Consider the following 142,328-nt stretch of genomic DNA (forward strand, 5'->3'; position numbering starts at 1 on the left):
TATACCGTTAAAATTCGGACTTGCAAACGGTTTTCGCCTATGCGTTCGTAGTTTCGAGATCTACTCGAAAACGCTACTTGTGACCTCAAAAGGTCAACGAGTAAATAATAATTTTCCAAACTTCACTCTTCGTAACTAGTTTAATTGAAATATAAATTCAAATAAATTAATATAAATTCTCGAAAAATAATACAAAATCTCAATAATACAAATACGTAGATTATAACAGTGAAATCCAGGAACGAGATTTTACAAACATAAACACTTATACATACATACATATAACCAATCAAGTATTATACGACAAATTAACACTTTTACAATTCTTAGTAATGTTTAATAGCTTTTCACAAGGAGATTCTGATAAACAAAAACGCGCGCACGCGCGCGCGCGTATAGATATATACATATATTAACGTCATTCATATAAAATAAGAATATGTAAACATATGGATGTTATTTTAAACCAAACACACAATGAAAATGAATCAACGTAAAACACAACCTGTCCGACCTTTCTTGGCCACTTCTTACCTTTTAAAAGATCAAAGGAGCCTTCCTATTGGTAAACAAACAAATTTGAATGATTACTAAGCCGTCCTCAGTTACCACCAATGGTCAATTAATCCATCTTATTTGCTGTCGGCTAAAGCTTCTTATTTAACTAGATGAACCTATCAAATATCAATTGTTTGATTACTACGCCATCAACTACAACTGGAACAGATTTTTTATTTTAGTAATGTTAGGTAAATGTGACGCAAACTATATCGAAGCAAGCAGAACAGTTCAATTTAGTTTGGGATTCTTAGCATTCAACGTGGGGATTGATCATCATGCATTATGAGAAGAGTCCTAGCACGTGGTGGCATCAGTTGGTAACCAAGATGGAGTCCAACTTGAAAGATTAATTACGTGAAGTAAGCCATTGTGAAGCATGCATGGGATAATTATTAGCAAACTCAAGGCTGCCAAATGAAGTGAATATTATGTGGATAAAGCTTGATATGCCAGGGCGGAATTGGCATGCCATGACATGATTTGTTACGTGGTTTTGGCTGAAATGCGTGGTTAGCACCAAAGACGTTGACTCTCATTGGATAATCATCATCTTTGCGTAATTATTATTTGTGGTGATTGATGGTGACGGAAGGATTTTGGGCTAAGTTAGTTCTATAAATACAGAGGCAGTGGCAACGGAATAGCCCCCTCTAATTCAACACAACTGCCATGTGCAAACTCTCGTTCTACGCGAAACCTCTCAAACATCTCGAGATTTTTATTTTCTTTTTCCGCCAACACATCTTCAGTTTGGATAAACAGTACTATGAAGGCAACCAGCGACATCTACAGTTTGGATAAACAGCACTGGAGCCGTCGAATCAGCCGATCGATGAGCACCTTTAGTTTGGATAAACAATATTGTTTCGAGACAGACAGGTTATTTATCCAAGTCTCATTCGACATCGATTTTCGAGTCCTTGTTGGTAGAGGTCATCTCATCAGCCTTCTAGGCAAAGTGAGGTGTTATAGGTTACTACATTTGGCACATTGAAAGCCGAATTTGATATTGAACTTCGCAAAACTAGCAGCCTTGTCTTCAGGCTTTAGAACTCGAAGGCCAAGACGTGTTCCTTTCTAAGCCGCAGTCGCAAGATCAAGAAGTCAACAGCGTGCCCAATGCGGCATCAGCACATTCCACTCGTCGGCCGAGCTCGGCCGACGAGTTAGCACGTCCCACACACAACTGAATGACATAGCTAGCTTATTAATTACTCGGTCTGCGCGCCACGTAGGCTTAGTAGTTTTTAGGGTCAAGTTTATAAAATTTAATTAAAATTTTTGATATCAACCAACCCCTTAAGATTTTTACGTGCAAGAGTTCACCATCACTTGCCTCATAAAAAGTAGAAGTTTTTAAAGGAGTGACTTTGATAGCCACATCTCATACAATGTTGCCATTCTAGTTGTTTAAATAAAATTAGCATCAATCCAAAAATTCGTTTAAGCAAATGATTCACCTCCATGTGCTTCAGAAAAATTAGCAATTAACTTGATAGTGTAACAGACCGATAAATCACTAAAATTTGAAGAGTTCTGTTCACACGTACATTTTGGCCGTAGCTTTGCCCTTCTAATTTTTAACGGAAGACATCGGTCCACCATGCACAACCAGCACAAGTGGCAGCAGCCCACCATCATTGCCATGCTAAATGTCATGTAACTCGTGGCCACATGCTGAATGTCCTTCAACTTTTTCTGGGTCATATGTCTTTGTCTGGGTTGGTGATTTGGCAAATCTGTACTGAAAAATGTTTAATACTACTCCGAAAGTTTAAACTATTGCCACGTTCTCCTCATTTCTATTTTCTAATCATTTGCAAAAACACGCCTTATTATATGCGGGCAAAACACAATAATTATGTAACAGGCTTTGATGGCATTATATTGACTGTTTTAGTTGAATTTAATAATTTGTTACCTGATAGCACTAATTGAATTAGTTGGAGTTTTAAGCAATATCAGGCTGAAAATCAATTATTTAATACAATATTTTATACTGTACCGGATAAGAAATTTTTATATTGCTATCCCTTTTCGTTCATTGCTCGGACAAAATTAAAAAAAAAAATTAAAGGAAGAAAAAAAGAAAACCCAGGTCGTGGTCTTCCTTTCTACATCATCTTTCCCACCAGTAAACCCCATTGATGAACTTTCCAATCTAGTAAACCCCACCTCTTACTGAAGAACACTACAATCCAAGCTCCAAATCCGAAACCTTTTTAATTTCCAGGAAACATGGATCCCGATTGAGTGAAATCCACTCTTCAAAATGTAGCATTCGGATGCACATGAAAAAAAAACATAAAATTTGCATGGAGATTGGTGTCTGCATTAAAAATATCCACATTCTTGGTCATGGATAAAACCCAGAAATTCCAAACGGCAGAAAAATTAAAAATTAAGCCACGAAGAAAGACGAATAAAAACTTCGGTTGGAGAAGAAGAAGATTGAACATAGCAGAAGCAGATTTGCCAGAGCAAGTCCATCGGTGTCAACTCAGATTCGCCAAACGATTGAACATAAGAGCAGTTTCACCCCTAAAGGGCCTCTAGACGATAGGCAATTCAATCCCCTCAAGTGAATACTATCCTTCATATATTAAAATTTTAAAATAATAAAAATAATTTATTTTTAATTTTGAATAAGATTTTTAACCAATCTCATCACACCATGTATTATTAAAACACAATTTTGTAGATAGATTTTTAAGTTTATTTGCAAGCATAAGTATGTGAAAACTTTGAGAGAAAGATTAGTTGAAAGCATTTGAAAAGAGTAATGCTAGGGAGACCAAATTTTTTAAACCAAATAGCAAACTAAATAATGTGTCACTAATAAGAAATAAGCACGTTAATCGACGCTTAATTAATAATCCAATCATCTACAACCACATCATTTAATTTACAAATTTGGTTTAAAAAATTTGGTCTCCCTAGCATTACTCATTTGAAAATATTCCAATGCAGTGTAAGGTTGACGATAATGGTTAGGTATTTATATATTTTTTTAATTTTTTAATAATTTTTATTAACTTAATTACTCTGGACCATTGGACTACAAAAAATTTGAAATCCAACAACTCAGATTTTGACACGTGGCCAATGGAAACATTTTTTCATTTTTTTTAATCCGAAAAACTTGGACCATTGATTAGAAATCAAACAGTACCCAGACTGTGCCGCGTCATCTAGCCATTGGGGCTAGATTTCAAATTTTTTTACCGTTGGAAATTCAACAGCCCAAAAAAATAGCCGTTGGATCCAACTGCCTAGAATGATCCACGTTGCCCCCTATCCAGAATCCATTAGTGCCCCTGCTGAGTGCACCCTTGTCAGAAATGCAAGCCCCCACACATGCGTGTTTTCCACGCGCCTGGCACAAAAAAAAATAAAAAATAAATAAATAAATAAATAAACCCTTCACATGGCTGACGTCAACCTTGCATCACATGGTCAACCAATTATCCACTCCAGACTATAGTACTAAATGGACTTGGATCCTCTCCTAAGCTAATGGAGAGGATTCTCCTCATCAATCATCCTTGGCCGTTGGATTTTTATCCAACGGCTACAAACAGGGGGGTCCCTTTAAAGTTATAATGATTGTAGCCGTTGGATAAAAATCCAATGGCCAAGAATGATTGATGAGGAGGATCCTTTCCATTAGCTTAGGAGAGGATCCAAATCCGTACTAAATGACTATGTTCAACTAATTAAGTAATATTTTTTATTTTTTATTTTTTTAAAAAGAGTGACAACTGGTGTCAAGTTAATACGATTTAGTTTATAAGCCTTCTTATCATTTGGGGTCACACCTATGACATATCCCTATATAAACTGGTTGTTTAATCCGAGCTCTCTCACATTCCAACCTTTTTATTTCTTGAGTAAATTAAACTAGTTGCCATATTACCATCACCATGGTCACTGAAAATAGAAGGCTAGTCGAGGAGGTGTCTGGCTGGCTAAGAGTCTTTGACGATGGTTCAGTCGACCGTAGGTGGACTGGACCTCCTGAGGTCCAGTTCATGGTGGAGCCTGTGGCGCCCCATGATGAATTTGTCGACGGAGTTTCCACAAAAGATGTTGTGGCCGATAAATCATCTGGACTTCGCGTCCGACTATATTTACCGAAGAGAAAGCCGGAGGATGACGACACCAAGCTACCAATACTCCTCCATTTCCACGGTGGTGGCTTTTGCATGAGTCAAGCTGATTGGTGCATGTACTATCACATATACACTAAACTATCTCGCTCCACGAATGCCATTGTAGCGTCTGTCTATCAGAGGCTCTCACCGGAGCACCGTCTCCCGGCTGCCATTGATGATGGCTATTCCGCTCTCCTTTGGCTCCGGTCATTGGCTCGAGGCGAGCAAAAGGAGCCACTCCTCAGCCATGCAGACTTTAACCGTGTGTTCCTTATTGGGGATAGCACCGGAGGGAACATAGTCCACCACTTGGCGGCTCAAGCGGGCACTGCGGATCTGAGTCCCTTAAGAATTGCCGGCGGGATTTTAATCCACCCCGGTTTCGTACGAGTGGAGCGGAGCAAGTCGGAGTTGGAGCAACCTCAGTCACCTTTCCTTACCCTAGATATGGTGGACAAGTTCTTAGGGTTGGCCCTTCCAGTGGGGTCCACCAAGAACCATCCCATAACTTGTCCGATGGGTCCCGAGGCCGCACTGTTGGATATTCTGAAGCTACCGCCGTTCCTTCTCTGCGTTGCTTCCAAGGACTTGATGGTAGACACGGAAATGGAGTACTTTGAGGCCATGAAGAAGGCCGACAAGGATGTGGAGCTTCTAATCAACGAGGGGGTGAGTCATAGCTTTTATCTGAACAAGATTGCCGTCGACACGGACCCGGACACAGCCGCAGAAACTGAGCGTCTGATTGCAGGGATCAAACAGTTTATCAAGAACCACTACGATTGAAGGACTTTGACCCTTTTGATTGTTTCAGACTGCGAATATCTTTAGTAAAATTAGCCATATATATGTTCATGATTCTCACTTTTGTGTTTGAATGGACTTTTACCTATATTTATCAAATGATGTTTTCATAAAGCATTTTATGTTGTAAAATATTATTTTATCTCCGGGTTAGTATACGTAATATGTTACTAGTTAAGACTTTTTCTATGTAAATTCTAAGAATACTCTATTGAGATGAAAAATGATGCGCTAATTTCTCCTCTCATTATCTTTCTCATCTCTCTCTATTCTATCTTTCTCCATATTTTATTTTCAACACATTATTAGATGCCCCTATACAATTTTAGATTTTCTTTTGTGCCAAGTTTCATTATCTATTATATTTTCCGAGGCCCCCCACAATATTCACGCGACCGTGATCGGAGGGTTTGACATTGGGTTTGGTAGGTAATCGGGTGTTGTCCGGTTATGGGTCGGATTCGATGAAACCGTGCCACTCTTCGGCGAGTACGAAGGTGATGAGGAGTTGAGGGTTTTCTGAAGATAGTAGCTTGATGATGTTAGTTGCAGGTTAAGTCGACCAGGAAAGAAGAACTGAGGGTAAAAAGGGCTAGTGTGAACCCAGATGTCAAAAAGGATAAATGGTCAGTGGCATAAATGTAATAACGCAAATTTAGAGGGCAAAATCGAAATACACTCACTGTAATTATAAACAATATATGTGAACAATATTTTAAATGGGTCTTAGTATAAAATTAAATTTTAAATTTATACCAATTTTCATATCTATATCTACGGATCGCTATCACAGCTATCATATGCTTAAAATTATTTCATGGCTTTGACTTGCTGCGACAAACGTGGGGTTATTGTAAGTCCCCACTCCCCCAAACAACTCCCGAAGATACACAAATGTATGGTTGTTGTAAGTCCCTCCCTCCCCCAAACAGACTACTATTTGTGCTTAATTAATATTCCAACCCAATTAGCTTACGGAGACTAATATGTATGCAGGGATCACAAAGTTATTTAACCCTTTTATTTACCTGAATGAATCTATATCGTTTTATAACTGTGTGTGTATCTATCATTTAACAGTGCCAAGGCGAGTCAGTTGGAAGCCAAAACATGGACAATGTCTTTGTCTCGTCAAAGAGCTGCCCAGTTTGATGCGGTGTAGAATTTGTAATACTGCTGACCACGAGACTCAGGACTGCCAGATAATAATGGCATGTTTTTGTTTTCTTCCCCTCGGATCATCCTTTTATTCACCTTGTGTTATCCAGTCATTGATGTGTTCATCCTTGTGTTAAAAGGGGTTGGGTTTCGTGTGCCCCCGTTATATTTTTGTTTTGTGTTTTTCAGGTATTAGTAAAATACTGAAATTAATGGAGGGGAAAGGCGGGCATTGAACTCACTGTGACATTTTCGTGTCATTTATAGGAAACTTGGGGAAAGGTTATATTAATATTTATGCAATAGAAATGTTGCTCTTTCGTGACCAATAGGTCGCCGGTTAAAGTCTGGAAACAACATTTTTGCAAAGCAAGAGTAAGACTGTGTACAATAAACGTTCCTACTTTGACTCTCGCAAAGCGGAGAACCTTATTAACTTAAGGCCTTTTGTTTAGTAAAATACCCAAATTATTGGAGGGGAAGGGTGGATGTTCAACTCATAATTGGTCCCAATTGCAGAGCTAGAAATCCTTCTCAGGATGGGCCTTTAAGACATATAAAAGAAATTAGACCAAATATAACAAATAATTAATTGGATAAAGTTTTAAGCTTTTTGTTTTTATTGGCATGGAAAACTTATGAAACAAGAGTGATGGAGCTTCAAAACTTTTATGAAAAGTACTGATCATTATATCATAAAACAGAACTTTCTTACGAGCTTTAATAAATAAATTAAAAAAAAAAAAAAAAAAGCAAGATTCGAACAAAAAGTAAGGTCATAACTTTAAACTATTACCATGAGATATTAATTTCAACATAATTAATTGAATTTTACTTTAACTTGTATAGAACTTGTCTTATACGGACCTGATCTATATATGGTGAAACAAAAAGCTAATTATAAGGTTTTGTTTAAAAAGCAAAACAAAAGTTGTTGACAACAACTTTCAAATCCATGGGATGGTGGAACTGTCAAAATGAATTGACCAATGTAATACAAGCTCTATATTGCCAAACTTAGCAGACAATAAATATATATTAGTAAAATTTCAGGATAGACTTAGGCCTCACCTGGCCTCCATGTGGCTCCCCCCATGCTTGGTCCACTAATGTTTTCGCGTCATTCATAGGAGACAAGGGGTTGAAGTAGGAGATTGACTTTGTGTGTTGAAGTACAATCCCCCATCAATTTGGTACTTCATGTGATAGTTACTTAAAACATGTTGACTTTTATTACTTGCTTGACATTAACGCGCGAGTTTGTGCAGGCTTTCATGATCCTGCCCTTGTGTACATGATATGTGGTATTTGTTCAAGACAGGTTAGTGGGGCTGCCCGTACAGGCACTATGTCCCAAGGAACGCAGTAGTTGGCCCTGGTGGTAGACTAGTTTGTAGGTGTTGTGAGAAAGAGGGTGGCCACTCGGACCCTGATGACGACGAATGGATCGGAGTTGCTCTTGTGAAAGATTGTGGGACTTGTGGTGCTGTTGGCAAGCACAGGACTGAAAACTGCCCCAAAAAAGAGGGAACAGGGAGAATCCACCGGAAGACTGCCCCAAGAAAGAAGAAACAAACTTCAGTCCCAAGAAAGAAGACTGCCCCAGGAAGCATGGAACAGAGATGGTTGGAACTGCCCACGCAGGAGGTTTATATACATGGATTTATCCCAACTTTTTTTTTTTTTTTTGTCAAATAATAGATTTTGTTATATTAGAATCATTAGATTTTAGATTAGTTGACGGGGTTTAAACTTACACCATCATGCATGGACTCAATTTCTTTCCACTACTATGATAAATGACCACTTTCAAATTTAATTCCTAACTTCCCAATGTACACGCCTTTTTGCTTCGTATGCGCATAACTTCGAGAGTCCTTCCTGGTCCCTATTATCACAAACTTCCAGTCCTGGAACATAAACAATCACACAATCGAATTGTGAAGACCTTACATAATTTTTTTTTTTTTTTTTTTTGAGTATGTTTACACTAAGGTGAGGGGAAAACTCAGCTAAGCCATACAATGAACAACCTAATTTGATATCGAATTCACCTACATAAAATACTCGACAAAAAAGAATAATAGAAAAGTGAAAATAAAAAAGGATGAATTGCTCATTTAATCTCTGAATTATCACCTGAGTGAAAATTAGGTTCCTAAACTATTTTTTTAGAAAAATTAATTGAATTATAAAAATCTGCTAATTACATCCCTAATATTATATTTGAAGCTACTATATTCAATTCTCCGTCAGTTTAAGTCACATTACTTGCATGTGACATCCATTGGAGGGTAGATTGGTAATTTGACATATATAAATAGTGCATGAAGTTAACTCTGGAGGGTAAATTAGACATTAGATTTGCAACCTATATGAAATGTTAAGGGCTTATAAGTGAGAAAAAAAATGGTATTGCATTCTAAAGTGTGTCAAGCGACTTAAGTTACAAAATATTAGATAAAATAACTTTGAATATAATAGTATGGATGAAATTAGCAATTTTTAATTAATTTAGGAATTTATTTTACCGAAAAAATAATTCAGAAATCTAATTTTTACTGAAATAATAATTCAAAAACTAAATTGACAAAAATTAATTGTATAATATACGATAAAAGACACGATTCACGTAACCTATCCATCCAAAAAGATCCGGAGAGCATCCCGTTGGCTATTTCCAGACTTCCAGACTCTTACGTAATGGCCAAACCCTATCCCTCAACCTCTCCCTTACCATCGCAATCTCCTTCTCTCTCCCTCTAAGCTCCAGCTATGGGCGAACCATCCGTCGCATACCCACCACCATGTAACGTAATCCAGATTCAGAATCCAGAATTCAGCCAGAGCGAGGATCAGGAGCAGATCCCGCCTCCATCGAATTAAGACGAGCTGACGATTCAGGGCAGACTCCATTGGCACTGGTTCGACGAAGAAGAAGAGACGCTAATGGATGGCGAAGATCTGCCCTGGGTGTATTACGTCCTCGAGGATAGCTATGAAGCCCAAATGGCTGGTATGGTATTTAAGATGCCTTCCATTTTTTATTTACAATTTGCGATGGGTTTTGTGATAGACTTTGTGGGCTAAATTTTGTATGTATGTTTGTTCGTTTAACAGCTAGAGAGAAGACGAGTAAGATAATGGCGCAAAGACTGGCACGAAGATCTCCTGAAGATAAAGAAAACTGGGATTATTGTAAGCGCCCCCTCCCCAAACAGACTACCACTTGTACTGATTTATTATGCTTCCTTTCTTGCTTTTCGATTCGATTTTAGAGGATTTTAGAGGCTGGATTTTGATGGAATGGGAGTGAATTTTAAAATCCTCGCAAATCAATATCTTTCTGGACACACCTAACATTGCACCCAAATTTGTGTGGTTTAAATTTCTGATTGAACACCAAACTCTTTCAAATTCCTTTATTATCCCAATCCATTTGGCATACGGAAACGAATAAAAAGCTATTTAACCCTTTAATTTACCTGGGTGAATCTATATCATTTTATCTCTCTCTCAACTGTATGTGTATCTATCTATTTAACAGTGGTACGTAAAGTCAGTTGGAAGCCAAAACATGGACAATGGCTTTATCTCGTCAAAGAGCTGCCCAATTGTTTGTATTGTAGAATTTGTCGTACTGTTGGCCACAAGACTCAGGACTGCCCAGATAATGATGGTATGTTTTTGTTTTCTCCTCCTCGGATACTTTATTTTTTATTCATTTTGCGTTTTCTAGTCATTTGTGTTTTTTTAAGGGGTTTGGTTTCATGTGCACCCGTTGATTTTTTGTTTGTGTTTATCATATTAGTAAAATACCCAAATTAATGGAGGGGAAGGGCGGGGATGCAAACTCATAATTGGTCCTCTATGACGTTTTCGTGTCATTTATAGGGGACTACGGGTTGAAGTAGCAGATTGACTTGGTGTGTTGAAGTACTCGGACAATCCTTTATTAATTTGGTTTGTCATGTGATAGTTACTTAAAAATGTTGACTGTGTTGAAGTCAGATTACATGCTTGACACTAATCCTAAAGTTTGTGCAGGCTCTCATGATCCTGCCCTTGTTTACATGATATGTGGTATTTGTTCAAGACGGGGTCACTGGGGTAACACCTGCCCATACCAGTACTTTGTCCCAAGGAACGCAGTAGTTGGCCCTGGCGGTAGAATAGTCTGTAGGTATTGTGAGAAAGAGGGTGGACACTCGGACCCTGATGACGACGAATGGATCGGAATTGTTCTTGTGAATGATTGTGGGACTTGTCGTGCTGTTGGCAAGCACCAGACTGAAGACTGCCCCAAGAAAGAAGAAGCAAACTTCAGTCCCAAGAAAGAAGAAACTTGGATAATTGAAGAAGGCTGCCCCAGGAAGCAAAAAGAACAGAGATGGTTGGTACTGGCCAAGCGGTCTACCATTTATATTAGTTAGACACAACTTTATGTATATTTCTCACTGTTTCTTATACATTATTATTCTGGTTTTAATCTAAACTTATCAACTTACAGTCTCTTGAATCCTATACATTTTGATAAATATTTCAGAAAATATGAAAATGTTCTCACCGCCCACTGTTTGAGGTGTGGTAATAAGCTAAGAGATGTTTCGAACACCACGTCTGTCGCGTTTCTTTTGTTGGAAGAGGGCTCATCATATGAGAAGGCAAAAAGGCAATGGAACCATGACAAGACAGAAACTGAGTTTGAGTTTGAGTTTGACGATCGGCCAATAGTGTACATGAAATGTCCTAATAAAGCAAAACCTGTAATCATATGCAAGAAAACAATGCATATTTTTTTTACCTTCATGAATCATGATCCGGCAATGTGGTGCCTAGGGATGGCAACGGATTGGTTTGGAAACGAAAATGTTATATCCATCCCCATAATCACAAAAATTAACCATATTCATAACCGTATATTAACCATCGGGTATTATCTATAATCATACTCACCGGATAACGGATTTCCTATCGGTTAACGGTTATATCTATTTTCGTTAATACAAAAAATATATTCGCCCAATTGACGTATGATAATTTAGTAAATATTAATTTCGTCATTAAATATTTGAAGTATAAAATGATTTAATTAATGGATCTTGTAGAACATAAAAATTAAATCTAAACATTGATAATATTGGTTGAACTTAGATATCTCGCATAAATACTATTAAATACTCATAGGTTTTTATTCATATCAAAACTTTTGAACTTTGCCACAAAATGCAACTCACACAATGCAATTTTTGTATTCTCAAGATAATGGATTCAGTGATTAATGAATAGACATATATATGCATATAATTATATTATATATTATTCGGTTTGGATTCGGGTATGGATATGGATTGGGGACCCCTATAACCATATCCAAAACCATAACCGAATAATATTCACGATTTTTCCCCATACCCAAAATAAACCCGAATTTTCATACCAAATCCAATCTATTCGGGCGGTTATCCACGGTTATCCAGTTTAACAGTTAGAATTGTCATCCCTAGTGGTGCCTCAAGAGTTCAATGAAGTAGATGAAATTGTTTGACGTCAAACTTCGATTAGAGAACACAAAGATTTATGTTTTTGTTGAATAATTTAGTATATTTCTTTCCAAGTTCACTAAATCTTGATGAACAAGACCAAGCGTCTGCCTTAAATATTTCCAAATTATGCATTTTACATGATTAGGAAGAAGTTGTAATGTAGTACATAATCATTCTACACATATAGTTAATTTGGAATAGCTTCAACCAAAACCATTATGACTTCTTTCTAATCATTCTAAAATTCATACTTTTGAGATTTTTAACTCAGATCTTGGTCTTCGTAATCAAGATTTAAAAAATGTTCAATGAACGTCCAAAAAAATATACTAAATTAATCAATAAAAACATAAAATTTTGTGTTCTCTAGTCGAAACTGAGGTTAAGTATCTTAATCCACCACGTTAAACTTTTTAGCACCCCACATCGTCGCATCATGATTCATGAAGATTCCCAAATTATGCCTTGTTTCTTTGCATATAATCATAGGTTTTTATTCATTGGGATATTGCATGCACATATTGGCTAATCATCAAACTCAAATTCATACACGTTTTCATCTTGTCATGCTTCCGATGATTGCATTCTCTTACAACAAAAGAAACACAATATATGTGGTATTCGAAACCATTTCTTACCATGTTACTATATCCACAGTGGGTGATGATAACATTTCCATATTTTCTGAAACATATATCAAAATTAACACATATATATATGTCCATATTATATTTATAGGATACAAATTAAAATTTAATCAGTTTAGACAAAAATCATGATAATGTATTAAAAAACAATGAGTAATACAAAGATGTGTCTAAAGAATACAAAATGTAGAAATGCTAACTAAAATGTTTTTGCTAAAACAATGTTATAATATAAGAAGAGAAATGAGTTGTACTTTTGTATTATGAGCATATAAGAGTAGATTATTGTTGTACTTTAGGTTTTATGAGTTTTTACAGAAGTGCCTCAAAATGTTTATTTATTTATTTTTATTTTACAAAATTACCCCCAAAATATTTTCCATTTCCAACACTGCCTCGAAAATGTTTTTTAAATTTACAAAAAAAGCCTATGATGTGCCTTGAGTCTTGACCATGTCGAAACCGTTGACAGTATCCAAACTATGTTCAAGGCGTGTTCGAGGCATGTCAGTGTATCTGAGACTTCGACACCTTGGAGTTTCAAAGTGTCAGTGCAAGTATATTGGCGGTGATAATGATGGTAATGAACAGATAAATAGCAAAACAGTTGTCCCATTGCAACCTGTGTGTAACAAACATAGCGGCGCGGAACCTCTGTTCTATTATGTCTCATCCCGTCCCATCTACGTACCAAGCGCTCCCTATTGTATGGTATTATTAACTAGCTCGATACAATTCAAGTTCGACTTCTTTCAGCTTGGTTGGGAAAACAAATTGAGTTGAACTCATACAAAATATTTGGCTCGTTAAATTCAAATCGTATCACAAATAGTTGTGCCCCTTCTCTCACTGTAGTGTGATATCCCACATCGTCCAGGGGAGTGATCTTTATATGTATATTCTCATCCCTACCTAGCACGAGGCCTTTTAGGAGCTCACTGGCTTCGGGTTCCATAGGAACCCTGAAGTTAAGCGAGTAGCACACGAAAGCATTCCCAGGATGGGTGACCCATCAGGAAGTTCTCGTGTGAGTTCCCAGAAACAAAACCGTGAGGTTGTGCTGGGGGCCCAAATCGGACAATATCGTGCTATGGTGGAGTTGGGCCCGGGAAGTGGTCCCGCCCGGGCCGAGATGTGATAATTTGGTATCAGAGCCTAACCCTGACCGTGGTGTGCCAATGAGGACGTCAGGCCCCTAAGAGGAGTGGATTGTGATATCCCACATCGTCCAAGGGAGTGATCCTTATATGTATATTCTCATCCCTACCTAGCACGAGGCCTTTTGGGAGCTCACTGGCTTCGGGTTCCATAGGAACTCCGAAGTTAAACGAGTAGCGCGCGAGAGCATTCCCAGGATGAGTGACCCATCGGGAAGTTCTCGTGTGAGTTCCCAGAAACAAAACTGTGAGGGTGTGTTGGGGGCCCAAAACGGACAATATCGTGCTATGGTGGAGTTGGGCCCGGGAAGTGGTCCCGCCCGGATTGGGATGTGACAGTAGCCTGCCCTCTCTCTCACTCTCAAAACAACATTTCATAATTTTTTTATGTTACTGTATTTTTTTTTTGTCAGATCATGTAACTATATTGAACAGTAAATAGTACAAAACTTTGGCACGGAAAATTTCTTGTGATCTCTATGATCGCTGTGACGTTTGTACATTTTTAGAAACCCAATTGCACAGTACAAGCTTCACCCACTTTAACACCACCAGCGCACAACCACCCCACCAACCCCATTGCGTCCGCCATAAATAATACCAAAAAACATGGGGCTTTGAATCCACCTACATCAAAGGAATTTAGGCCATCTCCAACCGAAGGCTGGTCAGAGGGCTAAAATGCCAACCTCACTGCGTCCGCCATAAATAATACCAAAAAACAAGGGGCTTTGAATCCACCTACATCAAAGGAATATAGGCCATCTCCAATCGAAGGCTGGCCAGAGGGCTCGTTTTAGCCATTTGGCCCTCCAAGAAATTAATATTTTAAAAAACAATGCAGGATCATATTTCTTACCATCTCCAACCGAGGGCAAAGGGCCATATGGCTCATTTTAACCAAGTCACAAAAAATCATCTCTAATCGATGGCCAAAGAGCCAAAGGGCCAAACATATTATTTAAATTTAAAAACTATAAGAACTTAAATTAAATGCACATTTACCATGTATAAATGCACATTTACCATCTCTAATAGGAAGTTTATATTTGGGGCACCCATTATATTTGTCCCACATTGGGAGAGAATTGAGCAAGTAAAAGCTTGCATGTGTGGCACCTATTATATTTGTCCCACATCAGTTATGGAAGAGGTTTGAGCAATAAGCATGCTTATAAAAGCAACATCCCCACATAGAACCAATCACCTTTTTGGACCTTAATTAAATATTCTTTTTAAAATTTTGGCCCAAAAATAAAAAACTGTAAAAAATAAAAAAAGGTCGACTGGCTGGCTCATTTGGGTCGCCCAGTTGGCCATTTGGCCCTTTTTGTCAAGTGAGGCCCATGAGCCCTTTGGCCTGACCCTCAGTTGGAGACGATTTTAGGGCTATTTTTGGCCCTCTAGCCCTCTGAACTCTTCGGTTGGAGATAGCTTATAGCCCTCAACTTCTCCCTCCTCTCTTTCTCTCCTTCTAAAGCTCAAGCCATGGTGAACCATGCATCGCATACCCACCACTGGATGGCGACGATTTGCCCAGGGTGTCTTATGTTCGCGAGGATATCTTTAAAGCTCAAATGGCTGTGAGGACTTTAGAGGACCACCCGACGGTCTGAGATGTAGTGGAGAAAAGGTATCAGCCACGGCTGCAAGCTGTGTAAATTGCAGGTGAATAATGAAGAAAAAGAAAAAGAAGAAGGAGGTTGTTTTCTTTTTGAGTAAACTGGCCCAGACGACTCGTTTTGAGCCGATACAAATAAAAAGAACACATGACCCTCTTAGAAAAGGCATGTGAATCTCTCTTTTAAATATAATCCCAATTCCATTTTTCCTCCTATTCCCTTTTACCTTCCATCCCCGGCCGACCAATCCTCCACCACCATCACCTGCTCACCTTTGTCCACCACGAGAAATTTTTCATTATGACCGGGACATGGGAGGTACATCACGTGTTTCTATAAAAATTGTGAGAAATTTTATTTTTTTAAGTTATTAACATTTTAATACACATATCCCACTATTTATATAGTGACACGTGGTGTACCACACAGTGTACCGGTCACACTGAAAAATTTCTCCCCCCCCCACCACCTATTTTCTTAATTTCTATTTTTTATTTTTAGTAGTGTCCTAATTTCTAAATTTAAATAAATTTTATAATCCTAGCCCAAATTAATAAAATAGGATGCAATTAAAATTATGGGTATTAGATGAAAATTTTAAATTCCTGATAGATTATAGTTATTGCTCTGATTATTAGATTCTAGTTTTATGATTTTTTTTTTTTACATTGATTTAATCGTGTTGGTTAGTTTATTAAATATATACTAGTATATGCACCATACTTTTGTGAGTGAAAATAATTTTTATTTTAAAATGGGAAGGAGAAAGGGAAAAAAAAAAAAACAAACAAAAAAGAAGAAAAGAATGTGGATTAGAGAGAGAAGTTTTTTTTTTTTTATATGTTTTATTTTTCAAAATTAAAGGATGTTAGAAGCACCTTTGAGTGAAGCTTTAAAAGAAACGATAAAATTTAGTTTGCGTGAATTTACTTTACTGACCATGTTTTTGTTTTGTGATATAGACAAAATTATCTTTTTACTCTCTTTTGGTTGACAAAGATAATTTTATTAATGCAGTTTATATATATGTTTTAGCTTCGTTAATTGATAGGATTTTCTGTTTTAATGATTAATATATGTAGAAATTAGATGTATGAAACAATGTAACGAAAATCATTATAGATTAGTTTAGACAATCTCATCCCGAATAGTTCAACTCCAATATTGAAACCACTTCATATTAAAACTCTGAATCCACCATTGATTATACTTTCCATTTTTTATTTCTAATTTGCAATGGGTTTTGTGATTGATTTTGTGGCTTAAGTTTCACAAGGAGAAGACGTGTAAGATAATGGCACAAAGATTGCCACGAACTCTCATGAAGATAAACAAAAGTGGGATTACTGTAAGTGCACCCGCATCCCCCAAACAGACTACTTGTGCCAATTATTGTGCTTCCTTGCTTGATTTTCGATTCGATTTAGAGGATTTTAGAGGCTGGCTTTTGGGATTTTGAGAGATTCTTAGGGAATTAATCATTTTAGGGGGCTACTTAGTACTATGGTTCAATGGTATTTCTCTTCACTTGTAAGTAAGAGGTCTTATATTTGATTCTCGCCGAAGACGAATTTGAACCACATTATTACTAGTCTATTATAAGACTTAATTCACTCCCCCACCTCTTAATGTAAAGGGTTCTTTAGATATAGACCCATACAACTTGTAATTTTTAGATTAAAACCCATATATCTTTAAACATCCAATATAAACCCAAAATTCAAATATGTTGCCACATTAGAAATTAAATGGCCTATTACTTAAGATAATTTACAACATATGCCACAACCCTTCTAACGTTTTCTCACACACAACCCTCCAATTTTGGCTTCAATCATGCCCACATAATATGTGCATTAAATTCTAATTAATCCTCTCGACGTTTTTTTAGCCACTTATAATCATATGTATTTGAAATAAAATAATATTTTTATATTTTGTAGGTAAACCATTTCATATATATATTCGTCGCATTATTATTATGGTGTGTAACATAATTTACCTATATTTATATGTAATGTATAGGTAAATTAATGTTGTAGGTAAATTAATTTACATGTATTAGTACATATGTTAGGCTTGGATAAATAAAAAAAAGTACATATGTTAGGCACGTTTTATTGTTACCATATGTATGTCTATGTAAAGTAATTTACCTATATCTATATGTAAAATATAGTTAATTAACTTTGAATAAAATAACATGTCTATATGTTACAGATAAATTATTTTACATGTATTAATATATATAAGGCACATTTTATTATTATTATATATGCGCGTGTAAAATAATTTGCCTATATTTATATGTAAAATATTATTATATATATGTGTGTAAAATAATTTACCTATATTTATATGTAAAATAACTTTGAGGCAAATAACATTTCTTTATGTTGTACGTAAATTATTCTCCATATATTAGCACAACTATTAGGCACATTTCTTGATTCCCCAAATATTTGTTAAATTACATCATATATATTGTGATCGAATCACAATATGAATATTAATGCTTATTTCTCTTTTCAAGAATCATTAATCCACCTTTTAATCCGTATACAATTAATTGTATAGGTAAAAAATGTAATTAAAGGTATATTAGGCATTCAAAAAATGTAAAATGGTGAAGTCAAACATAGTTAATGAATTTGCTTGTGTGGAGTCTAGTCAATGGGTTTTAATCAAGTAAAAAAATTATGTCGGGTTTTATGTAACGAAAATTAAATTTCAAGGGCTAAAGTCATATTTTTAGTAATGTAAATAATATTTTTGCCTAAAAAAATAAAAAATAATTCAGGGGTATTCAATTGTTGTTGATGAATCAAACTTAATAAAACAAATGTGTCTTTTTTTTTTTCTTTCTTTCTAATTTCAATCAGTTGTTGGATAGATTCCATGGTCGAGCTTGATAGAATTTGTAAGTTTGTTGTTCAAATTGTTTTCTCTATGATCCAAACGCCCCTTTAATAACAATTCAGTTTTCAATTTTTAGTATTATTTCATTGTTTTTAAGAATCATTAAAGTAGCTTTCTTTTTTTTTTTTCTTTTTTATAAATTGAAAATTTTAAATAGTTGGATATTAGTGAAAATTGAAAAATCAAAACAGTTAATGTCATAGAATAACATGAGAGGTAAAAAGATAGATAAATGTCTTTTTAATGTTTTAACATCAATTCTTAATACCATATCTAAGGGTGAGTTGGTAGTAAGTGACTATAAGAACATTTTTGGTTCACTTAGTGAATAGGGTCCCGGACAATTTTGACTTATTAGTTTAACTTAGCAGCCTCAACAATACTCCCTATTTTAAGCAATTACAAATATTATATATACACAAATATAGCTTACAAATAATTATCATATAACTTTAACCAAGTGACCATAGAAATTTTTTGGTTCACTTAGCTAGTGAAATAGTGTCCGATAAATATTTTGCTAAGTAATTCAACTTAGCATCCAATGATACTCTCTATTTTAATCAACTATAAATATAAACATAAAACAACTTACAAATAATGACCACATACAACTTTAACCAATTTAGAGATTCATATATCATAGCCAGATACAAGTAAGCTCTAATGTGCAAAGTAGCACTAAAATGATTCAAAATACAAATTTTAAACTCTATTTAGCTTACACCGGACACACGTAAATAAAATTATAGTCATTTATTCTTGACCCCATCTTTTATGCCTATTCCTTTGATAATAAAAGCAACCCTCCCAACCCCTTCAACCTCAAGGTTCTCAACAATCAATTGGCAACAAGAGGGTTTTTCATTCACAAATTTACGCCAAAAGTAGGATTATTAGTGTATCAATGATTGTGTATTCCGCTGGTATCGTCTTTGGGTGAATGGTCCCGACTGACTTTGTCAAGCAGAATGCTTTCTTCTAAAATTCCTTCTCCTTTTTTGGCCTTCTGTTGTCTCTCAGACTTGGGTGTGGCTTGTTAGGTGTCTCATCTCTATCTGCTTTTGGAGTTGGTTGGTCGTTTAGATTTTGGTCTCTTTGTTATTGTAATTGGTTTTATCTACTTTTGGAGCCAGTTGTTTGTTTAAGTTTTGGTCTCTTCGTGTTGTAATTGGTGGTATCTTTGTTATGGTTGATATCTGTTAGCTGCCTTTTGGCCTTTCATCAAAATTTCCTTTGATTAGAAAAAACAAAATTTGTCTATGATGTGTTTGAGGAAAAGCCTTAATGAAAGCTACTCTAACTTAGCAACATTATATGTTTATTAGGTGTTTAAGGAAGCATTGAAGAAAAGTTTGTAGTTTATTTACTCTAACTTACCAATATGATATGTTTATCTAGTGTTTAAGGAAGCCTTGTAGAAAAATTCTTAATCTATTTACTCTAACTTAGCATCAGGATGTTAAGGACAATAAACATTGGATTTTATGTTGATGGATGAGTCATTCTTGGACTGGATTCCAAGTGTCTTACTATTGCTAGACTAGAATCTCCTATAAAATATGAATCATCACTTTCCAACAATAGGTTTTCGCCAAGTATTAGACTTCTGCCCAGCAAGCTTTTGTTTTACCCTTCTTAAAAGTTTATTACCATTCATTGGGTCCTTTTGGAAAACAATATTATGGATACTCAAATATTTTCTAATGGTAGTTTTATGTTGAATATGAAGAATATTTACAATTTCATTCCGAAGCCCTGAGAGAAACAGAGAAAAGATTTATGAAAATTAATTTGCTGCCCACAAACTTTCCCAAACTTATCTAAAATACCCAGAATATTTCTTGCCCCTTTGGTAGAAGTTTTAGCAAACAACAAACAATCGTCAGCAAAAGCTAGATTAGAAATTTTAAACCCAAACGGGGGAGTTAGAAGAGGATGCTAGAGAGATCATTTAAGTGGCGAATTAAGGGTTGCATGCTGAGAATAAAAATATATTGATTGTGAAATAATATAATTTAGTTAAATTATATTATTAATTGCCTGTCAGGATATTGTAAAGAAAATGCCGTACAGAACCCTCTGTAACGCCAAGTCAACAAATAGAGACTGCCTACATACTTTGTATTGCGAATGGCTATAACTCGAACTAATAGGTATTAAGGTGCAATAATGAAAATAACACGCCAGAACATTTTTCAACTAGCTAGAACACCGATCAAGCTTACGTCTAGTACAGAAGGGCTTCAAGCCTCATTCCAAAGGGTACTCATTGAGCGGCTGGATTAATTTGAAGTCAATAGACATGAGTATTAACCTGATACTTTGACATCAATTAATTTCCAATATTCTCTTCTAACAATTCCTCTCATTTTAATTGGAGGTTGGGGTTTGACATTTAGTATTACGGTCTGGTTGTAATTCTCTTCACTTGTAAGTGGAGGTCTTAGGTTCAATTTTTGTCAAAGGCGAATTTGAACCACATTATTGCTAAAACGGGGAACCAACAGCTGGGAATGCCTGTGAAAATGTTTAGGAGACGTTTGATTCTGAAAAGCAAAACATCACCTTAATTGTGCTGTTAATGACTAGTTATAGCAACTAAAAAATCAAGTCCCCGACCTTGTTTACCAATGAACATACTGCTGCTATCGAAATAATTTTTATTCACAAATTTCTGTTCAAAAATAAGATTTATTAGTGTCTATCAATGAACAATCGTCTTTGGGTGAATCGTCCCCACTAGGCCTTATGAAACACGATGCAATCTTCTGATCGAATTTCTTTCTCCATAAGTCCTTATCTTAGCTTTATGTAGTCTCTTCGTCTTGGGTGTGGCTTGTTAGCTGCCTAATCTGTATCCAATTTTGGAGCCGCTTGTTTGTTTAGTTTTTGGTCTCCTTTGTTGTATCTTTGCTCTGGTTGGGTCCTGTTGCTGACTTTTGGCTTGTAATGTAAGTTTACTTTGACTAAAAAAACAAAAAAGTGTACCAAGTGTTTGAGGAAAAGTCTTAAAGAAATTTTTTTAATATGTTTACTCTAACTTGGCAACAGGATATGTCTATCAAGTGTTTGTGGAAAAGTTTTAAAGAAACCGTGTCAACTAACAAAGAAGTGTATGACTTTTTGCTCGACTTCTTAACTTAATGTGGATGAATGCAACACGATCTCGTATATCCCATATTTTGCATTTTGGTTTTCCTTATGTGGTCATTAGCCCTTGCAGCTACCATATGCGAGGATGTGTTGGCATTCATCTATCAGATCAAGAAGTCGAAACAAATGAGGAAATGAGTATAGATAAATGATAAATGCGTGATCATCGAAACAAGAACAAACATATATATGAGGTGTATGTTGTAGAAATATCAGAGAAACATATATATGAGGTGTATGTTGTAGAAATAACATATATATGAGGTGTATGTTGTAGAAATATCAGAGAGACAGACCATATGACTCACTTCCAACAACACCGATATTGTCCCCAACTTGGTAATTACCACCTGCACAATCCGTCAGGTGTGGGGTTTTATCATAAAAGGTCTCGGTGTTAGTTAGAGTGGGGTTAGGATATTTAAACTAGTACTTTTCTTTTTGTATGACCGATGTGGGATTCAACATGCCCCCTCACGTGGGACCCAATTAGTGGGTCACATGTGTGAGATCCACACATCGGCAACCACGTGGAGCCAAGGGGACTCACCCTACACGCAGGGCCAAGGGACCCACCATTGGTCAAGGGGACCCACCCATCACGTGGCAGTACAGTACGGGCCCGTTCCCTGGCTTTGATATCATGTAGAAATATCAGAGAGACAGGTCATACGGCCCACTTCCAACAACACCGATGTTGCCCCCAACTTGGTAATTACCACCTGCACAATCCGTCAGGTGTGGGGTTTTATCACAAAAGACCTCAGTGTTAGTTAGAATAGGGTTAAGATATTTAAACTATTACTTTTCTTTTTGTATGACCAACGTGAGATTCAACATATGTTACCTTATCATCCAAATATCATACACTTCTTTATTATTTGGCACGGTTTCGGTCAGTGTATCAAAAATCCTATTGTACTTGAGAAACCTATGAAGCTTGTCATATTTTACACGAGATTCTAGTCCATTAGCTGTAAGACACTTGGAATCTAGTCAAAAAATAACCCCTCAATCCACATAAAATCCAATATTTATTATCTTTTATATATTGTTGTCAAGTTAGAGTAAATAGTAAAGAATTTTTCTTTGAGGGTTTCTTTAAACACTTGCTAAATATATCATGTTGGCAGGTTAGAGTAAACCTTTTTTTTTTTTTTAGGCTTTTCCTAGAGTACACTTTTTTGTCGAAACAAATTTTCATTAAAAACCAAAAGCAACAACAAAAATCAACCGGAACCAAGATACAACCAACTACAACACGAAAAGCTAAATAAACAACTGACTCCAAAAGTAGATGGGCATAGGGCAGATAACAAGCCACAGCAAGCCGAATAAACTACATAGAGCTAAGAAAAGGAGAAAGTAATTTAAAAGAAAGCATCGTGCTTCCATACCATTCAACCAAATAAAATATCAGCGAAACACAGTTATTAATAGACATTAGCATCTTAATTTTGAACAGAAATTTGTGGGTGAAAAATTACCTTGATACCAATTGATCATTAAGGTTGAAGGAGTTGAGAGGATTGCTTCTAACAGAAAAGTCGTCTAAGCGCTTCAATAAAAATGAAAATTTGATTCAGCAGTGCAGAACATCATGTAAAGATAAATTATCGATGAAATAACATCGCAAAATTTAAGGTCATTATTCTGGAGATCAGATTATGTTTGATATATGAAGCAGTCTTCTTCTGGGGTGGGACTTCGCTTTTCTTACAGCTCATCCAGAAATCAGAATGGGGGCTGGGAAGGCAGGGTGGGGTTTAGGGATGGGCAAAATAACTATGGGTTTGGGTAACCGCGGTTATCCGTCCATTTAAAGTTCACAGTTACAGTTATGGGTAATCGTTTAGACGAACAAACGGTTATGAGGATAACATTAAATTTTCAATCTCTCTACCAGAGTCTGAAATGCCTTGTCCCCGCTCATCTATCCTTCCTCGCTGCCTTCTCTCTCATCTCCGCCGCCCTTTCTCTCATATACGCTACTCATCTCTCTCTCTCTCTCTCTCTCAAGATTCTTACCTTGAAAAGTGTCTCCGTACGTTCCCTTCCTCTTTCTCTCGGTTTCTTTTTGGTTTCAGTTTCCATATTTTCTAGCATTTTCTCAGAAACCAAACAGGGCATCAAATTTAATTTTTCTTTTTAACTCTTATTCGGTGCTGGGTTTTAATTGCTCATTATTTCAAGTTTCATGAATTGGGTTTCTCCAAGAATTGTGATATTTTTATGAATTTTTGTGCTTTAGCCATTGATGAAGCTTGAATTTCTATATAATTGATTACGAGTTAAAGAATAATCATACTCTTTTTTTTTTTTTTGGTCAATGGAGAAAAAAGGGTCTTGATCCGATTTTTAGATGTTCAATTTATGCTGGGCAGCCTTCTAACTTTGTATTTTATAGGATTAAGTATTATGTTTTCTATGGTTGATGAGCTAAATTGTTGAAAAACTGGGTCTTCATTAATGTTGTATATGCTGTGAAACAAAATGCAGTGTGTGACTGTGATGTTTAGTCGTTTATCGAGCTTTCGAAATTCCTGAATTTTATAATTTTCAAGTTGTTAAAAAAAAAAAAAAAAAAAAAAAACAGGTAGACGGGTGAAAAAATGAGTAAATGAGTAAAAAAAAAAAAGAAAAGAAAAGGGTAAATGGTTATGATTAAATGGGTACACGGTTATGAGTATGGTTAACCATTTATAAATGGTTATGGGTATGGGTATAACCGTTTATGCAATTACCCAACGGGTAAATGGTTATGCAGGTATGAATATAAATGGTTATGAGTAAATAACAGCGGTTACCCGCCTGCCATAACCATTGCCCATCCTAATGGGGTTTCCGGGGAGAGAGGTTGCTAGTTTTGACCACACGGATCACTAAAGAAGAAGAAGAAAAGAAAAAAAAAAAAAGGTGGTAGTTGAATACATTGGATAGAGGGAAGCCTTTTAACGAAGGGGAAAATGGTAATTAATTGAGGGGTTCACATCATATAAAATTTAACGATTCGAACCATTTATTTTTCAAGTTGTACCTCATATATCATCTTTGCAAAATATTAGCCAAATCGGAAATATTTAAGACATCTAATTAGGTTCAAAGAAATGAATGAATACTTTGTTAAATAATAAACAATGAAATATGATCTTAATAATTAAATAGGCAAATCATTTTGGTATTGAATAGAATTTTTGCAAGGATAATCTATGAATCGAGACTAATAAAATACACGATTCAGATCGTTGAAATTCGATGTGAAGTAAGCCTTATAACTAATTCTCTTTTTTTTCTTTTTTCTTTTTCCAAAAAATAGGAATCCCTTTACATAAAGGGTAAGTGAGCTACATGTTGTGAAGGGCAGAGATCTAGTCCCATCAGAGTCCAAAGATCAAGTGATCTGGATCCTTGAAATTTGATCCAACAACTACAAACAAAGAACTCCTCTAAACATTATAATAATTGTAATCGTTTGATCAAATTTTAAGAATCCGGATCATTTGATCCTTGAACTTGATGGGAGAGATCCGGATCTCCCTGTTATGAAGTATAGACCCATGTACTTAAACGTCTCTTCACTTCTTCTAAAAAAGAATCTCAATTATTGCACTTCCAAAAAGAATCTCAATTATCGATTTATTCCGTTCTTTAGGAAATCAGGATTGGGGGTCAGTATTGGATGCCATCTCCATGTCGGTCGTGGAGGATACGAATGAGGCTTTGAGATCTCTAGTTTCGGTGGAGGAGATAGAAGTTGCAGCTTTACAAATGGGAGGTCTCAAGGCTCCGAGGCCGGATGGGTTCCAAGGTATATTTTACCAGCTTTTATGGGAGAAAAATATTATGGATGTTAATGAATTGGTTTTGCATTGGTGGATGGTAATATTATTCCTAGCAGACTTAATTCAATGCATATTGTGTTGATACCAAAAGTTCGAAACCTGGAGTCTGTCTCACAATTCCGGCCAATAAGTCTCTGCAACTACTCCTACAAAATCCTATCCAAGGTGCTTGCAAACAGTTTGCCGGCACTCACTCCTATGCAAAATCCTATTGTGGCGGGTAGACAAATACAAGACAATATCAGCATTGCCCATGAATTATTCCACTTCCTCAAGTTAAGGAAAACGAAATCTAAGTTCAAACTTGTAATTAAGCTTGATATGCATAAAGCTTATGACTGGGTGGAATGGGACTTTTGGAGGCAGTTATGGAAAGAATGGGTTTTAACTTTAGATGGAGACGGCGCGTCTTGGGCTACGTTAGCTCAGTAAATTTTGCAGTCATCATTAACAGTCAGCCAGGGAGAGCAAGTTTGCTCCAGCAAGGGGTTTACGGCAAGGTGATCCATTATCCCCTTACTTATTCTTTTTTATCAGTGATGTACTATCCCGGATGATTCATTCGACTGTGGGTTTGGGGAGATTGGATGGGGTGCGGATGAATCCGAGTGGACCGACGGTCTCATACATTTTCTTTGCCGATGACACCTTGATTTTCTTAAAGGCAGATAAGAAAAACTGTCAAAACCTGGTAGGCTTACTGAGGGCCTATTGCTTGGCCTTTAGGCGGGAAGTAAATCTACACAAGTCTAGTGTATATTTTGGAGGTAATGTCCCTGAGGTAGTCGCTGAAGAACTTGGGGAGATTCTTGGAGTGACTGTGGTGGATGATTCGAGAACCTATTTGGGAGTCCCTCCCATTTAGGGCCGATCGAAGATGAGGGCACTATGTGAAGGGCAGAATTCAGGGAAAGATTCAAGGGTGGAAGCAAAGCACATTGTCCCAAGCTGGAAAAGAGGTTATGAGTAAAGCACATTGTCCCAAGCTGGGAAGGATCCAAGGGTGGAAGCAAACCTACATGAGAACTGCTCTAACACGATATCAAATAAAAATAGCACGTCATCACCAACTCGATTAAAATAAAAGTTGACTTGATTGATACTGATTAAATAAAAGAATCCGAATTTTAGCCGAATCCATTTTGTCAGGTTCTGAAGATCAGTAAATCATATATATTTATCATGCATCGTGCGATTAGAAATCATTTTAAATATTTTTATTTAAAATTAATTAAAAATAGTACCTGATAAAAATTGATCGCATAATATACGATAAACGGACACAATTTACAAATTCTCATGCTCCACATCAAAAAGATCCCAGAGAGGATCTTGTTAGTAAATAAAAGCGTGTTCCTGGAATATTACATGTACCAATGGGCTGCATTCGCGTTGCTTATGCGTGTGGCACCATTAACTTGTGTACGCTATGTTTACTATTCTATATTTGTAGTTTTGTATTATATTTGAGGGTATACATATATTAAATTAAAGGAAAACTAACGGAAAGTTAAAAAAAAACTATAGTTTTAATGAAAATGACTAATAGAGGTGTAGTGAATAGTACTAAGGAAAGCTAAAAATGTGATTTTTCGTTAAAAATGAACAGTAACGGAAATATTTGGTTAAAACTTCTTTTATATATATATATATATATATATATATATATATATATTCTCTAGGTTAATACAGTAATTACCAATTACGTAAACGTAGGGTTAGGGTTAGTAGTTGTGATGTGATGTGATGTCTTTTGGATTATATATAGGAAAGTTTGACTGAGGTTTCGTAGTGTGATCCTCATGTTATATATAAATTATGTACAGCCATAATTGGGGTTGTTATTAAGCTTAGTTAGTAGAATAAATTAGGATTTAGGCTTTAATAAACCCTAGATAAAAGTTAATTGTTAGGCCTGATCACTGGAGAAAACTTGTTGCATGGATTAAGGGTTTAGGGTTAAGTGTCCTTATATTTGTACTGTGTGTGCCCAAACCGATGTTATTCTGTGCTTTGAATTAATAAGAGTAGCTAGTGAGCTTTTGTCATCACTCCAAAAAGTACTCTAAATATGTAAAATTCTAATAAAGAAAATACACGTGAATGCCGAATGATATTTTAATATCCTATTGCTCTCAGCACATCTTTTCTTTTCTTTTCTTCTCTTTTATTTTTTATTTACTTCCTTGGAGTTTCTGATTTGTAGGAGAAAAGGTAGACTCAAAGTTCACACAAGCATGTATAGGTAAAACTTGTGAGTTTTTACTTGGCCCTCCTCACACGCCCGTGCATGCAAAGAAGTCCTTCAATTGAAAGACTCGACTTTTTTACTAACATGTTTCGGGTAAGTTATGAATCCAGAAGGAAAAGAAGGAAACACATTAGATGATAAGAATCAAAACAATTCAAATACTCATGTTTTAGTAAACATAGGGAAGCCAAAGATTATTCCATATAAGTAAACATCCTAGCATTTTTCAATAGTTTGAACGAGTTCAAAACAATGGCAGAGCTACACCCACGACTAAGGTGGGCGGTAGCCAAGGGAGCTTTAGTTTGAACTCTAGCTAATAGTCTATGTATTAACCTACTTTAACCTATTATACTTATATATAGCCCACCCAATTCTAAGAAAAACTATAACTTAATATGTAATTAATGCAAGACTTTTTAAGAAAAAAAAAATTGTATTACTTGTTATGTTAGTTCGGATTATTATTTCAGATTTTAGAGTTTTATATTCATGTATTATTATATAATTTTATGTAGGTACGAAAAATATTATGTTACTTTATGTTAATTATTTTAGTCAACCCACCACAAAAAAAAATATCTTGGCTCCACCCTTGGTTCAAAATTTTCAATAATTTCTCTCCCACCCTTTGCCTCTCCCTGGCCATCCCTCCCAAAACAGAACCGTAGATTTTTTTCAATCTAAATCACCGACCCCTTGCTCTGACTTGGGATCGACGGAGCCACTCCCTACCTTTCTCCTAGCCTTTCTCTCCCTTCTTAACCCTCTGCCAACCCCTACACCTCTAGTATTCCCTCCACTCCCTTCCCATTCACCCTGTTGCCTCCCTACCCCGAGTCTTCCCTACCCTTTCTTAACTTATGTAGCTCATTGTCTCCGCTCCCTAGCTCTTCCCCACCATTTTGTGAGTAGCTCTTTCATGGCTTTGAGCGTCTACTCATATTTGGGCCATGCTCGTTTCAAGTTCTCTTTCTTTATTTGGGTGAGATTCGGGGTTAGGGTAGGTTTTGTGGTTGCTAGTGGGTTGGTTCCACTTCCATCAGCTTGTTTCCATAGCGGTGACATTCTCCTCGACCGATTTGGTGGTTGCAGCCTTGCACCCATAAATCCAGCTTACCTGTTGCCTTGGGCATTCAAATCTGATGGAGCTATTGCCTTGTGCAACCACATCAGATGACTTCGCCTTTGTGTAACCTGATTTACTTATGGATGTAGTGGAGCTCATTAGTGCGGTGAAGGTGTTGTCTTGGTTAGTGTCCTAGTCCCTGAGATGAGCTGACTGATGGCCACTTGCTCAGAGTAGTGTGTAGTTGGTTTTGTAGCCTCGCCCTGCGAGTGTTGTGTTTACGATGACTGGATGTTGACTTTGCGTTATGTGGTCTCGCTTGAGATGATTTTATGTGGCCTTGCACTTCTACAATGACCTATGTGGTTGTCGGTATAGGTTTGTTGTGTCTACCATGTTATTGTGACAAATTTGTACTGATGATATTTTGTAGGGTAGGGTTGTGCCTATGGTCGGATAGGGGTTTATTGTAATTTGCTTGATTACACAACAGTCCAGATCAATTTTTTGGTCAGTGAAGTTATGTACCAAATTGAAAACCTTTGTAATCTTTGTGAAGTTCAATGAAATACCACTCTCCATTGCTTCTAGTAAAAACAAAGTAAATATGCCAGCATGGCATTTTGAACCTCTATATTTACGTTTCTCTGCCTTTCTCTGATTATTTAATAGCGTTTTGGGACGCATTTGTGCATACGATTTTTCTCGTTAATTAACCTTTGAATTTTCGCAGGCCTTTTTAATGTTTCTGCCAGTTGAAAAGCATGCACTAATTTTTTTTTTTTTTTTTTTTTAGGACTGACCAGTTTCTTTACACTGCATATGCATGTCTACTAATCCTAAGATCATGCTAGGAAGTTAATTACTCCCTGGATGCTCTCAGTGTTTGAATCTATGTATTATTTCTTCTTTGGTTATCCAACTTATATTATCGTCATTTGCTTTGGTCTTCACCTTAATTTTCTTGTATTAAGTTTAACAGTACCGATGGTTTGTCTCAAAAACATTATGGTCAAGCTACTTGTGAGGGAGTTTTTCAAAATTGGCATGTATACAAAGTCAAAAGTGTATGTATATGAGTGTTTTTTATATAACGACATATCTACACCAAAAATACGAGATAAATTGGTTTCAAACTCGTCATTCTCGAGAATTGAACCTAATATCACTCACTTACAAGTAAAGAAAAATATCATTAAGCCGTAACAGTAAGTAACAATACATATATGGGCATTAAATTGTTTGGTTGTTAAATATAGCTTCATGAATTATAGAAACAAAAAGAAAACTGAAGCTTAAACAACATTGAGTACTGATTAAATAAATAAAAATAAATTAATTAATTAATTAATTAAATTAAATAAAACCTGCATTGACTAAAAAATTCCGAAGATCTTTCCATTTGACTATAAAACCCATCGAGCCTACTTGTAACTTCACATTTTTGTGGAGACCCAAATTTTCTGAATCCAGCCAAGGCAGCCACATTCCAAGTTTCCAATATTTTAATTGCTAGGAAGCTCATCAGAATTTGAGGAGAAGTTGAGAAGTTGAGAAGATGACTAACATATCTATGTGTCTTAATCAACTCTCAAAACCATATCTTTTCTGGAGTATATAATTGAATATATATATATATAGTGACGGTAGACCACGAGAAAGAACCCACCAAAATGGGGGCATGTTGCAAATGCTGACAAAATATAAGAGTAAGGTTAGGAATATCAAATTTTTTAAATCAAATTGCAAACCAAATGAGATGTCATCAATAAGAAATAAGCACGTTAATCTACACTTAACTAATTATCTAATTATCTACAATCACATGATTTAATTTTAAAAAAAATTGATCTACCTAGCATTGCTCAAAAATATATATAAGAAAATGAAATCATTGCAAATATGGTTGTTTGGTGCCTTGCCTCCAAATATGGTTGTTGTGTTGGCTTACTTTATATCTTACCTCACTTACTTTATTTTCAAGTTATACTAGAGACTATTCGGCTGAAATTTATTTTGTAAATCACATGATGTGATTGTTGATAGTTAAGTTTTATTTTTAAATCATTAAATAAAAAATTCAGCTATCAACTGTCACATCATGTGGTCTACAAACGTAGTCTAAAGACATGACCTCCCTAACATTTTCCCCTTTTTTTTTTCATTTCTCGTCGAATCAATAATTAACAAACTTAAAATCTTAGTGGTCATCCGTAAACCATTTCATTTTCACTTTTCACGTTTTTTCGTTTGATAACTATTTTCAATTTTCAACTAAAATACAAAAACAACTTTATTGAAATTTCTGTTAATAATCAAACAAGTTTTCAATTAAAAATAATAATAAGAAAAAATCAAAAATTTGAAAATAAAATGGTTTGTCATAACCTGTTAAAATAGAGTATGAAAATGTTTTATGACGAAAAGGGTTTGTGATACACCCTAATAAAAAATTGGAGCGTGCTGGCAGTAGGGGTGGGTTCAAAAAACCGAAAACCGAAAAAAACCGAAAACCAAACCGAACCGAGGCCGAAAAAAACCGAACCGAAAAAAAAACCGAACCGAAACTACAAAACCGAACCGAACCGAATTTGGTTGGTTCGGTTTCGGTTTTTGAGGCTCGGAAACCGAACCGAACCGAACCGAACCGAACCGATATATATATATAGTTTTTTTGAATATTTATAAATTGTTTAGTCATACAATCATAACAAAACAGAACCTATTGCCAAGTTGGTTTCAATGAAACTTTACAAGCTGAAGGCATGGGTTCGAACCCTCATGCCTCCAGGATTTGTGAGGTTATTTTTAATTTTTTAATGTTTTTAACAAAACCCTTAAGCCTTAACAAATAACAAAACCCTGCCCTGACTCCTTGTAACTAAAGCCGCTGTTGTAACCCTAACCCTTAAGCCTCTTCTCTCTCGTTCCCAACTTCCCTTCCGGCCTTCCCTGCCTTCAGTTCTTCTTCTTCAGTCTCGCGCAGCCTGAGGCCCTGAGCCACTAGCCAGTGAGCCTCATCTCTCTCTCGCTCTGTCTCTCTCAATCTCTCACACGGTCACACGACTCACACCTTGCCCTCGCCGCCAGCGCCAGTCTTTGATCTCGCCGTCAGCTTGTTCTTGCCGTGGATTTTCTTGATCTTTCTTCGGATCTCACCCCTTTTTTGCATCTGGTTTTTGGATTTGAGAATTTTGATTTTTGTTTCGATTTGTTTATTTGGATTGCTGATTCGATCCCTGCTTATCTGTTTAGATCTGATGGATTTCGTTATTAGGTTATTCATCTTTCCATTTTTATATTAGTTTTTACAGTTTGGTACCCAGAGTTTCAGTTGTTGTGGTTTTATGCCAATGGAATTGAGCGGTTCAAGTAGTTTTAGGTCCAAATGTTGATCAATTTTTCTTGTTTGTTCTTGAGTTTTTTATTTTGGTTAGAAATGATTTAATTGCTTTGTGAATTATGCGAGTAATTCATAAATCAATGACGAAAAAGGTTATTTTTCTCTTTGATCTGTGATTGTTATTTCATAATCTGAAGGAAAATTATGTTTGTTTGTTATGAGTTTTCGTGCTTTGTGATTGTTAATATATAAAACGTTTTGATGCTTCTCGACATTACTAGGAAATTGTATATGTTGCTTTAGGTTGACGACACGAGCTTTGTTTATTATGTTTTCGACGAGTTTTGATGCTTCTTAGCATCCTTATGGGATGTGCATCATGGTAACGGTACTCAAAAGATGTTCTGGAAGGATCCTCGTGTTTTATTCTTCTCGGTTCATAGCTATGCCAGAATTTTGAATTGATACTTGTTCTTTTCCTTGATCTTTTAAGCCTATGTTTAACATAACAAAGTTGAAGTTAGATTCCATCATGTAGTGTTTTGTTAAGATGTGCTGCTTGGGATTCCTTTGTTCTTTTCTTGAATTTAAGTTTCCTACAAGGTTTTTATTTACACTTTTCAAGGATTCTGTAATTTTCAATTTTCTAACTTCTATCATTGTATCAAAAGTTATCACATTGGAGCTTGTAGTATGTAACTTGTTTGGTTGACTTGTCTTGCATAAGATCAAAGTTCCTAATTCTGATGACAGTATGGTGTTGTGCTTTTTTCAGGCATGAGTTTGGAAGTTTTTATCCAGCTAATGGTGACGGCTTCTATACTATGATTGGAGAAGGACCAGGAGCAGGATACAACATTAATGTCCCCTGGGAAAATGGCCAGTGTGGGGACGCAGACTATTTTGCAGTTTGGGACCATGTTTTGGTTCCTGTTGCCAAGGTGTTTAATCCAGACTTAATTATGGTCTCTGCAGGATTTGATGCAGGTTGGTGGGCTAACTTTCTCTGTTTAATGCAGGTTGCAGAATGAGTTTTCATTTTATTGTGTGGATAGTTTAGCTTGCAGTAGTACTTATCTTTGATTTCTATTTAAGTATCATAATTGTTAATTTTCAAATTTGTTGAAACAGCTGCTGGTGATCCTGTAGGGGGTTGTCGTGTCACACCATATGGATACGCAGTTATGTTGAAAAAGGTCATTTTACAGTGTCTCTTTTCTCATTAATGTGGCCTTGATTATTGTATGTTTGACATATTTTTATTGTCTCTCAGTTGATGAGTTTTGCCAACGGAAAAATCGTGTTGGCTTTAGAAGGAGGATACAATCTCGAATCTATTGCAAGTTCAACTCTTTCTTGTGTTGAAGTTCTGCTGGACGACAATCCTATTCATGGGTCTTCAGAGGCATACCCATTTGAGTCTACATGGCGTGTGATACAAGCGGTATATTAATGTTGAAATAGGACTTATTACAAAATGGATGCAAGTTGTTTTCATATACATTGTGAACTTTCATATTTCCTTTTTTTTTTTTTTAATAATTTTGGAGGGAGAAAAAAAAAAAAAAAAAAAAACCGAAACCGAACCGAGAAAAACCGAACCGAAAAAAAACCGAACCGAAAAAAACCGAAAAAAAATTGAACCGAACCGAACCGAACCGAAATTTCGGTTCGGTTTCGGTTTTGGGAAAAAACCGAACCGATTAGAACCGAACCCAGCCCTAGCTGGCAGTCACGTGAGGGTGACATAGCCAAGTGCACAATACGGAAGCAAAAGAGTGAAAATATGAGAAAAATAAAGTCAACAAAATAATTTACAGTAAAAAGATCAGTGAGTGACAAACATAGAAGGAAAATGCAAAGTAGAAGTTCGAGTATCCTAGGTGCAGTCCAGAATAAACAAACACTACACAAGTGGTAACTAGAAAGTCCTACATGGAGGGTGCTCTGTCAGAAATGCCATGCATCACCAAACTGCAAAATAGAGGATCTCAGCATATCCTCCAGTGTCTGAATGGTCCTCTCAGATTGCCCATCGGTTTGAAGATGATATGCCGTACGTGTGCCTCATACAAAATATCCCTCTTTAACTCTGCGTTGTTCAGTACAAAGACCCGGGCCGCCACCATAACCCAAACCGAGATGTGACATTTTGTTATTTGTTATAGACAAAAGGATAATGCTCCAAGTTAATATAGTCGTGATATTATCTTAATACTATTGAAAAGAAAATTGCGAGTTTGAGCACTAATATTTGCAAATTTCCATGCATCTGTTATGTAGCTTCCTGCCTCCATACAAAGAAAAAACGCACGCTTTTATACATGTGAGGTAAAGGTGGGCCTTAAATTATGGGTGATGAGATATGCGGTCAATTTTGTGCCTGGGTCCGCACAAATACGTAATCCAAATACCCAATTTCATAATTATTTCAATAAAAGAACCTCTCCAGCTAATAAGAGATTGCCAACTCCAGAAGTGATCCAAGAAAACAAAGAAAGACAACAATCACATGAGTTTCACATCGATTAGGGACAACAATGGGGGGACTCCCCTGTAGAAAAGGACTCTCCAATTTTTCACACTCAAGAGATCCTTGTGTCAACATTTTAGGGTCGTGTTGATATTGTCTCGATTTAACCATCTATATTGTCTAATAAGTGTTAAATTTTATCTCAAAAAATCTCAGTATAATTAGGAGTGCAATCCCTAATGTGAGATCGCATTCTTCAACATCTTGATCTCTTAATCCCTATTTAAATCCACTAGTAGCAATTATACTTAAACCAACATTGTATTTTGTAAATACATTATCTAAACCTAAATGAGAACTGCTCTAACACGATATCTAGCATTAACAGCCTCAGAGCTGTTATTTCCAGGCTAGTCAGTGCTTTGTCAAATGTTCGTTGGGTTAGCTAGTGCCTTCTTACTCAAGCTTTTGTTGCGCCTTTTGCTGAATTTGTCTGTATGTATACTTGGACTGGTCTTTTCTAGAGCCTTTTATAGCTTCTTTATTTGTTTGTAGTAAATTTTCCAAAGAAAAGGAAAGACGACGATGAAAAAAAGGCAAACATGAAAAAGTGAAGTTTCTAAAAAGAATTCGTTTACTACAAACAAAAAATCCTTATCTAATATTTCTTTCTTTGTGCGTTCACTCCATTGGCCAAAACAAAGTGAAAGACGTATTCTTGTCAGCAAATTCAAAATTATACTCTTATTCATATTTATCGAGAAGTGAATATGGTGGCTGACAAGGACAAATCAACATAAGGACCAAAATGGTCCTGGGATCATCCAAAGGCTGGAAAACATGCCTGTGAAGGTCTAGGGACTCTTCTAATCAACAACACATGACAGAGTTTGGCAGCAATCAGCAGCTTGCATCAACAATACTCGATAGAGTTCGACTCTCATATGCTCTCGATAACACTAAGCAAATTGCTTCGGCATATGGTCGATATATGTTGACATGTAAGCAACATGACTCGGCTGACAACAAGTCCACTAAGTAGTCAACGACTTCCCCCAGTTAACGAACTGAAATTTTTTTGCACACTTTGTGCGCTGTTTTTGTGTAAAACATTTGGACTTCTAACACTGTGACCCCCAAGGTTTGAATCTAAGATCAACCTTTGGCGGCAGATAATTTGCTTCTTTAGTTCATAATCATGATCATACATCTTGTTTACTAATTTTGCAATCTTGCCTAGGTTAAAGTTTGATTTGTATGATTTAGAACCCGTCGAAGACATTCTTTGTGATGTTATTTCAGTTTTCTAAACAATCCAAAACAATACAATGTGAAAAACTGTTGTGCTCAAATGTTCAATGGAATTGGACCCATTATGGACTTTAGTATCTGGAGCCCAGAGACCCATAAATTTGGTACACACAAATTGATCTAATAGTTTTCATTAACTCATTCCACTAGCTCACCTCACACAAACCAATGACTCATATTTCTTTTTCACACAATAAATGGATCCCATCTTTCCCTATGGGTCATCCATTCCGCTAGCCCACCTCACATAAACCAATGACTCGTATTTCTTTTTCACACAATTGTGCGGTTCAAATTTTTTTGCACACTTTGTGCGCTGTTTTTGTGTAAAAAAATTGAACTTCTAACACTGTGACCCCCAAGGTTTGAATCCAAGATCAACCTTTGGCGGCAGATGATTTGCTTCTTTAGTTCATAATCACAATCACACATCTTGTTTACTAATATTTCAATCTTGTCTAGGTTAAAGTTTGATTTGTATGATTTAGAATCCATCGAATACATTCTTTGTGATGTTATTTCAATTTTCTAAATAATCCAAAACAATACAATGTGAAAAACTGTTGTACTCAAATGTTCAATGGAATTGGACCCATTATGGAATTTAGTATCCGGAGCCCAAAGATCCATTAATTTGGTACACACAAATTGATCTAATTGTTTTCATTAACTCATTCCACCAGCCCACCTCACACAAACCAATGACTCATATTTCTTTTTCACACAATAAATGGATCCCATCTTTCCCTATGGGTCATCCAACACCAACTGGTGAAGTGGCAGTTTCCAGAAATATACGGGTGGGTTCTTTAATCTGTCATGAATTAGGAACATGGGACATCGACTTCATTAGAGGCTTCTTGGTGGAGGAAGAACAATATGTCATCACTGAGACTCATATTGGGGATGTTTTTAAGGGGGATCGACTTGTGTGAGCATTCGATAAGCGTGGAAGGTACACGGTGAAATCCAGATATCATCGGGCTCATTCACGGATGCTTAATCTGGACGGCCAACGCACGTTCTCCGCATGTCCTAAAGCAGGTTTGGAAATATATTTGGAAGTTACATAGCCCTCCAAAAATCTGAAATTTTATGCGGAAGACATTACACCGGGCCCTCCCAACCATGGTGGATCTTTTCAAACTGCGATCTGCCCACTCCCTGATCTGCCCTATTTGTCAGTATGGTGAGGAATCTGTGGAACATATGTTTCTTCTGGCAGACCACGATTGATATATATAGCTAGTCTAGATTACGTGATAATTCGTAGTAGCACTACAGGTAGTGTCAGAGTATGTGGATATGAGACCTTGACACGACCCTTTATATAGGAGTTGGAAGTGTGTGGGAACTGAGAAGGTTGTAGGAAACTGGAAAGAAGATTCAACGCGGTTCAGTTTTTCAAGAACGGTAAACCATGCAAATAAAAATAGTACGTCATCACCAACTCGATTAAAATAAAAGTTGACTTGATTGACGCTGATTAAATAATAGAATCCGAATTTTCGTCGGATTCATTTTGTCAGGGTTCGGAAGATTCGTAAATCATATATATTTGTCGTACATTGTGCGATTAGAAATCATTTTAAATATTTTTATTTAAAATTTATTAAAAATAGTACCTGATAAAAATTGATCGCTCAATATACGATAAACGGACACAATTTACGAATTCTCATGATCCACATCAAAAAGATCCCGGAGAGGATCTTGTTAGTAAATAAAAGCGTGTTCCTGGAACATTACATGTACCAATGGGCTGCATTCGCGCTGCTTATGCATGTGGCACCATTAACTTGTGTACGCTACATTTACTATTCTGTATTTGTAGTTTTGTATTATATTTGAGGGTATACATGTATTAAATTAAAGGAAAACTAATGGAAAGTTAAAAAAAAAAAAAAAAAAAAAAACTATAGTTTTAATGAAAATGACTAATAGTGATGTAGTGAATAGTACTAAAAAATATAAAAATTTAATTTTTCGTTAAAAATGAAGAGTGCCAAAAATATTTGATTAAAACTTCTTTTATATATATATTCTCTAGGTTGATACAGTAATTACCAATTACGTAAACGTAGGGTTAGGGTTAGTAGTTGTGATGTGATATGATGTGATGTCAATTGGATTATGTATAGGAAAGTTTGACTGAGGTTTCGTAGTGTGATCCTCATGTTATATATAATTATGTACAGCCATAATTGGGGTTGTTATTAAGTTTAGTTAGTAGAAGAAATTAGGATTTAGGCTTTAATAAACCCTAGATAAAAGTTAATTGTTAGGCCTGATCACTGGAGAAAACTTGTTGCATGGATTAAGGGTTAAGGGTTAAGTGTCCTCATATTTGTACTGTGTGTGCCCAAAACGATGTTATTCTGTGCTTTGAATTAATAAAAGTAGCTAGTGAGCTTTTGTCATCATTCTAAAAAGTACTCTAAATATGTAAAATTCTAATAAAGAAAATACACGTGAATGCCTAATGATATTTTAATATACTATTGCTCTCCGCACATCTTTTCTTTTCTTTTCTTCTCTTTTATTTTTTATTTACTTCCTTGGAATTTCTGATTTGTAGGAGAAAAGGTAAACTCAAATTTCACACAAGCATGTATGGGTAAAACTTGTGTGTTTTTACTTGGCCCTCCTCACACGCCCGTGCATGCAAAGAAGTCCTTCATTTGAAAGACTCGACTTTTTTACTAACATGTTTCGGGTAAGTTATGAATCCACATTGAGTACTGATTAAAAAAAAAAAAAAAAAAAACCTGCATTGACTAAAAAATCAGAAGATCTTTCCATTTGACTACAGGACCTATTGAGCGTACTTGTAACTTCACATTTTTGTGGAGACCCAAATTTTCTGAATCCAGCCAAGGCAGCCACATTCCAACTTTCCAATATTTTGACTGCTAGGAAGGTTATCGGAATTTGAGGAGAAGTTGAGAAGATGACTAACATATCTATGTGTCTTAATTAACTCTCAAAACCATAGCTTTTCTGGGCTATATAATTGAATATATATATATATATATAGTGACGATAGACCACGAGAAAGAACACACCAAAACGAAGGCATCTTGCAAATGCTGACAAAATATAAAAGTAAGGTTAGGAAGATCGAATTTTTTAAATCAAATTGCAAACCAAGTGAGATGTCATCAATAAGAAATAAGCACGTTAATCGACACTTAACTAATAATCTAATTATCTACAATCACATCATTTAATTTTAAAAATTTGATCTACCTAGCATTGCTCAAAAAATATATAAGAAAATGAAATCATTGCAAATATGGTTGTTTGTTGTAGGTATAATGCTACAACAATAAGCACACACCACATTTCAACCTATGAGACCAAGGTAAGAGAGAAAGGTCAAAGGCCACCAACTGAAGATCCCCATTCAAAATACCAAGTTAGATATATACATGATGAATATGAACCACCATATGGATATGAATCATCATTTCAAGATTTTAATCTAAATTTGCATAAATTCATCGTGTTAAATAAGGGCTTGTAACAAGGAAAACAAAAAAAGAAGCAACACGTTTTAGCAAAAAAAAAATAAAAAGAAGAAGCAAAACATAAGAAAATTGCAATTTTTATTTTCATTACGAAAGTTTATATTTATTATACATTGGGCATGAAACAAACGACCTATATGTGGCCAAATATATATAGTAACGTTATTACCAATTACATGGTCGATTTTATTAATGGTTGTTGATGAAATTTTTTATCCCTGAAATTAGAGCCTCGGTTTGTTCAGCCGTTTGAGGATCCATATCCACCGCAATCTTGTTAAGATAAAAGCTATGACTCATTCCTGGACTAATCAGAAGCTCCACGTCCTTCTTAGCCCTCATCATGGAGTCATAATATTCCATCTCTGTGTCTATTATCATGTCCATCTCAGCAATGCATAGAAGAAACGGCGGCAGCTTCAGAGTATCTAAAGACGGTGCTCCGGAGCCCATCGGACAAGTTATCGGATGGTCCTTAGTCGACCCCAATGGCAGAGCCAAGCTCAGAAACTTGTCCACCATGTCTAGGGTTAGCATAGGTGACTCTGGCTGCTCCAACTCCGACCTACTCCTCACTGATCGAACGAACCCCGGGTGGATGGGGATCCCACCTGCTAGCTTCAACGGACTCAAATCCACCTTCCCTGCTCGAGCGGCAACTTCATGCACGAGATTTCCACCCGAGCTGTCCCCTATGAGAAAGACACGGTTGAAGTCTGCGTGACTGACTAGCCACTGCTCGTATGAATCGCCTTGTGCAACGGAGCGAAGCCAGAGCAGCGCAGAGAAGCCGTCGATGATTGGAGCGGGGAGACGGTGCTCGGGTGCGAGCCTTAAGTAGACAGAGATACAAATGGCTTGGGCTGAGCGTGCGAGCGTGGTGTACATTTGATAGTACATGTACCAATCAGCCTGGCTTATACAAAAGCCACCTCCATGGAGATGAAGGATTACAGGGAGCTTCAAAGAATCCTCGGGGTTTGTCTCTGGTAGATAAATTCGTAGCCGTAGATTTTCGTTGGCGCAAACATCTCGGGTGGCAACTCCATCGATGAATTCATCGTGTGGTGCGACTGGCTCAGTCATGAACTGGACTTGAGGCGGTCCAGTCCATGTCCGGTCAACTGAGCCATCGGCGAACACTCTCAGCCAACCAGACACCTCATCGACGAGAACCTTCTGGCAGACCATGGTTGATATATATAGCTAGTCTAGATTACGTGATAATTCGTAGTAGCACTACAGGTAGTGTCAGAGTATATGGATATGAGACCTTGACACGACCCTTTATATAGGAGTTGGAAGTGTGTGGGAACTGAGAACGTAAAGAAGATTCAACGCGGTTCAGTTTTTCAAGAACGGTAAACCATGCAAATAAAAATAGTACGTCATCACCAACTCGATTAAAATAAAAGTTGACTTGATTGACGCTGATTAAATAAAAGAATCCGGATTTTCGTCGGATCCATTTTGTCAGGGTTCAAAAGATTCGTAAATCATATATGTTTATCGTGCATCGTGCGATGAGAAATCATTTTAAATATTTTTATTTAAAATTAATTAAAAATAGTACCTGATAAAAATTGATCGCACAATATACGATAAATGGACACAATTTACGAATTCTCATGATCTACATCAAAAAGATCCCAGAGAGGATCTTGTTAGTAAATAAAAGCGTGTTCCTGGAATATTACATGTACCAATGGGCTGCATTCGCGTTGCTTATGCGTGTGGCACCATTAACTTGTGTACGCTACGTTTACCATTTTGTATTTGTAGTTTTGTATTATATTTGAGGGTATACATATATTAAATTAAGGGAAAACTAACGGAAAGTTAAAAAAAAAACTATAGTTTTAACGAAAATGATTAATAGAGGTGTAGTGAATAGTACTAGGAAAAGGTAAAAATGTGATTTTTCTTTAAAAATGAATAATACCGGAAATACTTCGTTAAAACTTCTTTTATATATATATATATATTATGTGGGTTGATACAGTAATTACCAATTACGTAAACGTAGGGTTAGGGTTAGTAGTTATGATGTGATGTGATGTCTTGGATTATATATAGGAAAGTTTGACTGAGGTTTCGTAGTGTGATCCTCATGTTATATATAATTTATGTACAGCCATAATTGGGGTTGTTATTAAGCTTAGTTAGTAGAATAAATTAGGATTTAGGCTTTAATAAACCCTAGATAAAAGTTAATTGTTAGGCCTGATCACTGGAGAAAACTTGTTGCATGGATTAAGGGTTAAGGGTTAAGTGTCCTTATATTTGTACTATGTGGCCCAAAACGATGTTATTCTGTGCTTTGAATTAATAAGAGTAGCTTGTGAGCTTTTGTCATCACTCCAAAAAGTACTCTAAATATGTAAAATTCTAATAAAGAAAATACACATGAATGCCTAATGATATTTTAATATACTATTGCTCTCCGCACATCTTTTCTTTTCTTTTCTTCTCTTTTATTTTTTATTTACTTCCTTGGAATTTCTGATTTGTAGGAGAAAAGGTAGACTCAAAGTTCACACAAGCATGTATAGGTAAAACTTGTGAGTTTTTACTTGGCCCTCCTCACACGCCCGTGCATGCAAAGAAGTCCTTCATTTGAAAGACTCGACTTTTTTACTAACATGTTTCGGGTAAGTTATGAATCCAGAAGGAAAAGAAGGAAACACATTAGATGATAAGAATCAAAACAATTCAAATACTCATGTTTTAGCAAACATAGGGAAGCCAAAGATTATTCCATATAAGTAAACATCTTAGCATTTTTCAATAGTTTGAACGAGTTCAAAACAATGGCAGAGCTACACCCACGACTAAGGTGTGCGGTAGCCTAGGGAACTTTAGTTTGAACTCTTGCTAATAGTCTATGTATTAACCTACTTTAACATATTATACTTATATATAGCCCACCCAATCCAAAGAAAAACTATAACTTAATATGTAATTAATGCAAGACTTTTTAAGAAAAAAATGAAATTGTATTACTTGTTATGTTAGTTTGGATTATTATTTCAGATTTTAGAGTTTTATATTCATGCATTATTATATAATTTTATGTAGGTACGAAAAATTTTATGTTACTTTATGTTAATTATTTTAGTCAACCCACCGCAAAAAAAAAAAAATATCTTGGCTCCACCCTTGGTTCAAAATTTTCAATAATTTCTCCCCAACCCTTTGTCTCTCCCTGATCGTCCCTCCCAAAACAAAACCGTAGATTTTTTGCAATCTAAATCACCGACCCCTTGCTCTGACTTGGGATCGACGGAGCCACTCTCTACCCTTCTCCTAGCCTTTCTCTCCCTTCTTCACCCTCTGCCAACCCCTCCACCTCTAGTATTCCCTCCACTCCCTTCCCATTCACCCTGTTGCCTCCCTACCCCAGGTCTCCCCTACCATTTCTTAACTTATGTAGCTCATTCTCTTTGCTCCCTAGCTCTTCCCCACCATTTTGTGAGTAGCTCTTTCATGGCTTTGAGCCTCTACTCATATTTGGGCCATGCTCGTTTCAAGTTCTCTTTCTTTATTTGGGTGAGATTCGGGGTTAGGGTAGGTTTTGTGGTTGCTAGTGGGTTGGTTCCACTTCCATCAACTTGTTTCCATAGCGGTGACATTCTCCTCGACCGATTTGGTGGTTGCAGCCTTGCACCCGCAGATCTAGCTTACCTGTTGCCTTGGGCATTCAAATCTGATGGAGCTACTGCCTTGTGCAACCACATCAGATAACTTCGCCTTTGTGTAACCTGATTTACTCATGGATGTAGTGGAGCTCATTAGTGCGGTGAAGGTGTTGTCTTGGTTAGTGTCCTAGTCGCTGAGATAAGCTGATTGATGGCCACTTGCTCAGAGTAATGTGTGGTTGGTTTTGTAGCCTCGCCCTGCAAGTGTTGTGTTCACGATGACTAGAAGTTGACTTTGCTTTAAGTGATGAGTTTGTGGTCTAGCTAGTATTTCAACAATGACTTTATGTGGTCTCGCTTGAGATGATTTTATGTGGCCTCGCACTTCTACAATGACCTATGTGGTTGTCAGTATAGGTTTGTTGTGTCTATTATGTTATTGTGACAAATTTGTACTAGTGATATTTTGTAGGGTTGGGTTGTGCATGTGGTCGGATAGGTGTTTATTGTAATTTGCTTGATTGCACAACATTCCAGATCAATTTTTTGGTCAATGAAGTTATGTACCAAATTCGAAACCTTTGTAATCTTTGTGAAGTTCAATGAAATACCACTCTCCATTGCTTCTAGTAAAAACAAAGTAAATATGCCAGCGTGGCATTTTGAACCTCTACATTTACGTTTCTCTGCCTTTCTTTGATTATTTAACATCGTTTTGGGACACATTTGTGCTTACGATTTTTCTCGTCAATTAACCTTTCAATTTTCGCGAGCCTTTTTAATGTTTCTGCCAATTGAAAAGCATGCACTAAATTTATTTTTTTTAGGACCGACCAGTTTCTTTACATTGCATATGCATGTCTACTAATCCTAAGATCATGCTAGGAAGTTAATTACTCCTTGGATGCTCTCAATGTCTGAATCCTTGTATTATTTCTTCTTTGGTTATCCAACTTATATTATCGTCATTTGCTTTGGTCTTCACCTTAATTTTCTTGTATTAAGTTTAACAGTACTGATGGTTTGTCTCAAAAAAATTATGGTCAAGCTACTTGTGAGGGAGTTTTTCAAAATTGGCATGTATACAAAGTCAAACGTGTACGTATATGAGTGTTTTTTATATAACGACATATCTACACTAAAACTACGAGATAAATTGGTTTCGAACTCGTCATTCTCGAGAATTGAACCTAATATCACTCACTTACAAGTAAAGAAGAATATTATTAAGCCGTAACAGTAAGTAACAGTACATATATGGGTGTTAAATTATTTGGTTGTTAAATATAGCTTCATGAATTAGAGAAACAAAAAGAAAATTGAAGCTTAAACAACATTGAGTACTGATTAAAAAAAAAAAAAAAAAAACCTGCATTGACTAAAAAATCCATTTGACTACAGGACCTATCGAGCCTACTTGTAACTTCACATTTTTGTGGAGACCCAAATTTTCTGAATCCAGCCAAGGCAGCCACATTCCAACTTTCCAATATTTTGACTGCTAGGAAGGTTATCGGAATTTGAGGAGAAGTTGAGAAGATGACTAACATATCTATGTGTCTTAATCAATTCTCAAAACCATAGCTTTTTTGGGGTATATAATTGAATATATATAATTATATATATATATATAGTGACGGTAGACCACGAGAAAGAACACACCAAAACGAAGGCATCTTGCAAATGCTGACAAAATATAAGAGTAAGGTTAGGAAGATCGAATTTTTTAAATCAAATTGCAAACCAAATGAGATGTCATCAATAAGAAATAAGCACGTTAATCGACACTTTACTAATAATCTAATTATTTACAATCACATCATTTAATTTTAAAATTTTGATCTACCTAGCATTGCTCAAAAAATATATAAGAAAATGAAATCATTGCAAATATGGTTGTTTGGTGCCTTGCCTCCAAATATGGTTGTTGTGTTGGCTTACTTTATATCTTACCTCACTTATTTTATTTTCAAGTGATACTAGAGACTATTCGGCTGAAATTTATTTTGTAAACCAGTTAAGGTTTATTTTTAAATCATTAAATAAAAAATTCAGCTATCAACCGTCACATTATGTGGTCTACAAACATGGTCCAAAGACATGACCTCCCTGACATTTTCCCTTTTTTTTTTTTTTCATTTCTCTTAGAATCAATAATTAACAAACTTAAAATCTTAGTGGTCATCTGAAAACTATTTCGTTTTCACTTTTGACGTTCTTTCATTTGATAACTATTTTCAATTTTCAACTAAAATACAAAAAAAACTTTATTGAAATTTCAGTTAATAATCAAACAAGTTTTCAATTAAAAATAATAATAAGAAAAAATCAAAAATTTGAAAATAAAATGGTTTCTCATAACCTGTTAAAATAGAGTATGAAAATGTTTTATGACGAAAAGGGTTTGTTATATACAAAAGGATAGTGCTCCAAGTTAATATAGTCATGATATTATTTTAATACTATTGAAAAGAAAATTGCGAGTTTGAGCACTAATCATTGCAAATTTCCATGCATCTGTTATGTAGCTTCCTGCCTCCATTCAAAGAAAAAACGCACGCTTTTATACATGTGAGGTAGTGGTGGGCCTTAAATTAGGGGTGATGGGATTATGCGGTCATTTTTGTGTCTGGGTCCGCACAGAGACGTAATCCGAATGCCCAATTTCATAATTATTCAATAAGAGAACCTCTCCAGCTAATAAGAGATTACCAACTCCAGAAGAGATCCAAGCAAACAAAGAACAACAACAATGACATGAGTTTCACATCAATTGTGGACAATAATGGGGGGACTCCCCTATACAAAAGGACGCTTCAATTTTTCATACTCAAGAGATCCTTGTGTCAACATTTTAGAGTCGTGTTGATATTGTCTCGGCTTAACCATCTGTATTGTCTAATAAGTGTTAAATTTTATCTCAAAAAATCTCAGTATAATTAGGAGTGCAATCCCTAATGTGAGATCGCATTCTTCAACATCTTGATCTCTTAATCCCTATTTAAATCCACTAGTAGCAATTATACTTAAACCAACATTGTATTTTGTAAATACATTATCTAAACCTAAATGAGAACTGCTCTAACACGATATCTAGCATTAACAATCTCAGAGCTGTTATTTCCAGGCTAGTCAGTGCTTTGTCAAATGTTCGTTGGGCTAGCTAGTGCCTTCTTACTCAAGCTTTTGTTGCGCCTTTTGCTGAATTTGTCTGTATGTATACTTGGACTGGTCTTTTCTAGAGCCTTTTATAGCTTCTTTATTTGTTTGTAGTAAATTTTCCAAAGAAAAGGAAAGACGAAAAAAAGGCAAACATGAAAAAGTGAAGTTTCTAAAAAGAATTCGTTTACTACAAACAAAAATTCCTTCTCTAATATTTCTTTCTTTGTGTGTTCACTCCATTGCCCAAAACAAAGTGAAAGATGTATTCTTGTTAGCAAATTCAAAATTATACTCTTATTCATATTTATCGAGAAGTGAATATGGTGGCTGACAAGGACAGATCAACATAAGGACCAAAATGGTCCTGGGATCATCTGAAGGCAGGAAAACATGCCTGTGAAGGTCCAGGGACTCTTCTAATCAAAACACATGACAGAGTTCGGTAGAAATCAACAGCTTGCATCAACAATACTCGATAGAGTTCGACTCTTATATGTTCTCGATAACACTAAGCAAATTGCTTCGGCATATGGTCGATATATGTTGACATGAACGCAACATGACTCGGCTGACAACAAGTCCACCAAGTAGTCAACGAATTGCCCCAGTTAACGAACTGATTTTTTTTTTTCCACACTTTATGCGCTGCTTTTGTGTAAAAAATTGGACTTCTAACGTTGTGACCCCCAAGGTTTGAATCCAAGATCAACCTTTGGCGGCAGATGATTTGCTTCTTTAGTTCATAATCACGATCATACATCTTATTTACTAATTTTTCAATCTTGCCTAGGTTAAAGTTTGATTTGTATGATTTAGAATCCGTCGAAGACATTCTTTGTGATTTTATTTCTGTTTTCTAAATAATCCAAAACAATACAATGTGAAAAACTGTTGTGCTCAAATGTTCAATGGAATTGGACCCATTATGGACTTTAGTATCCGGAGCCCAGAGATCCATAAATTTGGAACACACAAATTGAATCTGACAGTTTTCATTAACTCATTCCGCTAGCCCACCTCACACAAGCCAATGACTCATATTTCTTTTTCACACAATTGTGCGGTTCAAATTTTTTTTGCACACTTTGTGCGTTGTTTTCGTGTAAAAAATTTGGACTTCTAACACTGTGACCCCCAAGGTTTGAATCCAAGATCAACCTTTCGTGGCAGATGATTTGCTTCTTTAGTTCATAATCACGATCATACATCTTGTTTATTAATTTTTCAATCTTCCGTAGGTTAAAGTTTGATTTGTATGATTTAGAATCCGTCGAAGACATTCTTTGTGATGCTATTTCAATTTTCTAAATAACCCAAAGCAATACAATGTGAAAAACTGTTGTGCTTAAATGTTCAATGGAATTGGACCCATTATGGACTTTAGTATCCGGAGCCCAAAGATCCATTAATTTGGAACACACAAATTGAATCTAATAGTTTTCATTAACTCGTTCCGCTAGCCCACCTCACACAAACCAACGACTCATATTTCTTTTTCACACAATAAATGGATCACATCTCTCCCTTTGGGTCATCCAACACCAACTAGTGAAGTCGCGGTTTTCAGAAATATACGGGTGGATTCTTTAATCTGTCATGATTTAGGAACATGGGACATGGACTTCCTTAGAGGCTTCTTGGTGGAGGAAGAACAACATGCCATCACTGAGACTTATATTGGGGATGTTTTTAAGGGGGATCGACTTGTGTGGGCATTCAATAAGCATGGAAGGTACACGATGAAATCCGGATATCACCGGGCTCACTCACAGATGCTTAATCTGGACGGCCAGCGCACGTTCTCCGCATGTCCTAAAGCAGGTTTGGAAATATATTTGGAAGTTACATACCTCTCCAAAAATCTGAAATTTTATGTGGAAGACATTACACCGAGCCCTCCCAACAATGGTGGATCTTTTCAAACTGTGATCTGCCCCCTCCCTAATCTGCCCTATTTGTCAGTATGGTGAGGAATCTGTGGAACATATGTTTCTTTTGTGTTCGTGGGTGGAACTAATCTGGTTTGGAGGAATGTTAAGTTATCGAATTGATAAGGATGTGATTTCGACTTGGGAGCAGTGGCTTAACTCCATCATTGTGTCTAATATTCGGTCTCATCAGGAAAATGAGCGGTTGCTCTCTTTCATTGCCTTCACATGCTGGCACATATGGAAAGCTAGGTGTAATTTCATTTTTAATCAAAAGGAAGTCAACCCATCCCGAGTATTGTTTGTAATTTCCCATTCGGCTGATAATTTCTCTGAGGTGACTCGTACTTTCGGGAATCATCAACCACCTGCTTCAATGGGTGATGCACTGGTTGCTTGTTAGACTTCCCCAACTTCTTCATTCATCAAATTAAATGTCGATGCAAGCTGGAAAGCTTTGGGTGGTTTAGGCTACGCGGGGACGGTGGTGAGGGATGCTGCAGGAAATTTTCTTGCTGCTGCTCTCGTCAGAATCTTGGCTTCTAATGTTGGTCAAGCAAAAGCTTTGGCACTTTTTCATGGGTGTCAACTGGGTTTATCACTGGGATTCATATTTTTCATTATGGAATCGGATTCTCTTAAGTCGATCTCCAGCTCGACATACTCGTTGGAAAATGGCAACTGGGAGGCATATCCTACTCTGGCGAAGGTCAGGCGATTAGGGGGTTCCTTTAAAGACTGTCGCTGGTCTTGGGTTCCAAAATTAGCCAATATAGCGGTGGATTGGATGGTGTCAGAAAGGTTTCCGAAGATGAGCGATGCTTCATGGGTCGATAGACCTCCATCTTCGTTGGTCAATGTTTTGAACAAATATGGGTTACCTTATCCACCTTGATTTTGTTTAAGCAATGTAGGGGGCGACGCCTTAGCATTTGTTGCAGAGTCTTTCTACCTTGTACCCCTTATATTGCTCGATTTTTTGCAGTTCTTGTTGCTTGCCTCAATGTAGGCTTCTTGTGTTCTTTAGGCATCTTTGCCCTGGAATGATATTGCCCAGTTTACCGAAAAAAAAAAAACAAAACCAGGTACAAACAAACATAAAGGCAACGCAAATGGTCCCCTTCCCCCTTGTAAAAATTGATTGAAATTTACTAATTGAAAAACCTGGACCCTTAGAAAAAGTAGTTGTTGAACCGAGGGATTATGTGAGTAAAAAAAATATATTGTTGTTGAAGAGAGATTGTGTATCAGATGTGACAGTGATATGAACTAATTGAGACCGATAACTTAAATTGAACGATTTGAATTATTCAACTTGTGAGCTTCGAAGTGTGCAATCAGGAAAAAAAAAATTCTCAATCTCCAAATGTAGATGGTCCCCCGTCATGTATTCGTCCCTTTGTTACTCTACTTTCAAAATTCTCCAAACTTATGTTTTTATTTTCTTTCTAATTTACTGCGAGACCATTATTAACAAAAGAGATGATAAAATTTGAGAAAATGACCAATTTAGGAAATTTAAAGAATTATGTTAGTTTGTCCCCATGGTTACGGCTTTCCTATTCAAATCTATTGTTTTTTTATGTTCAAATCTTGTCCTCTTTTTAATGCGGAAGTTAGTGTAGAATATCGTTTAGGCTAGATTTAGGTGAAGAAAAATGCCCATATCTACTAGCGCTATGGGGATTTTCGAACCTCTGGGTTGGTTCAAAAAGAATAGTAGGTATAATGCTACAACAATAAGCACACACCACATTTCAACCTGTGAGACCAAGGTAAGAGAGAAAGGTCAAAGGCCACCAACTGAACATCCCCATTCAAAATACCAAGTTAGATATATACATGATGAATATGAACCACCATATGGATATGAATCATCATTTTAAGATTTTAATCTAAATTTGCATAAATTCATCGTGTTAAATAAGGGCTTGTAACAGGGAAAACAAAAAAAGAAGCAAAACGTTTTAGCAAAAAAAAAAAGAAGAAGCAAAACATAAGAAAATTGCAATTTTTATTTTCATTACGAAAGTTTATATATATTATACATTGGGCATGAAACAAACGACCTATATGTGGCCAAATATATATAGTAACGTTATTACCAATTACATGGTCGATTTTATTAATGGTTGTTGATGAAATTTTTTATCCCTGAAATTAGAGCCTCGGTTTGTTCAGCCGTTTGAGGATCCATATCCACCGCAATCTTGTTAAGATAAAAGCTATGACTCATTCCTGGACTAATCAGAAGCTCCACGTCCTTCTTAGCCCTCTTCATGGAGTCATAATATTCCATCTCTGTGTCTACTATCATGTCCATCTCAGCAATGCATAGAAGAAACGGCGGCAGCTTCAGAGTATCTAAAGACGGTGCTCCGGAGCCCATCGGACAAGTTATCCGATGGTCCTTAGTCGAACCCAATGGCAGAGCCAAGCTCAGAAACTTGTCCACCATGTCTAGGGTTAGCATAGGTGACTCTGGCTGCTCCAACTCCGACCTACTCCTCACTGATCGAACGAATCCCGGGTGGATAGGGATCCCACCTGCTAGCCTCAACGGACTCAAATCCACCTTCCCTGCTCGAGCGGCAACTTCATGCACGAGATTTCCACCCGAGCTGTCCCCTATGAGAAAGACACGGTTGAAGTCTGCGTGGCTGACTAGCCACTGCTCGTATGATTCGCCTTGTGCAACGGAGCGAAGCCAGAGCAGCGCAGAGAAGCCGTCGATGATTGGAGCGGGGAGACGGTGCTCGGGTGCGAGCCTTAAGTAGACAGAGATACAAATGGCTTTGACTGAGCGTGCGAGCTTGGTGTACATTTGGTAGTACATGTACCAATCAGCCTGGCTTATACAAAAGCCACCTCCATGGAGATGAAGGATTACAGGGAGCTTCAAAGAATCCTCGGGGTTTGTCTCTGGTAGATAAATTCGTAGCCGTAGGTTTTCGTTGACGCAAACATCTCGGGTGGCAACTCCATCGATGAATTCATCATGTGGTGCGACTGGCTCAGTCATGAACTGGACTTGAGGCGGTCCAGTCCATGTCCGGTCAACTGAGCCATCGGCGAACACTCTCAGCCAACCAGACACCTCATCGACAAGAACCTTCTGGCAGACCATGGTTGATATATATAGCTAGTCTAGATTACGTGATAATTCTTAGTAGTACTACAGGTAATGTCAGAGTATGTGGATATGAGACCCTGACACGACCCTTTATATAGGAGTTGGAAGCGTGTGGGAACTGAGAAGGTTGTTGGAAACTGCAAAGAAGGTTGTCGGAAACTGCAAAGAAGATTCAACGCGGTTCAGTTTTTCAAGAATGGTAATAAACTATGCAAATAAAAATAGTACGTCATCACCAACTCGATTAAAATAAAAGTTGACTTGATTGACGCTGATTAAATAAAAGAATCCGGATTTTGGCGGGATCCATTTTGTGGGGATTTTAAAGATCCGTTAATTATATTTGTTCGTCGTACATAATGGTATCGTTTGGTATGCAGACGGGACGGGACGGAACGGAATGGGACGGGACAGGACGGAACGGAACGGAGCGGGAGCAAAGATGCCCTCGGATGGAAACAAGGAGGAAGAAGGAGACGGAGAGGTTATAATTTTGTGTTCCACGGATGTGGAACGAGTCGTTCCAGGGGGTGAGGTGGAACGAAAATTCACCCAAAACTCGTCCCATGGAACAGCTCGTTCCACCCGTTTTAGGCGCACCAAACGTGGGACGGAACGCCTTGTCCCACTCTGTTCCGTCCCGTCCCACGTACCAAACGGTACCAATACGATCAGAAATTATTTTAAATATTTTTATTTAAAATTAATTACAAACAGTACCTGATAAAAATTAAACGCATAATGTATGATAAACGGACACAATTTACGAATTCTCATAATCCTCATCAAAAAGATCCCAGAGAGGATCTTGTTAGTAAATAAAAGTGTGTTCTTGGAATATTACATGTACCAATGGGCTGCATTCGCACTGCTTATGTGAGTGACACCATTAACTTGTGTACGCTAGGTTTATTATTCTGTATTTGTAGTTTTGTATTATATTTGAGGGTATACATACATTAAATTAGAGGAAAACTAATGAAAAGTTAAAAAAAATTATAGTTTTAATGAAAATGACAAATAGAGATATAGTGAGTAGTACCAGAAAAAAATGTAATTTTTCGTTAAAAGTAAACAGTAACGAAAATGTTTTGTTAAAACTTTATATATATATTCTCTAGGTTGATACTGTAATTACCAATTACGTAAACATAGGGTTAGGGTTAGGGTTAGGGTTAGTGGTTGTGATGTGATGTCTTTTGGATTGTATGTATAGGAAACTTTGACTGAGGTTTCGTAGTGTGATCGTCATGTTATATATAATTATGTATAGCCATAATTAGGGTTGTTAGTAAGCTTAGTTAGTAGAATAAATTAGGATTTAGGCTTTAATAAACCCTAGATAAAAGTTAATTGTTAGGCCTCATCACTGGAGAAAACTTGTTGCATGGATTAAGGGTTAAGGGTTAAGTGTACTTGTATTGTGCCTAAAACGATGTTATTTTGTGCTTTGAATTAATAGGAGTAGCTAAGTGAGCTTTTGTCATTACTCCAAAAAATCGTTATGTACTTTAAATATGTAAAATTCTAATAAAGAAAATATACGTGAATGCCTAATGATATTTTAATGAGTAATGATATTCTTATCATAATTTTATGTCACATTTCTTTACCATCTTAGGTAGCAGATGAGTTGAATGAGCTACATTATTTAATTTCGATCTTTTTATTAATTAAAATACTTAAATAATCCTAAGTGGAAGAATGAGACTCCTCGTATACCACAATCATCATTTAATTAACGAGAAATTTTTAGTTGTGACGGGAATACAGATGGTACACCACGTATTTTTATACAAGTGGTAGAAAATTTTAATTTTTAAGTTATTAATCTTTTAACACACATAACCCACCATTTCTATAGGGATACGTGGTGTACCACTTCGTGTGACGGTCACACTGACAAATCTCTCTTAACTAACAATCTTTTTATTAATTATTGATTAACATTTTGATTAAATGCTAATTAATTTAAATGATTTGATTGTCCAACTCATTTAACACCTAAAATGTGACATCCCGTCCCAGAAATATCGAAACGCACGTGTGAAATTACAATTTTACCCCTAGTTCGTTTCTTTGACATTATTGGTTGTTTGGTGTGGTGTGGCATGTGCTGGGCCACACACACACACACTCACACACTGTCTCTTTCTCTGTCTCTCTATCCCTTGCTCCTGTCTCTGTCCCGTGTCTCTTTCTCCCTTCCTGTTCACCTTAAAACGTACGGACAAACACACACTCACTCGAACGTTCACGGATCGAGGAAACCAAGGACACAGTTGAGCTCGTGAGGTTGAGGGGAACACAGCCATATCATTTTCAGGTGAGAACTCCGACGTTTTCACGTCGATTTCACAAACTCCGATTTGTGTACTGTTCATGCAAACATTAATCTAGCTTGTTTTTGGGATTTTGAAGCTCGTAGGTGTCTTAGTGAGGTCCTAAGGAGCATCGGAGTAGCTCGTTGGACGAAATTGGACGTCGGAATCGTGGGTTTCGAAGTTGGCCGGTTTTTGAGTTTTGAGACAGGTATGATCTCGTGAATTTTAGGCTTTAAAAGTAGTCTATCGTGATTCTACAAGTCCTAAGCTTCATTTTGGTTCAAGAATCATGAAAAATGGTTGAGAAACGAGTGAGAAAACACGATTTGAAATTTTTCCAGTTTTCCAGCACCGGAGTCTCGCGCGAAGAAGGTGACGGAATATTCCTGACGCCGTTGACGGAATCCGTTAGAAATAACGGAATATTCCTCACGACGTCAGTTGACGCCGTCCGTGTGCGCCGCACGTGCCTGCGCGTGGCCAGCGCGTGTGGCCGTGCCTTGGCCGGCGAGTGGGGGCGCGTGCGGCGGAGGAAAATTTTTCTAAAAATATGGTTGTGATCCTGAGGTTGTGTAGAGCACGTTGGTATATTCATTTGTCCAATTTGAGTAATGTATGAGAAGTTATTACGAAAGTTAGGTTATGTGCTTTAAAGTTAACGTTTTTATAGTTATTTCGCATATAGGTGATACCTATCCCGAGGACGAGCGTGGTCACTCGAGGCAGGGGGGCTACGACCCTTCCACATACCAGTGAGTGGGCTTTTGTTTTCCGTATATACCTATATACATTTATATTCCCAGAAATTGATTAAAAAGGGTTAATTACGTTATGCCATGCACCATATTATTATTGTTTATGCATCATCACATGCATTAGTAGTGGCATACATTTATATATGCGTATTGGGTGCCGTGGACGCACAGGTAAGTGCCAGGTAAGTGGTATGCATGTTTATATTCAGTAGTAGTTTGAGATGCTTAGAGAGCTCATAACCTGCACCCCCGGTGTTAGTGCTCCCGCCCAGAGTAAGGCACAGTCCTTCACGTGATGTTCACCTCCCGCACCACACGCTCAGCTTGGATCCAAGTTAGGTGCACAGTCCTGTCGTACAGACCACTTTAGGTGGTTCCGACTCGTAGGTGACCCGCGATTATTCGCACAATCTTCACGTAATCGTAGCACTAGAGCGTATATATATATTACACCCAGGCCTGTCGTACAGACCACTTTAGGTGGTTCCGACTCGTGGGCAGGTTCAGTTATTGAGTTTGAGATTTGAGCTCTATATGCAGCCGTACATGTCACGTTAGGTGACTCCGGCTGCCAGATGTTATGCTATTGATGTGATTTATACCTGAGCACTTGCATATCATTATGAGGCTTTGACATGGCACATTGTTGAGCATGATTGGCATACCCTTGAGCATGTTGGGCATATCTATACATACGTATATATGTTATTTTCTGGGAAGTATACAGGTTTTTACGGCGAGGGGTTAGAATGTATTTTTGCTAAATGGTTTTCAAAGAGCTTTGTTTTTGCCCACTCACGCTTTTGTTTTGCGCCCCTCCAGGTTCTAGTTGTTTAGCAGTTTCGGTGGTCTCCCAGAGGGTTCTTCCGGCTTTTCTGACAGATACTCACCAGCGTAGGGTCACCCTCGGGTGTACTTATGTCGCAACGTTTCTTTTGGACTGCTATAGACCTGCTCTGAATTGTGTCTCACTTATACTAGCACTTGTTTTAGTACCTTGTATGCTAGTTTCTAAATTATTCGTACTTTTATTACTACTTTATTAGCTTCCGCACGTGCACATGGCTACGTCACCTTCGTGTGACGGCCAGCACGCTCCGATCTCGGTCGGGGTGTGTCATAAAATGATAAAGAAATGTGGTATAAAATTATAGTAAGAATAGCATTATGGTATTTTAATATACTATTGCTCTCCGCACATCTTTTCTTTTCTTCTCTTTTATTTTTTATTTGCTTCCTTGGAATTTCTGATTTGTAGGAGAAAAGGTAAGACTCAAATTTCACACAAGCATTTATAGGTAAAACTTGTGAGTTTTTACTTGGCCCTCCTCACGCCCGTGAATGAAAAGAAGTCCTCCATTTGAAAGACTCAATTTTTTTAGTCAGCCCACCCAAAAAAAATTTCTTGACTCCGTCCTTGGTTCAAAATTTTCAATAATTTCTCTCCCACCCTTTGTCTCTCCCCGACTGTCCCTCCCAAAACAAAATCGTAGATTTTCTGCAATCTAAATCACCAACCCCTTGCTCTAAGTTGGGGTCGACGAAGCCACTCCCCACCCTTTTCCTAGCCTCTCTCTCCCTTCTTAACCCTCTGCCAACCCCTCCACCTCTAGTATTCCTTCCACTCCCTTCCCATTCACCCCGCTGCCTCGTGTCTCCCCTACCCTTTCTTAACTTCTGCAGCTCATTCTCTCCACTCCCTAACTCTTCCCCACCATTTTGTGAGTAGCTCTTTCATGGCTTGGAGCCTCTACTCATATTTGGGCCATGCTCGTTTCAAGTTCTCTTTCTTTATTTAGGCGAGATTCGTGGTTAGGGTAGGTTTTGTGGTTGCTGGTGGGTTGGTTCCACTTCCATCAGCTTGTTTCCATAGCGGTGACACCACTACAAGAAAACATGGATTAGGTGACGGAATTTTTTGTGGTGGGTGCAAATTCATCACATTTGGGTAAAATTGTTGACGCTTTTTTGAAAATCGTCACATTAAGATTTATGAAGGACACCAAAATATTTTGCATCACTTATACTTTTAGATTCGTCACAAATAAGTGAGCGAGAAAGTTTGCCACCCAATGAAATGTTAATATGTGACAAAATTTAACATTCATCACATAGCAAAAGAAAAGACCACCTGACCATTCCTCACATATAACCTTAAATTAAAAGAATTAAAAAATATTGAAAGTAATTATCAAAACCCCCAAATTGTAAAATCTATTTCATTTTGTTCTCACCCATCCCATCTTTAGCACACCTTCGTTCTACTCCTTCGCTTTCACTCCAACAACCAGCCACTTGGTGGTTACCAGTGATGGCAGCCACAACTTCTCCTTCATCTCCCTCCCTCAGCCACTCGCCCATCTGTTTTTCGTCACCGTCGAAGTGCTCGGGCATTCAAGCTCTGAAATCCCCAATACAGGGGGCTTTTCTGCATTTGTTCTCCAAAACTTTGGGTATGTTCTCAATTTCTAGATCCTATCTTTTTCCCTTTAACTTTTTGTTTAGTCTCAAATTTATGGTGTTTTTCTTAGATTTGTTTTCAATCACTGTAATTTTAAGTTATTTTAGGTAATGAGTTTGGTTGAGAATCTTGGTTAGGTTTGTAATTTTTTTTCTTGGTTGCCTGGGTTTGAGGATGATTAATCCACTTTCTGAATTTTAATTACTTTGAACTTTGATTTTTGGGAAACTGCAATTTCAAAAATCCAGACATGATTATATCTCCATAATTTCTATGATAGAATGTTCGCAAAAAGATTCACATGTACTGCCTGATTAGATTATTTGTCCTGAATCCTGAGGTAAATCTATAAATGTGGACATTTTGCTTAGACGGAATAGCTTCCACCTCAATGCTTCAATCATGTTTTGTGTCCTTAAATCCAAGAAAATTGACTAAACTAAAATAAACTCTCCCAGTCATTTAGCATAGGTGGTGAGATGAGGACCAGAGGAATTTTGGTCAGTTTCTGGTCCACCAATTTTAAAACAGCCACATAGCCCCAAGAAAATAGACAACAAGTGGTTTCCAGCAAGCTGCCATTTTCACATCCAAACTTGTTTTCCCACCTTACAAATATTCATTCGAACTTTAATTTGATGTACTGAACCCCTCACGCATTTTGTTCGACAAGCCTAAGACTTAAGTCATAAGTTGCTAAATCTCATAAACATACAGCATCTTTAGCAGCTTTAGCTTTACCGCATCAGCACAGATCCTAAAGTCTAAAAATGAAACAAACTAGTATTAGAATGTGCCTCTCATCATTTCTAGCCCATCATCATCACAAACGTTTAAACTGACTAGAATAGGGGAAAAGGAAAAAAGAAACACTTAAAAAGATCTCTACTATTGACAAAGGATATGAATATAGCCAAGGTCTTGGGAGAATATTCTTCTGGATATAAAAGAATAAAGTAACTATGAACGGTCAAGCCTTCTATCTTAAAATTCTACGGGCTGACTACTAAGTGTGTCATATCCTGGCCCGGGGCGGATCACTTCCCGGGCCCGTTCCACCATCGTAGCACGATATTGTCCACTTTGGGCTTATCATTCCCTCACGGTTTTGTTTTTGGGAACTCACGAGCAACTTCCCAGTGGGTCACTCATCATGGGATTGCTCTAGCCCCCTTCTCGCTTAACTTTGGAGTTCCTACGGAACCCGAAGCCAATGAGCTCCCAAAAGGGCTCGTGCTAGGTAGAGATGGAAATATACATTTAAGGATCACTCTCTTGGGCGATGTGGGATGTCACAATAGCGGGCCTGGGAAGTGATCCACCCCAAGCCGGGATGTGACAAAGTGTGTACATACTATCCAGCACAATAATACACGTCAAAAACTCTAATGGAAACTGAGCACGTAGAGATCTGTCTTATGTTCTTAACATTCAATTGCAACATAGTGAACTGAGATAACCCCTCTTTTTATAGGACCACATACAGAGAATAACGGGTAGAAAGTAACCCCTCTTTTTATGGGACCAAATACAGAGAATAACGGGTAGAAAGTAACATTAAGGGAGAGGAGGAAAAACAAATGGTAAGCACTACTAGTCAAAATTTAGTTGGCACAACTGACTTACTTGTTTACATCTGGGTGAAAAATTCTTGCAAGCTTCCGATAAGCTGAAAAGTGAGAAGTATACAGTAGAAAAATTAGAAGATGATAATCCAGAAGAAGAAAAAACAATACCCAAGAAAAACCAAAAAAGCACAAACCATGATTTATTCAACGCTTCAAGCCACTCATTATAAGTTGTTCGATCTTTCAAGCACACAAACATCACACTAGATGCTTTATGTATCCAAGGAGTGATAAAAGCTTAATTTTATTTGCTGACTTGTATAAATACCAAAGCATTTCACATGTTGCACCACATCAAGCAATACCCTTGTGTAATTGATTGTGAGTCTTTTCATTTTTTGTCCATTATTATTCTATTTCTATATAATCTTTTTAATTTCAAGCTTGATAACACAAGTCACTTCAAGTAACTTATAACTTTCAAGTGCTTGGTGATGGTGAATTTTTATTTTAAAGTATGTCATATATTATCCCTCTAGTTTGTGTTCGTGTTCTTGTCTATGCTAAATGTAATATAAGCTTTTTAAATAATTGAGTTTGCATATTTGGTATTTTTAATTTTGAGTTGGCTTCAGTGGAGGCCATTTGGACTAAGTTGGGAATGCTCATTTTTTGTTTTCTGAATTCCTGAACGAGATCATCAATTTAAGCAGTTTTCCTTTTCTACTACACTGTGATGGCATGCGTATTCACACGAGAACAAGGTAAACTTGTAATCAACTATTGAAAGTTCCTTCATCATTAACTGGTTAGATTCTAATCCCAGCCTCTGTAGAAATGTTTAGCAATGGCACACATTCAATTTGGTGATTTGGATACATTTTTCACTAGCGTGTTTAGAGGGCCTTTATTTATCTTTTACAAAAGAGTACTTGTATAGAAAGAGCTTGAGAGGCAAACGCGGCCTACCCTATGAGAAGAAGCGCAAGATCAAAGAAGCTCTCGAAAGTTTCCTATCTCTAGATACATGTGTGTGTACTTTGTTTCTTATTTGAAATTTGGTTTTGGAGTCATTCGATTCGTAACAATTTTGGGACATCTTTTTCTTTGCAGAGGGGAAACCAATACCCACCGAGCTTCGGAATGAGGAGGCTGCTCTTTGTTAAGAGCTCGATTTAGAGGACCAAAATACTACCGGTACGGGGGTTTATAGTGTTTAGCCTTCATTAGTAGTGATATCAATTTGATCTTTATAAAAGTTGAATGCTTTAAAATGACAGTGAATAAGTAGTTAATGGTATGAAACTAGATATATTTTTCTTGTTAATTAATGGAATTTTAATCTAGGATGTTTTCAAGCAAAATTCATATATTCGTAAGAAAAAAATTAAAGTATTACCACAAGGGGGCAAAACCATTTCATCCAACTTGCAAGGAAGGCTCACAAGGTAATGAAATTAAAGCACATATAAAACTCATTATGTAATTTAGATAGGCTCGTTTGTTATGTTTCGTTCTTCTTACTGTAACTATTTCTTCAATTCTTATTTTCTTCTCTTTTGTTAATGTTATTCAAATTCTCAATGCACTTGCTATTGTCTAGACAAACATACACCAATGTTTCCTTCTCTTTTATTATGTAAGGATAAGATGAAGAAAAAAAGGATGGAATTAAAGGAGAAAATATTCAAGATGCACCTGAGGTAGTGATGGTGATCTTTCAAATGACAATAATACTTGTGCTAAACTGAAGACCATGATATGGTTGATGACTTATGTATTTTGTTGTTGGTTTCAAACATGCACATGGTATACCTGTTTTACTACCAACTCAGGGGCTTAGAATCTTGTTAGCATCTCAATATGTCTAGAGGTGTTAGGATGCTTATGTTAGCTTTTGGGATATACATTTGGTGTATGTATTGGATGTTACCTAACTTATTGATCAATGAAATGTGATTAACCAAAGTATTACCTCATATTTATTATGAATGCTAATTCTGGATGACGAAGCAGGGTACAAATTGTTCCTAATAGGTATATGAATTTGACATATGTGACACAAATTGCGTCACATGCTAAAGGAATATGTGACGCTTTCAATCTCACTTATCCTCAGCCTTATCATTCTACGATTAGATTGCATGATGATAAATTCCTCACTTATACATTTGTTATGTGACAAACTTATAGGTCACTAACTTTTATGTTTTGTGATGCTTATTTCGTCACACGTAAAGTTATTAAGTGACGAATGCGGAATCACTAATACTAAAAATATTTGGCGAATTAAAAAATTCATCACTAAACTATAGGTGATGCTATATGGGTGACGTGCATAGTGATGTTGGATTTTCTCACATATAATCAAATGTGACGAATTTTCATGTTTATATGACAAATGTCTGTCGCCACCTAAGCCATGTTTTCTTATAGTGCATTCTCCTCGATCGATTTGGTGGTTGCAGCCTTGCACCCGCATATCCAGCTTACCCATTGCCTTGGGCATTCAAATCTAATGGCACTACTACCTTGTGCAACCACATCAAATGACTTCGCCCTTGTGTAACCTGATTTACTCATGGATGTAGTGGAGCTCACTCGTGTGGTGAAGGTGTTGTCTTGGTTAGTGTCCTAGTCGCTGAGATAAGCTGACTGATGGCCACTTGCTCAGAGTAATGTGTAGTTCGTTTGTAGCCTCGCCCTACGAGTGCTGTGTTTACAATGACTGGATGTTGACTTTTCTTTAAGTGATGAGTTTGTGGTCTAGTCTTTCAACAATGACTTTATGTGGTCTAGCTTGAGATGATTTTATGTGGCCTCGTACTTCTACAATGACCAATGTGATCGTTGATATAGATTTGTTGTGTCTATCATGTTATTGTGACAAATTTGTACTGGTGATGTTTTGTAGGGTAGGGTTGTGCTTTTGGTCGGATAGGGATTTATTGTAATTTGCTTGATTGCACAACACTCTAGATCAATTTTTTGGTCACTAAAGTTATGTGCCAAATTGAAAACCTTTGTAATCTTTGTGAAGTTCAATGAAATACCACTCTCCATTGCTTCTTGTAAAAACAAAGTAAATATGCCAGCATGGTATTTTGAACCTTTACATTTACGTTTTTATGCCTTTCTCTGATTATTTAACAGCGTTTTGGGACGCATTTGTGCGTACAATTTTTCTCGTCAATTAACCTTTGAATTTTTGCGGTCCTTTTTAATGTTTCTGCCAATTGAAAAGCATGCACCAAGTTTATTTTTTTAGGACTGACCGGTTTCTTTACATTGCATATGCATGTCTACTAATCCTAAGATCATGCTAGGAAGTTAATTACTCCCTGGATAGTACTCTCAAGTTTTGAATCTATGTATTATTTCTTCTTTGGTTATCCAACGTATATTATCGTCATTTGCTTTGGTCTTCGCCTTAATTTTTCTTGTATTAAGTTTAATAGTACTGATGGTTTGTCTCAAAAAAATTATGGTCAAGCCACTTGTGAGGAAGTTTTTCAAAATTGGCATGTACAAAGTCAAACGTGTATGTATATAACGACACATTTACACAAAAAGATACGAGATAAATTGGTTTCGAACTCGTCATTCTCAAGAATTGAATCTAAGTTCACTCACTTACAAGTAAATAAGAATATATTAAGCCATAACAGTAAGTGACAATACATATATGGGTATTAAATTGTTTGATTGTTAAATTTAGCTTCATGAATTATAGAAACAAAAAGAAAATTGAAGCTTAAACAGCATTGAGTACTGATTTAAAAACAAACAAAAAAAAAAAAAAAAAAAAAACTGCATTGACTGAAAATCATGTCTCCAATTCATGAAATGTCTATTTAACACAATGGATATTTATTCCTACAATTATTATAAAAGAATACCTAGGATATCAGAAGATATTTCCATTTGACTACAGAACCCATCGAGCCTACTTGTAACGTCACTTTTTGTGGAAACCCAAATTTTCTGAATCCAGCCAAGGCAGCCACCATCCAACTTTTCCAATGTTTTAACTGCTAGGAAGGTCATCGGAATTTGAGAAGAAGTTGAGAAGATGACTAATATTTCTATGTATCGACTCTGAAAACCATAGATTTTCTGGAATATATATTGAATATATATATATATTAGTGACGGTAGACCACGAGAAAGAGCCCACCAAAACCGAGGCATGTTGCAAATGCTGACAAAATATGAGTACGGTTGCAGATCAAATTAGATGTCATCAATAAGAAATAAGCACGTTAATCGATACTTAATTAATAATTTAATTATCTACAACCACATCATTTCGTTTGCAATTTTGATTTAAAAGATTTGGTCTACCTAGCATTACTCAAAAAATATATAAGAAAATGAAATCATTGCAAATATGGTTGTTTGGTGCCTTGCCTCCAAATATGGTTGTTGTGTTCGCTTACTTTATATCTTACCTCACTTACTTTATTTTCAAGTGATATTAGAGACTATGCGACTGAAGTTTATTTTGTAAACCACATGATGTGATTGTTGATAATTAAGTTTTATTTTTAAATCATTAAATAAAAAATTCAGATATCAACTGTCACATCATGTGGTCTACAAACATAGTCTAAAGACATGACCTCCCTAACATTTTCCTTTTTTTTTTTTTCATTTATCTTAGAATCAATAATTAACAAACTTAAAATCTTAGCGGTCATCCGAAAACCATTTCGTTTTCACTTTTTACATTCTTTCATTTGATAACTATTTTCATTTTTCAACTAAAATACAGAAACAACTTTATTGAAATTTCAGTTAATAATCAAACAAGTTTTCAATTAAAAATAATAATAAGTAAAAATAAAAAAATTGAAAATAAAATGGTTTCTCATAACCTGTTAAAATAGAGTATGAAAATGTTTTATGACGAAAAGGGTTTGTTATTTGTTATAGACAAAAGGATAGTGCTCCAAGTTAATATAGTCGTGATATTATCTTAATCTAAAACTATTGAAAACAAAATTGTGAGTTTGAGCACTAATCATTGCAAATTTCCATGCATTTGTTATGTAGCTTCCTACCTCCATACGAAGAAAAAACGCACATTTTTATAGATGTAAGGTAGTGGTGGGCTTTAAATTAAGGGTGATGGGATATGCGGTCATTTTTGTGTCTGGATCCGCACAAATACGTAACCGAATACCCAATTTCATAATTATTTCAATAAGAGAACCTCTCCAGCTAATAAGAGATTGCCAACTCCAGAAGAGATCCAAGCAAACAAAGAACGGGAACAATGACACTCACGTTGATTGGGGACAACAACGGGGGACTCCCTTGTAGAAAAGGACGCTCCAATTTTTCACACTCAAGAGATCCTTGTGTCAACATTTCAGAGTCATGTTGATATTGTCTTGGCTTAACCACATGTATTGTCTAATAAGTGTTAGATTTTATCTCAAAGGATCTCAGTGTAATTAGGAATGCAACCCCTAATGTGAGATCGCATTCTTCAACATCTTGATCTCTTAATCCCTATTTAAATCCACTAGTAGCGATTATATTTAAACCAGCATTGTATTATGTAAATACATTATCTAAACCTAAATGAGAATTGCTCTAACACGATATCTAGCCTTAACAGTCTCAGAGCTGTTATTTCCAGGCTAGTCAGTGCTTTGTCAAATGTTCGTTGGGCTAGTTAGTGCCTTCTTACTCAAGCTTTTGTTGCGCCTTTTGCTGAATTTGTCTGTATGCATACTTGGACAAGTCTTTTCTAGAGCCTTTTATAGCTTCTTTATTTGTTTGTAGTAAATTTTCCAAAGAAAAGGACAGACAACGATGAAAAAAAAGGCAAACATGAAAAAGTGAAGTTTCCAAAAAGAATTCATTTACTACAAACAAAAAATCCTTATCTAATATTTCTTTCTTTGTGCGTTCACTCCATTGGCCAAAACAAAGTGAAAGATGTATTCCTGTTAGCAAATTCAAAATTATACTCTTAATCATATTTATCGAGAAGTGAATATGGTGGCTGTCAAGGACATATCAACATAAGGACCAAAATGGTCCTGGGATCATCCGAAGGCTGGAAAACATGCATGTGAAGGTCCAGGGAATCTTCAAATCAACAACACTTGATAGAGTTTGGCAGGAATTGGCAGCTTGCATCAACAACACTTGATAGAGTTCGACTTTCATATGCTCTCGATAACACTAAGCAAATTGCTTCGGCATATGGTCGATATATGTTGACATGTACGCAACATAACTCAACTGACAACAAGTCCACTAATTAGTCAACGAATTGCCCCAGTTAAGGACCTGAAATTTTTTTGCACACTTTGTGCGCTGTTTTTGTGTAAAAAATTTGGACTTCTAACACTGTGACCCCCAAGGTTTGAATCCAAGATCAACCTTTGACGGCAAATGATTTGCTTGTTTAGTTCATAATCACGATCATCCATCTTGTATACTAATTTTTCAATCTTGCCTAGGTTAAAGTTTGATTTGTATGATTTAGAATCCATCAAAGACATTCTTTGTGATGTTATTTCAGTTTTCTAAATAATCCAAAACAATACAACGTGAAAAACTGTTGTGCTCAAATGTTCAATGGAATTGGACCCATTATGGACTTTTGAATCCGGAGCCCAAAGATCCATAAATTTGGAACACACAAATTGAATCTAACAATTTTCATTAACTCATTCTGCTAGCCCACTTCACACAAACCAACGACTCATATTTCTTTTTCACATAATTGTGCAGTTCAAATTTGTGGATTCCTAAGCTCCGGACACTAAGGTCCAAAGTGGGTCCAATTCCATGTTCAGTGAGCCCATCATTTCTAATCCTCTTAGCTAAAAGAAATGAGAATCAACAGAGTACCAAGAACGTATAATTAAATATTTTTAACCAACACGACTATAAATCTTCTGCACATAGTAGAAGTGCCAAATCAACTTATTGGGTTGTTAATGGGTACTCGTTAAGACTTGTTTAATTTGATATTATCAGAATGTAGTGGTGAGATTGATAGAAATGATAATGATGTAATGTGAAATCAAATTAAATACGCCTTAATGGGTATCTATTAGCAATCTAATGAGTTAATTTGACACCCCATAACATATAGCGTCAACGTATACAACTGCGGGCAGAGCAGACCAACTGTCTAACAAAAGTAGATTAAGTAGATAGATAAAGAGAGTAGTTGACATCAAACAAAAATTTAGGTAAGTAATTCAAGCGCAATCTACGGCAATCTAACTACTTTGTATTCAATGTGAACAATCAAAGTCATCTAACCTCCAACATGAACGTAAATGCAAATCAAGATGGACCAACTAATACTATATACTACCCATGTGCTCCTTCCGTCGTGGACGAAAGATTGTCACTTGTAAAAATCCGCAACTTAAAAAATAAATAAAAATTCGTGTAGCAACTTCTTCTACTAACACTAATCTACTCTAAGAACAAGAACAGGAGAAAGTTTGAATCCGGATCACACGGTGATTTGAAGATGAATACCTTAACTCGCCATTGAAAGTAAATTAGAAAAAAACCCCAAGATTTTAATCAAGAAAGAAGATGAAAATAATCAGAATCAGAATCACCTGGCATTGAAAGCCAGTGGCACCAAATCGGACAGAGGGCTTGGACCGGCCGACGGAGCCGGAGAATTTCTACAAACCGGACACGTGGCGCTCATGCGAAGCCACTCATCGACGCATTCTGCATGGAAACAATGGTGGCAGTCCGGAATGCACCGTACTTGATCCTTGGGCTTGTACTCGGACAAGCAAATGGAGCACACCGCGTCGTTGCGCTGAGGGAGCCGCCGGCTTTCGCCGAGTACCAACTTTGGGTACGAGTCAATGGTGGGGTCGTCGAGGCCCGTGAGGACCACCACAGGCACCGTTGAGTTGCTTGTGGTGGAGAAGCGGCGGTTGCCGTCTTCGTAGTAGTTAGAAGTGGCATCGCCCGTGTGGCCTCTGCCGGTTGAGCCTTTAACTTTAACGCAGGCGTAAGAAGCGAGCATAATGGCGGAGATGAGGACGAGGATGCTGACGGCAATGGCTATGCCGTAGCCGACGCCGACACCAGGGGCTGATGCAGGTGACTCCGCCGTGAACATGAGAGAGAGATGTATAATTACGTAAAAGTGTATGAAAGGTGAGATTTGAAGAGGGCAGGGAGGAAGGAGGGTTTATAGGTGTGTGTTGAGAATTAGGTAGAGACAGTGGTGTCTGAAAGCCCGCCGGGGTCCGCGGGAAAAAATTAAATTGATTCCACCTTTGTAGTTTGTGTATTTATTGGGATTTATAGTGTCACCCAACTTTGGCTTTTAGATTGGAAACCGCAGTCACATGCCACTAGCCTTGAAGTGCTCTGGGTTTTATTAAGAGTTTTAAGTTATCCCACGTATAAAAAGTACAAAGCATACGGAGTCAAATTTGATTTGATGATGGGATTGCTGGAATATTATAAATATTACAATAACTATTTCACGTCAAATTTATATTCATATTTATATTAGAATTAATCTCAGTTTATTACTTTAAATTTTTTTAGTTTTCAACATTTTATACAATCAAGTTTCTTTTATCTCAATCTATTACCTAAAGTCATAATTTTGAGTCACTTTCATGCATTCGTTAAGTTTTTCGTCAAAATCTCCGTGAATTGACGATATGGCACCCACATGGACAATGACTAGGCACTATGTCTCAATTTAGGATCCACGTGGATATTAAATTATTAAAAATTTAAAAAAAAAATTGAAATTGAGGGGTAAATCTCAGTTTACTATCTTGAAGTTTCTTGGTTTTCAATATTTCATACATTAAGTTTTTTTTTCATTCCACTCTGGTACCTAAAGTGATAATTCTTAGATAATTTCATACATCTGTCAAGCTTTCTGTTAAAATAGCACTTAACCTGGGAAGTGGCACCCACATGAATAGTGACTGGCGGCCACATGTCAATCTAGGACCCACGTGGATATTAAAATTTTGAAAAATTTTAAATGGGTTGCGAAGTTTCAATTTTTTCACGTTACCCCTAAATGTTTAAAAATGATATTAATTTACATTTTTTGTCTAATGAATTATTTGAATATTTATTAAATTGATGACACGATGAGTATAAAATCCGTAACTAAGTTTACATATAAGCTACATTTGCATTACAAAGCCTAAAACAGTAATCAATTTAAGGAATAATTAGATGTTGAAACATACAAAACTTTTAAAACATTACAGAGCAATATGAAAAAACTAAAACCTCATGGCCCAATTTAAAAATCACATGAAGGTAGTTAGCCCACACGTTTGTTAGACGGGTTTGTCTCCCGGGTACCGAAATAGATAACACGCATTTGGGCAGTTCGTCACGCACACGTAAAAGGTAACAATCATTTATTTCCTCCTCACAGCCGAAATCCAACGGCCCAAACTCCTCTGCCAACCCGCTCAAATCCCAAAATATTACCAACAAAACCAACACCCTCCCCTCCCGCTTCCGTTCCACCGCCATTCCCTTCCTCCCCGAAATCACACGACCTTGAGGTATTTCTGCTTTCTTATAGCCCACCTTCCGTGCCCTCTTCTCGTGCGGTTCCTCTTCCTCAGCTTCCTTCCGGTCCGGCGGTCCGGTTCTTCTTTCCAGGTATTGTTATTGTTCTAATAGTGCCCAATAATTTGCATGCAACATCAAAGAAGAAATCTTTTTATTTTATTTTATTTCAATTTGTTTCTTGAGAATCCGGGTCGGATCCCTTTCTTGCTAATTCCTTCGTTTGTGTTGTGTTGGTAACGGGGAATGGGTGGGAAAGGGACTGGATTGCTGAGAAATGAATGAGAAAGTTGCATGGTGCATGTGAATTTGGGATTATTTTCTGTTTGTTTTGTTGAAGAAAATGGAAATTTCCCCTTTAATTATATCTGCAAGTTTCAAAATTGTGGCCATTATTGCATGTTATAGGTCCTTAATCCTTTCCTAATATAGAATAATGTGGTAATTGGTTTCTTGCCTCTTGGGCAGCTTCCAATCGTTTTATTTTTTGTAATGTGTTATGGAATGGAATGAATTGTCTGCGGCGAGCGAGTTGGAGAGTAATGGACACAAATAGTTGTGTTATTTGATGCCAAAAATGTTTTATGCACATGTTTAGACTGAAATGGTGTGCTAATTATGCCTGATTTTTGTTACGTGGACGTTTAGTTGCTGCGCTTTTTTACTTCAAGATGGTTTAGTCATCTTGGGTTTTTTTTTTTTTTTCCTTTCGATATTTTGTGATCATTAGCATTCTTACAGCTATTATTTGGTATCTGGTTTAAATTTGTAGGCTTTAGGTCATGTTAGACGGTTAAGAGTGCATGTTGTTTTAGGGAGTCTGTCAAACAATCATATTACTTTCTTTGCTTATTTTTCTTGGATCCAACATTTCCACACCAAGATATTAGGTTGCTTGGGTAACATTCATCGACATCATCGTGGTGTGGATGTGCAGCATAATCATTTATCATGGGCGCCATGGAAAATGTCAACAACAGAGAAGATCGTATTCCAGCAGAAGCTAGGGAGATTCTACAATCAATGGCTACCCAGTGGGACGATGTGGTAGATTCAAAGGCACTGCAGGTGATCCCTCTCAAGGGTGCAATGACTAATGAGGTTTTCCAAATAAAGTGGCCATCAAGGACAGGGGAACTGTCACATAAAGTTCTGGTTAGGATTTATGGTGAGGGTGTCGAGGTGTTCTTTGACAGGGATAATGAGATCCGGACGTTTGAACACATGTCAAAGAATGGTCAGGGACCTCGACTACTTGGGCGTTTTCCAAATGGCCGAATTGAAGAGTTCATCCATGCACGGGTACTTTCATTTTTATTTATCTTGCTGTCGTTCTCTATCAATCTCATAATTTGCACTTAAACTAATAATAAAAAATGTTGTTTTCTATGGATCGTTACTGTTGAATTTCTTAAGAACACACAATATTCTTTCACCATTTCTACTTGGGTTTAGGAGTATATTGTATGCACCATGTTCTTTTTTTCCATCAACGCTCGGTATATTTCTAGTGCATAAGAATGCCATTCTAAATTGTCATGTCGTAGTGTTTTATGACTAACTTCCCTAGCTCAAGATCAACTTTTCTAACTAATACTAGTTTTTTCCGGAATTGATTAATTTGGTTTTACAATTCCTTCTATTGGTGGTTATGCATGAGAAAGATAAAAAATATCTATTTTTAATTTCTTGGGTAACATGGATAAATTGCATAAAGAAGTGAATTAAAGAGTTATGTAGCTCAAACTATGGAAGAACATTTTTTGTTCCTTTCCTGATATTATCACTTTCACTTGTACATTTTCAGACACTCTCAGCATGTGATCTACGTGATCCGGATATATCTGCTCTTATAGCTTCTAAACTGAAGGAGTTCCACGAGCTCAATATGCCTGGTCCAAAGGTTGTCACCCTCTGGGATAGATTGCGGTACATTACTTTGTTTTTGCTCTATTATTCTCTGAAAATTTGAGATAATGCTATGTGTCTAAATTAAATGAGCTTAATTTGTCGCATAAATTACTGTTCCTACTGTTATTATAGCTTCACTCACTTCTTTGTAAATGCCCCAGAAATTGGCTCAGTACGGCCAAGAGATTGTCTACGCCAGAAGAAGTTAACTCCTTTCAGTTAGATTCTATTGAAAAGGAAATCCCGTTACTGGAGAAAGAGCTTTCAGGGCCTCATCAACGCATTGGTTTTTGCCACAATGATTTACAGTATGGTAATATAATGCTTGAGGAAGAGAGTAAATCGATAACCATAATTGTAAGTTTCTCATTCTGCTTTGAATTTCAATTTTTTTTTTTTTCTCACCTGAATTTTGGCAGCAAAATCTTATTTTTCATTTGATCTTTAAATTTCAATTCAAGTAAGTTGTTAAGACGTTTCATTTACATGCAACAATAGAATGCCTGGTTATCTGTACTATGCTTAGATGATTTCCTAATTTTAGTATGGGAGATGTCATTACTAGAAAGGATACCAAGTATTTCAAATAGCTTGTGTCTGTGAAATTCACAATATAATCCAACTTGTGAACAATACCAGAAAAAGATTAGGACTGAGATCATCATCAATCATCTGGACATAGTATTTCAGTTTTTATAAGTATGTATATAGGTTTAAAGTTTAAGCGTCGCCGCGTATGATGTATCAATGAAAGGATTCATTTACTAAGGAAGTATGGATTTGACTGACTTCTATAAGAAAGTTCTATAATTTTGTTCTTTTTTTTCATTTCTTGGGAAGCAAATTGAGCACCATGTTTGTTGGCATATATGGAATATCCAAGTATGTCATCTACAATGTGCAATAGGGCATGAACAACAGTGATAAAATTCTTTGGTGCTGATATTATATTTACCTTTCATGCCAGGACTATGAATATGCAAGTTATAATGCTGTAGCATTTGACATAGCGAATCATTTCTGTGAGATGGCAGCTGACTATCACACTGATACACCTCATATTTTGGACTACAGCAAATATCCTGGTTTGTCATCTGTTGTGGCACATGTTTTTATATCTATCTTGTTTTATTTCCTTCTGTTTCCATGCTATAACTTGACCTGCCACTCACAACAGGTTCGGAGGAGCGTCAGCGGTTTGTTCGTTTGTATCTGAGTTCTTCAGGTAATATTATTTTCTTGATTATGTTGTAATTTCTCTATCTCTCTCAAGAAATTGGAAGAATTTATTTGATTTTCTCTGAATTGTGGGATTTGTATGCAGGCAATCAACCTACTGAGAGCGAAGTGGAGCAGCTGGTTCAAGACGTTGAGAACTATACTCTTGCAAGCCATCTCTTTTGGGGCTTATGGGGAATCATTTCGGTACTTGTCGTTTCAACATAGTCTTCGTGGCTTGAACCTTATTATCATAGAAACCTATTGCCACTTTGACTAGGCACTTGCACTCTTGTGGCTTCCATAATGAGTGCTAACGCTTGCGTTCTTTATATGATAGTTTATCCTATAAGCGATCCTGTCCATGATAGGATGTCTTTCTGATTTTTAATTGTGATCAAGGATTTACCTACCTCCTACCTGATATACATAATGCGTAGCAATACTTTCCTGTGGCTATATTTAAGTTGGCAGGAAATAGTAACATGCATTCATTTGTTTCTTGGAGGAAATAGTGATCATGCATTCATTTTTCCAGGAACATGTGAATGAAATTGACTTTGACTACATGGAATATGCAAGGCAGAGGTTTCAACAGTACTGGATAAGCAGGCCTAAGCTGTTGGGTTCTGTTGGATCTCCTCCAGATGTTGTAACTGATGGTAACTATATTGTTTAGTTCTTCTGTGTGTTTAACTCATGCTTCTATAGTCCTTTGATTGCACTATATTGCAGGCTAGCAAGTGTATTTTGTTATCTGATGATGACTTTATAGGAGAGATCCCCAAGTTGTTTTCTGTATTTACTTCTGTCTCCTTGGATGCATCATCTTTTGATTGGTCCTGTACTGTTTTAAGGATGTGATGAGCAGTCAGCAATGTATATTTTTCAATGGATATTTTGTGCCATGACTTTCTCGGTTGTTGATTCATCTAAAGGTGGCCTAAACCTGATATTGTGATCTTCAAAGCTCAGTTAGGTGGGAGTAGTTCAAGGTACCTTTGGTTGAGTTTGGTTGGATGAACATAAATAACTTGACGCAGTTGAAATTTAACGAGTGAAATTGTTTTGCAAGTCCTAGTAGGCTAGTACTGAAGTCGTGATCACTAATGAGGTTCATTTTCCCAAAGCTATAAGACATTACTTAAAAGTTTTAATTTTCTATTTATCCCAAGCTAAATCATAGCTTTAGCTCTTGATCGTGAAAGGGTTTCCATAACTACATCATAATATTGCCTTCTTCTGTGTATTGTTAAAGATGACTATTGAACATGTAGATAGTGGAGCACTCTCTCTGAGTGGTAAATGTTTTAATGGGGCTGTAAGTTATGGAGACTAGGCACCTGAAAACATTAGGCTATGGTTGAAAACTCAGTTTGATTGATTGGTAACTGCGACAAAGGATATCCATGAAAGTTTGGGTAAATGGTAACGTCAAAGTTTATATTTCTTTTTAGGCCTCTGTTGATGAATGCAAAGTGCATATTTTGGTGTGGGAATCCAACGGACGTTATCTTCAGTTTCCTTGCCCGTCCTTTTAGGAAGCTCTCTAGCTTTTTTATTTCTCTGCTGCAATTTCATTGCTGTATTTCTTGCTTCTCCATCCCATGCTTTAGTAAATGCATGATCTCCATGTCATGAAGTTGCACCATACGTATCTTTAATACTTTGTATTTGAGAATTTTCCCACATTATGCACTGCTTATGTACAAAAAATAAATGTTTCAGTTAAATATGGTATGTATCGAGCTGCTGTTTAACACCACATGCAAGGCTGTGGAGACGCTCTTCTTCTTTGCATCTTGTGCAAAAGGTGAGTTTTCATAGTGTGCATATCAAAACGCTGTTCCTGGCTTTTAAGAATTGCTAGAACCCCCTGTAATTCAACAGTCTCTATACATTTTGTGTTCTCAATCACAAGACAAATGGGATCATAGGGTTTGCTAAGACTAATTAAAACCTTTTGCACAAGTCTTTCATTAGATAACACTTCACCAAACGTCTTCATTTGGTTAATCAGTTCATTCAAACGTGTAAGATACCCAGATAATGATTCATTATCGCGCATTCTAGTGTACTCAAATTCACGTCGAAGATTTTGGAGTTTAACCGACCATACTTGATCACCACCGTGGTATTCTCCATATAGCAAATCCCATGCCATCTTCGCTGAATCGACGTTGGCAATTCGAGGAAATAATTGATCTGAGACCACTCTATAATACCTAGAGCTTTTGCATCTTACATGTTTGCAGCCACTGTTTTCTCATCATCTTCCTCTTCTGAGCTTCCTTCAACCTTCTTCTTCTTCTTTGACTCTGAGGTCGTGACCCCTTTTTCAACAAATTTCCATAACCCATGAGATTTGAAGATCGTCACCATCTTGATTCTACAGAACTCGTAGTTCTCACTGGAGGAGATCAGAGTTCTCACCTCATAACTTCCAGATCCAGCCATCTCTTAGCTTAGATGATACGAACACAAATCGAATTAGGTTTCTATGGAGTTCCAGCGACATCACTTGAACCAGAACGAACTTGAGTGTAGCTCGATTGCTTCAACGTTGATGACGTCCACTTCATAGTTCACGCCCAGATCTCAATTGATCAAACCTGGCTTTAAGGCCATGTTGAAGTTTGATTTAGAGTGTGCTAATTTTAAGAGAAGAAGAGGAGATCACAGAAAAAATGAAGATGGATATGGGTGCTTCACTCTCTGCAAAACCGCAGAGAATGTTCTTCCTTTTCTGTATTCACACTCTCACACACACAACACTGCATAACGGTTAGTTATGCATCTGGATTCTCACCATTACATCAGGAAATGATCCCAGCCACACATCTAGCTAAGTTCTAGGATCTTTACACATGTCACTTAGACATAATTACAATATGAGCCCTACGCTTGGTGAAAATAATCGAAGTGGATACACAACTAAACTCAAGGCTTATTTTACTAAACTCAGATTAGCTCAATGCTTATACACTAACAGGATGAACATAAAAAGGTAACTTGACGCGGTTGAAATTTAACGAGTGAAATTGTTTTGCAAGTCCAAGTAGGCTAGTACTGAAGTCGTGATCACTAATGAGGTTCATTTTCCCAAAGCTGTAAGACATTACTTGTAAAAGTTCTAATTTTCTATTTATCCCAAGCTAAATCATAGCTTTAGCTCTTGATCGTGAAAGGGTTTCATTAACTACATCACAATATTGCCTTCTTCTGTGTATTGTTAAAGATGACTATTGAACATGTAGATAGTGGAGCACTCTCTCTGAGTGGTAAATGTTTTAATGGGGCTGTAAGTTATGGAGACTAGGCACCTGAAAACATTAAGCTATGGTTGAAAACTCAGTTTGATTGATTGGTAACTGTGACAAAAGGATATCCATGAAAGTTTGGGTAAATGGTAACGTCAATGTTTATATTTCTTTTTAGGGCTCTGTTTATGAATGCAAAGTGCATATTTTGATGTGGGAATCCAACGGACGTTATCTTCAGTTTCCTTGCCTGTCCTTTTAGGAAGCTCTTTAGCTTTTGATTTCTCTGCTGCAATTTCATTGCTGTATTTCTTGCTTCTCTGTTTATAAATTAGCAGCATCTTTTGGATCATTGGATGAAATTCACTTCTGCATTGTTCGGACGCATTTCTATCAGCTTGTAACCTTATCGTGTATGCTTTTTTTACATGTTTAATCTCCCCGGTGGTTTTCTTTTTCTCTTGTCCATTCTTCAGGCTTTTCTTTTAGGTGAAGGTGAGTTTTGGTTTGCACGCGAACAAAAGGGTACCGGAAAAACATTAGCTAAGCGGCCAAGTATCTTGAAGAAGCTTCAGAAATATTTCAGCTTCACAAAGACGAAAACTTAGGTTTGGAGATTTTCTCAACTAAGGGTGCATCAGTTTCAGAGGGGGAAGATTCGTGAGTGGATTGCATAATGGGATGAAGTGGTGTACGGTGTAACGTAAGACTGGTGTGGCGAGTGCAGAAAGTGGGATTTGAGGTTTGTAAACGATCGATCATGTCTTCGTCTGATCGATCTTTCATAACGTCCTCTCTTATATTGGCATCCACTGCGTGATTGCAATTTCTGGAGCCTCTGCAGTTCGAGTGGCCCTTTGGTAACAAGCGCGTAAAGGTTTTAATATTGTCGAGAGTGCTGTTTTCTTTGATGGCTTATGTACTGTTGGTTTATGTTATATAGTATACGATGATACTTTCTTTTTTCTGCCTTGTCCCTTTTTTTGGATAAAATTTTCTTAGATTTCTTGGGTAACAAAACAAATCAAATTTTCTCAAAACTCAGTAATTTACGAACTTGGTTACAGTACATGCATTTACGTACATTCACCGTTTCACGGTCAGATACGTAACAAAAAATGGAGAATATCATATTTGATTCCTATTCAGAAGTAGCCCTGTCCTCCTGCAGAGCTTCCTTTATGGATCTCGAACCTCAATGAATCCATCGTCGTTGATTCTTTGCATATAGTTCCCCCAAGCGTTCTTCGATGCCACTCTTCAGATCGTAACGACCAGAAATATTGACACCGTACGAATGTGCGGTACATTGAAGCATGCATCAGCACCACATTGCCTGCTTTACTTGCGTTCGCGAGCCTAACGTCTTGTCGTCGAGCCGGTCTGGATCGATCCATGACAGATTCTCCTAACTCCATAAAAATATGGGTTGGGTCAGAGACTCTGCTTGCCATAATATACTCGTATGCAGAACATAATGCAAATGCTGACGACTCCAAACTCAGAACATCGTGGTCGGTGCATAAGAACTCAGCACGCACTTACTTAAACCATCTCCAACCGAAAGAACTAAACATAACTTCTCCAGAATTATAGTCTGCAAAAAAATACTTTTTAATGAACAGTGTCAGGCCATACTCATGTATCATCTCCAACCAAAATGACTAAACATAGCCCCTCTAAATAATTTATTAGTTTTAAGTTTATACCTTAAATTTATTGGTAATTTAGTTAAACTACCGTTAGATTTTTTTCAAATATAACCGTTGAATTTGAATGAATTATTACAACTAAGGAACTGAGTCCTAAAAATGGGCTAAGAGGGGGGGCTACATTTGGCCCTAATGACCTTTTGACCAAATAATGGTCCGGTGAGTTTCAAAGAATTATGGCCCAGTCATTGTTTGAAAATGAATTTTTTGGCAAATCAATCCATTTTTTGACTTTTAGACATTTAGACTTCTTTATTGGAGATGACCTTAAATCTCATCGAAACCTCAAATTTCAATTTTTTCAGCTAGTCATTTTTTTAATAAATCAAAACGCTCATATTTGGTCTTATTAAAATATAATGATCTCCTCTCCCTTGACATCTTTCGGTGATCCAATATGTATCTTTGTGGCAAAACTCGTTAGATAACTTTTTTATTTTTTTTAATCCCAAGAAAGAATTCATCCCAACATTCCTATATAACTGAATAAAATAAAAAAATAAAAAAATAAAAAATAAAATTCAAGAGGGTACAACGGTAATTTCATACGTTTTGCTATGGAAAATACACATTTGACTAACGAGAGATGCCAAAAGATGAGAGTTTATTGTGTTTTACGTTTTGCTACGGAAAATACACATTGAACTAACGAGAGATGCCAAAAGATGAGATTTTATTGTGTTTTGATATATTATATTTTGTGCATTTTGAGTTCATAAGAAAAAAATAATTGAAAAATTAAAACGAAGGCAATTGAATTGTGGGTGCATTGTGAATTCGTCTTAAGCCATGTGAGCTCTTTGTTGGTGCAGTGGGAATTACAATCGCTAAAGTTTTATGCAAATTAAAATTAACTCAGCTTTATTCTATGTCACTCAAAAATGGTAGTGTTATAATAGAATTTTTTACTCCATATACTTTAAAAAATTGACGTAAATAAATGAACACAATTGAATTTCAATCCAATAATAAATGTGATGAACAATCAAATTTCTTTAACATGAGCATAGATTAAAATTAAAATCTTAAATCGATTACATATTTTCAATAATTATCCTAGTTTCGTATTTTCTAGATTAAATGTTGAAACGTATGATTTTAAGATCCGCCGAGAATCTTCGCTTCACTGTTTGTAATTTGTTTCAGTTTATTTTTAAGAAAAATGGAAAAAGGTCAACAAAAATAAAAAGACAAAAAAACATTTAGATGACGTAGCCATCTTAAAATCCACCAAACCTCCAACGCAAAGCAAAGGACACCCAATCCGCAAGTGGGAAAAATATCGGAATTTGGATTCCATCCGGATCATTTTGTGGGTACCTTAGGAATTCTCACATCTTATCCATTCATTATGTATCGTGCGGTCAGAAATAATTTCACTTTTTTATTTAAAATTAAACATAAATACTATCGGACGAAAAATTACCGCACAATTTACGTTGAACGGGCAGGATGTAGGGATCCCTAGGATCCTCACAAAGTGCATCTGGAGAGGATCCTCATCCAAAAATATCATCCTTCCCTCTCCTCCTCCCCCTCCTCCTCTGCATCCCTTCTGCCTCTCCTCTCCACAATAAAACTCTCCAACAAAATTTACTTTGCATTTGAGTGTCTGAGTGTTATTCTGCAAACAATGGCAGCCGCAGCACAAGCTCTGATTGCAGCAGCAAACACATTCACATGCACATTTCCCACACAACAAAGGAGCTTCTTCTTCTCCAGAAAACTTCATAAAGCTAATCCTCTCACAGTAGTTAGAGCTTCCGCCGAAGATGCTGACTGTAATGTGGAAGAATGTGCTCCTGACAAGGAGGTAACCCTCTCTCTCTCTCTCTCTCTCACATATATGTATATATACATATGTATGCATATAAACTCTACCTAGGTGTTTGGTGTAAGATTGTTTATGGTTTTTGATCTTAATGCTGGATGTGTTTATTTTCTGTGACTTAAATTAATTGATTAATTAAGGCAAGCAAAAGTTTTGAATTTAACCCATCCATGTTGGAGCTTTTTGCAGCGATGGGTTGGTAATCTCAGATTACTGGATTGGATTCTACAGTAAACAGATACCCTAATTTAGGATTAAGTTTAACTATATGTAATTGGTCATTTTCCCGATTAATTTTTCACTTCCAGTTATGTTTGCTGTAGTAATTGGGGCGAGTTGTTACTGCCTAGGACGCTAATTCAGGATTTCAATCACATTGCAAACCAATATGTTTGATGACAAATAAATGAAGATTTTTGCGTGGTCTGTGTTTGTTTTGTGGACTTATCTACCGCGCATCCTCATGGCATTAGTTTGCAGAGTGACTTCCCGAAGGGAAGAGGCAACTCGACTACTCTCGGTCTTTGATGGAATCTGGAATTTGAAATAGTTTTTTGTTGTTTTTGTAGCATAATTGGAACGTTAATAGCAAGTTATTCCTTAGAATTCCTGTTATGATTCACCTCACCCATGCCTTGAAGCTGTTGGTATACCATCCGAGTCTCCCTTTGCACCGATAATTGCAATGAAAAGAAGTTAGTTTGTAAATCTCTGCGACCAGCGGAAGCCCATAGGCATCTGTGGATGAGAAAAGATTCCCAACCATCGGTTAAGAAATCAAAACATATTGGAGTGAAACTCTCAAACCACAAATGTTGAACTATTCTTTGGGTCCTAGTGTTCCAAGCTGTGGTGTCCACATCCTTCTTCCTCACACGAGTCTGTCTTTCTCATGGAAAACAAATCTGACCAGGAACGAAAACTGACAATTAAAGAGCGGGGGATTTCTAGGGTCAATGACATGTTTATTGGCATTCTACTTGACAGAAAAAGGAATTAAACAAATATATTTTTGATATTTTTCTTGTGGTGTGAATAGGTTGGAAAAGTGAGCGTGGAATGGTTGGCTGGTGAGAAGACAAAAATTTCTGGGACATTTCCACCCCGTAATCGGGGTTGGACTGGATACGTTGAGAAGGACACTGCTGGACAGACAAACATATATTCTGTGGAGGTTAGTAAATATTGAATTTTTACACTCTGCTAGACTTCTGCATTCTGCCTCTTTTTACCTTTCTGTTTTTTGTTGTTTTTTCTTTGAGAAATCGGTGTTTTATTTCTTATTTGAAATTTTGAAGCCAAAAAATCATTGAATGTACCGGACAGAATGATTATAACTGATCATTACGGAAAAAAAAAACCTCTGAAAAGTTATTCAGAGCTTGGTTGAGCGATGATACATTAGATCAAAAAACAAGGATGACCTGAGATAAGTAATGCCAACAGAAAATGTAAAATCACAGTTGACATCTTCTTCACAAGACCAAATTTTCAGTTCATATGACCAAACTTTTTGGGTTTTGTATATTGGAAAATTATGACAGTAAACTTGTAGTTCTTCCTGATGCCGAGCATCATGTATTAGTATCCTAATCGAGTATTTCTATAGAATTGCAGAATTAGAGAGCTGTTGTAGAGATGGTAGTAAACATCGTTCTGTTTGTCATATTCTTGTACTAGTAAATAAGTCTTGCCTTCTGACAAGACGTGTAGTGAATTACCATGAGATTCAGCAATGCTTAAAACTGATGGATCATTAGCTTAATTGAGTATTTTAGTTGGAATGGAAGAAATTGAAAGTTTCTGTTGAGAAAATGGTGAACGTCATTCTCTTTATCGTATTTTTTTAACTAGTAAATAAGTCTTGCCTCAGGATGTGGGGAGTATAGTTTACTTTAAGCTGAAAACGTTGATCATAACTCTCGTAACGCGCACGCTTCAGAGGGGTATACAAAGTTCATTAACCACACCCTCAAAAGAGATGTTTGAAACCTACTAATGTATATTGTGGCTATCAGTTCATAGGGTTTGGTTGTTCTGTTTCTTTTCCTCTCTTATTTGCTTTGCTCGAGACTTGAGTATATGTCACGTTACAGTGCGCCAACTTTCTTAGCTTGTCTACATTTTCCAGCCTGCAGTTTACGTAGCAGAAAGCGTGATAAGCTCAGGAACTGCAGGGTCTTCTGCCGATGGAGCTGAGAACACAGCAGCAATCGCAGCTGGGGTTGCCCTCATTGCTGTTGCTACAGCTTCATCGGTACTCCTCCAAGTAGGTAAGAACTCACCTCCGGTGGTGCAGAAGGTTGATTACTCTGGGCCATCACTTAGTTACTACATCAACAAATTCAAACCAGAGACAATCGAAGCCTTGGCGCCAAGTGTGGTTGAATCTTCCCAGCCGGAACCCTCCCAGATTCAGGTTGAGTCACAGGTTCAGCCGGAGCCTTCTGCGAGCAGCAATATCTCTTAGGCAATGAAGCTGCTGTAATTTTCTGATATGTAAAATTTACTAAAAGCCTTTCTTCTTTCTCATCACCAGTTTATCTGAGTAATTATTAGGATGTATGTTGTGATACATCTTTGAACAGCAAAATGTAAATCAAAGTACACAAGTTGTGGGGAATGTCATTCTGGAAGAATACGGGCTGTGAGAAATGACAGATTTTGAAAGTGCTTTTAAAATCGCTAAATGTGTTTTCAAGTAACTCAAAGCACTTTTAATGTCAACATTTACACGTAAAAGTTAAAAATGCTCGCGGAACATAGAAAGCTTTATAGAAGCACATGCTTCTTCATGAAGCAATTCAAGCGCTTCTTAAGAAGCATTTAAAATCGCAACATGCTTCTAAAAGAAAGTGTTTGGAGTAAAAGTATTTAAGAGCAAAAGTGCTATATAGAGAAGTATTTCCAAGATTTAATAAAAAATAAAAAAGAAATAGAGAAGTATTTCCAAGCATGTGTTAAAAACACTGGTTGGAGGCATGTATCATCTATTGGGCTACTTAGCCTTCAAATAATGACAAATGTTATGTCTAGACAAAAATTTTAACGTCAATCACTAAAATGAAAAAATGGTTGAGTTGAAATACAATTACCAAAAATTTTACAGTTGTCGACGGAGAGTTGTTACAAAGTTTAATTTTTTAATTTTCATAATTGTAGTAAGTGGTGGATTGTTCTGGTGGTTAAAGTCTTTGAACTCAATGCGTTACAAACTCAATTTCTCACCCTTTTAATATAGATTAGTGTAAAACATCGTTTGTTAACAAAAGTATAAAAAGAAAATTCCGTAATTACATGAGGTTAAGAGTTAAACTCCCTAAAATTACCCCTTGGAAAAATCTACTCTAAAACCCGCCAAATTCGAGTCTTCTTGGCGCCAAGGAGTCCTCCTCGTTATAAGGGGAATTACCCGGGCAGCTGCGCGCGTAAACACAAGGCGGCGGCCGGGGCGGAGCAGCTAATTATGTCTCATTCTGTCGACACGTTAGGGTTTCGTCCTCCACAGTTCTCTGAGGTGCGTCTTTCTGCCTTTCTTCCTCATTTACCACTCTGCTAAGATTGGATTTTACCATTTATTTGGCTGCCGAGAAATTGGAGCAAAATAATGAACTAGTTTATTTTACTGTTATTATTTTCGAAAAGGTAGAGAGGAGTGGTGAATATTTGAAGTCGATTAGTTGATTTAGGGTAGTTTAAGTGGACCAGTTAGGCATTTCGGATGCTAATTCGTAGGAAATTGACACTTTATAATTTGATTCATTTGTTTTCCTTGGGTTTTCTGGTAGTAAAATGAATTGGGTAAAGTTTGAATTTTGAATGTAGAACGAGTAACACAAGTGTTTCGCTTACTTATATCAAGTTTGTTTGGAAACGATCAGAACCCAAAGTGTGGTTTAGTTTTTATAATTATATATGTTAAATGAGATCAATTTTTCCCATTTAGTTTTATTGATGTGCTGACTTTTACGAAGTGAATGTGAAAGGGTGTTTTTTTCGTATGTTGTTCGAGGTGCCATGAGAGGGGATTTTGTTCTTAAAGCTTTTGTTTTGTTATGTAAATGGAGCTGTCAGTAGAAGGTATACCACAACTGAAGGCTTACGGAGAATCGTTTGATAGCCTGACTGAGACGTTTTGATTGGAACCAAGTCCATGCCACTAAGATTTTCCCTTGCTTTTATCTTCTTCCTTGTTTTTTTCATATTAATTTTTTAATTTTTAAAGTTAAAAAACGAGTAAACTAAATTTTACTAAGGAAGCATGGGAAAGTCCTTTTCAGAACAGGGTGTAATGAAAAAAGAGAGGCAATAGAAGCATCAAATTGGGAGACAGATACGAGTTATTGCGTTTAATGATAACATTGATGAGTTATATACACTACTGAGATTACTTATGTTAATCAATGATGATGTTCAATTTTCTCCTAATTACAGGATTTAGCTTGGCTTCCTGGTTGGCTTCAGCAGCACCAGAAAGAACAATTGGATGAATGCACCAACGAACTTAAGGGTACCTACTTAGAGCTAGCGTCCAAGGTTGGAACTAGACCCATCCCAACCATATTCTAACATTTACTGCTTGTTCTAAAGCCGAGAGGCGGGGATTGGTTAAACTCTTTTCTCATGTGTCTTCTTTATTGCACTAAATAGGATTTGAGAATTTTTCAAGGAAACACTAGTGAAGGAAGAGATGCTAATACATTTTCACATGAGGAAGTTGGGTACAAAAGCTGTCATTTATTCTTATCTGGGGAAGACAATTCTGCAGTTAGCCTTGCTTCATCTCCTGGAAATGTAAGCTCTTAAGGATGACTTGATTTTACTTTTGTTTTTCTTATGTTGTTAACCATGTCCTATCAATTCACAAATCGGTCCACTTTCCTTTTTTAGAAGTTAGTGTTAAATTTGTGATGTATTAACATAACAGCGTGCTTTGAAACCATGTTCTGGAAAATGTAAATCTTTGTACATATTAGCTGAGAGGTGTACCTGAGCTATTAGAGGAATCTTAGAATCAAACAAATTGTCTCTCAAACAGGAGATGGATTCTGGATTCTGGATTCTTTTTTCAATTAAATTAGCTTTCAGTACTTTCATCAAATATTGAAACTTTTATCTTGTATAATCAAAGAATATTTTAGAGGTAAGAAGCTAGAGATGAGAAATTTGATCGTTCATGAAAAATGCTACATAATGTCAATGGTTACTTATACCACGTGATGAAACACACTGCAGCTAGGGTTAAGATTTTCCCTTCTTCAATGAATTTGTGCTTCATTTTAAGTACATACTGATCATAAACAGAGAGAAGGGAAACATAGTATAGAAAAACAAGAGCTATTTTATTTGACTACAATCTTCTATTCTCTAATCAATGTGAAAACTATGATTCAAGTACAAAGAATGGCCTGTATACACAATGTCAAATAAGATCTTACAGTGACAAGGAAACAATAAAAGTTAAAGGCTAGTAAAATAACATAGAAAGTAAACAACATGCCCGGATTATTAGTTCTGTGCCTATGCCTAAACTGGGTACGTAGGCCTCCACCTTTACCAATAATACACTAATGTACATCTGTTTTATTGTATAGGTACTTCATTTCCATCTTCATCTTTCATCAAATGGATATTCACAATGTAGCCCACTTCAACCTTTGGATGCTTCTCAAAATCATCTTGAATCCAATACAGTTCTCTCCGTGCAACTAAATAACACCTCAGTGGGTTCCGAATTGAAGAGCTGCTCCAAAATTGGCCTAAATGTTGGTGGGATAAATTCTTTACCTCCAAAGTCCATTGAAAAACCCAGGGAGGATACTGTTCCACCCTGCCCCTCCAATAACAAGAAATCAGCAAGTCATTCTGATGAAAAGCTTGATACCAGGTACCTGAAAGCAGCTGACATCTCTGATGCTGTTGAACTCTCCATTGCAGCATCTGAAGCATTGGTTATAAATGAAATAATGGGGAGTGGCTTGCCTTCGGACGTATTGCCAACAGCAGTGGTACTGGAAGCAGCCCTTCAAGTAAAGAAAGCAAGATTGGAGTGGCTAGATGATTCCTTAGATGGCCCAGCTGAGGAAACTGAAAATTGTGATTCTCTCTCAGATTTGGATGATTTCACCATGGCCGATGTATATAAAGATGTAGGGTTGTCTCAGAGCATACCTTCTGATGAGTGTGCATGTGATTCAGCTATTTCCCAAGTGAAAGAGACCCCTCTCTCTGGAATTCTGTATGAGTGCGTAAATCTATCTGATTCTTCAGAGCTCAGGGCTCAATGTGTCAAGTTTGATGATATCCCTATGCAAAAAGAACTAGGACAGAATTTGGTTATGGATCTCAAATCAACTGAGAACTTCCATCCAGAATCCGTCAACTATGAGAGGGAACAGCTTCATGATAAGCTTGTTCTGGGTTCAAATATCAGTGTGGCCAGATATGATCCTTCAGCTCTAAAAAATTCAGATGGTTTTATCATGAAGCAGGTAAAATCATATTCACCTTCTCTGATCTCCCATTCTCCTCTTATCTAATATATAAAACTGATATATATATTTATAGAAAAAAAACTAAAAAAAATCTTTTTTATTGTAATTAGTTTAGACTGTCGTTTCTCTCTGTGCATGTTGGACTTTTTATCTCATTCCAATTGGGACTTATTAACTAATTCTGTAAGTTTAGCTTCCAGACAGTTGGCGCTATGGTGGATGTAGCATCATTTCAGCCTCAAAATAATGTAAACTTCCGCCCACAAGCTTGGAATTCAGGGAACTCTAGTGAGAAACATTTCCTTTTCCATGCGCCTCCTTTTTCCCTACTCTTGATTAGGCATATGTGTGTATTCTTTATTTCTTGCTATTTATTTATCTTCTTATTAAGCTTTCTATGTCCCGTAGAGGGAGAAGATACAGTAAGTTACTTAGCTTCGAACAGATTCAGGAGCCGGTGGTTAGGGGGTTGGACAGGCCAGGTGTGTGCTTTACTTTTTGATTTGTTCCAATTCAGTTTCAATCTTACGCATCTACACTTACCCAAATATTAAGTTAATTCTATATGTATTATTCTAGACCTAGATGAGAGCTTAGAAGCTTATGCTGTAACCTGTTTGATACTGGCAAAATTCTAGAATGCCTTAAAGATTTTTATTCTTATATCACTGCTTTTAATATTTTCCCTTTGTTTTGTCTCAGCCAGCTTAATCACATACAGACTAGAAATCCAACCATATTCGCTAAGATCACTTTTACTTTTTACAATGTTAAAACATGGTTTATTTAATCTCATTCTTTAAAGGCATCTAAGTTTTGAGGCCCGTGCTGTTGGTAAGTTTGGGTCTACCACGTATATTTATTCATATAATTCAATGGCTTCTTAAGATACCATTATCATCAAGCTTATTTTTATTTTGCTACTATCTCTTCACATTTCCTGTACTTTTTTTTTTTTTTTTTGTCAAACGATAGATTTTGTTCAATTAGATGTTAGATTAGCCACAGACAGGGTTCGAACCCACGCCATCATGCAGGGCTCAATACTTTTCCACCACTGTGGTAAAGGGTCACTTGCCATTTCCTGTACTTTCTGAATGTGCCATATACTTTCCCTCTCAACTCCACTGAATACTCTCCAGCAGTTGGAACTATTATAGTTTTGAAGCTTTATGTGACCACTTTTTCTTCTTTTACATGTCAAGATTCCCTTCCTGTTTTAAGCATATCTACTGTATGCATTATACCATCCTGCCTGACATTAATATGCAAGATTAAACATACCACTGTTAAATTAAAACCTCCTGTAAGCAGTTATTCAGGTTGCATATTTACTATTTTGGTGTTATTGGCTTTAGTGAGATCATTCATACTTACTATTTAATGCAACATTTATATGATCATTAGCATCATTGTTATTGTAGTTGCTTCTCTTGTTTTTGATAATATTTTTGTTTTTTGTTCCTTTTCAAATATACCTTTTGGCAGGATGCATCTGCTACTCCAGAATTGAAACAGAATACTAAAAGTGTGATGAAGTGTTTTGCTGGTGAGACGAGTTTTTTCTCAGAATCGGCAGATATTGCTCCAGACGTAAACTCTTTTGTGCAAGTGCATGACACCAAGTTTTATAGAACATCACAGTCAAGCATAGCCTTTTCTGGTTTACATGACGAAGATAACAATGGGATAATGCTCTCTCAAGATGTGGCGACATCTTCTAGCCTATCTTCAGTAGATCCTCTTTGTTCCGTTGTCCCGTGCAGTATTTCTTCAGAAAATGCTAGTCTTACATTAGCTCACAATCAGAAGGATAAGGAAAATCATAATGAAGAATGCTTTAGACCCACACAGGAACTTGCGGTGGAGAATTCACACAAATCGTCAAATCCAATTATTAAATTTCCCCATGAGGACGGGCCATCTATGCCCACAATTAATGGTGAGCATTCTCCAGTCACAGTTCGAAGGCAAATGATTTCACTCAGGACATATAGTACGCTTCTCCCAAACCTTGTTTCCATTTTCGATGGAGGAAGCTTTTATCGTGATCGGTCATTTGAACTAGAACTCGATCAGAGGCTGAATCCCTTGAATAAGGATGTCCCCTGCGATAGATCTTCTGATAAAAGGAGTTATAAAGAGTCGCTTCCTTCCAATACTGTATCCTCATATTCTACTGGAAGAGACAGTGAGGGAAACGGTGAAACTACCTTAGATGTGAATCCTGTTGCAACACTGAAAGATCAGAAGAGAAGTTATCACAAGACCGAAGGAAATGGGAATGAGCTACCTATTCAAGCATTGAAAAAGAGGAGGCAACCTCTTATTTTTAATCATAGGTCACGTTTCCGTATCCAGGCTTCTAAACCTTTAATGAACAATTCCACTTTGGAGAAACATCTCAAACTTGATTTGCTGCCGGAAAATGTTGTTAAGCTTCAACAAAATGAGGAACTCCACACTATACAATCTGCATGCAAGAACTTCCCTGACAGAGATGTTTTAGTGAAAAAGAGAGTTCATTTCTGTGAAGCAGATATTGCAGTTCAGCAGAACAAGAACCTCCAAAAGCTAGATTCTTCCACCGAATATTGTAAGCCATGCCTATTGATTCTCTAAAATTTCGTCCTAATTGATGAACTCTACAAATTGTTCTAATTTATTATGTTGCTAAAACTTTAAATGTAGGCTCAAATGCTAGAGCAAGTAAAAGATGGAAACATCCCAAGTTTCAAAGTCATGAGAGAAGCAGCCGTACAAATTGTCACCTTAAGTCTGGGAAGAGATTACTGTTTCATGGTATAGAATTCCTGCTTACAGGATTTTCTAGTCAGAAGGAAAAGGACATTGAACGACAAATATGGAAACATGGTGGCATTGTTCTTTCTGATATTCCTTCTCCAAATTTAAGGGCAAAAAGAAGCTTACGATCCAATGGCTACCATCTTCCCATTATTCTATGTATGAATAAGGTTGTTTTTTCTTACTTTACTTCTTATGACTGAAGTTCAAACTTGGTTATCAAGTGTTTGAACCCTATTTCTACTCTAATTCTTTATTCATTGCAGCTACAGACCACCAAGTTTTTGTATGGTTGTGCAGTGAACTCCTTAATATTAAAAGTTGATTGGCTTACTAATTCAATTTCGGCAGGCTGTATTTTACTACCTGAGAAGAAGTAAGTGGTGCATTTTTCTTGGAGGTTTACCATCTGTTTTAGTCGTGGGGATTGGTTACAGTTTAGAGTATAGGTGAAAGGAGCGTCTGCTTTGCGTTTCACAGCTCTGGTTGGAACATGTGACACAGGACAGTGCAACACTAGGAGCCTTTTTCTTTTGTGATATAGTAAATAGATTTCCTAGGCTCCTTTTTCCAGATCTATTTGCTTTGTTCCGGGGGGCTTTAACTTTTTGTGGTCATGTTAATTGGTTAGGGGGCTTTAACTTTTTGTGGTCATGTTAATTGGTTATTGTCGGCATTTATTGTACCGTAAGTTTTTATACTTCGATGGTTCATGATTCTAAATCAATATTGTTGTTAGATACATGATACTACCGAATCGAGCTGATGCAGAGCATATCATTATTGGGGAGCCATTTCACCACAACCGCAATTATGTCTTTGAAAAAGTAGGAATCATGCTTCACGGAAAGCACAATTTCTACAGCAAATTGGCAAAAATAATTAAGGTAGGGGTCACTAATGTTGTTATAACCTTAATCTGTCACCGAAATTCAAACATTACACCATATTTTATCTTGGTTAGTTTAGTTTCATTTCTAAGTTCTCCCTCTCACTAGTTGCCATCTCCTCCTACCCCATGTAATGTTGTTGAGCTAATGTAGAATGAAGGTGTATCTCCTGCTGTCAAAGTTGTGAAATTGGTACTCTTGGCAGGAACTAAATTCATTATCTCATAAATTTTGGTCATGGCATGCATCTTACTCTGCGGTCTTACTAAATGTTTAATTTCTATGAGTCACTAAGTGATGCAGAATGGAAAAAATTGTAATCTTCCAATTCGTTTGGATCATAATCTAGTGGGATCATGTGTTTCCAGCTTTCCAATGAAGATACATTTCGCTGTAGTCTGATTCGTTCTGTTAATATATCTGGATTGTGCAGCACGGAGGTGGGAAGGTCTTTAAAACCCTCCAGTGGTTAGTCCACAGTTTGGACAAAGAGAAAGTTACTTTGGGAGCCATTGTTGCTGAGGATGAAGGTAGGACATCCCGTCACTTGAGGCAGTGCGCGTCCGAGCAGAAGATAGCAGTGATGGTAAGTAATTATTAATTGCTTTTACAAGTACATTGGCTCACATGCTCTTTTCCTATAAAATTGAGCTTCCACCTTTTTTCTGAATTGAGTTGGTCACCTGTGGCAGCCAGTTAGCTGGATCATAAAAGGCTTGTATTTAGGTAAGCTGCTTCCGTTTCCAGATAAAGGTCGGCCCGCTTTACCAACAATTAAGATCTCAGAGATCCCAGTTTCCGCAAAAGTGAGTGAAGATTTATGAAGTTACCAGTTTCTGCAACAGCATTGGTCGTAGATGTATGTATTTGTAATTTTGTAGGATACACACGTGGCGATTCCAAAGCTCGCGACCGCACATACGTAAGTTTGGCGACCGTAGGCAGTAGATGTGTCCACGTATTTGTAATTTATCAGTTGTTCAAAGTGCCTACATTAAGCACCTAGTTTACGATTTAGAGGTGCTTAGTTAAATTTTGTATTGAATATTTGTAGCAGAAAACACAAGAACCCAAGCTATAGAAAGGCCCATGAAAACACCCCAAAGCTCAGCTTCCATGATGGTTCCTCTGCCCAAATTAGCAGCAAATCCCTTAATCCAATCCCCTTCAGAATTGCGAATCAAACCTCCAGCACTTATGTGCCTAAATGGGTCATTACAACTCCCATCTGTATTGATTTTATATCTACCAATTGGCGGGTGGATCCAATGGATTGAGATGATTTGTCTAGGAGGCTTACTAGAACACTTGTTGGCATCATACCAATCCCTTGCAAATTGAAAAATGAACTTCTGGGGTGAGACAGGCGGTTGTTGACCATCGTTGAAGACAAGATTGTTCCTCCCTTTCCAGCAATACCAGAGAGTTGATGCAGGGATGTGATCCTTGAATGTGATTCTTGGGATGTTGTTATTTTGATCCAAAAACCTATTTTGGATTCGCACCCTCTCTACAATCTCATTATTGACTGCAAAGAAACCATCGGAAAAAATTGGAGATGTGAAGTCACTCATATATATAGAGAAATGAATGCCTCAGCTGATCACATGGCTGACTTGGGTCATGGGCTATCCCTAGGCCTTCATGTTTTTGTTTCTCCTCCTACCACTGCTAGTAATGTTCTAGTTTCTGATTCTATTGGCAGGGCCCTTCCTAGGGCTGTTCTTGCTTGATTTTTTTGTTTTGTTGCCGGGCTTTGCCCTCCGTTGTACCAAAAAAAAAAAAAAAAAAAAAAAAAACACAAGAACCGGCCAGCATTCTTCGCATGTGGTTCACCCAATTCGGCTTACTCATTTATGAACCACAACAAAAGTTGCATGTTTCATTTTCAAATAACTATATATATATATATATTATTGATTGTTTACAATTAGCTAGGTATAAATTCAAGGATGGTGCTATTCCGCACGCTCCTTTTTATTTTTAACAGTTTTCTTTTAATTTTTGATCGATAGATTGAAGAAAATTAAAATACAAAAATTAACAAGGGATGTGTATGTTAAAAGTGGATCTCATAAAAATGTGTCAAAAATTGTGTAGAAAAGTGGTGTTCTGAATCTATCCTATATATATTTGTTGTAATACTATTTCTATGTGGATGTCCGTATTCTCCTCTCAATCACTCTTTAATTTCTCTCGTCTCTCTCTTGTGTCTTATTCATACTTTATTTTTAATACGTTATCAACACGTCCTTCTACAATTTAAGATTTTTTTGTTTGTACCAACTTTCAATATCAATGGATTGCTGTCACACCTATCAAATTGGTACATACCATTCATAGCTTTTGTCTGCCTTGCTGTACAAAGAATTTGTGGTCCATATCAAGGGAGTCTTACACATTCGACATGCTTATATAATCCTTATTCTTCTTATTGTTAATGAGAATTATTATTAGCACTTTAAAAATTTTATATTATATATTTATGATTATATATTTATGATTCGTCTCATAGTTAATGTTTTTTAGTCCTTTGTGGGTGCATATCCCTACGATGATGTCTCACAGATCTGCCTTGCGTGCAGATTTATTAGGGAAGGAAAAGTTTATGCTCTTCGTTGATGTGCGAGACAACTGAAATACAAAAATAGAGGAAGAAACAGTCACGGAGATAAATTTTACACGAATAGGAAGCTTTTGAAAATTAAGTATACTTTTATTTATAATTAGCAACGATATGTTCTCATATTTTAGAAACATCGTATTGTAATATTATTATCAATATAATCAAATACATTTTTCATTTTATACAATCAAGTTGTCATTTAAACATTGACCTCTATTCATTTTTCAATGTATACAACAAGTGATCATTCAACATTAATTTCTTATATGATGTGGATTCTTCACAATATTGATCACTAAAAAAAAATCTCCCTATTTTAGAAAGGTTGCACTTTTGTTTTGTTTTAATTAAAAAATATATTAATAAATGATCTTTCTATTTTGTACCAGCTTTCATTATCTACCGATTGCTACCACAACCAGGGCCATCTCTGACATTTTGAGGGTCATGTGCGAGTTTAATAAAAAGGTTTTTTTAATATTCAAACTTAATTGAAATCAGTATCTCACTCTTACTAATTGAATAATCTCCAATATAAAATCATGATTTAGGGTTCATCTATTAAAAAAAATGAAGCACAACTGAAAGAGAGATATGAAAATACGTTTGTATTTGTAGAAGAAAGTAATACGCAAGTTAATTTTTATTGCTTAATAGAAAAGTGGAAGAAAGTAATACACAAATTTTTATTGCTAGATAAAAGTAGAAAATTTATATATTAAATATAAGTTCCACTTAATCAAATTGTAATATAAATAAAATCAGATGATTGATGATTTCTTTTTCTTTTTTTCAGTTTAAAACTTTTTTATTATAAATTTATACACGTATGTAATATAAAGAATTATGAAAAGTTTTGGGGCCTTAAAAAATTCGGAACCCTATGCCATTGCACCTTTTGCACACCCCCTCTGACCACAGCTATCAAATTGGTACATACCATTCATGGCTTTTGTCTGTCTTGCTGTGCGAAGAATTTGTGGTTCATATCAAGGGAGTTTTACAAATTAGATGCTTATATAACATATACATCCATATACTTTTTATTGTTAATAGTTTTTATATTTATATGATTCGTCTCATGGAATAATGTTTTTTTTTTTTTTTTTATCGTTTATATGGGTGCATATGCCTGTGATGACATGTCACAGATCTGCCTTGCGTGCAGATTTGTTATGGAAGGAAAAGTGTTATGCACTTCGTTGTTGTGCGAGACAACTGAAATACAAAAACAGAAGAAAATTCAGTGGTGGAATAAAAAATTTATAATAATAGGGTCACGAATTGAATAAAAAGTTTTAAAAAATTAAATATACCTTTATTTATAATTGGCAACATCTTCTCATATTTTAGAAACGTCATATTACAACATCATTATCAATAAAATCAAATACATTTTTCATTTTATATAACCAAGTTATCATTTAACGATTGACCTCCATTCATTTTTCATTGTATATAACCAAGTTATCATTCAACATTGATTTCCCATCCGAATTCTTCACATTAATGATCCCTAAAAAGACTCCCTATTTTGGTAAGGTTGTAGTTTTGGTTTGTTTTAATTAAAAAAATTATTAATAAATGGTCTCTCTATTTTGTTTGCCTTAGTTATTAAAGGGGTCATAAACAAATTCGAAAGGGAGGTACTTGAAGTTGTTGAGGTTGGCAATAGCTAATGGCTCCATGTTGCCCCCGCAACTGGGAAGACGTGCATTGCTTTTCCCGCTGCCACCATGAAACACCCACACTTATGATTTGGTTTCCAGTTTCCTCTTTAATTTGATTTTTTTTTTTTTTTTTTTTGCTATTCTTGAATTTGATTATTAATTCCTATAACCTTTTTTTTATTTTCTACAAACATTAATTGTTATTAATGCTACATTGTTAAGTGCCGTATAACAATAAAAGAATATAAAAACGTAAGATAAAATGAAAGGTCCCGTATGAGAAGCAGTTGGGATAATCAATAAGCATGAATAAACTATTTTATCTTGCTAATCATTTGCGATACTTATTCGATCATATTTGCATATCAATGATATATTATGTTCTTATTCACAATGCGTATCCTAATCATAATATTTATCAGGACTTTATTTTATTACTTTATGTCCATATAACTCTCGTTCAACCAGTTCATATTCATGCAATTAGGAGCATTTAGTTATTGTGTCCATATATACTATCTCATAAAAGAAAGAAAAAAACACTCAAAAATTTAAGGAATAATACGAAGAAGAAGAGGAGGTGACAGAGAAGCAAAGTAGGAGAGAGAGAAAGAGAGAGAAGTGCCAAAGAAAAAAAAAGAGGAGAGAGAGAAAAAGATAGAGAAATAAGGAGAAGAGACTCATATTTCATAAAGTTGTAAATGCAAAGACAACTAAAAAAAAACCATGACATCACTTGCTACATGAATAAGTTTTTTTCTCTATAAAATAAATAAATAAATTGTATCTCTCTCCAAAATGTAGCCTTATAATTTGACTATGTGTGTAATTTCTCCTGCTTTAGACACCTTAACATGTTTTATTTTTTATTATTTAAACAACGCTACTGCCATTTTGTATAGTTTATTTTTAAGGGATCTTAATTTAAATACCAATTCTGAGAAAACTTTAAGCTAAAATACCATGATTTTAGTTCAGGTAACAATGAAAAAGTCAATCAAAACAATTATGTAAATACTACTATAATTCAAAATAATTACATGATTGTCACTCAATCCTACCACCGTTTGTCGAATGGCCAACTTTTTCTCTATTGAACAAATTTTTTGATCTCAATCTTACTGTCTAACAATGACCTTCAAAAAAACATGTTAAGTAATGAATTCTCTCACTAGTGAACAATGACTTGATTTTCGACAACTGAAAACATTTCCGCCGACAATTACGGTGACCGACGGCAATTTCAGACACCGATGGCATGTGGGGATAAAAATATAAATGGTCCTGTACTTATAAGTAATAGAATGTGAAAAGAATGGTAGTTTTCTTATATTTGTATTTTCCTTAAAACCTTTATTTATTGATATACAGGAGAATCTGAATATCAAAATAGATAAATAAACTTGAATCTGAATTTCAACGAGTTTATGGACTTTTCATTCTTACACATAAACTATACGATTGGAATTGTCGGCAACATATCTGATCTGAGAAGGTCCCAATCCCATGACAAATAAAGATGCCTCCAGAACCCTAATCTTTCTCTTTCTTTGGCCAATTTCCGCGAGTAATATAGGCATGCAGTTCGATTCTCGTAGTATTTATTTATGGCTCACGTACGCTGCCTTTACGGCATGTCGACGCGCTACCTAACATCCACCGCGCAACAAATTGTGCCCACATAACCACTCCAAGGACCCCACGCTTTTAATATATATTCTTCGGTAACATTAGAGATATTAAATTTTTAAATAAAATTTGTAAACGAAATAATATATTATTAATAAAAAAAATCATGTTAATCAACATTTAATTAATATTTTAATCATCAATAACCAAATCATTTAATTACAAGTTTGTTTAAAAAAAATTAATCTTTCTCGCATTACCTTATGTCCTCTCTTTGTCTCTTTGGATATTTTCTTTTTGGATAGTTTTGTTCAATTTTATCCTAACAATATCTAATAAAGGAAGGGTATGCTTAAATATCACTATTTTATGTAAAATCGCATCGGGGGTCATGTCTCTGCACATGTTTTAAAGACATTTTTGCTATTTTACTAATTTCTTGACGCACAGATGACTCGGGGGTAAGATTTGTATTTACTCATTCATGCGAGGATCAACCAAAGGAAAACAACGTCAATGGAGTTATGTTGTATTGCCAACTTAGCTAAGTAGAAGTCCATCTAAGTTAGATATATGTTTGTTGTGGTAATAAGTGGTGGTGTTTGTGCCAGTGATGATGATGAAATATTTATGGATGCTCATTGACCACCCCAGGTGACAAGCTATGGTAAAAATATTTTCTACCCCAAATCGTCTAGCGTCATGAAGTGAAGATTGTTAGGAAATAATGAAGAATGTGATGTATCGGGTTGTTGATACTTATCGCAATTCTAAATTGGTTAGTTATATTGATTAAATTGGTGAGATTGTTGTAGTGAGATAAACTGAAGTTGTAGAGCAGAGTGCTCATTATTGAGAAATACAAATAACAAACACATTGTTCTCGCTCCCTCTCGTATCTTTCTCTCTTCTGTCTTCTTCTTCAGCTATGTTAACAAAGATATGCCTCTAAAAACAGACAAACTTGAGCAACATCAGTAAAAACAATGTCTTTGGGCGATAATTGCATACATCTTGAGCATCCAATTGGTATTTTTACAAAATTTTCAACAACAAAAGATAATGTGATTGAATTTTTTTTAGATAAAACGATGTATTTACAATAAGGGGCGAAGAATTGTGTTAAGTTAGACAATGGCAGCCATCCATGAAATTCAAATTTCAAACCTCTCACTAATGAAAACAACTTACATGGCACGAATTTAATGCTCGTGCCATGTGGTGTCTCATTCTAATGAAACAAAAACATGTAAACAAAAAACTTACACGTGTCTTTATTTCACTGACATGAAACGATTGTGGCGGTATACTTGTGCTATTAAGTTCTTCTACATCAAATATCATTGAAAATTAATATCAACATAAGAAAGACATACAAACATTAATTAAATACCATACGCCTCGCGTTTTTAGATACAAATACACTAATTACGTTTACATAATCTAACTTTCAACCTTTTATGTACAAATTAATTATATAAAACAATTAAATCCTACAAATGTTTGGCTCAGCCTACTCCGACTACTCTCAGAGTGGCCCTGATGAACACAGTTGATCTGTTTCTCATTTTTTTACATACAAACATTAATTAAATACCATACGCCTCGCGTTTTTAGATACAAATACACTAATTAAGTTTACATAATCTAACTTTCAACCTTTTATGTACAAATTAATTATATAAAACAATTAAATCCTACAAATGTTTGGCTCAGCCTACTCCGACTACTCTCAGAGTGGCCCTGATGAACCCAGTTGATCTGTTTCTTATTTTTTTTATTTCTCACCATTTAATAATGGCATGCCAAGAATGGGTGCATATGTAACATGTTACACATTATTCAAAACTGCACTTTCCATATTCTACGATAGGAATATAGCTCCCGTGAAGCTTATGATCTATTCATAGAGATGTATGGAGACCCCTTGCAATTTAAATATTTTATAGACACATAACCACTCCAAAGACAAAAGACCCCACGCTTTTAATATATATTCTCGGGTAATGTTAGAGAGATTAAATTTTTAAATAAAATTCGTAAACGAAATAATATGCTATTAATAAAAAACGAGCATGTTAATCGATACTTAGTTAATATTCTAATAATCAATAACCACATCATTTAATTGCAAGTTTGCTTTAAAAAAAAATAAATCTTTCTCGCATTACCCTATGTACTCTCTTTGTCTCTCAGGATATTTTCTTTTTGGATATTTTTGTTCAATTTTATACTAACAATATCTAATAAAGGGAAGGCGTGCTTAAATATCATTATTTTATGTAAAATCGCATCGGGGGTCATGTCTCTACACATGTTTTAAAGACATTTTTGATATTTTACTAATTTCTTGACGTATAGATGACTAAGCTTTGTATTTACTCATTCATGCGAGGATCAACCAAAGGAAAACAACGTCAATGGAATCATGTTGTATTGCCAACTTAGCTAAGTAGAAGTCCATCTAAGTTAGATATATGTTTGTTGTGGTAATAAGTGGTGGTGTTTGTGCTGGTGATGATGATGAAATATTTATGGACGCTCATTGACCATCCTAGCCCCAGGTGATAAGCTATTATAAAAAAGAGTAATGTTATTTATACCATCTAAGGTGGTATCTGATGTTGATAACCACATCATTTGAAAAATTTGTAAAACCCAAGGAAATGAATGAGAAAGATTCCTTGTGTACTACAATCATCATTTAATGAACTAGTTTTTCTTAATTATTAGTTTATTAAATAATGAACTAAATTTAAAAATCTGATTAATTCAAATGATGTGGTTGTCCAAATCAAATGACACCTAAGATGGTATGAAAATGTGGTACAAAAATATGGTATGAATACCATTACTCTTGTAAAAATATTTTCTACCCCAAATCGTCTAGCGTCATAAAGTGAAGATTGTTAGGACAATAATGAAGAATGTGATGTGTCAGGTTGTTGATACTTGTCGCAATCCTAAATTGGTTAGTTATATTGATTAAATTGGTGAGATTGTTATAGTGAGATAAAACTGAAGTTGTAGAGCAGAGTGCTCATTATTGAGAAATACAAATAACAACCACATTGTTCTCGCTCCCTCTCGTATCTTTCTCACTTCTATCTTCTTTTTCAGCTATGTTAACAAAGATATGCCTCTAAAAAAGAGACAAACTTGAGCAACATCTGTAAAAACAATGTCTTTGGGCGATAATTGCATACATCTTGAACATCCAATTGGTATTTATGCAAAATTTTAAACAACAAAAGATTATGTGATTGGATTTTTTTTTTATAAAATGATGTATTTACAATAAGGGGTGAAGAATTGTGTTAAGTTAGACAATGGCCACCATCCATGCAATTCAAACTTCAAACCTCTCACTAACGAGAACAACTTACATGATACAAGTATACTGCAATGTAGTGTCTCATGCTAATAAAACAAAAACATGTAAACAAAAAACTTACACGTGTCTTTATTTCACTAACATGAAACAATTGAAGTGGTTTACTTGTGCTATTAAGTTCTTCTACATCAAATATCATTAAAAATTAATATCAAAAATAAAAAACACATACAAACATTAATCAAATACTATACGCCTCACGTTTTTAGATACAAATACACTAATTAAGTTTACATAATCTAACTTTCAACCTTTTATGTACAAATTAATTATATAAAACAATTAAATCTTACAAATGTCTGGCTCACCTACTCCGATTACCTCAGGACAGCCCTGATCAACCCAGTTGATTTGTTTCTCATTTTTTTTCTTTCTCAACATTTAATAATGGCATGCCAAGAATGGGTGCATATGTTACACATTATTCAAAACTGCACTTTCCATATTCTATGATAGGAATGTAGCTCCCGTGATGCTTATGACCTATTCATAGAGATGTAAGTAGACCCCTTGCAATTTAAATATTTTATAGACACATACCAACCACCTACTTCTCCACTTCTAATAAACATCCAAAATTTTGGTGCGATTGCAATGGAATAATATAACTTGATCGTGTTAATTAGGAGAAATTATGTTTTGAACTTTCATTTTTTTATTGATTAAATTTTTTTTTTTTTTTTACTTTTTTGGAAGATTTTTTGGTTTGCACCCATGTTATTGTTTTCAAATTTATTTACTTAATATATTCATATTTTATATTTAAAAATTACGTATGATTTTCAAAGATAATTGTTATTGGCACTCTAAAAATCTCATTTTGCACTCTAAATTTTTTATAATTAGAAATAAAAATACATTTGTAAGGAGTGTCAAATGAGATTTTTTGATGTGCTAATAATAGTTCCCTTTTCAAATATATTCATTTAGTGTTAGGAACGTTACATTTGGTATAATAGCGAGAACTTCATAGAATTATGATGATAAAATTATTAGTCATTTCATCGTATGTTATATTGGCTTCGAAAAGATATGCGTGAACGATAGTTGTAAAGGATACCAAACAGTATGTATTGAGAAATGATTCACTTCATTAATCTCAAGGATAAGTTACACAAGTATTTATAATTACACTTTAGGAAAGCTAAAGTTACAAACTAAGGAAAGTAAAAGAATATTTACAAGTAACTTTCTAACTAACTTGGCAACTATTATGATTTACTAACACATTTATTTACTATATTATCCTCAACCCACTCCACCATATTGAGAAAATGTTTCATTTTATTAATCTCAAGGATAAGTTACACAACTATTTATATATTTACACTTTAGGAAAGCTAAAGTTACAAACTAAGGAAAGTAAAAGATTATTTACAACTTTCTAACTAACTTGGTAACTATTATGATTTACTAAAACATTTATTTACTATATTATCCTCAGGATTAGTCCTTAACTTTAAAACAGTGTATTCCTCCTCCGCATTCAAGTTTAAAATTCCTTTTTTATGTTAAAAAAAATTACGGTAAACATCATATCGGTTGTAAAAATAAAAATAAAGAAATTCACGAACCACCGCTTCACCGATTTCTCTTTATTGTTTAATTCCAACTTCCAACATGTAAAATGTCACCATCACGTTACAGACATGTTGGATAGGTATGGTCCCATGAATGATGTACAAACAGCACAAGTAGCATGCCAATATTGAAAGGCACGTGCTTGATTGGAGCACACAAATGAACAGTTGATCTTGTACATGCAAAGTGTATGCATGAATGTGTGGGAGCTCTAGTATATAATCGTGGGGTGTTTGCGTCCTCTACCACCTCCACAACCACATCAATGGCACCCACTGAGGAAGAAAAAATCAGTGATGAGTGCAAGCAAATGCTTCTTTCTCTCCCCAAGGAGAGAGGTTGGAGAACCCTTCACCTCTATCAGTTCCAAGGCTTTTGGTGCCAGGCAGCTGAGATCCAGTCCATAATCACTTTCCAAAAGCACTTCCAAGCTACTGACACTGACATAGTCTTAGCCACCATACCAAAATCCGGCACCACATGGTTGAAAGCCTTGGCTTTCGCCACCGTCAACCGCCACCGTTTCACCACAAACTCAAAGAGCCACCCTTTGCTCACTTCCAACCCTCATGACCTTGTGCCTTTCTTTGAGTACAAGCTTTATGCAAACAACCAGATTCCTGATCTCACCACCACCAACCTTCCTGATGATCAGCCAAGACTCTTTGGAACCCACATCCCTTTTGCTTCTCTGGCTAACTCCATCAGAAAATCTAACTCAAAGATTGTTTACATATGCAGGAACCCTTTTGACACATTTGTGTCCTCTTGGCATTTCCTTAACAAAGTGAATCCAGAATCAAAAGTTCCACTCTCTATGGAGGAGGCATTTGACATGTACTGCAAGGGCATAGTAGGGTTTGGTCCCTTCTGGGACCACATGCTGGGGTACTGGAATGAGAGCTTGCTTAGGCCCCAAAAGGTGCTTTTCTTGAAGTATGAGGACCTGAAGGAAGATGGTGTCTTTCAACTAAAAAAACTGGCCAAGTTTTTGGGCTGCCCTTTTACTCTGGTAGAGGAGAAAAATGGTGTGATAGAAAGCATTTCGAAGCTGTGTTGCTTTGACAACATGAAGAAATTGGAGGTTAATAAAACTGGTTCTTCTATTAAGAACTTTGAGAATAAGAACCTGTTTAGAAAAGCTGAGGTCGGAGATTGGGTTAACTATTTGTCCCCAAAGATGGTGGAGAGGCTGTCCAAGGTCATAGAAGACAAGTTATGTGGTTCAGGTTTGAGATTCAAAGTGTTTCCCTAGGGCCTACAGAACCCTAGTCGCAGTGGTTTTGGGTCTCGATCATTCAATCTATCCGGCTATTTTCATGTCTGCTTTATTTTACTGTAACCAAAATGTGGATTATGTCAAGTTTCTGTCACAAAAAGAAAGTGGATTTATCATTTTAATTATGAAATGCTATGCAGTGTAAATCTTTTCAGTTTAATTGTTCCATATCAGGTTGTCGTGTTTGTTTCATAATATAATATAAATCAGTATCAATATATATTGCATGCCACTATTAGGGCAAATCTGAAGTTAAAACTTGAAAGAAACAAGGGATCGAATTTAGTGGTCGCCCTTTGATTTAATTTGGGTGATTATATCTCTGCACATCTTTATTTCTACTCACTAATAGACCGTTCACTCCCCAAAATTTTCTAATTCACCATTTGGGTTAATAATGGAAGGTAATTGAATTTTGCAAATTTCTAACCCACTTCCACTACGCTCACCACTTGGGTTGGGACTAACTCCCTAGGGATTCCCTTCCACAGAGACAATAAGGATAGGCAGTAAAACCGCCAAGCTGGAAAACTGATCCGAGCTGTAAGATCGCAGGCGACATCGCACATAGACAACCGCTCTGGCCAGTATAGGTGGCCTAGAAATAATTAGGATAAGAGATGGTAGGTGAAACCAGTGGGGTTAATTAAGAGATTTATCTAGGAGGCCGTCCACGAAGGCAAAATATGGCCTTTCAAAAGTCAGAAACTCGACCCATAATTTGGTTGGTTTATTCTTGTTTTGGACACTCTGCCACTCAATTATAGTGAAAAAGTTCATGCCAAAATTGAGATTATCAAGCCACTTACCGCAGTTTAGTAGATGGCTTCGGTTCGACTACCACTTACTGCAGTGTGTTCAGCTCTACCCCAGTCCTACTTGTTAGAATAGAATCGTTGATTATGGATTTTTCTCCGTAATTGTACTTTCTTATATATCAGGTAATTGATCATTGTAACTGTGGATGTAAATTTTCGTCAAGGATAGACTGACGAAAAACTTGCAAGATAAATTTACACCGTTAGGCTAATTGACCAACACGTAAGCAAAGGGGAGGGTGTCTACCAAAGGGTATTCGTGTTGGTATTCAAAGGAGTTTACTAACTCAATACCAAAATATGTGGGTGATAAGTTTACAAACTTTATCACACCTCTCACTTTCACTCTCAATAAAATTGGACAAAGAAATAGAGAAAGGAGGGAAGCAACAAGCTTTGGTAAAACACTTGGACTTTGATATATGAAAGAAGTAGCAAGCTTGGTGATAACAAACACTTTGAAATATTAGAAGAGTTTACAACTCTTAAAGCTTACAAGCTGAAAATGAGAATGGAAATGGGATTTGGATGGGATGATTTAAGCTTAGCAAGATGGCCTATTTATACAAAACAGAAATTAATAAACAATGCAACAACACTTGCAATGAATGATGGTGTTCCACATCTTTACACCCTTTCAAAACACATGCAAGAACTTTGGACAGTCTAGCACACATATGCAGCTATCTTTCCAGCTTGCAATCAACACTCTTTCGGCTAATACACAGCAGCACACTGCTGTCTTCCTGCTAGCACATCACATGGCAGCACACTTGCTGTCTTTCATCACCATTTCAGCTAGCACATGGAGGAAACTTTAGTCTTTGTAGTTGCAGCATGTGTGGATACAACCTGTAAAGAAACTAATAGCTAGAAGCAACCTTTTACAGCCTGTTTTTATTTGAATTTCCAACAATTCGATGTCTAAGTCAGGAAAATAATTCTAGAGAAACTGAACTGTGAGGATTCTAGGTAGTAAGTAACGACTACCAATCTCCTTGATTGACTTGTCTATTTATAGGAGAGACCTCTCATATGCAGTTTAACAATAGGGTTCCAGATCATGCTAAGTAGACTTTTGCTAGGATGGTGCATACCTTACTAAGCAGACCATTTGATTAGATTTCTAGTGGTAGGCTCGGTATTTAGCAGATGGATTAGCCAGACCGAGGGACAACTAAGGGAGATTCTGAAGAGTAATGACATATACCTGAAAGGGCACGATTGTAGGAGTAAGGGTATATACCTGGTCCGAAGGCCCAAGACCTATAGGGTAGGCGATGCATAACCACTGAAGTATCATGTATGATCTATTCAAGATGTCAAGGACAAATTCGTCATAGTGAACTGATAATCCACTTGTCATTCACCTATTAGACATGATTAATTGAAGTCTACACAAATGCCCGCACATCTAGCTACTTGTGTTTAATTAGGAAACAAAAGGAGATGCAGTTCCTCTTGATTAGTACTTTTCTTCGCAAGGTAGGGATCCAAGTCTTGGTGGGAAAATGATTCCTTTTTGCTCCTCACAAGGCTCCAATATAAATAAGGGATAACCCTTGTAGATATTCTCTCAAAATCCTTAGGACTTTTCTTATCTCTGGCTGGTAATTTGAATTGGCCTTTACGACAGTTTGATATGAATTATGCTTTCCTTCATAGAGATCGTTCTTCCAAATTATTCCAAAGAACAGCAAGATCCTTCACTCCAAGGTACTCAGATTCAAGCCTTCATGAAGATGGTGACGAAGGAAAACCATTATTTTCGCGCAATCGTGCAGAGATGATTGATTGCCTTTGTTGTGTTTTCAAGGTTCTTGACATTCACCTTCAAGAAAGGTGCTTGTCCATCAGCTTTCTACCATTCATATTCCAAGTAATGTAGAGAAAATCCAGTTTGATCCCAAATGGGGAAAGGCCGTGAAAAAGAGAAAGGCAATGATGGAAGAGATTGAGGCATTATGAAAAATCAGGATTGGAACTTGGTTCCATTACATAGATGTAAAAGGTAGTTGGTTGCACATGGATGTATACTATGAAATACAAGGTAGATGGTACGGTGGAGAGATATAAGGCAAGATTAGTTGCAAGGGCCTACACTCAAACTTATGGAATTAACTAAGGAAAGACATTTGCTCATGTGGCAAATATCAATGAGGCTCGTGTTTTCTTATCTTTTGCTGCTATTGGCCTTTACAGCAGTTTGATATGAATTATGCTTTTCTCTTCATAGAAATCTGAAAGAAGATGTTTATATGAATGTACCTTCAAGATATGTTGTGTCTAATAATCCAAAGATGTGTAAATTGAAGAAGACCGTGTATGGGTTAAAGCAATCACCTAGAGCTTGGTTTGGAAAATTTTATGCGGCTATGAAGAAATATGGTTTCAAGCATAGCAATTCGGATCATTTCTTTTCCTTAAGCATCATTAGGGTAAGGTAACTGCTCTCATAATTTATGTTGAGGATATGATTGTAACTAAAGATCATGATCAACAAAAGATTCCAAGACCAAAAAAGTATCTAGCTGTCAAATTTGAGATAAAGGATATTGGTAATTGAAATACTTTTTGAGAATCAAAGTTGCTTGTTCAGAATAAGACACATTTCTTTTATAATGAAAGTGTGTTTTAGACTTGTTCGCTGAAATCGCCCTACTAGACTGTAAACCGCCCTACTAGACTGTAAACCGCCATATACACTTATTGTTCATAATCATCACCTTGAAGAATGTCCATATTAGGTTGCATCAAACAAAGATCCTTATCGAAGGTTAATTGGAAGAATCTGTCACGCACGCTAGAGCTGATATCGCATATGCAGTATGTGTTGTAAGCCAGTTTTTGGACATTATGTTTTAGTTGAAAGAATTTATCTAGTGAAGATCACATGAAGCAGTTTTAAAGATATGTGGATATCTGAGGTCTGCGCCATGAAAGAGATTACGTTTTATAAGAATGACCATTTGAGAATAGATGGATATACTGATGCAGATTTGAGAAGAGACGGATATATTTGAGGTCTGTGCTATGAACTTGTTTTCCGATAATAAGGCTACAATTCACATATCTTACAATTTAGTTTAACGTGATCGCACAAACCTGTCGAAGTGGAAAGGCATTTATCAAGAAGTGGAAGGGACGTATTAGTCAACTTCTATTTGTGAAGATTGAAGTTTAACTAATAGATATATTGACTAAGGCTGCATCAAGTAAGGTATTTCAATACTAACTTAACAAGTTGGGTATTAGCGATATCTATGCACCAACTTGAGGTGGAATGTTTGCATGAGCCCAATTTAAAATAGGAGTCATTAAATTCTTATTTTATTTCCTTGTAGAATTTTATTTAATTTTGTAAATAGGTTAAGAGTTATTGTTTCTTTGTCCTACAAGGATTGTATTTTTATAAATATTCGTCTCCACATGGAGATATAAAACAAAAAAATATTCTCATAAACCCTAGGCTCCTATTTTAACACTTACAAGCTCCATGCCCAGATTATTAAGGATGATGATGATAAATTACTTAAAGAAATGAAGAAAGTTGAAGTTTCACCATAAAACCAATTGGCAATATAGAGTAACCCAATTACTTATAAGTACATGCAGTGTCTCTCATTTTCCCGATGTGGGATTTATACTCTCAACACACCCCCTCACATGTGGCAAATTTTCAAGCCTAACCTACTCTGATACCATGAAGAAAGTTAGAGTTTCACCATAAAATCAATTAGCAATATGAAAAGTGGCTCAATTACTTATAAACACATGCAAAGTTTTTCCTTTCCCTGATGTCGGATTCTTACTCTCAACATGATCCTACCCTCTATCAAAGCATAGTTGGAGCGCAAATAGGACTTTACTAGGCCTAATATTTCATATATTGTGAACACATTGTAAATATATGAGCTCGTTTGAAAGTGCTTTAAATGAATAAAAGCAATTTTAGAGAAAATGTTTTTAGGTTCTAGAATCACTTCAATTGTTTTTTTAAGATTCACTTGTATTTTTACTAAGAACTCGTTCTAAAAAACATTTTCATCAAAAGCGCTTCCAGCCATTTTAAAAACACTTCCAAACAAATCATATGACTGCAACAATCAAGTACTATAAGGAACCTTGAAGACATGAGTTATGTATAACTCAGAATTCTTGTAAGCTAGAGGTCTAATGTTTGACGCATAGTAAGTACGATACCTAATTATTACAATTGACCTAAATGTGGCTTAACTCAAACTTCTTTCCCTCCACCACCCACCCTACCTTATCCTCACTTAACGTGAATTATCAAAGATGAATGCTCTTAATCACTTGAGTTACAAATCTTTTCCTCTAGCTACAATAATTGATGCGCACTAATGAAGAACAAAGAAAGAAACAAAAGGAACAAAATCTGCATATGGAGTATACAGAATATATTCTTCTTAGTCAACTGATTTGATTCTGATTGGTACGAAAATTACTTTTACAAAGTATGAAAATAAAAAATAAAAAATTGTATGTCTTTTCTCTCATGAACAAACAAAGAACATTACGACTTAAAGACACGACGCAATATTTCAGGGTCAAAACGTAGGGTCTACCCACATAAAGCAAGATGCGATATACACGGTCCATAATCCCAACATTGCCTCCATTGAAGACCAATTGGAGGTGTATATACTTTTCCCCGAACCCTTTCAACGACATTAACACTTCGTGCCTTGCATGTGGACCATTTTTTTTTTTCTTTCCCAGAAATATTGATTAACCTTTTTCCTCAGACTTGACTTGATCGAATTAGACCCTGACGAAGAACACACTGAGCTCAGGGCCATTGTTTCCATCCGGATTCATCATATAATATGTCTCCGAATCCCTAGACCCAACAACACGTTCGAACTGTGCTCGCATGTACATTAGGTCACCATCTGGCAACTCAGTTTCATTTGGTAGCACCCCAGCTCCCATGGACACTGCATGCAACACTTGCATCACACTCAGGTCATCCTCCGTCGGCTCCCTTCTAACTCCGTACCCTGATTTCTTCCCATTGCAATATAACACCCATATCGGCTCATCAACGACCTTCATCTTCTGGCCCGGTTTCTTTTCGCACTCTAGGGCTATTCTAACAAGCCCCATTCCCATATCTTGGAGGAGCTTTCCTGTGGGTATCCCAAGCTCAAGGACAAGCATGGGAAGACATCTAGGGCTTTCCTGGATAACGAGGTTAACCCTAGCTTTACGGCACCCAAATAGGGTTCCGGTCATCCGTGTCCCTCCATGGAGGTGTCCGTCTCCAATACGGTTTCCGTGGAGTGAAACAGGAATCTTGCATGAAGGAGATATGATTGGAAATGACCGGAAAACAGCGCGAAAGCGCCGGAATAGTTTAGTAGGTTTTGATGGACCTTTTTTCGTGGATGGTTGGAGGGAGATAGGCGGAGGTGTATTCACCGTTGGTGTAGTTGGTTTGGGGTTTTGAGATCGTGGCGACGATGCTGGTAGCGGTGGCGGTGGCGGCTGTGTTTCCGCTGCTGCCATTAGAAAAACTGGTGGTAGGTGGATTGTTGAATCACGGGGGACGGCAATGTTTGAGAGATGACTTTGATGAGAACTTGGTTGTGGAAATGAGCTAGGGTGTATAAGAAGAGGAGTTTTAAGTTTGTGATTTTGTGGTGTGCACGTTGCGAGTATTGTTGAATAGTTTAACGGGGAATTAAGGATATGGACTGTTTTATTCCTTGTTTATAGATGGTTAGGCTTTTAGTTTGGTGGTTTAGCTAAAGATAGATAACTATTGTTTTTTTTTTTTTTAAAGGAAAACAAGCTGGTGGCCAAGCAATGACAATCTGCGTATATTTTGAAAGCTGAAAAGACTCACAGATGAAAACCTTTAGCATTAGACGTTGTGTATATAAAAGATACCAATAAGCAAAGTCTAAGTAACCATATCCATAACAGAATCGATCGAATAGGTTGAGAGTGGTGTTCGATCATTCATGTCATTTGTCATGTTTGGCAATATTTGTACTCAGGTACTTACAAGTCGTTTACGAAATGATGAACTTGTCATTAAAGCTTTCACATAAAAATTGGGTGGAGAAATGGACATAAGGTGGGAAACAAAGTGATACATTTTGACAATAGAAGGAAATCAAACGATAACTGAAATCCACGAGAAACCATAAAAGACCTCTCAAAGTTTAAGATTGAAAAAAGAAAGATACCAACCCTAGCACCGCACAAACGATGGTTTTATAGTCTACCTTCACCCTAATCTTGCTAGGAATCACAATTGAAAGCAAATTACGAAATATCCTGAAAACTTTAAATCCAAATTTAACATAGGAAACGAAGAATTTTGGTCTAAATCAGATTGAGTTGCACTCATGACACGAAACGGCGAGTCATAGAACCAAATCAGAGTTTGGAGTCCAAATCTACATTGTAAGGACTTTGCTACTGAATTTGCGTTTGCCGGGTTGGTTTTGGATGCATACTGCCACCTTTTCTACATCACAGAAGCACTCTTTAATTCTCTACAGAAGTACTTATTTACTAATCAACTTGATAAGTAAGTATTCTTAATTAAAAGAAGAACATGGATCGTCATTCCTTTCAAATTTGAAAGGCCCTATTATATGAAGGTAATGTTCAAAACGATTTTTATACAAATTGTAAAACCAATACAACGTTTTTTTTCCCTATATGATTAATCGAGACCGTTGAGGAGAGGGGAGGGAAGGGGAGGGGAAAAAAGAGGGGAGAAAATCCTACTCCTAATGTCAGGTAGCTCGAGAAGAGCAATTTTTTGAGGTTGTCGCAAAGCAAGTCAAGTTTGCTACACTTTGAGATATGAGAAAACGCGTGGCTCGTTATTCGACTTGTTTGGAAGTGCTTTTAAAATGGTTAAAAGCGTTTTGAGTGAAAATATTTTTGAAACTAATTCTTAGTAAAAACGCAAGTGAATTTTGATTAAAAAAAAAAAAAAACCCCCACTTTTAAGTGCTTCTAAATGACTGAAAGTGTATTATGTGGAAATGCTTTTGGAACTAATTCTTAGTAAAAACGCAAGTGAATTCTGGAAAAGCACTTCAAGTGCTTTTGAAATCCAAAATCATTTTCTCTAAAAACACTTTCAATCATTCTAAAAGCACTTCCAAATGAATCCATAAAAAACATCAAAGCTTTTTGAGATATGACAAAATAATATACAGCTTATATGTGGATGGTCAACTAAACTCAACACCTATTAATATGTAGTCAAGTTAGAGTAATATCGGTGATTTTTATCATGGATCATGCTGAGTCTAAAATCAATTCTTATTTGACTCAATCGAGTCTATTTCTCATTGTCATTACTAGTGTGAAGTAATGCACATCGAGAAGATAGTGCATGGGAGGAACTTGAGGAAATGTAGATGTGTGGAGTAGCAAACTTGGTAAATTATGGATCAAGAAAAAATGAGGACCAAGGTGAAGAAAATGTCTTATAAATTGACTATAGAATAATTGGAGGGCATGTCGAGGAGCATAATCTATAAACTGAATCATTGATAGGTCTTCTGCCTCCTCTTCATCTGCAATTGTTTATGTTCTTAATCGTTTACTTCCCCATAGCCAAGTCCTAAACTTGGTTTAAACTACACTGCGCCCCCCAAATCAAGGGATTAAAATAAGAACATGGGCCTGGGCTAGAGATCCAAGCTCACAGTTCAATGTCAATCTCCGTGCCACCATTATATCATCACATCACCGATTTCTACGAGAATCGGGGCCATCGCAGGCGGTGCGAACATAGGGCCGGGGAGGACAGGGAGAGGAGGTCGAGTCGGTCACTACGCAAGCTACAACACACCCACAAAATAAAGCTTGCAAAACTGTTTGAAATTAAAGAAAGTGAAACATGATGTCGAAAGCGAAATAGAGATTTATAGTGATACCAATCCCATACACTAGAGACCACAAATGTAACTTGCCATATAATTATCCAAACAAGTTACAGCACACGCTTGAGGATGCATGTAAAGTCTTCTGAATATAACACACTATAGCGTAACTAGAACGAGCCTTCAGTAGGAAAGCGTAAATTCGTGTCTATGACGAGGTACTGATTTAAATTCGCTCATTCGCATGTCAATCAAAACTGAGCAGAACAGAGATACATCAAATCTTTGAACATTGCACACTAACTAGACGGGATTTGTATGTACAAGGGAAGTAACAAACGTCCTCAAAGCAATTCGAGCAAAGTTCTTTGACCACAAACCTTGGCCATATATGCCGTTGTTCGAATAGCCTTTTAGAACTCAGTTGTAGACGCGAACTCCCTCATTGGAGCTTTTCGCTTCCCACCAGCATTACATGACGAGAAACTGATGTGCATTTCATCATCTGTCGCCACATCCATGTTTATTTCACCTAGTGTTGGAACTTCAGCATCTTGTGGTACAAGTGAGGGGATATGAGAGATTTGTGGCCGGTAAGCGTCATCAGCTTGTTGCCCAGTCGCTCCATTGACTTCTTGTTTGGAGTCTAATGATGCGCCTCCAGAAAGGTCCTGTGCATTAAAGTCCATCTCATTAAACATGAGGTTTGCGATTGCTCTGTCAATGGCGTTCGTCTCTGATTCCGTCCCTTTATTGCTCCCTGACCTGAATATGAAATTTATTTTTTGGTCAATAACAGCTTGAGAGACAATAACCATGACTAGGACACAGCAAAAACATTAAAAACTAAACTACATTAACAAACTGAACTACAAGCTAATGTAAAGAACACTCATCACACTAGGATTCAATGCCCCACCAGCGCCCAACGCCCAGTTTGGTATGTACATTGCAACTACAAGCCAATGTAGGAACACCTTGAGAGTACTTCAAAGCAGTACCAAGGGCAAATATGAAAACTTCATTCTTCACTACTGAGTAAAATAAAAATAGTATCCTCCCCTGCCAAAAAGCATCCCTGGCAATTATTGCAATCAAGAGATTTCAGGGCTGTCAAATTTAACTCTCGGGCAGAGATAGAACTTTAACACTGTCAGAAATGAACACCCGAAAGGGAATCATATAAATAATTTACCACAATCACCCTATCAGTAACATGTGACCTGTGGCTTTTAATTTGACCATCACAATTCAGCAAGGCCAGTTTTCTAACATGAAATGGACAAAATAATATTCTAACAAGACAGAAGTAATGTATCAAGTATTACAAAATATACCTGACTGTTTCATCCTGGGCTGTCCATGATAAGGGTTTTTCATTTTCGATTGCTTCAGCCCCATCTTGGCTCTGTGTAGTGTGATTTCCGTTTGAGTTGTTTGCAAGACGGTACAAGGAATCTCGAAAGCAAATTCGGGTCTTCTCATTCAACTGATCATCCAATAACAGGGTAAGATTCCATAACAAAAAATGAATGTGATGGACTTGCTTTATAACATGTGCATTATTCTGCTTTTGAAGCCTAAGTTTACCAGTTTCATCACCATTTCCAGTTCATGTAATACAGACTCTTCAACTGATGACTCCTCACCAATGGGTCCATTCCTGTTGCTTTGCTCAGGTGGGGCAAAAACTCTTGCTGTCTGTACATTAAACAAAACTACATTAATAAGAAACTACTGGTCAAGAAAACTAGTACTGCAGAAATATACAAATGTTAGTACGTAAAACTCGAGATGCTAAAACAAATCAACTGCAATAACAGATGCTAGAAACGTTCAGCAAGGAGTTCTGCTTCAAAAATTAAATTAAATTTTATAGAGTTTTTGAAACCAAGGAAAATAAGAAGGCACAAAATCCCAAAAAACAGTAACCTCAGGATGGTATTCAATAAAAAACAGACAACACATAACAGCACTTGGAACATTGCCATAAAATTGTGTCAAAGCACCTAAAGCATGAACAATGATCTTTTATAGATTGTAGTGTTACTTGTCTTGCAGAGTAACTACAAGGCCACAACACAGATCAGATTGAGGACATCAAAATTTTCAAGTTATCATATCATAGTTCATTCAAGTTATCATATTGTAGTTTAATGAATTTTTTCCCTGAAGATGAAGTTCTTGATATAAATTATTAAACAAAGTCTGAATCCACGTACGTAGCCAGAAAAATCTGACTTTTAATAAAATCGGGATTTTTATGTTTCTAAGACTACATACAGACCATCTTACTCTGGAAACTGCAAAGAATTATGCATTTCCTGTTAACACAAAAAAAAAAAAAAAAAAAAAAAAACAGATTTTCAGTTGCAACTAAGTTATACGCAATACATAAGTAATAACCACTTAAACACTTCAAAACTTCAACATACAGATGCATGGAGATTGTTAGTAACCCAAGCATTTTATTAAGACTGCTGTCCCCAGGATCCGAACAGGGCAAGCTAATGGTTCAAAAAATATATTACCTTTACTGGAGGGAAATTTTCGTTCTCCGAGTTGCACTGATTAAACTGTGAAGTAGTGGCATCTCGTTTATCAGAACCCACAGTTGGTGAAAATGCATGAGTTTGAAGATACATTGAATTTCCTGCACTGCGCACACTGCTCGAGATACTTGATGCTTCCAAACTCGTGCTTGTCGAGATACTATCAGTGGGTAACAAGCCATTGGAATCAGAACAAAAAGAGAATGATTTGTGTGCGTTTTCTGCCCCAGGAAGATCGTCAAGTAAGGAACTCCTGCATGAAGGGGAAATCAGATGTTAAAAAATTTTAGGGTCTAAAATAGGTCTAAAAGAAAACTAAGACCTTCCAAGAATGGTGTTATAAAAACAGTTTGAATTTTATGCCTCTAAATTATTCGGTATCATGCAGCCGATGCCATCTTTCATACTGGCACAAACCCCCAAGATAAAATAGTGCAGAATATGACATGAAAACACAATGGAGCAATTCAATTTCCATTGGACTTCCTATGATGCCATACTTGATTATGACAAATGAAGGCAGTTAAGAAACTACATCAAGAATCTTAATCCCAGAGGTTACGCTTGTACAGGAAAATGTCATCCATCTGTTCGAGTCCTGCTAGGTCTTCAAGTTGATTATTAGCCCGATTGTATGAAAGAGTGGTCTGCTGAAGAGAGGCCTCGGACAATCCTTCACATGCACTTGAACTGCTCGACGGATCTTTTTCATTAACAGAAGTTTCCATCTCGACTTCACCAAACAAACTGTTACCACTAAAGTTGGACCCTTTGTTGAATTGTGGATACGTTGAAAAGCATTTATTAGTCGACTGAAAATATTCAGATGGACTTATTCCCCATCTTGACCAACTGTCCGGTGATGGAAGCCTATCCAATTGTCCATCATTTGGAACAACAAGATCATCAACGCCGTAATACCAATCCATGAGACTTATCCTGAAAATAGATGATAGAAATGTTATAACAAGCATAAATGAATCAGAATCACAAAAGGTAATTCTGAATTTCAGATTTTGATAACTTATTTGTACAGGGCAAGTCAACAAATAAGGGGAAGAAATCCTATATCCCCTTCATGTTGGTTCTCCACTCTAATTATGCACTCAAGTCTTGTACAGTTAGGTAACAAAGCAACAAAATTTCATCTATTCTTTAAACGCCCTACATCCTCAATTTTCTTGTAATCAAACAGAGATTTAGATGTCTTGTTTGGTGCTTAGGATTGGATTGGATAGGATAATCATAAAATTGAAGGTTTTTCTACATGAACAGCACCAAATTAGCAAGCGCTCAAATCTAGTTTCCAGATCTGCTTAGTACAAAACAGGTAAACCAGAAGCATGACAAAAGCACAAATTTTTTTTTATTTCACATCCAAGTAACTAATTATTAAACCATTTAACTTCACAATTTCTTTGATTTCCAGTACCGACTGCATCCAATATATCTCTAAAATTGCTTAAAATTCAGAATTTCATTTCTTTCCTACACTTTCACAGCATCTGAACCATCCAGAACTCATCAAACCAAGTAAAAGTGAAAATTCAAGCCACTTTATCGACTATCATCAAACAATATCATAACAGCAGTGAATAGCAAGGTCAATCCAATACATCAAACATAAAAATCACAACCAAAAAAAAAAAACCCCCAAGATTTTACACAACTGATATAAATCAAAGTGAAGAGAAAACAAACCTTTTGATTGACTATTTGGGAAATTGAACGGGACTCAGTTTGTGATTCCGAGATTTAAGCTAGCCCAGATGAAGAAATCGATCTCGCAAACTGAAAATTCAGATGGGTTTATTTGGGATTTGGAGTGTTTGAGCTGCAAAACAAACAAGACGGGCGTGGTTTTTTTTGGTGGCCAGGTTTTTCTGTATTTTATTTTAAGATTAAAGAAAACAACTTGCGGATGGAGAATAAGAGAGGGAGCGAGAAGCTGGTGGCTGTCATTACTTGTGGCTGAGGGCTCCATCTAAAACTGCATCCTCATTGGGCCCCGTGTCCGAATCCGGTCCCACCGAGAGCAGGTCCGATTTATTACTTGGTGGATGATTGCGCTTGGGATGCCGTGACATGCGACTTGCGCCTCATATTTTAATTCCGGAAATACCCCCATTTTGTTTAGTTGTACCGACGTCTCGAAGGAGAAAAGAGGCGGTGGGGTCCGTGGCCCGAATGGTCATTTAAACATTGGGAGCCGTAAAAGCCTTCACGTTCGATGGTCCCGCATAGATTTCCACGCACACACGTGGCTGGATATGCTTGGGCCTCTGACACGTGGCCTTATATGGTAGGGTGAATGACACGTGGCGTTTTCTGAGGGAATCGAGGACTGCAAACAAAAAAAAAAGTTGTAGCTTGGTTTATTTGGTGGAAATAGGGATAAGATACAGTCGGATAAAGATTAAAAGAAGATGAGGGGCCAGGATTCCTGGTACACAAGAAAAGGAGAGATTTTTTTAGGTGACTCACAGTAGGAAGTGGTACGGTATATATTATTATATAAATTGAGGTCGGTATTTTGAACACTGAAAATTTCTTCAAAAAAATTGGGTCTAAATTGGATTTTGAGCAGGTATTTTAGTAGGACAAGGATTGTATGTCCTTCAATTTTTGGTGTCTTCCAGCGTTTTTCTGTTTTATATGGTTACGGTTAAGTTACGTCAATATTTTATATTATTTTTTAGAGATAATAAGATAAAAATGAATAGTAATATAAAATGTTGACGTAACTTAACCGTAACCACACAAACAGAAGGGCACGAGAGGGCACCGAAAGTGGGAGGGCAAACAATTCTTGTCCATTTTAGTAAGGTCTTCCACATTAGACAGCAAATTTGAGTGATTTCAATGGAAAAGGATCTTCATCAAATTATTTTTCTAGGGATTCTGCAATCGTGTTCGTTAATCTAACATTGTACGATCATAAATTATTTAAAATTTAAATATAAATAGTACCTAACGAAAATTGACGACACGATATATGATGAGCGGACACAATTGCAAGATTCCTAGGAAAAAAGAGAATCCCTTTCCGATATCAATGACATAGGTCAAAATTTTGCAGTAGGCTATGAATTTGATTGCTATGAGTGTGATTTATTTTTCTAATTTAATATATTAAATTCGTGATTGTCGTATCTATGTAACAAAATATAAGAGAGAAAAACCGTAAACATCATAAACACGGGAAAAAAAAAGAACAAGCAGAGAGATCTCATATTTAATACGTAGAACTCAACCTTATCAAATTGAAACCACTTTTAACGGTAGTATAATACGAATCAAACTCATTCTTTCTAATTCTTAAGTATAGTCATCATACTCACCTAAACTACTGTGAAAAGCCTAAGGCTTCCAAGTGAGCCGGAAAATTGAGCACCATTTCAATAATATAGGAATCAAACTCCCACAATGGACCGGAAAATTTACATTTTATGAAAGTGATTTTGAATTTTCAGTTCAATATATTAAACTTATGAATGTGATTTCTATACGAGAAAAGAGGTAGAAAAAAAAAAAAGATATAGCAGATTGATCCCATAGTTAATATATTAAACTCACTCATATCAAGCTCACACCAATATGACACTAGTGTAATCAATCAAACTCACGATGCGAAGAAGCATATAAAATGTGTTTATCCATAAAATCACTTAAGTAATTTTATCGAGAAGCATATGAGAGGTGTGCTAATTTTTCAATTCTATTTTTTGGAGAACCAACTCTCATATGGTTTTCCTTGTTAGTGATTATGCCCCAAACTAGATATACATTGTTGAGTTATTCCGTAACAACTTAAACTTACAGTGCAAGGATTTAATTTAAAGGATTTCAACTTTACAAGCAATTTGATTCTACAAGTTGGGCTCAAAGTGGCACAACCCGAAGACCAAGCCCACTGTCTTTAAACAAGGCCCAGGACCTATAACCTCAAATAAACGTTATAGCATCCTTAAATTATTGACTCACCTTTCCCACCACTACCGTCACCTTGTTGCTGCCATGAGAAAGGCATGAAACCAATTAACACAAGATGCAAAACTCCCACATCAATTGAGTGATTTATAACATGAACTAAGTTAAAATTCAATTGATTTATAATATGAAATAAGTTAACATTCGACGTGAGCGAGAAATATCAGTGAAGTCGAGTGACAGAACATGAAGTCTACTTTTCATGGCAGATCGACATCACAGCATTCCGAGACATTTCTTCTCGCAACGCTTACTGCATAGCAAGAAATGTTAAACAAACTGTAAAGCAGGAGCAGGTAGGAAATCATGCATCGATTGGATTATTGGAACCTGCTTGCGAAAACCTTCATGTCAAGTGGTCTCTGCTGTGATGTACTATCTTTCATTAGATGTAAACCAGACAATCAGTAAACTCTTTTAAGAAAGAATACCCCGAACCAAAAACCTAGCTAAATCATACATCAACGATGAGCCTCCCTTCCTACAATCATTTTCTTCATACCTTCCCTCAAATACCCAAGAAGCAGGCATGAAAATACAGTCAAACGCCCATTATAAATCAAGGCAGTAACGTAAGGCTAGTTTCTAATGTAATTGAACACATTAACATAGAGCATCCAAATGCAGACTTAGAATTACAAAATGCATGAAAATTCACATTCCAATGTCTTATTCAATCATCAATTTCAAATGAACCACCTTAATAAACTAATAACTTCATATCATATTATGAGTACACATCAAACCCAAATTAACCAAACCCAAAATGCAAATTTAGACAGACCCCACCAAACTCATATCATCATAATCATTTTATACAAAATTCAAAAATCACGTCCAACATCATGACAAAAACAACCAAATAGAGGTGAGAGACTACAAGAGAACAAGGATATACCATGATGAATTTCCAAATGTCGACAACAATGAAGGGCAAAAAACTCCATATAATCTCAACTAACCTAATCATCTTGGTCCACACTATTAGTATCATCATCATCTTGATCACGATAAGACTTCCCCCAAAACAAGAGAAGCCTAGGGATTCTAATACCAATATCATAATAATTCCATGGTTTAGAACTTCAGAGAAAAAGGCTCATGATTCATCATTTTGTGCTATAACTTAAAACTCACTTTGATGCCTGACAATAAATAATGATCAAGGTTTTGCAATAACTACACAGATCTGTTCACATACCCATGTTGAATAAAGAAAAAACTAACAGCGACAATTTTCAGTGTCATGAAATTGCTTTGATAATGCCACAAGAAGTCAAGATACGGAAGAAAAATCATCTCTAGTTGCAACTTGTGATGAAATTTCTTGTATCATGTCCTAATTCTATTCTTTATGATTCCAAGCCAAAAAGGAATAAAGAGATGGATGCCTGTTATCCTCAAATTTAATTTCCAGGAAAAGAATAAAACAAAAAAATCCTGAAGAATAATGGAATGTCGATGCAGGAACCTGCTGAATAACTTATAGTTACCATGAGCTTCAGAAGATGATAGGCAAAGGTTGGTCATCTTCATCCTTCATATGCCTGAGTAGCCTTTGGGTCACATGGCGTATATTTTCAATTTGTGGATGCTTTTCATCACCAACAACAAACACATGAACCTGACTCTTCAGTTCAATCCAGCTACACCCAGGCTCCTTACTCACTCCTCTGAGTTTCATTAGGCTCCTTACCCGCTCAACATCTTCCCTCCTACCCAAGGAAGTATATATGCTTGACAACAACACATAAGCTGATGATTCTTGTGAGCCCAACTCCATTAACTTCTCGCCAGCATAGGCTCCCAATTCGTAATTACGATAGTTCCGAGAAGCACTTAATAGAATACGCCATAAACACATACCATGATCAATAGTTGCCGATTCTATAAACTCTTTGGCTTCATCTAACTTCCCAGCACGGCTTAATATGTCAACCATGCAAGCATAATGTTCCACCCTTGGGGCTATGCCAAATTCATTAGACATCATCTTAAAATATATCCACCCTCTCTCGACAGATCCCATATGGCTGCAAGCAGAAAGAACATTCACAAATGTAACATAATCTGGTTTTGCGTCCTCCAACCGCATCTCCTCAAAGAGCTGTAGAGCCTCGATGCCCCTCCCATTTTGTGAAAGCCCTGATATCATTGCATTCCAAGTTACTGCATCCCTCATTGGCATCCTCCTAAACACCAGATTGCCGTCTTCCAAATTCCCACACTTTGCATACATGGTTGAAAGAGCACTTCCAATTGGTACTTCAAGACTGAACCCATACTTGACAGTACGGGCATGGATTTGCTTCCCTTGTTCAAAAGCACTTAGACTCGAACATGCTTTGAGGACACTAGCCATAGTTAGTTCATTAGGCATCATTCCCTCCCTCTGCATTCTGCAATACAAACTCAAAGCAGCTTCATTCTCCCCATTTTGCACATACCCTCCAATCATTGAAGTCCAAAGAACAATATCAGGTTCTTTCAAATAATCAAACCCCTTACGGGCATCACTAACGCTACCACATTTGGCATACATGTCAACCAAAGCTGTCATTATATATATTTGGAATTCGAAACCCATCTTTAATGAATAGCTATGAATTTGTCTTCCTTCTTCAAGAGCACCGATGTCACTACAAGCATTGATGACTCCAACAAAAGTGAACTCACTCGGGATAACCCCAGCAAAATGCATATGTGAAAACAAGTCCAGAGCCTTTTGGGAATCCCCACTTTGTGCAAAACCAGTTATCATTGCTGACCATGTGATAGAATTCTTATCACCAGACAACTTAAAAGTTCTAAGTGCATCATCTAAGCTCCCACATTTCGCATACATGGTTACAAGCGCATTCTCAACAGAAACAAAACCTATCAACCCGTCTTTCACTGAAAGACAATGAATTTGCTTACCGGTATCAACAAACTCAGGAAGCGCCAACGCACTAAGAACACTCGTCAAAACAAATTCATTCTCTTCTTCCTTCTCCACATCCCTACGCATCATCCCGAAAAGCGCCAACGCATCCCCAGCCATCCGCTGCATTGCATACCCAGAAATCATAGTCGCCCAAGAAACTGAATTCCTCTCGAGCATTCTATCAAACACCTTACGTGCATCCAACACAAGACCCGCTTTACAATACATATTCAAAAGAGAACTCCCAACAAACACATCATAAAAGCTGGCAGCTTTGGTAGCAAGCGCGTGAACTTGCCGGCCGCAAGAAACGTCCGACACATTGGACGCCGCCGTGAAGACGCCGGAAAAAGTGTGGGCATTAGGGAACGTGTTCTCCGCCCGCATGCGCCGAAAAAGCTCGACGACGACGAGGGAGGAGGCTCGGAGACCCTGCTGGGAGTAGCCATTGATGAGGGAGTTCCAGGAGACGACGTCCTTCTCGGGAATGGCGTCAAACACAAGATGGGCTCCGGGCAAGTTGCCGCATTTGGCGTAGAGGTTGACGACGGCGTTGGCGATGTATACGCAAGATATGGAACCGGCTTTGATTAAATGAGCGTGGAGTGACTTACCCTTTTGGAGGTCCTTTTGGCGGGCGTATTGGGTGACGGCGGCGAACAGGGGCCGGTACTGAGATGGAAGCTGCGAAGTCAGACTCATCAACCGCCGACGGAGGCAGAGCGGCGGTCCTGTTTTACTACGAGTCTTTTTCTCGTGAAATTTGAAAAATGGCATTCTCTAGAGCCAATTTTCCATTTTTATCCTCCAATATTGCGGGAACTAGAACGTCGTCAGCAAGGGTATTATAGTCTTTACGAAATTAAGTAAAAAATTGTTAAAAAGAACGGGACGAGAGGAATTTGCAATCGGTGTATGAGCGAGCGTTAGGGCTTTTGAGGGGCTCGCAAAGTCCTGCAATTCCCGTCGGTGTTGAAAGGAGGACTGTTTCCCGGGTAAATTGCAATTCCGTCCGACTTCAATTTTTTTTTTTCTTAGTGCTAATCTAATTTAGGGTTAGAGATAGCTTCTAGATTTGTGTACAAATTCTTTGCAAGAATGAATAACTAGGGTTCATATTCTATGATTGATAGAATACTGGCTACAGCTCTCTGCACCCGAGTTCGTGTCTTCGTCCTCGAAATTTAGTGTAGATTATAGTATCGTTTATAGAAAAAGGGCGATCCAAGCCAACAAGCTCCCCGCTTTGCAGGGGTGGGGGGAACGTTTATCATATGCAGACTCGAACACGTGACCTTCGATCACAAAGTAGCAACCTATCGTTTTTAATATATAAAGTATGTGTGAATTTTTTAAACCCTTTTTAGATTTCTTTTTTTTTTTTTTTTTTTTTGTTTTAGGTATGTTTTGATCCATATTGATTAGCTTTGAAGTAATTAACTTTGTTTAATCATGCTTCAGTTGCGTTTTGAGTAATTTTAGTGCATAGAAAATACTTAATATTCTGTTTCATTGTATAAGTTATTTATTGTGTAGCTCAAATTACTGGGATTTCAATTTTTTTTATTTTAATTTATAATGTAAGATGGTTGTTCTTTCGTTGCAGCTCGAATTAAAAGAAAAATGTTCAAGAACACGTTTCAATCCGGATTTCTGTCCATTCTATACAGCCTCGGGTATGTTGTCTTTTTCTCTCATATTTGGAATGTTTTCCTATCCTTGCAGTTGTAACATTGATGTTAAGCTGTGCATTGTTTTGAATATTCAGGAGTAAACCTTTGCAGATTTGGGATAAAGAAGGTTAGTGGTTTTGACTCTAAATATATTGATTAAATTTCGAGATTCTTGTGAAATTCAACCTGTTACGAATATCAATGTGCGATGATGCATTATGACTCTTCAGTGTTGTTTACATCTTTCACATTTTTTTTCTCCTAAATTGTGAGCTGAGTTGACAAAGTAGTCTTAATCACACTTTTGATCAAACACTTTTGAAGTGGTAGCACAAGGACAACGTGGCTTGTATGCTTTTAATAGTTTGGTACCTGAAAGTGCTTAATCATGGTTCAATATTGTCTTCGTCATTGCTATCCATCTCTCTTATCGTCAAGGGAGTTTTTCTTTTCTGTTTGAATGTGTAGGCCGAGACCTTGTTTCCTGATTGAGTTAATATTGTGTTAATCCAGTTAAGTATGGAGATTTATTGTCTTCATGCTCGGCATGCTACATCCATGTTAGTTCGCCATGTATTTCTGTTAACATTGGTGACTGCTGAGCACCTAATCTTCTGATAGGAGCATTAGCGACAAAAATCGACAGATGGATGGATCCCTTAACACTTTGATATACAATTAAATTTGAGAGTTTCTTAAGTGTGTTCCTGACAAAGTAAATAATGAGGCATGTGCATATTGGAATGTATGTAGATTTATGTTTGTATTGGACTGTGGGGCATTTCTTATGCTATAGTGAAAACAACTATTTTTCTACTTCAGGCGTTATTAGTAGGTGCATGCCTTTGAGGTATCGACATGATGATGGAGTAACTTGTGCCTGGTTTGATATTATGTATTTGTTTTGTTGAGCAGTTGTTGATGGGCATATAAAAAGACCACAGGATGAAGACATACAATCCAATGTTCTTGAAATAGTTGGGTCGAACATCCAGTCCACATACATTACTTGCCCGGCAGACCCATCAGCTACACTGAGTATAAAGCTTCCATTCCTGGTTATGATTGTGAAGAATCTGAAGAAATATTTCACATTTGAGATTCAAATTCTGGATGACAAGAATGTCAGGCGACGTTTTCGAGCTTCCAATTTTCAAGTGTGTAAGTTTGCCCATGTTTATTGATGTTTATCAACTGCATAATGGGTTGATCTTGTTGTTCTCTGTTTTCTTCTTCTTTTTTCCATTTGGTATTTCAGGGAATATTCTGGTACACCGTAATGCTTCTTATGTCTGTCTCAAAGATATCTATATTTCACAACGTTTATGGTTGTCTTTTAAGATTCATTTGACATAAAATTAGTCATATTTCATTCTGATTTCTTTGTTAATATTATCCACAATGTCTGGTGTGTTGCATTTGTGTCATGAATATGTTGGGGAAAATCATGTCCCGAGGTTCAGTCCAAGGTGGGAGAGTAATATGGCGAATAGATGAGGCATTGACAGGGTTGACTAACTGGGACAATAAAATCTCATTGATATGCTTCCTTGGAGATTGCCCGCCATTTCGAGTTGAGCAGTGTAGGATACAAACTAATTGGTCACCTAGTAGATTGTTGCTCAGTGATTCTTAGTATAGTGTGTGTCTTGTATTCTGTCTTTTGGGATTTATGACTGAAAATGGTAGGTAAAGTTTTGGACTAGTAGGAGTTCTGGTGAACGTTTACGTGCTATTAGTTTGACTGCTGAAGGATTCTGATTTGAATTTATAACGCTGTGACTAATAATGCTCCGCATTGGAGTGATCATGCTGCTGTAGAAATGTCGAAGTGATACAAGATACAAGAGGTTATGTATTTAATTTTGTTTTGTAGGCTGTAACTCGAGTGAAGCCGTATATCTGCACTATGCCGCTGAGGATGGATGATGGCTGGAATCAAATCCAGTTTAATCTGGCTGATTTTACCAGGAGAGCCTATGGAACAAACTATGTGGAGACACTGCGAGTTCAGGTTCATGCAAATTGCCGCCTGAGGAGGATATATTTCTCTGACCGCTTGTACTCTGAAGAGGAACTTCCTCCTGAGTTTAAGTTGTACCTCCCAATGCAGGTAATTTAGATTGATCCAGTCTTCTAATGCCCGTAATTATGGTTCTGTACCAGTCGTTCGATGTCCACTCATTGCTTGTAATGTTTGTGCTTTACAGAAAGCATGATATGATGCAACAAAGGAGGGATCGAACCCATTGAAGCTGGATTTTGAGACTTTTCAGATTTTAATTTTGTGGATGTGCTTGATTTGTTTATTTCAGGTCCCTTTTTCGAACTTATTTTGTTAAAGAACTTATCTGCTACACAATATTGTAACTAAATTTTAGAAAACTCATGGTGCCTATAGTACTGTTAGTGGTGATTTGAATATGGTATACTTATTGTTCCGCCTCGTGTTTTATTCCCCCCCCCCCCCCCCCCTTATGTCTCAGTTCGCCTCTTAGATTTCAGTTTGTCGCTTTACCCAAAAGCGAGTTCTGCACAATTTTTCAACTTCTACTCGCTTCCTCTTAAATTTGGGCCTCGAGGTGATACAGCGAGAACAGTATAACAGAAGGGAGAGCCCTTCAAATTCTTGGAAATAATGATGATGAAAAGAACAATATGTTAATAACGGTTCATCCGCAATGTTCATTGATAGTTCTATTACCACATTACAATTGTCAACTGTTGTGTTCTTGAGAAGAACGAATGCTTTCGGTTTCAGACCATGAAATCAACCGTCTAACAGATATTACAGGATTTGTCTACGCATTTACATAACTGATGAAAGAAATAGTACTGTAAAATTGCAAACCCTCCTCGCGCAATGACAGACAAAGAAATCCTTGCAAGCGGAAGCTCTGGAATGACAGGTAAAGTTATGAACATGAAGATTTTTATCAGATGCTGTAAAATCTTTGAAGTTCAATATGGATATGCAAGCCTAGCTCTGAATTATATGTTCAGTGGGAATTAAGGAAATGCACTATGTTTTAGATTTAACCGTTTGAAATGAGTATAGTTTGTGCAATGCGCATATAGGTTTTGTTTTCGATTTGAATCCTGAATTTGCAGAAGAGCATGGAAAACCAGTTAAGTAATGGATTCCTTTGATAAGTGGTTCCACATACCTGTCTCATATGATCACTTCGTTATGTATTCTTATACAAGGAATGTGAGCAATCTTCGCCCAATCTTCCCTGATTTTTGTCTAGCACCGTTGGGTCAGCGAGGGGCAGCCAATGATGTGTAGCAAATAAAGAGATTCCGGCAAGCCCACTTCTGGCAGGAACTGGAGCCTCGGAGACCCAAAAATTCGTAGATTTTGAAGAGAAGTAAGTGTTGAAGCACCGATCCTGGGAGAGATTCGAGACTGGAGCACCACCAAAATCCTAGGTTCTGAAGAGAAGTGAGGTGTTGAAGTCCCTTTCCATCCAAAGATTTTGGACTTGATAGATGACAAATACCGAGAGTGATAAGAGTGGTAGGAAGCAGATGATCGTTGAGCAACATCTCTTATGGATCCTCACTTCCCCAATTCGTGAATTTTTTAAGGGAGCCAAGTCTGTGCAAACCCCACTCCTCTGAAGGTTTGAGTGTGTTACAATGAATGACTCTAAATTCTTGTAGGTTGGGAGGCAAACCCCCTTCTGCAAATGACACAAGATATCGAAGACCCTCCATGTACAATTTTTTAAGGGCAGTGAGAGTGTGAATTCCTTTAGGAAATGACTTTTAAGTTCTCGCAATCTATGACTTTCAAGGAAATCAGGTTGGGGGCAGGCAAGCCTCCTTCAGGGAAAGTGAACAGATTTGGACACTTTTCGATCTTCAAGTCATTGAGATGGCTGAGATTTTCATCACATTCTTCAGAATAAATGGATTCGAGATTCACACACTAGCTGATTGAAAGATCCTTAAGCATGGAAAAAAGGCCAATGAGAAGGAATGAAGCGAATCACAGGTGCAGTATTGAACCAGACGTTTCAGGGATGTGAATTTTGGTGATCATCTCATGATGTAGGAATGATAACCTTGGACAATGGTCTATAGAAAGTGATGTCAAAGTACTAGGTAGACCATCTCTAGGGAATGACAGCAGGGACGGAAACAATTACAAATCGAGTGATGTCAATCTTCTGTGTAGACCATCTGTGGAGAATGATAACAGGGATGGACACCGGTGTACAGTCAAACATTGAAGATGACGGATGTTTTGCACCATGTTTCTGCTAAAACATTCTATATCAGCACAATTCTCAATCTTAAGTCCTCGAAGCGAAGGCAGCAACTCTGCCTAGTAATGGTAACAGGCCTGGACATTCATTTATTCTCAATTTTTTGAGAGATAAGTAAGCGCCCCCGGTTCTTTGAGGGTTGAACCAGTTAATTTGCCCACCACAAAAGAAGTCAATGTCCTTCTCAAATCCACATTGTAATCTAGTAAGCAATTATATATGCAGTTTAAATCTTTATGTGCATTTTATATATCAATGTCTGCGTCTTTTAAGGTTTCCGCTGCCCTGAAACTTTTTGTGAAGAGGGTACATTGTGAAATCAAAATCCACAAGTGAGTAAGCAAACGATATCTAGAAAGCATATATATAAATGAAATGAAAGCAATACATCCAGTTTATCGGCTTGCTCAAGCATAAACAATGTGCGCAATTGGGAGAGTCTTTTGGTTGAGCCAACTCCACTGCTAAAAGAAAATTTTACAGGCACCTGCCCCTTCTCCAATCGACAGTACTATTGATTGCATCAGTTTCCAGCATTTTAAGGGATCTGGGAGAAGCACATAAGCACAAATTGGTGTAATAATTCAATCAACCAGATTGGATGGTGTAATTTTCTAGTGACCTGCCACCTGCCCCATCTCTAATCCGCATTCGATCTTCACTTAATCTTGAAGTAATCAAACATAGGACAAGGATGGCAGGCAAAAGGGAGACTTTGAAAGGACTATCCAAATGCCGAGAGAAGTAGACATATTGAATTATAGACGAAACACACTGAGCAATGCCACCGACTAATCCATAAATTTCAATGACGGTACCCAAAAGCTTGTAACAGGGAGGCGGAGGATAATAAAACCACCACAGCTTTCCCCACCTCCTCAGTACAACTTTTCCTTTTATACCTTTGTAAATGAACTCCAAGGCGGAAATGAGTACCCCCACAATAGCCAGCAACATACCAAACAATGCATAATGGGGCTTACTTGGAGAGGAAGCCTGATCAAATGCAATGGACAAAATCTCTAGGCAGAGGCCAATGAATAAAAAGGTCAATTCTGCTGAAGCAGCCTACAAAAGAAAATGAGTAAGAACTATAACCAATGTAAAAATCTAGCAAGAATATGTAAGGGAAACTATATATGGCTACTTTTCTTTCAAAGATATGATTAATGATCGAATTGTGTTCATTACCTTTTTCTTCTGTCTAGGCTCGTAAATTTCCTTGTTGGGTGAAGAGCTTGCAGGTCTCTCATCCCAAAGATCCGCCTACATTTTGGAAAATACAGAGATGGAATTAGTATTATGTGAGTGTGTGTGTGATCTTAGTGCTGTAATAGTGGCTCAAAATTAGAGAAATGAAGAAAGTATGATGTTAAGGGAGCTTGTCAAAGGATATGTACTTCTTCAAGTGGGAAACTTGGGGAGGGAATTTGGCTTGAATATGAGGGGTTTTTAAGGACTTCTCCAAGTAGTGATTTTGAAATCCCTGTGCATGCATATGTAATGTTCATTGGGACTCGAAAGGAAATAAGCGCAAACATAGGAGGCTTCAGAAATGGAAAATGGTGAATGAGAATCAACTTTCACTAAAAGGAAATAAGCGCAAGTGATCGACTTGTAGCTCAACATAATGCACACGCAATGGGTGGAGGAGGTGGCTGCATTGCAGCGGTGGTCTTCGACTCTCGAGGAAAGGTTGGTGTGGGGAGAGAAAATGAGGGAAAGGAAGCGCTGGACAAGAAATTAACAGAACTTAGGACTCGTTTGGCAAGAGCTTTTAAATGACTAAAATCGCTTTTAAATAAAATGTTTTTGGGTTCCAAAAGCACTTGAGGTGCTTCCTGCTAAAAGCGCTTGTTATGTCTTCTTGCTGGAAACACTGCAAGTGTTTTTTCAAAATTAACTTGCATTTTTACTAAATTTTAGGTCAAAAAACATTTTATCTAAAAACGCTTTCAGTTGCTTAAAAACACTTACCAAATGAGCTCTTACTTTGTACGAACTACAAGAACTAAAAAGTGGTTTTGCTATGGGTTGACTAAGCAAATAAATCAATCGGAAACAATCAACATAATTAAACATGAATGTAGGTCTTCCTTTGTGCGAACTACAAGAACTAAAAAGTGGTTTTGCTATGGGAAACAACCAATATAATTAAACATGAAAGTATGGGAGGAGAAAAAATGTGTGGTTATCATCGCATATTACTGTAGTTTTGTGTATAAAATAAAATCAAAGATATATAAATATAGAGCTCTAACCATTTCGTCGAACAAGCTATCTTTCTGTTCTGCAAGATGTTCTAAGATTTGTAATAACTCTTCAATCCTAGAATCCACGCCTCGATTATTATTGCAAAGATTGAAAGAAGTGGAGAGGAAGTTCAACACCTTGGTCGTCAATCCATCTGTTGGTCGTTGTAAAACTTGTGCAGTACTACTAGTACTGGTGATCTTACCTAGTAGGTCCTCCACATCAAAGACGACGTCTCGAAGCTTTCCAAGCCAGTCTCTCACAGCAGGGTTTGTAACTTGCTGTTGTTTTGCATAGTTGAGCACTGCACAAAGAGTCGACAGCTTCCCCCCCAGTTTGTTGAGTGAATCGTCGTCAAGATTCCTTTGGAAGAATAAGTCGCGCAACTCCCTTGACGCCATCTGGTCACACAGCACGTGGACAGATGCGGAGAGAAAATCTTGTCCCATGAAAGATCCAGCCATTTCTGTCTTCTTTGAAAGGGATTCAGATGAACTGTAAATCCTTTTTTTTTTGAGATTGTATATAGTCTCAGTATAATTGACTGACTTGAAGACTTGTAAGACTTGGAGTCGTGCTTTTTGGTATCATTGAATCAAAACGTCTCGCAACAATACATACATGTAGTGTGGCCGGCGAGAACTAAATCATACCAAACCAAATCAAGACGTGTAGTGTGGCCAATGATTAACTTAGTGGGAGACATCTGCAAATGATTTGTACTCCACTTTTGAGAGGATGAGCATCTGGGCATCTTTATTTTTGGTGAGCATCCAATGAAAATGTAAATTACTTTTGAGAGCAGCTCAACTTACTTATTTTATAATTATTTATTTTTATTAAAGAAACGCGGAACGTTCGGAACTATTACAAACAATTATGGAGAGATGGAGTTTCGAACTAAAGATGCATGGGTGAAACTCAATATCCTATCCACTAAGATATTGGATATGCAAATTTTCTTCTTTCTCCGATGTGAGATTCATACACGTGTGTCGAATTTCAAGCTTAACATGTGCGCAATGCAAATTGGATAACGTGGAGCAATGTGGCCGTTGAACTTCATATTGGCAATATGAAGAGTAGTCCAACTTACTTGCTAAACAAATTATATTACAGCTTTAACCAAAAATATGAAATTGTTAGATTTACGTAACTTACGAATTAAATATGTGTATAATTCACTATTCTAAAAATCCCCGCCTAGGCGCTAGGCGGCTGGCCACCACCACGATTAATTTCTAGGCTTTTGAAATTAAGAAATGGCACATGGACCTACCTAGCGACAGCCTAGACCCACTTAGATCGCGACTCTCATCTAGACATAAAATGGATAACTTTCGCTTTACATTTTATTTTTTCAATAAATTTAAGAGACTTATTAAATACTTAGATAAACACTCATTAAATAATTGTTCCCCACGTTTGCAATATAAGAGACGTTTATTTATATACTATATTAAATAATTTAATTAAAATAAATAAATAAATAAAAAGGTCTAAATCCCAACTTAAACACATTTCCTCTGCCCAGTTGCCTGACTAACTTTTTTTAGAACCTTCATATAACCGTGAAAAACCATCCAACCCGTCAAAAGGAAATTCAAATATTTCCTCTTGCCAACATAAGCCGCAACAAATGCAAGATTCTTTCAAAGATGCTGATCAGTCCTAGATGCGATCTTATTTGAATTTTGTATTGTGGATTAATGTAATTATCACTTGTATTATCTGTTTATTATACAAGAATTTGTTCAACATCAAACTCTCCTTTGTAACGTCTATATAAAGATGAATGTACAGAAGGAATGTTTACCGAGCAAAATCATACTCAACCTTTAGTTTCTAACTGTACATCACGCAAAGAACCGAATAAGAATAATAGGGAAAAGGACTTCCACTTCCCGTTGAGGGAGTGTACACATAACATTACAAAGAAGCCTTCAAGCTCCAACTTTTGTTCTTTAATCAGATGATTCTGTCTACAATCTAAATGAGAGAGTATCGGTACCTACCTGCACATGTATTCCTCCAGAGAACCTCACACAGGAAATCGATAAGAAGGTCGATGGAGGTTCCTTCCCGTCAGATGCAATCCGTTGGGTCAGAGTTTCAGACCGCTCGACATCGCAGAGCCAGTATTCACATTAGTTTTACACCAACCAACCAAAATGCTAAAGAGCTAAACGTGATTCCAGATGATAAAGGAATTTTACACCAAACTGTCGCAGCTTTTTAAACTAAATTCCGACACTGTATAATAAGACTTGTTGCATGTCTTAAAAGGGAATATATGTGTTACTAGAGTAGAATGTGATACAGTGCGAACATCCAACTCCAAACCAATTAGCAATAAGTGGAGAGGTCCAATATCATTTAAACCATTATACAAGGTTTAATTTCCTAATGTGGGATTCACATGCTCAACGAAGCGATTTAAATAATGATGAAAATGGAAAACAAAATGTAAATTAAACTTGCCGACGTGCCGGGGTGCAATCTTCAACTGATAGGTTTGCAGAAAAACATGTCTACACCAACACCAACCAGAAAATAGCAACAGTATGAGGGAATATCACATCGAAGGACCGGGTTTACTCTTCCCATGCAGGCCGGAGAATCATACTCATGCCTGACCACCATTTAAGGACCACTAACTTTGCACAGTTTCACGGTTCTCTGCACCAATGAATCCCGCACATAAATAAGTCCCAGGAGATTGTCCCGACTTTTAGTAAAAATTAGAGGGCAAGATGTATGAAAGGATACGAGTAGTTGAAATTGCACTGTTAATATATGACTCATAATAATATTGGTAAGAACATAAAAGTCAAGGTGAAATTTCTGCAGATATATATGCCATAATCTACAAAAGCCTAAAATATGCCAATTTAAACTGACACAATCATAGTTGATTAAATTGAGTAAGAAATAAGAACGACAAGGAAGTCTGAGCTGCTCGACGGTTCAGTTGCATATTACGTGGAAATTGAAGTAATTTAATTAAAGATCATTCAGTAGGCTTTACTGAAATTATATAATAAAAGTATTGGATTACATAACCTAGAAATTTCCATAGGTAACTCAAGAATAGGCAATTGAACAACAAAAATTAAACAAGTGAGGCAACATACCTGACTTTCATTTGCAGAAATGAGAACCAAAACGTACTCCAGAAGCTCATTTCATCACTTTCCCATCAATCTGTATGCAAGGAATGCCAGCTATCTTGGACCAGTCGTCCCCTCTTTTATTCTGATACCTTTTCTTCAGGGAAGAACACCGTTCGATGCTTAGAAAAGAAAGAGATATTGGCAACCCCTCTTTTGGAAGGAATTCGAGATTATCACAACAATGAATTTGTAGCCTCTTTAGAGAAGTAAGGTGCTGAAGTCCTTTCCCGTCAAAAGATTTAAGACTAGGTAATCCATAGATGTAGAGATTGTTAAGAGTAGTAGGGAGCCGCTTATCCTTCAGCAACGTCCCGAAGAGATCCTCGCTTCCCCTCCCACCAATTGAAAACTGTCGAATAAAGCTTCCTTCCAATCCCCACTTTTCTGAAGGCTTGAGTTTATCACAATAACAGACTTCAAAGACTTCTAAATTGAGAGGCAAACCCTCTTCTGCAACTGACTCAAGGTTTGGAAGAGCGGATATTCTCAATTCCCGAAGGTCATTGAAGGCGTGGAGTTGTTTGGGAAATGACCTCAAATTTTTGCATCCGAAGACTGAAAGGGATTTGAGATGGCTGATTTTTTCATCAACTGCTTCAAAGGAAAGAGATTCAAGATTCACACAGCTCCGGATTGAAAGATCCCTCAGTTGGGGAAAAAGGCCCAACGGGAAGGACCTTAGTGAATCACAGCTACAAGATATATTTAGAGTTTCAAGGTAGGCAGATTTCGGTATCATCTCATGGGCTAGAAATTCTAATTTCCTGCAATTTGTTATTTCAAGTAATTTCAACATAGTGGGTAGACCATCTCTAGGGAATGACGACAGAGATGGACACTCTTGCAAATGAAGTGATGTCAATGCAGTGGGTAGCCTACCACTAGGAAACACCATCAAGGATGGACAATTCCAAATACTCAACATTTGAAGATGATTGCTATCACGCACCATTTTATTGAGCAAACCCTCTATATTGACAAAATTTCCAATCTCAAGTTTCTGAAGCGAGGTCAGGAACTCTTTACCCAGTAATGATAACAGAATTGGGCACCCGTCTAGAGTTAATTCTTCAACAGAATGTTGCAACTCCACATTAAAGGTAGTGGTGGCCCTTTCATGTAAAACCCCACAGCCAGACACTGAGAGTTTTTTCAAGGAAGGAAGATGATTGGGCAAGTTTCCTCTCAGCTTGGGACACTTCTTTAAAACCAGCTCCTCGAGTCGAGGAAAGACTGGACTTTGTCCTCCACTTGGTAGCCAGTCCTCCCACTCTGGCATCTCCACAAAGGCCAACTTCTCCAGACGCTGGAATGGTTGATCTCCATCGCCATAGAACCGAGGGCTTACTGTTGATAGGAAATTCAACCCTCCGATAAAGAGCACTTTGAGAGTTGGCAGCTGCCCAAGTGATGGCAAGGACAGACAACTACAATGACTGAGACGCATGAATTGTACACAAGAGAATGAAGAGTCTCCCAACCAATTGGGGAAGCGGTTTCTGCCATAGAATTCGATGGTCAATTTTTCCAAATTTATGGGCGGCTGGAGCTTGTCAAGTACATCTCTGTCATTGTGGTAATCCCTACAAATTCGGGCATCATCTCTCCACTTCAATGTTAACTCCTTGAGATATTGTTTACCCTTCAAATTGGCCTGCAAAGCATCCTCAGCATCGACACCATCATGCAGCTTCAAAATAGAAAGTTTTCCCATAATATTTGGAAGCTCCCCCAATTCTCTGATGCTTGCCCCAGTAGATTTACCCACAACGAAAGTGGACAAACTTCTCAGATTTGTTAATCTACCCATCCGCAATGGCATGTCTTTTATGTTAGTTCCACTGATATCAACATGTCGCAGATTAATCAACTTGTGCATATCTGCAGGCAATTCGATGAGAGAGGAACAGTGTGCTAACAGTAAAGTCTCCAGATTGTAGAGAGTGCATATTATATCTGGTAGCCTTCTGATTCCAGTGTGGGATAGATCGATATAACGCAAACTTCTGAGATTACGAATTGATTCATAACCTGGCAAAGCTCCTGCCATTTCACTCTCTCTCTCTCTCTCTCTCTGTTTTTTTTTCTTTTTCTTTTTTATCTCTTCAAAGGAGTGTTCTTTCAGGTGTGGAAGAATAAGAGACTTTTAGGATTTTATTGTATAAGCTTAATTTAATGAGACGACTTGATATATTTTTGGTCAATAACTAAGTGGATCCCACACGTCATTCATTTTGTCCCATTTTAGTAGTCTGTTGGTTGGTGTGAGAGGGGTAGAGTGGCCAACAGATCCTTTCCAAATCCTATGCGAGGATTACGAGGATCTATAAATCATATCAATTCATTATAAATAGTACAGTTTATTTTCATAAGATGTTATTTGTATTTAATTTTAAATTAAAATAATTTATGATCCCATGATGTAAAATAAACGGACAATATTTACGAATTTCTAAATCCTCACAAAGAATATCTAAAGAGAATCCAAATTCGAAAAGTGGGTTAGGTGACTTACAATAGACCCCACACGTACTTTCCCAAAATTGAATTCTCCATTCTTCGCTGCTTCATTTTTTACACAATATTTCAAAAAAAAAAACCAAGGACCTGTGGACCCGGCCCATCTCTTTTGCACCTGGCTCCAGTCCGGTCCCGTCAAATTTGGGCCCGACCCAGCCCGTGCCCACCCCTACCTGAGATTGCTCACGCGCGAACTCGCTTTACTTCGGAGTTCCTACGGAACCCGAAGCTAGTGAGTTCCCAAAATACCTCATGCCAGGTAGAGATGGGAATATACATATAAAGCTTACATGATCCACTCCCCTTAATGATGTGAGATGTTACAACCTTCGTGAAAAAAAAAAAAGGAGAGAAATTAGTTCATTGATTGAAATTTTATTTCTTTTTAATATTTTATTAAGGTTCGTTTTGTATCCACGATATTATTTTAATAATAAAATATTTACATATCAGCATGTTTAAATTTATTTCCTAAATGTATTCATTTAGTGTTAAATATGTTATATCTGGTATATTTATATTTATGACTAAAGAGAGTTGGAGGCTTGGAGTAATGGTCCATGTTGACTCAGTTGAAGCTTTAGTTCGTGAACTAAATATTCGTGCGCATTATTTCTTAAACTTGTTATAGTGTTCTCGTAGAGCCTTTGAATTGAAGCAGAGAGAAAAACCCTTCCAATCAAAGCTCATGCCATTCCACTCTCTCCCTCTCTTTCTTTATCTTCAAAGAAGTGTTGAGGTCAGCAAGAATAACGACTTTTAAAATTTATAAGGACTTTTAAGATTTATTATATAAGCTTAATTCCGTTTCGGAAAAAGATGACTTGATATATTTATGATCAATAATTCAGCGGACCCCACACTTTAATCATATGGTATGTTTGTTTGCCTTCACTAGCATTCCTTGGACTGGACTAGACTAAATGACAGTCTAGTCTGGTGTTTGTTATTTACACGGACAAGAGTTAATGAAATTTTTTTAAAATATTTTATTAAGGTTCTTTTTCTATTTACGTCATTATTTTAATAAATAAAATATGTACATATGAGCGTATTTAAATTTATTTTCCAAATATATTTATTTAGTGTTAAATATGTTACATTTGATATATTTATATTTATGGCTAAAGAGAGTTAGAGGCTTGGAGCAATGGTCCATGTGGACGCTACTGAGGCTTTGGTTCATGAACTAAAAATTCATGCACATTATTTCTTAAACTTGTTATAATGTTGTCGCAGAGCCTTTGAATTGAAGCATAGAGAAAAGCCCCTCCAATCAAAGCTCCTGCCATTCCACTCTCTCCCTCTTTTTTCTTTTTCTTCAAAGAAGTGTTGAGTTGATGAAGAATAAGGAGTCTTAAGATTTATAAGGACTTTTAAGATTTATTATATAAACTTAATTTCGTTTCGAAAAGAGACGACTTGAAATATTTATGGTCAATAATTCAGTGGACTGCACAAGTTAATCATATTGTTTTATTTAAACTGTCTATTAAAAGAATTTTCTTTGTCATTCAAAAGAAGTTGAAAATATTATTTAATCTTTTATTACAACAAAAAAATTAAAGACAATAACGTAATTTCACAAACTATTTTTTTTAATCTATCTACAAGTGACTTTAACATCTCTAATTTTAAAAAGTATAAGTATAAATAAAAATGAAACTCTTTCCCTCTCTCCTCACTCCTCTCTCCCCACTCTCATCATCTCTCCCCTTCAATTTTAAACATAAAAATTAAAAATTTTACACATACTTTTTGTATGGGCATATCTTAGTTACTTACTAGCATTTGCTTACACATTTTGTATGTATAAACATATTTTTTTAGAAAATGAGAATGAGAGAGGGAGAGAGAGAACGTGGGAGTGAGAGGTTTTTGTTTTTGGTTTTTTTTTAATATATATTGAAAGTATTTTAACATAACTTGTAGATGAGGCTTCAATAAAAAACAATAAAATTTGGATCTGTAAAATTATATTATTGACCATCATTTGTTTTTATGATAGAAGATTAAGTAATTTTGTTCATTCTCTTTTAATTGATAAAAAAAATTTCATTAATTAATATAAGTATAATTTAACTAACAATTTCTTGGTAGTGTCTATAGTGTCCCACTCCCATTCCCTATAATTTAACTGACAAATATGGTGAGGGCAGATCCCTACCCTCATAGGCCAGGGTGTTAGGTGACTTCCAGTGGACCCCACACGTTAATCATGCATGTGAAAAGCAATGGGTAAGTAGGTTGGTTTAATTCTTGCAAAAAAACAACAAAAAAAAAACAAAGTAGGTTGGTTTAATTACTTGGACGTGAAAATTTCGAAATATAAAAAGGAGCGTGACCAAAACGTAATTATTTGTGCAAGTTTTATTTTTCTTTTTTGGTCAAATCTGTGCAAGTTTCATTCTTGCAATTTTAAATTACATCAAAACAATTTTTATTCTTTTTCATGCTTTTTCAGGAATATCAACGACGTAAACTCTTCTTTGTAATGTGATTTTGAGCGAACTTTTAAAGATAAAATAGAGTATTTTGTCAAGATTTTATAATCGACATGAAGCTCGTTAAAAATCGCACCAATATTGTCTCATAATTTGCACAATCTGATAGATATTGAGTTCATTTTATCACAAAAAAATCTCAATGCTAATAGTAAAATCATTCATTTATAAGTAGTAATAATTCTTTATTAAAAACTGTAAAACTAACTTTTCATTTGATTGATCAAATAAGATAAATGATACAGATTGTCTATATAGCTTATAATAAGAGAGATTATAAGCTGATTGTACTTATGAGCTGGATTGTGAGCTGGCTTGCTGATTTGTGAGTTGGATATTTTTTGTGGGATTTGGATCCCATCCAAATCCAAATGGTAAAAATCATAGGGATCTTCACATCCTATGATCAAATTTTTTTCCCCGGAAGAAGTCCAACTCCCCAGAACTGATCTTGTCGCAGAGCCTCGGATTGAAGCAGAGAGAAAAGCCTCTCCAATCCAAGCTCCTGCCATTTCACTCTTTCTCTCTGTTTTTCTTTTCTTATTTATCTTCAAAGGAGTGCTCTTTCAGGTTTGGAAGAATAAGAGACTTTTAGGATTTATTGGATAAGCTTAATTTCGTTTCGGCAAAAGACGACTTGATATATTTATGGTCAATAACTAAGTGGACCCCACATGTTAATCACAGTGTCTGATCTTAGTAGTCTGTTGGTTGGTATGAGAGGGGGAGAGGGGTCGAGTGGCCAACATATAGTTTCCTGATCTTTTGTGAGAATTTCAAAAATTCGTAAATAGTATATATTCATTGTAAATTGTACGATTTGTTTTTATCAGATATTATTTATGTTTAATTCTAAATAAAAATTTTAAAATAATTTATAATCGTATAATGTAAGATAAATTAACAAGATTCATGGATTATCCTCACAAAGAATATCTTGAAAGGATTCAGATTTGGAGAGTGGGTTAGGTGACTTCCACCGGACCCCACACGTTTATCAAGCATGCATGTGAAAAGCAATAAAAAATGCTAAGGAGTCTTTCCGAAAATGGAATTTTTTATTATCGGCTATCTTATTTTTTACATAATATTTTATAATATAGGTCTTATGTAGATATAAAAATGATGTTAAAAATATAAGGTGATAAAAAATCTTATAGAGTAATACTTTTAAAATAATCTCTTTAGCATTTCTCGAAAAGCAATTACATTGACCTGGTTAATTAATAGATTAGAGTTATATTACAAGTTGTTAGACTTAATGAGTAAGTAGGTTTAATTACTTGAAAATGGAAATTTTGGAATACAAAGGGGAGCTTACACAATTTTAAATTCGTGTGATTTTAGAATACATCAAAACAATTTTAATTCTTTTTCATGCTTCTCAGGGGTATCAACGACCTAAACATTTTCTTAGGTGCGTCATTGAGCAAACTTTGGTGTACGGAAGATAATATAAAATGTTTTGCCAATGTTTCATAATCAGGAATGTAGCCCACTGATAATCGCACCAATATTATCTTCACTTAATCATTTGCACAACAATAAATAGAAGATAAAATAGAATGTTTTGCCACATTGGCCGTTAAACTTAAATTTTATGTTCAAAACTTTAAAGATGTCAAAATGCCACACATCAACTCTTCTGTTGCCAGTCCATGTCATCACCACATAATTGACATTGCGATTGGAGAATATTAATGTAATTTTTTATTTATTGTTAAAGCTGTTGTGAACATTTTGACATCTCTAAAAAAAAATTGCATGCTTTAGTTTTACTTGTGTCTGTATGAAAGCCACGTAGGTTTTGTATTGTGAAGGCTAAGTTGTCCTTGCATTATGTTTGAAAGTCAATATGGCTAGAGTCTAGGTGCTAGTAAAGAGGTGGAAGTCATTATGGCTCCAGACATAATGATGATAGCTAAGGTGTAGGATGCTTTATGGAAGTGTGGTGACAGATCGGCAAGTTTGTGGTTTCTGAGAAAAGATAAATTTTTCGGAATGAGACGACTTGATATATTTTTGGTCAATAACTAAGTGGATCCCACACGTTACTTATTGTGTCCCATTTTAGTAGTCTGTTGGTTGGTGTGAGAGGGGTAAAGTGGCCAACAGATCCTTTCCAAATCCTCTGCAAAGATTACGAGAATCTGTAAATCGTATCAATTTATTATAAATAATATGATTTATTTTCGTCAAATATTATTTATATTTAATTTTAAATTAAAATAATTTATCATCGCATGATATAAAATAAACAGATAATATTTACAAATCTCTAAATCCTCACAAAGAATATCCGAAGAGAATACAAATTCAAAGAGTGGGTTAGGTGACTTACAGTGGACCCCACACGTACTTTCTCAACACAACAGCTTCTTATTTAGAAGTCATATATAAAATAAAAGCACTAAAGCAAGCTCAAACAAAAGGATGCGTTAAATTGGTGTCACACTTCACATGTGAAAACTCAAATTCCCTCAACACCTTTGTCACATCCCAACCCGGGCCCCCACTACATCTCGGGCTCGACTCCATCGTAGTACGATATTGTCCGCTTTGGGCCCCGACCACGCCCTTATGATTTTGTTTCTGGGAACTCACACGAGAACTTCACAGTGGGTCACCTATCCTGGGATTAGGGATGGGCAAACGGGTACAGGAACCGCGGGTCGGGGTGGGTAATTAAGGTTCAGGGCGAGTACGGGCCGGATCCTATTTTGTAAAAACAGAAACAGGGCGGAGCAGGGCGGGCCTTTGAAATTTTCGGTTCGGACCGGGTCCTGAAGTATAGGAACCACAGGTACTCGGACCAGCCCGTTTGTAGTTAGAATGGACAGATGAGATTGAAGAGATCATCTCTTCATCCAATTTGAATTGTTGGTTTTAGGTTTGCTCGTCCTCAAGCCTATCAAATTCAATTGTCACTCTCACTCTGTTGATCGAGTCTCTCTTACCGTCTCCAGTTCGTCGTCCCCTTCCCTCCACCACCCCGACAACACGATGGCCTAGGCGACCACCATATTCTCAATTTGTCACCTCTTTCTCGCCGTCTCGATTTGACATCCCAAGGACCCAAACTTACAAAACCCAGCCACCCCCACCACCATCTTCTCGATTTGTCACATTTCCTTCACCGTCTCGAGTGCGTCGTCCCCACCCCTCATCGAGGAGGAAGGGATTCAGATCCTACAGGTTACTCCAAGGAGATTAGCAAACGCATGCTCAACACCGTCAAGTCTAGGAACACCGTTGCTTCCGCTGCTCAAAACGGCACCACGAAGTCTGAGACCGCAATCTCTGCGGTGGAATCTACCGTTGCTGCCGCCAGTGAGGATGCTAAGGCCGAAGAGTACTGATTTCTCCATGTGTGTTAGGTCACTCTTATCTTCGTATTAGGGCTTTCATATCGAGATCCATTCGTATTTATCATGGATTTCTTGTGATGCCTATATACTTAATGACCTGCTAAATATTTAAACTTTGTTAATTTCGCTATGCGTTTCCATTTTCTGTGGATTATATTATTTGGGTTTCTGTTGTGCGTATTGATCTACTAAGTCTTGATCTGCTTTGTTCGGAGATGTTTATGTTCAAGATTTTATAAGGAAATGCATGCATTTGGAATTGGAAATTTTTCGAAATCTTTCCTCTTGCATTATCTGGGTTTCCTATTGCATAAATTGCTGCACTGGTGAATCTGTGCAAATTCCAGTTTTTTTTTTTTTCCAAAAAAAAAAAAAAAAACCAAGGACCCGTGGACCCGGCCCGTCTTTTTTGCACCCAGGTCCGGTCCAGTCCCTTTAAATTTAGGCCCAACCCAGCCCGTGCCCACCCCTACCTGAGATTGCTCACGCGCAAACTCGCTTAACTTCGGAGTTCCTACGAAACCCAAAACTAGTGAGCTCCCAAAATGTGTCGTGCTAGGTAGAGATGGAAATATACATATAAGGCTTACAAGATGCACTCCCCTGGACGATGTGGGATGTTACAACCTTTGTGAAAAAAAAGAGGAGAGAAATTAGCTCATTGATTGAAATTTTATTTCTTTTTAATATTTTATTAAGGTTCTTTTTGTATCCACGATATTATTTTAATAATAAAATATTTACATATCAGCATGTTTAAATTTATTTCCTAAATATATTCATTTAGTGTTAAATATGTTATATCTGGTATATTTATATTTATGACTAAAGAGAGTTGGAGGCTTGGAGCAATGGTCCATGTTGACTCAATTGAAGTTTTAGTTCGTGAACTAAATATTCGTGCGCATTATTTCTTAAACTTGTTATAGTGTTCTCGTAGAGTCTCTGAATTGAAGCAAAGAGAAAAGCCCTTCCAATCAAAGCTCATGCCATTCCACTCTCTCCCTCTCTTTCTTTATCTTCAAAGAAGTGTTGAGGTCAGCAAGAATAACGACTTTTAAAATTTATAAGGACTTTTAAGATTTATTATATAAACTTCAAATGTCCGTAATTATATTGTCATAACTCTGACTCACAAACGGTTTTTGCTTATGTGCTCGTGGCTTCGAGACCTATTCGAAAACGTTACTTGTGACCTCAAAAGGTCAACAAGTAAATAACAATTTTCCAAACTTCACCCTTCGTACCTAGTTTAATTGAAATCTAATTTCATATAAACTAATATAAATTCTCGAAAAATAATATAAAATCTCAATAATACAAATACGTAGATTATAACAGTGAAATACGAGAATAGGATTTCACAATTAACATATCATTTTGAAAAAAGACGACTTGATATATTTTGGTCAATAAGTAAGTGGACCTCACGCGTTAATCATAGTGTTATTTTAGTAGTCAGCCAGTTGGTGTAATAGGGGAGGATTTGGATCCCCTCCTTGGGGATCTTAGGAATCAATAAACAGGGATTGTTAATAAAAAATTATGCGGTCACAATTTTTTTCTTTTTATAACTTTTCACTCAAAACGATGTGCTTTACTTTAAAAAATATAAAAAGTATATAATTGAAACCGCATTATTTTTAATCAATTGTCAGTATTCGTTGATCCCTAGGATCCCAAGGAGGGGATCCAGCGAGGATCCAAATCCACTGGGGGAGACTGGGTTAGGTGACTTTCAGTGGACCCCACACGTTTATCATGCATGGGAAAAGCAATTAGACCTGGTTAAGTAGGGAGTAGAATTCGCTTCCCTCCTATTCTTATCCTCTTCCCTCCTCTCTCCTCACACTTTGTTTTTTGTTTTATTATCTTTATAAAAAAATTAATATAAAATGTTGACGTGGATTAACCGTAACCATTTAAGTAGGAGGGGAGAGAAGGAGAGAGATATTAGAAGAGAGAGAAACCTCCTCCTTATAAATCAGCTCCCATATGCAAGTGAGTAGAGAGCTGCGACAGCCGAGAGCACACCGAACAACGTAAACCGAGGCCTATTCGGTGACGAAACCTGATCACAAGCAGCTGATAAAATCTCCATGCAAGGGCTACTGACTAGAAAGATCCACTCTGCTGAGTATGCCTGCACGAGAAATTAGTGATGAGTTCATCTAAAACTTGAGATATCTAGAAAGAACTGTGCAAACGAAAAGGCGAAATTGTATTTTTGTCAATCAAATTAAAACTCAGTCCATTTTGATCTCTCCAGCTTCCGGTTTTCTCAGTCATACCATGCAATTGACTAGTGATTGCAATTGCGTCCAAAATCACATTTTCTGTGCATGGTTAGACAGAAACATCGCCACCCAAAGTTACAAACTTGAAGAAAATTCTAAAGTCCCTAAGCAAAATCACTAACATGTAGTTATACTGTCCAAAAACCCACTTCCAACAACACCTATATTGTCCTTAACTTGGTAATTACCACCTGCACAATTCGTCAGATATGAGATTTTATTACAAAAAGCCTCGGTACTAGTTGGGGGGTTAGGATATTAAACTCTTATTTTTTCAGACATACAGCCGATGTGGAATATTTCAACAGATCAATGCCTACCTGGTATTTTCATCAATAAATTTGACGGAGATGGGATTTCGGACAAAATTATGATCGTTAATCAGCTATATAGGTATGATATGATTGCTAAGTAGAAACTGTAGCGAAAGAAATGGAACACAGTTCAAATTGGAAGAACGAAAAGTACAGTATATGCAGCAAAACAAAATATTGGTTAACAAATGAAGTTAGATTACCTCTGTGACTCTGTCCTAGCAGAGTGGCGTACTTAATGTGATTCTCTGCCCTTCTGCCTTAATTGTTGTAGTAAACAAATCGGGAGTATGCGAGCAATTGAGGGTAGCTCCAAAGTATTGCTATTTAATATGTGATGCCATTCCTCAAAGCCAGAAATTGTGCCCCGTAAGAGACCCCCTAGTGCTCGTGAAATTAAAGCGAAACCATTGCACTTACGTAGTGCAGTTTCCGTGTCAGTTTCTCGAATTTTTGAATCTTCAACGGGGTTACTGTCTCCCAATTGCTTAATGCATTCATAGTCCTTCTGAAGCTAGAGGCAAAGACCTTGATGCGTTTCCTTACACTTGGATTTCACATCGAACTGCAAAGAGCATGTTTCTCTTCAAAGTTATTCACTGTAAATGTCAACTGGAAGTGTTTTCTTTTCCACATCTCTACCCTACATGATGTTGCTGCATGCGAAGATGAAGGGATTAGACTCTACATATTATCTTGGAACACAAGCCAACAGATTTGAATATCTTCTACGTACCTAATTGCTGCATGTTTTTACAATAATTTAAACGAATTAACAAGTTTGGACTGCACAAAGTTAGGCCGAAAAGGAACAATTAAAGAAACCTCCCGAGACTAAAGCCCGGATATTATTTGATTTCTAGTGTTAAAATTACAACAGGCTTAAAGAGAAATATCAGAAGATAGATGCCATGACAGCTTTTGCAAAACCCCGGCAAATAAGAAGGAATGAAGTAATACTTGATTTAAGTTCAAGAGCAAGCAATTTAACGAAACTATAGTCGTGGCATGTACGTACCTGATGTGGATTCGAGAGTGAAATAAAAGCTAAAACTTTGAAGTAGAGATCATATGATATGCACTTCGTCATCTATCTTTATTAAAGGAATGTGAGCTATGGTCCAATCTTCTCCGGTCTTATTCTGACACCTTTTTGTGAGGGAAGAACACCTGTGAATCCTCAGACAAGAAAGTGATGCTGGAAAACCCTCTTCTGGCAGGAACTCAAGACTTGGAGACTGATTTATTTTTAGCCGTCGAAGAGAAGTAAGGTGTTGAAGTCCCCTCCCATTAACAACTTCCAGACTTGGTAGTCCAAAGATGTGGAGACTGTGAAGAGCTGTAGGGAGCAGCTTTTCCTTGAGCAAGGTCTCCAAAATAGCGTCACTTCCCCTGCCACCAATATGAAAT

General features: G+C 36.7%; 16 protein-coding genes, 1 long non-coding RNA gene and 1 pseudogene across 19 annotated transcripts; 9 read left to right on the top strand and 9 right to left on the bottom strand.

Moving 5' to 3' along the window:
- Positions 1-4,484: 4,484 nt before the first annotated feature.
- Positions 4,485-5,501, top strand: LOC137746624 (carboxylesterase 15-like). The gene has a single exon (XM_068486632.1). It carries the CDS (start codon positions 4,485-4,487, stop codon positions 5,499-5,501), a length of 1,017 nt encoding a protein of 338 aa, XP_068342733.1.
- A 3,931-nt stretch (positions 5,502-9,432) lies between these two features.
- Positions 9,433-11,110, top strand: LOC137748033 (uncharacterized). Its single transcript, XM_068488138.1, has 4 exons — positions 9,433-9,693; positions 9,798-9,875; positions 10,225-10,356; positions 10,725-11,110. Exons 1-4 carry the CDS (start codon positions 9,627-9,629, stop codon positions 11,108-11,110), a joined length of 663 nt encoding a protein of 220 aa, XP_068344239.1. The 5' UTR covers positions 9,433-9,626.
- A 21,840-nt stretch (positions 11,111-32,950) lies between these two features.
- On the top strand, positions 32,951-33,726 carry LOC137746600 (histone deacetylase 5-like). 2 transcript variants are annotated; one of them, XM_068486613.1, is made up of 3 exons: positions 32,951-33,216; positions 33,379-33,425; positions 33,503-33,726. In XM_068486613.1, the coding sequence occupies exons 1-3, from the start codon at positions 32,976-32,978 to the stop codon at positions 33,680-33,682; spliced, it is 468 nt and encodes a 155-aa protein (XP_068342714.1). In that variant the 5' UTR covers positions 32,951-32,975; the 3' UTR covers positions 33,683-33,726. The 2 variants fall into 2 exon arrangements, with proteins under 2 accessions (XP_068342714.1, XP_068342713.1); XM_068486612.1 differs by having other exon boundaries at positions 32,961-33,216; positions 33,361-33,425.
- A 5,891-nt stretch (positions 33,727-39,617) lies between these two features.
- On the bottom strand, positions 39,618-40,792 carry LOC137748668 (carboxylesterase 15-like). Its single transcript, XM_068488836.1, has one exon. The coding sequence runs from the start codon at positions 40,732-40,734 to the stop codon at positions 39,733-39,735; it is 1,002 nt and encodes a 333-aa protein (XP_068344937.1). The 5' UTR covers positions 40,735-40,792; the 3' UTR covers positions 39,618-39,732.
- A 9,476-nt stretch (positions 40,793-50,268) lies between these two features.
- LOC137748669 (carboxylesterase 15-like) lies at positions 50,269-51,480 on the bottom strand. Its single transcript, XM_068488837.1, has one exon. It carries the CDS (start codon positions 51,396-51,398, stop codon positions 50,397-50,399), a length of 1,002 nt encoding a protein of 333 aa, XP_068344938.1. The 5' UTR covers positions 51,399-51,480; the 3' UTR covers positions 50,269-50,396.
- A 5,284-nt stretch (positions 51,481-56,764) lies between these two features.
- On the top strand, positions 56,765-60,469 carry LOC137748721 (uncharacterized). The gene is made up of 4 exons (XR_011070109.1): positions 56,765-56,936; positions 59,226-59,276; positions 59,626-59,709; positions 60,157-60,469. It is a non-coding gene; the product is annotated as an uncharacterized lncRNA (long non-coding RNA).
- A 5,343-nt stretch (positions 60,470-65,812) lies between these two features.
- On the bottom strand, positions 65,813-66,637 carry LOC137746592 (putative RING-H2 finger protein ATL69). Its single transcript, XM_068486605.1, has one exon. It carries the CDS (start codon positions 66,635-66,637, stop codon positions 66,113-66,115), a length of 525 nt encoding a protein of 174 aa, XP_068342706.1. The 3' UTR covers positions 65,813-66,112.
- A 1,296-nt stretch (positions 66,638-67,933) lies between these two features.
- On the top strand, positions 67,934-75,432 carry LOC137748988 (probable choline kinase 2). 2 transcript variants are annotated; one of them, XR_011070139.1, is made up of 10 exons: positions 67,934-68,169; positions 69,014-69,378; positions 69,884-70,005; positions 70,149-70,344; positions 70,955-71,072; positions 71,165-71,212; positions 71,312-71,412; positions 71,744-71,867; positions 72,934-73,018; positions 74,942-75,432. XR_011070139.1 is itself a non-coding variant. In XM_068489171.1 (9 exons), the coding sequence occupies exons 2-9, from the start codon at positions 69,028-69,030 to the stop codon at positions 74,956-74,958; spliced, it is 1,077 nt and encodes a 358-aa protein (XP_068345272.1). In that variant the 5' UTR covers positions 67,934-68,169; positions 69,014-69,027; the 3' UTR covers positions 74,959-75,432. The 2 variants fall into 2 exon arrangements, 1 of the variants encoding a protein (XP_068345272.1); XM_068489171.1 differs by lacking the exon at positions 72,934-73,018.
- A 2,282-nt stretch (positions 75,433-77,714) lies between these two features.
- LOC137747538 (protein MAINTENANCE OF PSII UNDER HIGH LIGHT 1-like) lies at positions 77,715-80,663 on the top strand. The gene is made up of 3 exons (XM_068487667.1): positions 77,715-77,990; positions 79,048-79,182; positions 80,140-80,663. The coding sequence occupies exons 1-3, from the start codon at positions 77,811-77,813 to the stop codon at positions 80,476-80,478; spliced, it is 654 nt and encodes a 217-aa protein (XP_068343768.1). The 5' UTR covers positions 77,715-77,810; the 3' UTR covers positions 80,479-80,663.
- A 742-nt stretch (positions 80,664-81,405) lies between these two features.
- Positions 81,406-89,262, top strand: LOC137748679 (uncharacterized). The gene is made up of 12 exons (XM_068488850.1): positions 81,406-81,525; positions 82,443-82,544; positions 82,659-82,802; positions 83,603-84,499; positions 84,703-84,790; positions 84,911-84,984; positions 85,991-87,098; positions 87,194-87,477; positions 87,574-87,683; positions 88,047-88,194; positions 88,631-88,783; positions 88,890-89,262. The coding sequence occupies exons 1-12, from the start codon at positions 81,475-81,477 to the stop codon at positions 89,019-89,021; spliced, it is 3,291 nt and encodes a 1,096-aa protein (XP_068344951.1). The 5' UTR covers positions 81,406-81,474; the 3' UTR covers positions 89,022-89,262.
- A 10,100-nt stretch (positions 89,263-99,362) lies between these two features.
- On the top strand, positions 99,363-100,602 carry LOC137746494 (cytosolic sulfotransferase 15-like). Its single transcript, XM_068486515.1, has one exon. The coding sequence runs from the start codon at positions 99,363-99,365 to the stop codon at positions 100,350-100,352; it is 990 nt and encodes a 329-aa protein (XP_068342616.1). The 3' UTR covers positions 100,353-100,602.
- A 4,906-nt stretch (positions 100,603-105,508) lies between these two features.
- On the bottom strand, positions 105,509-107,010 carry LOC137746506 (protein MIZU-KUSSEI 1-like). The gene has a single exon (XM_068486530.1). The coding sequence runs from the start codon at positions 106,724-106,726 to the stop codon at positions 105,980-105,982; it is 747 nt and encodes a 248-aa protein (XP_068342631.1). The 5' UTR covers positions 106,727-107,010; the 3' UTR covers positions 105,509-105,979.
- Positions 107,011-109,097: 2,087 nt separating this feature from the next.
- Positions 109,098-113,534, bottom strand: LOC137747703 (protein LNK3-like). The gene is made up of 6 exons (XM_068487863.1): positions 113,328-113,534; positions 112,197-112,565; positions 111,606-111,879; positions 110,665-110,775; positions 110,412-110,563; positions 109,098-109,839 (listed from the first exon to the last, which is right to left on the bottom strand). Exons 2-6 carry the CDS (start codon positions 112,553-112,555, stop codon positions 109,488-109,490), a joined length of 1,248 nt encoding a protein of 415 aa, XP_068343964.1. The 5' UTR covers positions 112,556-112,565; positions 113,328-113,534; the 3' UTR covers positions 109,098-109,487.
- Positions 113,535-116,775: 3,241 nt separating this feature from the next.
- Positions 116,776-119,290, bottom strand: LOC137748940 (pentatricopeptide repeat-containing protein At2g33680). The gene has a single exon (XM_068489131.1). It carries the CDS (start codon positions 119,242-119,244, stop codon positions 117,118-117,120), a length of 2,127 nt encoding a protein of 708 aa, XP_068345232.1. The 5' UTR covers positions 119,245-119,290; the 3' UTR covers positions 116,776-117,117.
- Positions 119,291-119,437: 147 nt separating this feature from the next.
- LOC137747542 (uncharacterized) lies at positions 119,438-122,670 on the top strand. Its single transcript, XM_068487672.1, has 6 exons — positions 119,438-119,537; positions 120,149-120,218; positions 120,311-120,342; positions 121,131-121,372; positions 122,092-122,328; positions 122,426-122,670. Exons 2-6 carry the CDS (start codon positions 120,166-120,168, stop codon positions 122,432-122,434), a joined length of 573 nt encoding a protein of 190 aa, XP_068343773.1. The 5' UTR covers positions 119,438-119,537; positions 120,149-120,165; the 3' UTR covers positions 122,435-122,670.
- A 2,046-nt stretch (positions 122,671-124,716) lies between these two features.
- Positions 124,717-127,466, bottom strand: LOC137748508 (uncharacterized). The gene is made up of 3 exons (XM_068488669.1): positions 126,751-127,466; positions 125,681-125,755; positions 124,717-125,557 (listed from the first exon to the last, which is right to left on the bottom strand). The coding sequence occupies exons 1-3, from the start codon at positions 127,204-127,206 to the stop codon at positions 125,078-125,080; spliced, it is 1,011 nt and encodes a 336-aa protein (XP_068344770.1). The 5' UTR covers positions 127,207-127,466; the 3' UTR covers positions 124,717-125,077.
- Positions 127,467-129,234: 1,768 nt separating this feature from the next.
- LOC137747644 (putative disease resistance protein At3g14460) lies at positions 129,235-131,985 on the bottom strand. Its single transcript, XM_068487788.1, has 2 exons — positions 129,877-131,985; positions 129,235-129,421 (listed from the first exon to the last, which is right to left on the bottom strand). Exon 1 carries the CDS (start codon positions 131,963-131,965, stop codon positions 129,923-129,925), a length of 2,043 nt encoding a protein of 680 aa, XP_068343889.1. The 5' UTR covers positions 131,966-131,985; the 3' UTR covers positions 129,235-129,421; positions 129,877-129,922.
- Positions 131,986-141,985: 10,000 nt separating this feature from the next.
- The window catches only part of LOC137748034 (putative disease resistance protein At3g14460), a 4,834-nt pseudogene continuing 4,491 nt past the window's right edge, over positions 141,986-142,328 (bottom strand).

This window comes from Pyrus communis, chromosome 10 (genome assembly GCF_963583255.1).
Source record: "Pyrus communis chromosome 10, drPyrComm1.1, whole genome shotgun sequence".
In the NCBI taxonomy this organism is placed as follows: domain Eukaryota; kingdom Viridiplantae; phylum Streptophyta; class Magnoliopsida; order Rosales; family Rosaceae; genus Pyrus; species Pyrus communis.

What these genes read in the sequence shown, in the direction of transcription:
- LOC137748668 (XM_068488836.1), bottom strand. Translation starts at nt 40,734, where the DNA reads ATGGTCTGCCAGAAGGTTCTCGTCGATGAGGTGTCTGGTTGGCTGAGA.
- LOC137747542 (XM_068487672.1), top strand. Translation starts at nt 120,166, where the DNA reads ATGTTCAAGAACACGTTTCAATCCGGATTTCTGTCCATTCTATACAGC. An exon ending in TCCATTCTATACAGCCTCGG is followed by an intron (nt 120,219 to 120,310) that starts GTATGTTGTCTT and finishes TTGAATATTCAG; the next exon opens with GAGTAAACCTTTGCAGATTT. An exon ending in GCAGATTTGGGATAAAGAAG is followed by an intron (nt 120,343 to 121,130) that starts GTTAGTGGTTTT and finishes TTTGTTGAGCAG; the next exon opens with TTGTTGATGGGCATATAAAA.
- LOC137746600 (XM_068486612.1), top strand. Translation starts at nt 32,976, where the DNA reads ATGACAGTATGGTGTTGTGCTTTTTTCAGGCATGAGTTTGGAAGTTTT. An exon ending in CTCTGCAGGATTTGATGCAG is followed by an intron (nt 33,217 to 33,360) that starts GTTGGTGGGCTA and finishes TTGTTGAAACAG; the next exon opens with CTGCTGGTGATCCTGTAGGG. An exon ending in ACGCAGTTATGTTGAAAAAG is followed by an intron (nt 33,426 to 33,502) that starts GTCATTTTACAG and finishes ATTGTCTCTCAG; the next exon opens with TTGATGAGTTTTGCCAACGG.
- LOC137748988 (XM_068489171.1), top strand. Translation starts at nt 69,028, where the DNA reads ATGGGCGCCATGGAAAATGTCAACAACAGAGAAGATCGTATTCCAGCA. An exon ending in AAGAGTTCATCCATGCACGG is followed by an intron (nt 69,379 to 69,883) that starts GTACTTTCATTT and finishes GTACATTTTCAG; the next exon opens with ACACTCTCAGCATGTGATCT. An exon ending in GCTTATGGGGAATCATTTCG is followed by an intron (nt 71,413 to 71,743) that starts GTACTTGTCGTT and finishes TCATTTTTCCAG; the next exon opens with GAACATGTGAATGAAATTGA.
- LOC137748508 (XM_068488669.1), bottom strand. Translation starts at nt 127,206, where the DNA reads ATGGCTGGATCTTTCATGGGACAAGATTTTCTCTCCGCATCTGTCCAC. An exon ending in ATAGCTTGTTCGACGAAATG is followed by an intron (nt 125,756 to 126,750) that starts GTTAGAGCTCTA and finishes TCCAAAATGTAG; the next exon opens with GCGGATCTTTGGGATGAGAG. An exon ending in AGCCTAGACAGAAGAAAAAG is followed by an intron (nt 125,558 to 125,680) that starts GTAATGAACACA and finishes TTTCTTTTGTAG; the next exon opens with GCTGCTTCAGCAGAATTGAC.
- LOC137748940 (XM_068489131.1), bottom strand. Translation starts at nt 119,244, where the DNA reads ATGAGTCTGACTTCGCAGCTTCCATCTCAGTACCGGCCCCTGTTCGCC.
- LOC137748669 (XM_068488837.1), bottom strand. Translation starts at nt 51,398, where the DNA reads ATGGTCTGCCAGAAGGTTCTTGTCGATGAGGTGTCTGGTTGGCTGAGA.
- LOC137747703 (XM_068487863.1), bottom strand. Translation starts at nt 112,555, where the DNA reads ATGGATTGGTATTACGGCGTTGATGATCTTGTTGTTCCAAATGATGGA. An exon ending in AAAATTTCCCTCCAGTAAAG is followed by an intron (nt 110,776 to 111,605) that starts GTAATATATTTT and finishes TTTAATGTACAG; the next exon opens with ACAGCAAGAGTTTTTGCCCC. An exon ending in GCCCAGGATGAAACAGTCAG is followed by an intron (nt 109,840 to 110,411) that starts GTATATTTTGTA and finishes TTTCATATTCAG; the next exon opens with GTCAGGGAGCAATAAAGGGA.
- LOC137746494 (XM_068486515.1), top strand. Translation starts at nt 99,363, where the DNA reads ATGGCACCCACTGAGGAAGAAAAAATCAGTGATGAGTGCAAGCAAATG.
- LOC137746592 (XM_068486605.1), bottom strand. Translation starts at nt 66,637, where the DNA reads ATGTTCACGGCGGAGTCACCTGCATCAGCCCCTGGTGTCGGCGTCGGC.
- LOC137748679 (XM_068488850.1), top strand. Translation starts at nt 81,475, where the DNA reads ATGTCTCATTCTGTCGACACGTTAGGGTTTCGTCCTCCACAGTTCTCT. An exon ending in TTGGAATTCAGGGAACTCTA is followed by an intron (nt 84,791 to 84,910) that starts GTGAGAAACATT and finishes TATGTCCCGTAG; the next exon opens with AGGGAGAAGATACAGTAAGT. An exon ending in TTATTCTATGTATGAATAAG is followed by an intron (nt 87,478 to 87,573) that starts GTTGTTTTTTCT and finishes TATTCATTGCAG; the next exon opens with CTACAGACCACCAAGTTTTT.
- LOC137747644 (XM_068487788.1), bottom strand. Translation starts at nt 131,965, where the DNA reads ATGGCAGGAGCTTTGCCAGGTTATGAATCAATTCGTAATCTCAGAAGT.
- LOC137746624 (XM_068486632.1), top strand. Translation starts at nt 4,485, where the DNA reads ATGGTCACTGAAAATAGAAGGCTAGTCGAGGAGGTGTCTGGCTGGCTA.
- LOC137747538 (XM_068487667.1), top strand. Translation starts at nt 77,811, where the DNA reads ATGGCAGCCGCAGCACAAGCTCTGATTGCAGCAGCAAACACATTCACA. An exon ending in AATGTGCTCCTGACAAGGAG is followed by an intron (nt 77,991 to 79,047) that starts GTAACCCTCTCT and finishes TGGTGTGAATAG; the next exon opens with GTTGGAAAAGTGAGCGTGGA. An exon ending in CAAACATATATTCTGTGGAG is followed by an intron (nt 79,183 to 80,139) that starts GTTAGTAAATAT and finishes TACATTTTCCAG; the next exon opens with CCTGCAGTTTACGTAGCAGA.
- LOC137746506 (XM_068486530.1), bottom strand. Translation starts at nt 106,726, where the DNA reads ATGGCAGCAGCGGAAACACAGCCGCCACCGCCACCGCTACCAGCATCG.
- LOC137748033 (XM_068488138.1), top strand. Translation starts at nt 9,627, where the DNA reads ATGGATGGCGAAGATCTGCCCTGGGTGTATTACGTCCTCGAGGATAGC. An exon ending in CTATGAAGCCCAAATGGCTG is followed by an intron (nt 9,694 to 9,797) that starts GTATGGTATTTA and finishes TTCGTTTAACAG; the next exon opens with CTAGAGAGAAGACGAGTAAG. An exon ending in TAAAGAAAACTGGGATTATT is followed by an intron (nt 9,876 to 10,224) that starts GTAAGCGCCCCC and finishes TCTATTTAACAG; the next exon opens with TGGTACGTAAAGTCAGTTGG.